Source organism: Prosopis cineraria, unplaced genomic scaffold (genome assembly GCF_029017545.1).
Source record: "Prosopis cineraria cultivar Desert tree isolate PC_DT_omini unplaced genomic scaffold, ASM2901754v1 PC14, whole genome shotgun sequence".
In the NCBI taxonomy this organism is placed as follows: Eukaryota; Viridiplantae; Streptophyta; class Magnoliopsida; order Fabales; family Fabaceae; genus Prosopis; species Prosopis cineraria.
This window is the reverse complement of record NW_026555345.1, coordinates 29,257,774-29,401,952: the sequence shown is the minus strand read 5'-3', so window position 1 is coordinate 29,401,952 and position 144,179 is coordinate 29,257,774. Positions and strand designations below refer to the sequence as shown.

Genomic DNA, 144,179 nt, shown 5'->3' with positions numbered 1-144,179 from the left:
ATACTTTACCAAAACTCCGTTTTTAAAGAAGTTCATTCATTTCTCTTGTTTCTATGAATCGATTTTGCTTGCTGTTGCATTAATTGTGATCACAAATTTTAATTTTCCAAATTCACCCCTACACAATGCAGCTCGTGATTTCTCAGCCAAAACATTATGAATTTGGTTTCCAGTTGCTGTCACTAAGCACCAATTAAATAATGAAAAAAATATGTATGGGTCCTGCTGAATAAATTTATTTATAAATAAGATATGCAAAATTCAAAAACTATAACTAAATTTTTTGAACCTAAATATAATTTGAAATGAAAGTACAAATGTAACATTGCTTTTACTTATGGATATGTGGAGGTTTAATTGTAAAAACTTGAAAATATAGTTATAAATTACTAATGAAATAGTTATAAATAATTAGTGTTAAACTTTGTTAATAATGCATAGTTGGTTTATTAAATATGTGAAGCTACCATTATAAAATATCAAATGATAGTTATAAATTATTAATAAGATAGTTGTTAATAATTAGTGTTAAACTTTGTTAGTAATGCATGATCGATTTAACTATTAGATATGTAAAGTTATAGCTGTAAAATATTGAAATGATAGTTAAAAATTACTAATAAGGTAGTTGCATACAATTAGTATTAAACTTATAACATACATAATTAGTTTAATTATTAGATGTGTAAAGTTATAATTGTAAAAGTTTGAAATGATAATCATAAATTACTGATAAAATAGTTGCAAATTACTTGATTAATGTAATGTAATTTAATAGGGGCATTTTTATCTTTGCACCTCAATTTTAAATTACATTTTGGTTTCAAGGGATTGGCTATGTTTCTAAAATTCATGAGACTTATTTGTAAATAAGTCTGCTCCACAGGACCTATATGTAATTTTTTCAAATAATTAACGTGAGAGTTAAGTTATATGAGAGAGAGGAGGACAAGATTTTAAAAATCAAACTAGTCATTTAATTGATTAAGATATCATTTTAAAGGTCAATGATTGGGTCATGGTTGAACCGTGGTCAAACTGGATGTGATTAATTTACTATTTTTTAATTTTATATGTTAGATATTTCATTAAAAGTGATATTTGTAAAATGTTACTCCAAAATAAGATTAAATTAATCATATATCTTCAAAATGATTACAAATTTGTTTAATATTCAAGAGCACATTCATTATATAAAGAAAGTGACATCTTATTAAGTATTTTAAGATGGCTAATCAAAACTAAATTAAAAAGATAATGTTCAAAACAAATATATATATATATATATATAATTAGAAGTATAAAGATGTTATATTTATGCTTATATTAAGAAAAGAGGTTATGATTTAAAAAATCATGAAATAAAAAAAATGACAAAAACAAAAAAATAAGAGAGAAAACTGGAGAAGTGAGAGGTGGTGCTCCTCCCCCACTCCTGGGTTTTTTTGCCCCAAATGGACACTATTGGGGATTCATTTAATTGGGTTTTTTTTTTGATACATTAGTTCAAGTTCTAAAGCTACATTATATATATATAGAATGTGTTTCATTATTATTATTATTATTATTTCGTCTTTTGTAAAACGACTTCTCAAAATGTTTTGCCTTAAGGACAACATTTTCATTGCTTGCAAGAAAGGCCCGCATCGCTGCGAGATTAATGAAGGGTATTAAAATTTTCAAAAACGTTTTGGCATTACTTTTTCCACCCCGGATACAAAGGATGACCAACTAGGTCCAAATGTAGAAGGCTTTTTCAAGAGGCTCTCTTTAAATTGTAGATTGACTGTTCTTTGAGAAAAATTGAGGATGATAAAGTTACCTCGAAAATTAACGATATCTTTCTTGCACGGTACCACACTACCACTATAAGGCATTGAAGCTACATTTAAAAATATCACTTCATGACGTGAGAAGCAATTATTGAATGTGACTTATTGGATAGAAGGAATATAGATAAATTTAATCAAAGAGGCATGCAATTATCACATTAGAACTTTTAATAATTCCATAACCAGTAATCACCTATGTCAAGTGCCATTATATTATGAATTTAAAAGTGCTACACATACATATACACATACATACATACATACGTATATATATACATATATATATATATATATATTCCATTCATCCACATCATATTCCGGCCGGCAACCTTGTCGTTTTCTCGTTTTTATTAGCCAGAGATATAACGAATTGCATGTTAGCAACTTTAAATTAAATAGACATTCATTAAAAAGATATATGATGAACGGAATATGGATGAGAGAGGCTAAATTTGATCTAATGCTAATCTCATCATTTAATTAAAAAAATCTAACATTAATTACACGTTCCACGCAAACGTCTTATTTTATATTAGCTGCTTGATTGGTTCTTGAAATATATAAAATCACAACAATTAAAGTCAATTATTAAGTTACATTAGTCATAGCTACAAATATACAATTCAAAGTTCGGTATATATGAGACATAATATATTATGATAGTAATTATAAGTAATTTTTAAGTTATAAGAGCAACAACAATAGACAAGTCAGGTATAGCATTAAGTCATTATTTTTTTTCTTTAACTAAGATATTTTAAGCTAGTGATTCTTTCAAAAATAAAGCAAGAAATACGATATAAAAAAATAATTAAATAGATAAATATAAAAATAAATTATATTAATATAAGTAATATGTTGGAAAAAAAGATATTATCCTATTTTGCCTACTTCGTGTCATTAAAATTATCAATATACAAATTTTTAGTTTTAATTAGGAATTGCACATATTGAAATTGTAATTAATATAAGTATAAATTATACTAATATAATTAATATATATTTTTAAAATAATATATATAATATTCAAAAAAGGATAAGATGTCTTGATGTACTTCTTCACCTTCCCATGCACCAGCGGTGAGACAGTTATTATTTGTCTGCAAATTAAATAAACGATGTATATATATATATATATATATTGTTTTTTTTCCCTCAAAGTGTGTATCTATCTTGTTATTGTGGGTAATCATGCTCAAGATACAATTGAATATAATATGTGTTTACTTCTCTTGAAGAAAATTCAACCCTTGTTTTGCCATGGAATGGACTTTAGTATCTTCCACTGCAAATTAAACGAACCTCATTTTGCTACATATATGTGTGTGCGCATGTAGGCTGATTAATTTTTTTTTTTATCTAGGCCAAAAACATGTGGCCTGGGCGTTTCGGCCCTCACGCTACCAGAATTCAATTCACATTGCAAAATGAAAATTTCACTGGATAAAATTTGGATTTTTTTTAATGTTATAAAAAATATTAATAAAAATTGACTAAAAATTTGAATAAAACTTTAAGACGAAACCGTTCAAAACTTCAAATTTTAATTTTCGCCATACAGATTTTATCATTGTCCGTCATGTTTTCTTTTCTTTTGTTTTTTTTTTTTTTGGCCTGATGTCCGTTATGTGAATTAACAGAAGGCCTAGCCACTCTAGATTAGAGTAGGCTTAATTTAATTTATTATATATTTTTTGAGTGTTTTGATATTTTGTGAAGAGATCATGTTTTTGAATATTTTATGCAACCGCACGTGTAAATTAATGGACTGCACCAAATCAGTTTTTTTTTTTAATTCAAGAAATTAATAAGCCTACGAATGGATTTGTTTTCGTTACTCCTCATTTTATGAATTTTTTTTTTACAAGAAAATTGTGGGTAAATATAATTGTTGATCCCTATTTGCTTGCCCACAACTGGAAGGGATGGGAATTCCCGTTTATGTTGGAGATGCGTTACTGTAGATTATGGAATAAGACATTAAATCAAAGTTCTTAGACAAATAATGAATGAACTTCAAAAATGAGGAAAACATAGATTGCCTTCAAATCTTGCTCCGCAGTCACCAGTGGCGACGAGAAGCATTCAGATTTCAGGGAAGGGACGTGCAGGCGGGAGAGGCTTTGTATCTCCTTTTCCATTCCCATCGTCTTCATTTTTCTAATTTCAAGATTAATATTTAAACAGTTTAAATTTAATCTCTCATAATTAAATTTTTTTTATAATGCAAATGATTTAAATTTTGATCTAAGAAATAAAAGAAAATGGGAAAGGAAGAAGAGAGATCAGAGTCTGTGTTTTCAATTCTGGGAACAAGCCTGGGTGTGGATATTCCAAAAGGGGAGTCTTTCAGAAGCTTTTCTACTGATCATGGGACAGTTGAAGCACACATGGTTGTTATATTATATATGTTACCTCTCTTTTAATTTATAAAACACTTTTAAAAAAGATTTGATAATTCAAAGTATAAAATACTTTAAGAAGATTAAAATTTTATTGAATAGGCTTATTCTAATATCACTCTTTCACTCTTTATTTAATTTCTATCACTTTCCCTTTTCAATTATTCAATACATTAAATGAATGGTGTTTTTAGAAGATCATATTTTTGTTTTGGAAAAAATAATGAAATTTATATATCAACTGTCCATATTTAAAATTTTTAAAATAAAAATTTATGAAAATTATCAAAATTTTAATAAATCTATTTAGCTATTAATTTAGTATGGACTCTCCTCATTTAAATTGAATGATACAAGTTTAATATTAAATTTTTATAATTTTTATAAATTGACTACGTAGATTAATTACTCCATAGTTTATATTTAACATTTTGAACTTATACTTTTTAAAAAGTACTTTTTTTAAAGTGGAAATTAAGAAATTATCTTTATTTTTAATGTTTTATTTATAAAAATAAGATATATAAAAAATCAAAAATTTAATATTAAATCTAAACAATCTATAATATATTTGAATAATTAATTTATAAAATTTATAAATTAAAAAATGTCAATATTAAGTTAAATCGTCAAGATTAAATTTGTCTTGTCTTGATTGATAATACACATATTTTTAAAATTGTTTATAAATTTTGTCTAGTATTTTCTCTTTCTTGTTTCACTTGTTTCAATCGTTTCATCTTTCAATTACTCCAGTAGTTCTATTTACAAATTAGCTTCAGCATGCTTTATTGGTATAAAAAAAAATTTAAAACTCATTAATTTTGTCTTAAAATTTGATAAATTTTTAATTTTCTTCCTATTAAATATATATATATAATTTAATAACATATTTTTTCTCTTCAACATTTAATGAAGGGTAAAAGAAAAAATTTATAATAAAAATTTAATAATGTGAGTTATAAATAGGTCAAAAATAATTTTTTTCTCTATCCTATAGATAAGATTAAAGAAAGTATTTTTTATTGAACACATCCCCTATCTCGCTGCCCGTATTAAAAAAATAATTTTTCATCGGAGTTTTGTTTTATGTTGGAAGCCTGGTTCCTGTGTTAAACCTTGAACGCACAATGTAACATCTAATATTCCGTCCCTCCCACATTTTCTTCAGTTGTCGCATTGCTCAGATATATAAATGCTTACGTAACTAAATTATTATTTTAAACGCACTATATTAAAAAAAAAATGTCATTCCTTTACCCCATATTTTCCTCATGTGCACTGTTTTTTTAAAAGGAGAAAAAGGAAAGAAAGAAATTTGACGATAAGGACCCTAGTCCTAGCCCATAATAAATAGGTTGTTTCCATCGCTCCAGGTACAACAAGAAACCATTACCTTCGCTCATTCAATCGAGCTCGTTCCATGGCTTCCAAAACACAAGCTTCGTCTATCACCCTCCTTTTGCCCTTGTTGCTGTTGTCTCAGTACTTCAGCACATCCCATGGCTCTACCTATCACTATGTCACCTACTGGGGCCAAAATTTTACCGAAGGAGAAGGAGAGTTGGATGCAGCATGCGACACAAACAGGTACGAGATAATTAACATAGGATTCCTCGATGTCTTCGGAAACCATCAAGCTCCAGAAATAAACCTGCCAGGACATTGTGAAGAGTACTCCGAGGATAACCCTTGCTCCAAATATGCCTCCCAGATAGCCCATTGCCAATCCCTAGGCATCAAAATCTTCCTCTCTCTCGGAGGGCCCTCCGGGAGCTATACACTTTCTTCAATTGCAGACGCCCAAGAACTTTCAGACTACCTCTGGACCAACTTCCTCAGCGGCGAACCCGGTTCGGAAGGTCCACTGGGAGATGTGACCTTAGACGGCATTGATTTTGCCATCGAAAGTGGCGGGAACGTGTATTACGATACTCTTGTGGAATTCCTCAACCCACACCGCACTAGTGAAGGTGCTCGGTATTTCTACCTATCAGCAGCACCTCATTGTGAATTCCCAGATGACTACTTAAACATGGCCATCCACACTTGGATGTTCGACTACATCTGGATTAGGTTCTATAACAAGGCTTCCTGCGAATATTCTGATGGAGATGCTCATAATCTTTTAGAAGCATGGGACGTCTGGATCACCCAAACCGTTGACAAAAGTCATGCCTTCTTTGTCGGCCTCCCCGCGTGTGAGGGAGAAGAAGGATATATCCCAATTGCTGATCTCAAAAGGAAGGTCATTCCAAAAGTTAAATCGAGTGCCTTTTTCGGGGGGTTCATGTTGTGGGAGGATCTTGTCTGCAAGTATAGCGACAAGCTCGAGGCTCATGATCACCTTAAGGCTCCAATTGCAATAGAGAACCTGAAACAATCTGCCTAGGATGCATTTTATCCTCTTGTATTAAGTATTCTCTTGTATGCAATATTGGAGGCTACTTCTGACACTGATGAGCTATCATCAATGTCAAATTAAATAAAGCTTTCCTTAATTAATTACTTTCGCGAGTTTTTGTATGCAATAGCAATATATCTAGTCTTCAACTCTTCATCATCTATTTTAAAGTAAGCTAACAAAAGGCCGAAGATGAACTGAATTTGTAGATGTGTATATATATATATATATATAATATACTTACATTCTATCTCAATTTATGAAACACTTTCAGATAAAATACATATCAATAAAGTTTAATAAATACACTTTATAACTTTATATTTTTAAAATAAAAATATAAATTTTAAAAAAATGCTCTTATATAATACTCTATTCATGAAAGAATATTAAAGAGAGATACTATAATGGAAAAGGTAATATTTTTTTTAAAGTGTCTTATATTTTAAAATGTTAAATCTATTACAAAAGAGTATAATTTGGGACGGATGCAGTATCATATATACTAAGTAAACAAGTTTCTAATAGGAATAGAGTATGAAAGAATCTAGTTTTTAGGGCCTTCTTGAATGCACAGCTAGGGATCTCATCTGTTCATCACTGTGATGAGATTTGAACCAACTAAATTTTGATATGAATAGACCATATTTAAAGTATTATCATATATTATATTTATTAAAATAAAAATTAGAAAAAACTTTTTGATAAATTTTTTATTTTTAATATGGTCTAGATTTGATTTGGAGAATCTAATTTAATATAAAATTTTTTATAATTAATGTATATTAATTATCCAAATAAACTAATACAGATTAAATTTAAATTGTGTAGAGTACATCTAGATAGTCAGTATATAGCAATTATAAAAATTTTAATATTAAATTAGACTATCTAATTAAATCTAGACTATATTAAAAATAAAAAAATTATTAAAATTATTTCATAATTTTTATAACTTTTTATTTTAATAAATATAATATATAATAATATTTTAAATCTGGACGATTCAAATTAAAATCTACATGGTACAAATTTCATCACATAGTGCCGAAACCAATCTCGCACAGCTAGATGTTATCCAATGAATGTATTGATATAAAATGAATTTAATTTAACAAAATGATGCTTCTCTTGCATTCGGTGGCGCTCTGTTGTAATATGTTTGCTTGCAGGACCACGATCGCAATCTTTGAATTCTTATATTTATAAATAAATATATATGTCAAATTTTTTTTAAAAGATGAAAATAAAATAGTTGTATGCGTCTATAAATATAAAAAAATAATTTAATAGTTAAAAAAAGAGCACAAGATCCCTTAATCATTACGTATGCAGTGCTGTGCCACTATATTTAATTTTAAAATATATACCACCTCGATCATGATGTGAGAAGTGACAAACTATTTATATTATATTAAGCTTCATCAAAAATAATTTAAATCATTTAATTAAATATGTTGTATTCTTTACTTATTTTTAATTTATTTTTAAATTTCTAGACGTGATATTTCTTTTATAATGGGATATTTACATGACAGAAGGAATAGAGATAAACTTAATCAAATAGGCTTGCAATTATCACGTCATTTAAACTTTTAATATTTCATGATCAGTAAGTGTCTAGTAGCATTATTTTTCTTACTTTATGAATTTAAACGTGCCAATCGTGTCATTTACGCTTTTTTTTCAGAGATACAGAGAATTGTAAGTTTGCAACTTTGAATTAAATAATACATTCAAAAAAATATATATATAGTTACCGAATATCAATGAGCGAGGTTAAATTGGATCTAATGCTGGTCTCGTTACTTATAACAAGCATTAGATCTAATTAATATATATGCAGGTACGTTAATACGTATACGCTAACATAATTAATTAATTAAAGTCTAAATTTTTCTTTGATGAATGCATGAATATGTGTTTTGCATACCTAATGTTAAGAATGGGCGCTAGGGCATGACCGCCAAAAAACAAAAGGGGAGGACAAATGGGCAAAGAATGATGGAAGAACACCACTACATTCTTAACTCAACCTTAAACCTTAAGTTTATGAATTATTTTCCTTTATTATATATTAATTAACAATTTCAATTGTATCCAGTGCGAGATTGCCATATCAGTTTAAGTTTATTCACACTTGGATAACCTAATTATAATCTCTTTCTCAAGTGTAAGTCCACAAACTTCCTGTATCAAAGACATCTCATGAGGCCAATTGAAAAAGTCCCTACTCCTACTATCAAGGCCAACTCAACTTTCTAAGCTTTAAATAATATGGCACACAAATACTTGCTACAGTCAGGATCGATATCATTTTTGGATTCAAACATGTGCATGCACTTGCAAGTCTCAGGAGAAACCTAACTCTAATGAGAAGCGAAACATCAATAAATGAAAATAGATTTATTTGATTCTTTTAAGATGGAAGTAAATGCATCCATCCATCTTCCTCCACCTCTACCGATCAGTTTTTGCTATTTGACACTATTACCGAATAGCACCAAAATTAATAAGAACTATATTTTATTGTAAAATACAACCTAAGTTGTCTCTCTAAGACTCAATGGGTTAATTACTTGAATTATGATTATGAAAAGCTAAAAAGTGAGGGGATTTTTTTATGATGAAATTAATTTAAAAAAACTAAATTAAAATTAAATAAATGAAGGAAATTCAATTGAGAAAATTACCAAGAACAAGGAGGGAAATTAATCACAACCCAAACACCTAAACTTAATCTTCCTCATCCACAAAATAAATTAATTTTATTTAACTTTATTACTCTGATCTTATTATATATTTTCCAAATTATCATTCAAGAATTAAACAAGGAATTAAGTTATAGATAAATTGAAATCTTCCTTAAACCCACAACCTAACAGATGTTTTAGCCACACTAGAAATAAAACATGAGTAATCACTCAAGCTAAGCCAAATTGCTCTTATGTTACTATGTCAATTGATTATAGCAAGCAAAACCTCATATAAAATTTATAACCTAAAAATCATGCAATAAAGCTACTCTAATCAACAATAACAATTAAAGCATAAAATTTAGAGGTAGAAAGAAGAAGAGAAAATTAGAATAAAGTTAAAATAAAATCTTCCCTAAATATCAAGGTTTTATATGAGAAAAAGTGTAGATCGCCTTTATGTTGGACAGAATTGAGTGAGAAGAGTATGTTAGAACTAAATGTTGTAGATCAAACAACTCAAAAGATTAGGTTGATTAAGTAAAGATTGATAATGGCTCAAAGCAGGCAGAAGAGTTATGTGGATAAACGTAGAAGGCTATTAGAGTTTCTGGTAGGAAACCATGTGTTTTTAAGGGTTACACCAATAACGAGAATTGGGAGGTCGATTAGAGCTAAAAAGTTGACTCCTCAGTTCGTTGGTCCTTTCGAGATTCTGGAGAGAATTGGACCAGTTGCCTACAGAATTGCCTTGCCACTGCAATTATCAAGTGTGTATGATGTATTCCATGTATCTCAACTTAAGAAATACCAACCAGACCCTTCTCATATGATCAAACCACGAGAGATTGAGCTCCGAGAGAATTTAACTTATAAGGCTGAGCTAGAACATATCATAGATATGAAAGAGAAACAATTGAGGAACAAAACTATATGATTAGTGAAAGTTTTCTGGTGAGGCATGGTTCCTGACGATACTACCTAGGAGATAGAGGATAGTATCCCCATCTATTTTCATAGGTATGTATTTGTGTGTTTTATGACTTTTGGGGGCAAAATTCTTAAAAGGAGGGGAGAACTGTAACATCTTAATTTCTTAATCTTGCAGTTAATTATTAATTAAGGGTAAATTAGTAACTAGTGATTGATTAAGGGTTTAGATGATTGCTTAGTAATTTGACTTGTTAGGATGTTGAATGAGCAGATATGGTTGAAAAAAACTATGTCTCAGAATGAAGCATGTGCACATGGTGAGGAATTTGCTTGTTATGCCATACGTCGTGGCGCATTAACCAAAAAATGAATTAATAGGTCGTGAATTGGCTTGAAGTTTAAAAGGGAAAGGGAGAGAAAATATAAAAGAGAGAGGAGAACAAAGCTTTGGCTGCAAGGGCAAGCATTCTCAAGGTATTGGAAGGCATTTCTGACCAGTGACTTATCAATTAAGCTTCATATGACCCCTACTTTCAATTATACTCTAATTTCTCTTAGTGTAAGTTATAAAGAAATTGAATCAAGAAGATTTCAGGGGCTTGTTTCTTACTTTATAGTAATAAAAAGGTTCTCTAGAGTTAAATTAAGCTTTGTAACTAGTTTGAAGTTGAACGATAGAGCTTTGAACTTATAAGCTCAAATTTAGCCCTAATTAATGGAAATAAGGGGTGAAAATGGTGTTAGGGTCAATAAGATTGTTTGAAGTTTTATAAAGTAGTAACTGAGTGGTAAAGAGCTTAGAATGGTTAAGTAGAAAGGAATGAATGGCTAGTTATAGCTTAACTGACAATTAAGTGTTTTTGGTCAATTGAATTAATTGACTAATAGTTCTAATTGTGTGTAAATTGGCATAATCCATAGGTAGAGTGTGGAAAGGAGCTTGTAGTGATATGTTAGTAGTTGTTAAATCCACGGATAACCTTTCTTATGATAGAAGGGTTGAGGTAACCGAATAACTTTCTTTATTTGACTACTTATTATAACTATGTGTAAGTATGCTATTTAGTGCATAAAAATTGTTTTAAACTAAACATGTTTTATGGCATTTGTGAATGTTACATGAAAATGGCTTCTGATTAAATAGATGGGTGAAAACATAAGATTTTATATTTGATATATGTATATATGTGTATGGTAGTGATTGAGAATCTATGATTGGTTCGGAAAGCATGATCATAGGGATGTGAGTTCACCCATAGTGTGGAGATGTAGATAAAGACTATATGGCATTATTCTCTTAGTGCCTGACGTGGTATAATGTTGGAGAATTGTATCTCTTTAGTACCTTTTGAGGTATGGTGTTGGAGATTGTTAACCTCTAAATTTCATGTCGTTTCATTAAATTTTTCTTTGATTTTAATCCATTTTGCCTCATTTGTATATATTTTTATTGTCCAAATTAGGCAAATGTGTAGTTTGCTTTGGGTTTGCATTCTTAGCTTTACTTTAATATTTTCAGTCTAATTTCATATTACTTTGATTTTAGATTTGATTAAATGCATTTCTAGAGCTTTATTGATGTTTTTGGAAGGCTTTTGGATGAAAAAATCAAGTGCAAAAGGATAAATTTTGTTAATTGCAAAAAATAGTTCAAAAATGTCAAAGTCGTCAGAAAGTTATGACTTTCGTTCACGACTTTTGCCGCTATTAGAAAAACACTACGTTTTATTTATTAGAAATTGGTTAGCTAGGACATATATATATTGAGAGCTCGATCCAGAATGCACTCTTCAAACTTTTAGACACATTTGGAGCTTGGTTGTGCTAGGGTTTGGGCATTGGAAGTACTTGAAGCAAGAGAATGGGGTTTTGAAGAGATTTGGAGCTTCTTTTCTTTGATTTTTCTATTCCTTTTTCCTTTCCTTCTTGTAATCTTGTAATGGCTGTGAATATCTTGTGTATTTGTAGCTTTTTGATGTTTATGAGTAGCCAAACCCTTTGCTTTAGGATTATTTTAAACCTTTGTATGGATTAACATTAAGTTCCTCCTCTCTTTTTGTGATTAATGATATATATGTGTTTATTTATTCTTTCCTTAATGCTTTTAAGTGATTGGCCACCATTTAAATGTTGGATTCACTTAATTAATGCTTAAGAGGGCTAGGTTAAGTGTAAAACTTGGGTGAAATAGTACAAGAACTTGATATTTACATGTTGAATGGATAGTTTTGTTAGTAAGATAGAGATATACTTACTAGCCTTACATAGCCACATTAGGGTTGGTGTTTAAAATTGAGTTTTATTAATTGTAACAAGAGATTGAGCAATTAATTTAACTAAACATTTGTTCATGATTTGAGAGAGTTTGTCCAAGTATTTTTAGAACCCTAGGTTAGCATTTATTTTTATTAAAAGCATTTATAAGAGGAGATAATTTTAGTGTTATGAAATGCAAGGGAGATAAATAATTCTAGGTCCCAATTTGAGTTTGAAGTTCGTGAATCACTTTGTTTTCTTTATTTTCTAGTATTTTAGTTTGCAAAAATCATTTTCACCTAATTATGTTTGGCTCAACTTAATTGAACTCACTTAGTCTTTTGTTTGATCGTTGTTTTTAAACAAATCCTCGAAAACATGATACTTTACTTTTATTATATTACTTGTTATGATCCGTGCACTTGTGGTGAGCAACAGAGATTATCTCCTTAATGCCTATTGAGGTGTGATGTTGGAGATTTGGATTCCTTAGTATCAATGTGGTGCGGTGTTGGAATCAACGACACCCTATTGTGTGTATTGGGGAAAACCATTATGAGTTAGAACACCTTAGGCTAGGTGATTCTATCACTGAAGATGAACTCAATGCCAATGAGAGTGTATATTAGTCTAAGGCTAGTTTATAGTTTCAAGTTGGGTGATTTGAGATGATTTGGAGGTTCGGTTAGTAATGATCATGCTATGTGCAAAAAAATGGTAAATATAGTGGTAAAAGAAGTGAAATGGTTTATATTAATAAGATTTGAAATGAACTTGTGTTATATGCTATGTTTAACTGTATATTATGCTATACTTACTTATGGTTGCATGTGATAGTTGATAGTAGAAAGTTATTCTGTTACTGAAATTTTTATTTGGTCACCGTAGTTATATTTTTATAGGACAAAGCAATGAGCTGGGCAAGAAAAAAGAGTCAGGATCGGTTTAGAGTTGTTAAAGTCATGTGATTATAGAGTTTGTATAATAACACTATGAATATTGTGTATATAAGTTGCCATAGGAATTGCATGTTGGAAATTATGCCTTAGGGCCAATCATTGTACTATAAATATTGTTATTTATAAAATTTTTCTTTTGATATCATATTAATTGTATATTCATTATGATAACTGTATCCTTAAACAAACTATAGTGATTGTCCTAAATATCCCTAGTCGGTCATCTATGAGGAATCATAGATGAAATAAGACTAGTATGACTTTAATTAATTATAGAGATATAAATCAGAGTCATAGGCACTTGAAAGAGTACAAGATGTTGTACCAACCCGCTATAAGAAAGCTGTATGGTACAAGTTATAAGCTTATTTCATATGTAACCATATCACTAAGCCCTTTGACTTGAGACCATCATGGATTCCTCAATGATGACCACTGAACTTTGACTTAGTCAAAAGTCACCTTTGATCAAGTGATCATAAAAGCTATGATTAAATTTAGTGATATTCATGCAGAGGAATATAAGTGGTCAAGATGAAATTTATCCTTCACATTAATTGAGAGATATTATTAGGCCCCTCGATAAGTAAGACTAAGAAAATGTAAGGTCATATTACAATGAAAAGAGTTTTTTTATTGTTATGTCAGTCTACTTAAATATTGAGAAAGTAATGGTCAGGTAAAGGAGAATGACAATTCTATGTCTCACGCTTAACCGAAATATCGTGTGACAAAAAGGATGTGAGATGGTTATATGATAGGTTGCATTGATCCCCATATAAATTGGGTAGTTGCGATGTCTTGCTAGAGGTCACTTATGACTTATGGGCTAAATATTTATATATATTTATATGAAATATAATTATATATATATATATATATTCAAAATATATATATATATATATTCATGTTTGTATATATATTTGATATATATATATATGATATATATAAAATTCAAAATATGATATATATATATATATATGCGTATATGTGTAATTTTGTGTATACATATATAAATAATATAATATAATATAATATATATTGCATTGCATTGTATTGTATTGTATTAGTTTTAATTTTAATTTTATATGATAGACTAAATTTAATAACTAACATGATATAAGAGACTATCATGTTAGTTTTATAATTTAAAGTTATAAGATAAATTCGAATTAGATATGATATTATGGATTAAATTTATGAGATAAATTTAATTAAATTTTTGTGGACTCTTCAAGTGGAAGGCAAAAATCCTAATTTATATAATATATATAGATAGGGACGTGCTTTATGAAAGTAGTGAGAATCAGAAAAGTCCTGACGATAAAATACTTTGAGAGCCATGAAACACCCTAAAAAAAGTAAACCTAATGTTCAAAAACGAACAGATGTTAGAAACACTAGCACGCTGTTCGAGTTAGAGAGCTGTTCGTGTGGATACTAGTAGAGGAAGCATATCTACGTGGTCGACTCCTAAGATTTAGACTCTTAAAGAGAATGCACATAAAGCATGAAGAAAAAGGTAACTTTTCTTTTTACCTTGACTTAAATGAGTTCGTTTGGTCTACATGGGCATAGGGATTTTAAATTTTAATCTTCTATTATGCCTCCCTATCCAACACTGCATGCATGTTTAAGTTGTGATTTTTGAGAAAATTGTAGTAATTTAGTAAATCTTAGCTCATATATGTAGATATATGATGAAATGATTAATAAAGGCTAACATTTAGTTATAAATATATTGTGAATGTATAAAGTGGTGATTTGTGGTGATATTGTAGTGAAAATGGCTAAAGGAAAGTTTTTGAGCTAAGTTGTGAAAATTGTGTTTTATGAAAATGAGTTGTTGAACGACCAAATTTTGATATGTGTGTATATATGTTATATATTATGTTCAATCAAGTGTATTAGGTCCTTTTAGGCTTAGTTCAAGGCCTAATATGGTCTAATGAGATAATAGGATTGATTTGAGCGATTGGGTGTGTGAAATTTTTAGAAAAAGTGACTTATTGCACTCGGGTGTCCAAATTTTGATCAAACCATTAGATTGTGTCCAAATTATCTCATTAGCTAGCTTATGAGATAAACTTCGTGTGGGCTCTTGAATCACTCCAATCGGATATCATATGTGAATACAGCGCACATCGAAAGTTCATTATTTGAGCTGTCAAAATAGAATCAGGCATGTGTGTCACAGTGCATTGCGCATCATGCCCCGACACATGGTATAGAGAAGGTTAGGGCATATGGCTCCATGTCACATGCCATGACCCATGTGTTGCCTGCCACGGCGCATGGCCCATAATCTGACCTAATTTCTTTGTTTTTAGAGCATGCAATGATCCATTTGAATGCATATAGTTTATTTCTGCTGCATATTGCTTTAATGTGTTATGATTTTGATAATTTTGCCAAACAAGTCTTAAACCCAAGTTTTTCAAATAAAGTATTTAATTATTGTTTGGTTTTGTTGTGGTGGTAATTAAGTTAATCCTTTTCTATATTTGGTGGTTACAGGGAAGGGTTACATAAGGCTTCTGGCTCAGGGTGCATGTGTTGAACAAGTAGCTTTTATTTTTGTTTTTTCAATTTCATTGGTTTAAAGAGAGGAGTATTTAGGTCATTTGTTTAAATTGTTTAATAAATAAAATATTAGCTTTGGTCCTTCAATTGAATTTGGTCCTTGGGATTAATTTTCCTAATAAGGTCCTTTTCATCAATTTTTTTTTTCAAAACTCTATTACTTATTTATTGAATTTACTATTCAATTCTTTTAATTGATATGTTTCTCGTTCAATTCAATTTAGAGGATTGAAAATATATAATTCCTATATTTTAGCAAAATAATTAAAAAGTTAGGGGCCATGACCCTTGTTGGCTCCCTTGTCTCCACCAATAATGAAACAAATAATGTTAGTTTTCTATGATTTGCTTTTGCCTCTGTTAATAGCTAATGATGGGAAAGTAATTGCCTAATCCAGATCAAATTAGTCATCGTGCTGACTATGATAGTTAGATAAAATGTAGCGAGAAAAACGATTTTACGTCATTAAACCTTGCTAACATTATTGCAAAACGTTTTCTTCAGTCCACAGCTCTGAACTACATCCAACACATCGGTGGAGTTCAATCAGAAGTTTACGAATTCATCCACGTCATCTGCTGGCCAGTCGTGCCATTTTCTCATTTTTCTTAGAGATACAGGGAATTACATGTGCAACTTTAAATTAAATAATATTCCTTCAGTACCAAATTATAAGATAATTTTAAAATATTTTGTTAATTCAAAGTATAAAATTTTGATAAAAATAAAATTTCATTGATACAAATACTTTACCAAAACTCCGTTTTTAAAGAAGTTCATTCATTTCTCTTGTTTCTATGAATCGATTTTGCTTGCTGTTGCATTAATCGTGATCACAAATTTAAAATTTCCAAATTCACCCCTACACTATGCAGCTCGTGATTTCTCAGCCAAAACATTATGAACTTGGTTTCCAGTTGCTGTCACTAAGCACCAATTAAATAATGAAAAAATTATGTATGAGTCCTGTGGAATAAACTTATTTGCAAATAAATCATATGAAATTCAAACATTATAGCCAACTTCTTGGAACCTGAGTCATATAATTTAAAATGGGGGTGCAAATGTAATGCTACTTTTACTTATTGGATATGTGGGGTTTAAATTATAAAAAGTTGAAGTTATAATTATAAATTACTGATAAAATAGCTATAAACAATTAGTATTAAACTTTATTAATAACACATAATTGATTTATTAGATATGTGAAGTTATCGTTATAAAATATTAAATGATAGTTATAAATTACTAATAAGATAGTTGTAAATAATTTGTATTAAACTTTGTTAGTAACGTGTGATTGGTTTAACTATTAAATATATGAAGTTATAGTTATAAAATATTAAAATGATAGTTGAAAATTACTAATAAGGTAGTTGTATCTAATTAGCAATTGGATATGCAAAGAAATCATAATTATAAATTACTAATAAAATAGTTGTAAATTACTTAATTGATGTAATGTATTTTAATAGAGGCATTGTTATCTATGTACCTGAACTTCAAATTATATTTAGGTTTCAAGGGATTGGCTATGTTTCTAAAATTCATGAGACTTGTTTGTAAATAAGTTTGCTCCACAAGTCCTATATATAATTTTTTTAAATAATTAACATGAGAGTTAAGTTATATAAGAGAGAGGAGGACAAGATTTTAAAAATCAAACCGGTCATTTAACCAATCAAAGTACCATTTTAAAGGTCAATGGTTGGGTCATGGTTGAACTATGGCCAAACTTGATGTGATTAATTTACTATTTTTTAATTTTTTGTGTTAAATATTTCATGAAAAGTGATAATTTATAAAATGTTACTCCAAAACAAGATTAAATTAATCACATATATTCAAAATGATTCGAAATTTGTTCAATGCTCTAAAGCACATTCATTATATAAAGAAAGTGACATCTTATTAAGTATTTTTAGATGGCTAATCAAAACCAAATTAAAAAGATAATGTTTAAAACAATAATATATATAAATAATTAGAAGTATAAAGATGATATATTTATGCTTACATTAAAAAAAGAGGTTAAGATTTAAAAAAACAATCATCAAATAAAAAATATATGACAAAAACAAAAAAAGAAAAAAAAACTGGAGAAGTGAGAGGTGGTGATCCTCCCCCCCGGGGGGTTTTTTGCTTGGGCGCTATTGGGGATTCATTTAACTGGTTTTTTTTTGGTGCATTGGTTGAAGTTCTAAAGCCACATTATATATAAATTGTTTATATTATTAATGATAATGATAGTAGAGAGCAAAAAACATTCGGCTTTACTTTTTCCACCCCCGATACAAAGGACTGACCAACTAGGTCCAATCATAGAAGGCTTTTTCAAATAATATACATGAGGCTCTTTTTAAATTGTAGATTGACTATTCTTTAAGAAAAATTGGGGATGGTAAAGTTACCTCATCTTCCTTGCACGGTACCACACTACACACTACCACTATAAGGCCACATTTAAAAATATCACTTCATGATGTGAGAAGCAATTATTGAATGTGACTTATTGAATAGAAGGAATAGAGATAAATTTAATCGAAGAGGCATGCAATTATCACGTTAGAACTTTTAATAATTCCATGATCAGTAATCACCTATTAGAACTTTCAATAATTCCATAATCAGTAATCACCTATGTCTAGTGCCATTATATTATGAATTTAAAAGTCCTACACATACATACATACATCCATACATATTCCATACATACATCCATACATATTCCGGCCAGCAACCTCGTCGTTTTCTCATTTTTTATTAGCCAGAGATATAAAGAATTGCATGTTAGCAACTTTAAATTGAATAATACATTCATTAAAAAGATATATGATGAACGGAATATGGATGAAAGAGGTTAAATTGGATCTAATGCTAATCTCATCGTTTAATTAAAAAAATCTAACATTAATAACACGTGCCTCGCAAACGTCTTATTTTATATTAGCTGACTGATTGGTTCTTGAAAAATAAGTAAAATAATGACCCTACCCCAAGCCCTCCATAAATCGGTCGTTTCTGTTGCTCCTCCTTTCCTAAAACAAGAAGCTCATTGCCTTGCTTCTCTCAACCTACTTTCATGGCTTCCAAAACACAACCTCTCATCCTTCTTGCTCTTATCTCACTTGAGCTCTTCCCTGTCTTGTCCAATTGTCACCTACTGGGGACAGAATGGGGGAGAAGGAGAGTTGGATACAGCATGCGACACCGAAAAGTACGAGATCATAAACATCGCATTCATGAACACATTCGGCAGCGGACGAACTCCAAACATATATAGACCTCTCAGGACATTGTGATTGGTCCACGGGTGTCCCTGATTGCACCAAATATGCCTCCCAAATAGCCTACTGCCAAAGCAAGAGTGTCAAAATCTTCCTCTCTCTTGGAGGAGCTTCTGGGCAATATGGCTTTTCTTCAGCTGAAGACGCCAAGGAGTTTGCATACCACCTCTGGACCTATTACCTCAGTGGCCAAAGTTCAGGTCTACTGGGTCTCATCGCCTTAGATGGCATCGATTTTGACATCGAAGGCGGTACAAACTTGTACTGGGATGTGCTTCTGCAAGATCTTTACACATACAGCCAACAAAAGAAGATTTACTTATCAGCAGCGCCACAATGCCCAATCCCAGACTACTATTTAAACACTTCCATCAGCACAGGGCTGTTCGACTACATTTGGGTCCAGTTCTACAACAACCCTCCCTGCGAATACACCGACGATGGAGATACTCAGAAACTTATAAATTCATGGAACCAATGGACCGCCGACTTCACCGCCACCAAGTTCTATGTCGGCCTCCCCGCTTCTCCTGCTGCAAATGGTAGTGCTGGTGGTTATGTCCCAATTAATGTGCTCAACAATGAGATTCTTCCGGTAGTAGAAACATCTCCCAAGTTTGGTGGGGTGATGTTATGGAGCAGGTACTATGATTATATATCTGGGTACAGCGATCAGATCGTGTGTACTACCTCTGGAGCTTTTAATGTCGTACGGTCGCCGTTGGTTGCCATGGTGAAGTCTGCCTCGGAGGTTCTAGATCGCCTTTTATCGCACTTGTAGTGTGACTGCAACTTCTCTAGTACGGAATAAGTTGTAGGAGGCTAGTGCCTTCCATCCTTCTGTGTTGACAGCCTGATTCTAGTCAGGTTATCATGGATCATTAATGAATAAAAACTTTCATTGACTGCGTGATACTGTTGTTTTAAGGTTTTAGCTTTTGTTTCTTATTCATTTGGATGCTGTTCAGCAACACAAATCAAAATGATCTCATGGCTCAATGATGTCCTTATTTATTTAAATTAAAATATAAAACTATCCTAAATGTAATTCGCATTCCACAACAAAAATACAGCACATTTGCATTGGAATTTAGTGATTGAATAAATTTTTATCGCTCATTCATCACTAATTCAGTCTCTAAATTAGCGGTGGAATTTTTTTAATGTTATAAAAAAATATTAATAAAAAATTAACTAAAAATTTGAAATAAAACTTTGAGACCAAACCGTTCAAAACTTCAAATAATTAATTTTCGCCATACAGATTTTATCTTGAGAACGAATAGACGTTGCTCATCCAAAATCAAGTCGGCACTGGTAAAAAAAAAGTTTAAATGTTTTTTGTGATTAAAAAAAATGCTTATTGATGAATTTTAACCCCTAAATTCCATGTTTTAGATCTTCATTGACAAAATACCATGTTACCGCAAAAATTCTAGGTGTCTGTGCCACTCTCTAAATAACTTTTCCAAACCTGTCAGGGATGAGTTTGCGGGACAGACAAAATTTTGTATGTATTCATCATATCCCAAAAATTTATCCAAAAAAAAAAAAAATCACATCCCATAAATATTCAAAAAACGACGAAATGCATTCTTGTCCGTCATGTTTTCTTTTCTTTTTGTGAATTAACAGAAGGCCTAGCTACTCGAGATTAGAGTAGGCTTAATTTAATTTATTATATATTATTTGAGTGTTTCGATATTTTGTGAAGAGGTCATATTATTGAATATTTTTTGCAAACGTGTAAATTAATGGACTGTACCTGATCAGTTTTTTTTTAATTCAAGAAATTAATAAGCCTATGAATGGATTTCTTTTCCTTACTCCTCATTTTATGAATTTTTTTACTATAAAATTCTGGGTAAATATAATTGCTGATCCCTATTTCATGTCCCATAAATTTTCAGTTTATAACATTAATTCTTATTATTATTGGCAGAGTTAAATTTATTCATGTGTTAGACATTGTAAGAATAAAATGGTTACTAAATTTTCTAACTGTTCTAACAGTTTATGTTTTCCTCATTTTGAAGTTCATTCATTATTTGTTTAAGAACTTTGATTTAATGTCTTATTCCCCCCCTTGTACACATTTTCTTGCCACAATCTACAGTAACGCGTGTCCAACATAAACGGGAATTCCCATCCCTTCGAGTTCTGGGCAAGAAATATTGGTTGAAATGACATCATTGCCTTCAAATCTTGCTCCGCAGTCACCACCGGCGACGAGAAGCGTTCAGATTTTAGGCAAGGGACGTGCAGGTGGGAGAGGATTTATATCTCCTTTTCCATCATTTCCATCCTCTTCATTTTCTAATTACAAGATTAATATTTAAACAGTATAAATTTAATCTCTTATAATTAATTTTTTTAAATAATCCAAACAATTTAAATTTTCATCTAAAAAATAAAAGAAAAGTGGAAATGAAGTGGAGAGATCAGAGTCATATGTCTTCAATTCTCAGAACAAGCCTGGATGTGGATATTCCAAAAGCTGAGTCTTTCAAAAGCTTTTCGACTGATCATGGGACAGCTGAAGCACATGGTGGTTATATTATAATGCCTCTCTTCAATTCATAAAACACTTTCAAAAAAAGATTTGATGTGCCAAGACATGACATACTTTAAGAAGATAATTTCGTTGAATAGACTTATTTTAATAGTGCCCTTTCTCACTGCTATAATATATATCTTTAGAAGCAGGTCTTTAAGAGTGCTTATTTAAAAAGCGCTCTTAAATGTGAAAGCGAAATTTATTAGAGCATTTTTTTAAATAAGCACTCCTATATATCAAAGCTTCAAGAGTGCTCAATTAAAGAGTGCTCCTAATTATATCATTAAAAAAATTTTAAAAATTTAAAAAGACATTTCGAAGCACTCTATAGTTGAGCGCTACGGAAAGCTGAATCTTTCAAAGCGCTCTTGAAACAAGTACGCCGAAAGGTTGGAACTTTTGGAGCACTTGGATTAGGAGCACTCTAGAAGATATATCGTTCCGAAGCGCTTGTCCCTAAGCACTCTAGAATAATATCTTTTTGGAGCTCTCAATTATGAGCGCTCCGAAAAGATTGCTCATTTAGGAGTTCTCAAACATGAGCACTGTGAAATGTTTTAACTTTTAGAGCGCTCCAAATGGTTGATTTTATTTATTTTTTTATACAAAGATTTCAAGTTTTTAACGCGCCCATTCAGTTCCCTCAGTTCCCTTATTTTTTGTTTTCACTTGGTTTCTTTCATTCCATTGTCTCGTTCTTGCACCTTGTCTATTCCCAAGAATAGTCCACCAAGTCGGTGTGTAGCTGATCGTCAAAGTTCCCCACCGCAGCGTGCTCCATCTCTGCATCGAAGTTCCCTATCTACATGCTGTTTTAAGATCTTCACCGTTTCGAGATCGCTAGTTCCAGATCGCCGTCGTGAAGTCTCGCTTGATCATCTTCGCCGTCAGTTTTTGAACGTTCCACGTCATTATCTGAGATTTGCTCCGCCATCATGTTTTGACCAACATGGGTCGCAAAGAAGACAGATTTGCTTCGCTGTTCCACATTCGCCTCTCGGCTTGAACATTAGAGGAAGTGCACCGCAAAGACACCTGATTTTCACCTTGAAGGTCGTCATCGATTGCCACCGTGAAGACACCTTTTTATTAATTAATATTATAATATATATATATATATATATTGATATATAGATTTTAGAATAATTTTTATATAAAAATATATATAAATAATCAGTGATTGAAGTTATTTATATTAAAATTATGAAGTATTTGTAGTTGATAATTTAGCTTAAAGTTAAATGTAGTTTATAATGAATGGAAGATAATATTGTAGAGGAAACTATTTGAACTTTTTTTTATGTACAAAATATTTTTTAAGGGAGATTATTGTTGTTAATTAAACTACAATTTATTTATAGAATTTAAATGCATTATGCTATTAAATTTTTATTTGGATGGATTGATTTTTTAGTTTGAATGTATTGTATTGTAGAATTTTATTGTTTGGTTATTTAGGAGGTTCTTTTTTTAAGGAAGACTATCAATTTTTTTTAAATTCTAATATTTTTTGAATTTTGTTAATCATATTAGTGATATGGATCGTAAGTGGATGTCGGCTAATCGATTATCTAGAAAATATTGTGATGGTGTGGATGACTTTATTGAGTTTGCATTTTATCATAATCAAGACCCTCGTGGAGTCATATGTCCTTGTTTAAAATGTTGCTATGGAAAAAGAGTAAGGCCAATAGAATTGAAAGATCATTTGATATGTAATGGGATTGATCCAACTTATATTTGCTAGACCATGCATGGGGAGACAAGGAATAATGCAAGTGATTGGAATGATAGTGCGAGCTACTTAGCATTTGATCATGGTAGTGGGACATATAATGTTGACCGTCTTGACGAAATAATTGATATGATTGAAGAGGATCTTTGGAATTATCCTGAGATGTTTGAGAGGTTGAAGAGTGATGTTGACAAACCATTGTACCTTAATTATAAGAAATTCATAAAATTATCAGTTGTTCTGAATTTATACAACCTAAAACCTACTAATGGATGGAGCGACAAGAGTTTCACTGATCTGCTTGAACTATTGTATGAGATGTTGCTAGAATACAATAAGATTCCATATAATACTTTTAAGGCTAAAAGAGTGCTCTATTCTATTGGGATGAGCCATGAGAAGATACATGCATATCTAAATAATTGTTTCCTCTTTCAAAAAGAGTATTCAATCTCAGATAAGTATCCAAAATATGATACATCATGGTACAAGAGAAATAGATGTAGTTTGGCGAAGGCGTTGTTGTATTTTCTAATCATACCAAGATTTAGATGCCTATACAGCATTGCAGAAGATGCTAAACACTTAACATGGCATGCTGATGAGACAATTAAGGATGGCAAGCTACAACACCTTACAGATTCTCCTCAATAAAAAAAGTTTGATCTTATGATCCTTAAGTTTAGAATAGAAGTAGAAACACATGCCTTACATTTACCACTGACGGAATGAATCCTCATGGTATGCAAAGCAGTACTCATAGTAGATGATTGGTCATTTTGATTATCTATAACCTTTCTCTAATATTATGCATGAAGTATAAGTTTATGATGCTGTCATTATTGATTTCTAGGCCTCGACAACCAAGAAATGATATAGATGTGTATTTAGCTATGTTGATTGAAGATCTGAAGATACTGTGGGAGACAGGTGTGGAGGTTTATGGTGGGTATAGAGAAAAACATTTCATCTTACGAGTAATGTTGTTTAGCACCATAAATGACTTTCCTGCCTATAGCAATTTGTCAGGATATAGTATTAAAGGGCGAGATATGTGTCCAATTTGTGAGGAGCACACTTGTTCAGTGCGATTGGAACATTGTAGGAAGAACATCTTCATTGGTCATTGAAAATTTTTATCGTAAACACATCATTACGGACGGTTGAAGAAGATCTTTAATGGCCACCCGGAGAAGGGTAGAGTTTCTTTTCCATTAACCGGTGAGCAGCTCTTTCAAAAGGTTAATGATCAACATATTAAATTTGAAAAATTATTTGCAAGTAAGATTGTTAAGAATGGTTGGAAGAAGAAGTCAATATTCTTTGAACTACTATATTGGAAGACCCTAGATGTTAGACATTTCTTGGACATGATGCATATCGAAAAGAATGTCTACGACAGTCTTATTGGCACGTTACTCCACATTTCAGGAAAGAGTAAGGACAATATTAATGTAAGGATGGATTTGATTAGTATGGGGTTAAGAGAAGAGTTGGCACCAGAGAGGAGGGGAAAATGTACTTTTTTACCTTCAGTAGCTCACACCTTGTCTAGAAAGGAAAAATTAGCTTTCTATAAATTCTTGCATGAAATTAAAGTGCCAGAAGGATATTCTTCAAATTCCAATAACCTCATATCCATGAAAGACCTTAAACTAATAGGTCTCAAGACTCATAATTGTCATATCATCATGAAAAATTTGTTGCCGGTAGGTATACGATTCATTTTGCCGAAAAAGGTGTGAGCCATGATTATCAAATTTTGTTTCTTCTTTAAAGCAATTTGTAGCAAGGTGATTGACTTAGAGAAATTGCCAAAGCTAGAACATGAAATAGCTAAGATTTTAAGCAAGCTTGAAATGTATTTTCCACCTTCGTTCTTCGACATCATGGTCCATTTATCATTTTACTTGGTTAGAGAGATAAAATTGTGTGGTCTCGCTTATTTAAGATAGATGTACCTAGTAGAGAGTTGCTTGAAGGTATTAAAAGCATATGTAAAAAAATCAAAGTTAGCCTGAATGGTGTATTGTTGAGAGGTACATTATGGAAGAAGCAGTTAAATTATACATTAGATATCTCTTTAATGTGGATGCCATTTAGTTACCAAAGTACTCAAAGGACACTATAGGTGAATAAGGTAGAATCATTGGGAAGAAACTCATTAGCATAGATAAGACACAATGAGAGCAAGTTCACTTGTATGTTTTACACAACACTGCAGAAGTTGAGCCATATGTCAAAGAACATAAGGCAATAGTTAAGATTCAGAATAAGGGTAAGAATGAAACTTGGCTAAAAATATATCACAACTAGCATTTTATATATTGGTTTAGAGCTCGCATCTCTGATGAGTCCCACCCATAAAAAAGGTTGAGCTTTTTGGCTAGGGGTCCCGAATTTGAAGTATTTTCTTACACAGGTTATGTAATTAATGACTTTACATTTTATACTAAAAGTAAAGATGGTCGGAGCACTATGCAAAATAGTGGTACAACGCTTATAGCTTAATCAATACATGACTCTAGTTTTAAAGACAAGAACCTAATCTATGCGATGATGTCATATTTTGGGATTATAGAGCACCTTTGGGAATTGGATTATATCAAGTTTTGTGAACCTATCTTTTGTTACACATGGGTTGACAATAAAAATGGCTCTCAAATTGATGAGTAGGGTTTTATTCAAGTAGATCTTAATAAGGTGGCTCATAAAGATGAACCATTTATTTAGGCATCACAAGCTCGACAAGTGTTTTATATGTTAGATCCAGCGCATAAAAATTGATCGATTGTTCTTTTAACAAATAAAATAAGGAGAAATGAAGAGAATGAAGATTTCAATGTTGAAGATGACCATTTCATGGCAACATCATAGACATTTGATGTTTCAATCACGGATAATGCCTTTTATGTTAGAGAAGATCACACGAAAGGAATTTAGATTGATGAGGGATATGTAGAACACACAAAAGAAAAAAAAAACAAATCTTAATACTTGTAAGATCTTTCTTTAAATTTTATTTTATTTGTTAAAAATTTACTTTTAGTTGTTAAAAATTTACTTTTAGTTATTACAAATTTCCTTTTTTTTCTTTTAGGTAAATGGCTACCCTACCTGAGAAGAGTAGTGATGCTCCACCTATTGAAGAAAAAGCATTTAAAGAGGTTAAGCAAGGTAAAATTGTTATGAAAGTAGTGATACAGGCTCGAGCAGTTGGTCGTAAATTATTAATACATTAGAATGATAGCGGCTAACTAGTTAAATCTCCTCAGTTGATCAGTTATATAGGAGTCTTACCTCGTCATTATGTGCCCTGTTGCATTGCAGATTGGAGAAAGAAAAATGACCCACAGCTTAAAGAGGCAAAAAATAATATCTAGGAAGATCTGCGTATATGTTTTGACTTAGATGAGAGTAATAAGAATTACATCATGAGAAAAACAATATATGCTTATAGAAACTTTCAAGCTACTCTTACAACATATCATCTCAAAGATGTAAATGGAGAATTCAATCCTCATCCTCCTAAAATATATCCAGAGATCCAGCAAGAGCATTAGGATGAATTTATTAAAATACGTCGGCAGCCTGAATTTCAACAGATAAGCCAGGTTAATCACTCTAGAGCCACAAGTATTCCTGTTTAATATAGAGCAGTAAGAAAGAACTATCTAAATATTGAGCATAGTTTGGTAAGTTTCAATAAATATCGTCTATTAATATTACTTATATATATATATATAAGAAAGTATTTTTTAATCATTCTAATGTCTCCTTTAAATAGAAGGAGGAAGCTGGACCCATTGCTCCAATTTCTCGAGCTCTTATTTGGAAAACTACTCGAGAAGATAAAGAAGGAAAATTACCTTATGAGCACACTCAAAAAGTTTGGGAGGATTGTGTGAGTACTGATATTTTAGTATATTACTTTATTTATGTTTTCTACTTAATAATTAGTTTACAATTTATTCAACAAGAAGTACCATCACAATTAGTATCACAAGATGATGCGGGTGGACAAGTAGATGTCCTTGGTAGGACATTGGGAGCTCTAAAGGTCTCTAGTCGCGTTAGAGGAGTCAGATTGGTATTTCTCAGGGTACCTACTTTGGACATCGGTCTAAAATTTTTACCGAAGATGATTTAATGCAAGGATGGTGGAAATGGAGGCAAGAATGGAAAAAAAAAATTCAAGAGCATATAGAAAAGAGGTTTGAGCAAATGATTAGAATCGTAAATGTGCCACAAGCCAGTCCCAGTGATAAAGATAGTTGCTCATTCCATACTAAAAAAGATTTCCCTAAGGTTATACTTTTTCTTTATATTATTTTTTCTTTATTCCTAAATTATGTTTCAAATTTTCTTAAAATATTAATTTTTTAATTTTTAGGGTAAGTCTCAATGTTAATTATGGTTAGAATTACCACATTATCGTGTTGTGGTACTCAGATCAGTATATAATGATAATAGTATTATTATACTTTCTATACCACTACCTGCTAATCACTTAAAGGTAACAATAATTATTTCAATAAAAAATAATGCTGAGTTGCCAGTGCAAATAGAAGATGAGGATATATTCACAATTTTTGATGCTGTTCGAACTTATGTGGCTTAGCCTACAAAGCTCATTAAGTTACATCTATAATAATTGATGGTTTTTTAAAATTATTTATGTTTTCTTTTGGCCTTACCAATTAATTTTACATTTTATAGTATTCAAAATCTAAAGAAGTACTCCCTCCCTACTAAATTATAGGGCACTATTGAAGGAGTTTCTCCATCTCAAAATATAAGAAACTTTGAGTAGATTAAGGTTTCATTAAATGCATTAATTTCAATATTACCCTTTCTCTCTCTATAATTAATTTCCATCACTTCTCTTTTTAATATATTAAATGATGGGTATTTTGGGAAGTTTATATTTTTGTTTTAGAAAGATAAGGTTATTAAGTGTATTTAATAAGGTTTATTAATATGTGAGATTTTATGTAAAAGTGTCTTAAAATTTGGGATGGAGGGAGTAGTAAAGAAGCCAATCAAAGTGAAAGAAAAGCTGTAAAAAAGATCTACCTTTGTAAAAAAGATCTACCTTTGTAACTAAGGCAGGGAAAACTGACACAGAATCTACTCAACTAAAATATTCTCATCAAAATGCACTTGAAGTGATTATGCAGACAATATTTAAAAATAAGATCCGTAAGGTAGAATATAAAAAGGAGATTTATTGTGAAATGATTAGTGAAAAATTAGCAGCTGAAAATATTAATGAGATTTTGACCAAGGATTGGCTACAAACAACACAAATTAGTTTATATATCAGGTACTTTTTAAATTTTATTGTTTATTATGGTGTTTATTTAATATTAGTTGTGAATGATTCAATTTTTTTCATTTTAGGTACTTGTATCATACTTTTGTGGTGCAGGGCTCATTGATAACAAAATTTTCATTTATTAGCCCTCACAACATTAGTACCTATAGTGTTGAGTACCATTCTCAAAAGATTACTGATGCATTCAAAGCCAAAGACAAAGAAACATATTATGTTTAGCTCCTCCCAATCCAGGGTAAATTATTATTGTTATTTATCTTTAAATTTAGTTGATATTTTAGTTAATAAAATATTTTATTTTTTCAAGCAACATTGGATGCTTGTTTGTATCAATCCTTTCGTTCCTGTGATTTATTATCTTGACTCGTTAAGGGATAGTGACTTTAAGAACTACAAATCTATAAGGATATTATTTAATCAGTAAGTTTTTAGTTTTATACTCTTTATATATGTTTATCATAACAATTATCTTTTACTTAGTATGCTTAATCATTATAGGGCTGTAGCACATTATCGAGGTGGTGAAGGTCTCCCTTCAAACACCAAAAGGCTTGATCCTATTGAGTTTTATACATGAAAAAGAATAAAAGTTTGTATTATTTTCTTAATAAAACAAGTCGGTATGTATCTAAATGGTTGTTTGATTGATATTTTATATTTGTTATTCTAAATATGCTGTTCTGGATTAATGTAGAATTTTTAAAAAATTCTAAAACTTTCAAGCTATAGGGGAGACTCTGCTATATTTTCAACAGCAAATACTTATATTATATATATAACTTCATACCTAAAGTATTTTAAATTAAGTTGAAATTTGTTTCTACCGTATTTTGATAATAACATCTTTTATTATTTTATAAGTACCTACACAATTACAAGGTTAGGAGTGTGGATACTATGTTATAAAGTTTACAAGAGAAGTAATCACACAACAAAAGTTATCATTCCTGAAAATATAAGCCAAAAGCTTTGAAATTAAATTAGTATAATGTTAATTACTTCTATATTGCTTTCATATCTTGTGTAGTATTTTGTTAGAGTAAGATCCTTGCATTTTACTATGGAGGAAATAGAAGATTTAGTTGAAAAATAGTCAGAATATATTATTGACTGTTTGTGATAGGAAGTTAGATTTTAATGTTAGAAAAATACCAATAATTTTATTTGTTAGGCTTGAGATTGAACTAGCTAGTTAGGAAATTGAAATTTTTGTTTTCATTTCAAGTTCTTTTCTTGTATATAAATTTTTATGTTGATATTATTTTTACATTAGTTTTTGATATTAGGGTTAGTTATTTTAAAGAGACATAAAAGGAGAAATTCCAAAATTAAAGAATTCAAAAAAAAAAATTAACAGCCTACGGGACCACTCATAGTATGAGCTCTCCTGTAGAATAGGCATACAAGAGCACTCACTAATAGAGCGTTCTCATATATAGACATACAGGAGCACTTAGTTGAAGAGTGCTCTTGTATGTCTATTTACAGGAGCGCTCAAAGGAAGAGTGCTCTCGTATGTTGTCCTATAAGAATGCTTTTTCAATAAGCACTTTGGTATGACAACATACAGGAGCGCTCTATTGGTGAGCGATCTCATATGTTCTCCCGCAAGGCTATTTTATTCTTTAAATGCACGGGAGTGCTTTTCGAAAAGTGTTCTTGTATTTCATACATATAGGAGCACTTTATAAAAGCGCTCTTGTATATTCTAGAGTGCTCGATATCAGAGCACTTTTAAAACGCTTTCTAAGGCTAAAAAAAGCATTCTTATAAGCTTATTTTGTAGTAATGTCTCTCTTTATTTAATTTTCATCACCCTCTCTTTTCAGTTATTCAATATATTAAATGAAGGGTGTTTTTAGAAGTTTATACTTTTGTTTTAAAAAAATAATAAAGTTTATATATTAAGACTATCCATATTTAAAGTTTTTAATTTTTATTTTTTAAAATAAAAATTTATGAATATTATCAAAATTTTGATAAATCTACTTAGCGATTAATGTAATATGGACTATCTTAGAGATAATTATTCAAAGTATCACAATACTTAAAGTGACTTTGAAACTTTTGAGATAAAATTGCTTTTATAATCAAAATTACGTTTTGAACAAACTTAGCTAATTATCCATTACTATACATACACATACAATTCAAATCACTTATAATCTAAAGTCTAAACCACTACTACAAAATAAGTTTACAGGAGCGCTTTTTTTTTACTTTAGGGAGCGCTTTTGAAGCGCTCTCGTATCGAGCGCTCTGAAATGAATAGGAGCGCTTAAAAAAAGCGCTCCTGTATATACGCTATACGGGAGCGCTTTTCGAAAAGCGCTCCTGTAAGGGATCTACATACGGGAGCGCTCTTTACAAGAGCGCTCCCGTATGCAACCATTCCGGAGCGCTTTTATAAAGAGCGCTCCCGTATGAACCATATAGGATCGCTCTATGGAAGAGCGCTCCTGTATGTTACTTTACAGGAGCGCTTTTCAAATGAGCGCTCCCGTATATTACTTTAATTTTTTTTAAATCAGATTTTTTGAAATTTCTCCTTTTACGTCTCTTTAATAATGACAAATCATAATATCAAAAACTAATTTAAAAATAATATTAACATAAAAATTTATATACAAGAAAAGAATTTGAAACTGATACAAAAATTTCAGTTTCCTAACTAACCTAGTTTAATTTCTAACAAGCCTAACAAATGAAACTATTGTTATTTTTCTAACATTGAGATCTAACTTCCTATCACAAACAGTCAATAATATATTCTGACAACTCTTCAACTAAATCTTCTATTTGCTCCATAGTAAAATACGAACATCTTACTCCAACAAAATACTACACAAGATATGAAAGCAATATATAAGGAATTAACATTATATCAACTTAATTTTAAAGTTTTTGACTTACATTTTCAGGAATGATCAACTCTTATTGTGTGATTACTTCTCTCATAAACTTCATAACATAGTATCCACACTCCCAACCTTGTAATTGTGTAGGTACCTATAAAACAATAAAAGATGTCATTATCAAAATATGGTGGAAATAAATTCTAACTTAATTTAAAATACTTCAGCGATGAAGTTATATATATGAATCATTTCATCAAGACGGTCAACATCATATGTCCCACTATCACGATCAAATGTTGAGTAGCTCGCACTATCCCTCTAATCATTTGCATCATTCCTTGTCTTCCCATGCATGGTCCAACAAGTATAAGTTGGATCAATCCCATTACAGATTAAATGATCTTTCAATTCTATTGGCTTTACTCTTTTTCCATAGCAACATTTCAAACAAGGACATATGACTCCAAGGGGGTCTTGATCACAACAAAATGCAAATTCAATGAATTCATCCACACCATCCCAATATTCTCTAGATAGTTGATTAGCCGACATCCACTTATGATCCATATCACTAATATGATTATCAAAATTCAATAAACAAAAGACTTAGATTTCTATAAAAAAAATTCAACAACATCTTCCTTAAAAGAAGAACCTCCCAAATGATCAAACAATCAAATTCCACAACACAATACATTTAAACTCAAAAAATTAATTCATCCAAATAAAAATTTAGTAGCATAATGCATCTAAATTCTGTCAATCAATTGTAATTTAATTAATAACAATAATCTCCCTTAAAAGTATATTTCATAAATAAAATAAAAATGTTCAAGTAGTTTCCTCAACTTTAATCTAATTATTAACAACAAATACTCCATAATTCTAATATAAATAACTCCAATTCATATATTATCTATAATATTGATTATTAAAAAAATATATATGAAATTTATTCTCAAATATATATAAATATATCAATATATTACATTATAAATTAATTATTAAAAAAATACCTTCACAGTGTAGTCTTCACGGCAGAAAACGGAAGTCTTCACGGCAGTAGCGGAGGTCTTTGCAGCGTTGCTTCCTCAGCTGTACAGCAATGACACACGGCTACAACGGAGGTCTTCGCGGTGTCGCTTCCTCCGGTGTACAGCAGCCGCACAAATCTGAAACAGCAATGTAGATCTAGAATAGTGATGCAGGAGATGGCGGTGACGGCGACGGCAGCGCAAAAACAGAGACAGATGGCGCGACATGACACAGAAATGAACAGCGATGAACACTAATCTGCAACAATGAACAGCAGCAGACGATGATTTGGAACAGCGAACAGTGGCGAACGACGATCTGGAACAGCGAACAGCGGCGGACGACGATCTGGAACAGTGAACAGCGACAGAAGATAGACTGATACAGCGATGATCTAGAACTCGTTGGGAACGCACAACCTCAGCAAATGAAAGAGAGGTTTGAAAGAAACTCATAAATAGGGAAAAGAAAACTGACGGGAGGCAGAGATATAAAAGACCACCTCTTCCGGAGCGCTCTTCAAAGAGCGCTCCGGAAGATCTCTCTTTCGGAGTGCTCTTTGACGAGCGCTTCGGAAGAACAACTCTTTCGGAGCGCTCATTAAAAGAGCGCTCCGAAAGATGAGCTCTTTCGGAGCGCTCATTCCAAGAGCACTCCGAAAGAGTTGATCTTCCGGAGCGCTCTTCAAAAAGCGCTCCGGAAGATAGTCTTCCGGAGCACTTAACTACGAGCGCTCCCGAAGGTCTTTTTAAATTTTTTATAATATTCTATTTTTATTAATTAGGAGCATTATCTTATTGAAAAGCCCTGACATACAGGAGCGCTTTTCTAAAAAAGCGCTCCGGTAAATTCCGTATTTACATTTTAGAGCGCTTTTTAAAGAAGCGCTCCTAAATACCCGCTCCTAAAGATATATTCTGTAGTAGTGAACTCAATGCAACTATTTTATGTCGTAAAGTGTAAACAATCTGCTTAACAGAATCAAAGCCTTGGGCTGGGAACATTTTGCGCTCCGGGAGCTGTGGGAATCTCCAACGACAAGCAATCTTTGTAATATTGTATTGTATCTTTCCTGTTCCTCAATACAAACATAAATAAATAAAATCAATAATAAAGAGAAAGAAATAGTTACCTCATAAAAAGATTATAAAAAAAAAACTTGAATAACCTATCACATTCAAGTCCACAAAGAATCTCCTTTATGAAAAGGTTGTTAGAACTTGAACCCACTGGCCGGTTCAATTGATCTGACCGACTTATGATCCAGTCTAATGAACCTTCAGAATTAGGAAGAAAGTGAACGGGATAGAACTAGTTTTTTTTTTTTTTATAAAAAAATCTTAATATTCCAATTTCCCATACTATGTTATTTTATGCTTTTTACTTGTCCTGTGGTTGGGTTTTTTTTAATTTATATTTTAAAAAAGAAATGTATTTTTAAGTCAAATTGCAATTGTTTGCTTTCCTTTAGCCAAATAAATCACAGTCGCTTTCTGAATGCTAGGGACGTCTGACGATATACAAATTACAAATACAATTGATGATAAACTTTGCAAAACACTTAATTAAACATGCTGTACTGTGTAAAGTTAGAGAATAAATATGGTATTTTTTTATTGCTAATGTGATAGTTTTTATGTTATATTTTGATATTTTATCTAATTAATAATAACATTTTACTACAAAAAACAACAATGCTACTTTCAACCATATAAAATCAATGATAATGGCTTTACACAGATTCATAAAAATAGAATTTTTTATATCTGACCGTTTAATACCTTTAATTAATTTTACTCTTTTTTTTGCAATAATTTTTTCCACAATTTTATTATTTTTTCAATTCTCTATTTAAAATAGTTAGCATATCATTAAAATATATTAATTCAATCACGGTGAATCATGATACATCAGCATTGTTTCAATTGATTCAATATTATTAAGGTTTAAATGGCAAAAACATCCTGAAATTTTTTTCTCCAAGAGCGCTTGACATCATAAATTTTTTTTAAAGTATTTTTGTCTTGAAAGTTCATTTTGCAGGGCCGTGTAAATTAATTCATTTTTTATTTTGATTTCTGGCTTCGTGCATAGTTGCAGATGGAAGAAATTCTCATTATTCATTTTTGATTTTGTTCTACTTTTAAATCTGTGGTTCTTGACTTCTCGCTTAGGTTTGTGCGGCATTCAGATCTTCTTCATTCTTACTTCGACCTTACTCTAGTTAAGTCTGATTGTCTATGAAATGCGATTTCTGGGTGATTGTACTATGCCTCTATCCAATATTCTTTCTCTGGTTAAGTTTTCGAACATTAACATCTTGTTGATGCAACCCCAATAATGCAATTCATTATGACTTAGAACTTGAATATTGCTCGATGATTTTATCTGGATATGGTTTTGGGTTTATCAGAAAGACAGAGGAGAACATGTGGGGGAGAAGAAGACTGAGGAGGAATTATGAATTTGGGTTTGAGATCTGGGTCTAAATATGGGTTTTTTGTGTATAGATTTGGCGGAAGAAAATTGAGGAAGAAAGATGAAGAAGAGCAGGAGAGGTGACATGGCAATAATAATGAAAAAAATTCTCGTGCGTGGACATCAAAGTCGCAGTCCGGCAAGGGTAACGGTGGGGTGACTTTTCAAAGTTAACAGTGAAAGTAGTTAAAGGGTAACGGTGGAGCGACATTGTACCAAAATAAAAAATATTAGTGGTAATATTATATCAAAAAATACTTAAGGACATGGCCATATGGGGTGCGCCGGGTTGGAAACATTTAGGGCAATTTTGTACCTTAACTCTTTTATAAATATTACCATAAGTATTTATATTGTAATATGCATGTGCGTGTATATATATATATATATATATCATATATACTAAATAAGTATACAAGTCTATAAAATGAATAGGATAAGAAAGAATCTAGTTGTTAAGGGCCTTCGAGAATGCACAGCCAAATGGTATCCTATGAATAAATGATATAACAACAATTTAATTTAACGAAATGATAAAGGACGATGCTTCTCTTGCGCTCGCGGTGGTCCTCCGCCGTAACATGTTTGCTTCGCAGGACCACGATCAGAATCTGAATGCTTATATTTTTAAACGCGCACACACACGACATATTTTTTAAAAGGTGAAAAAAATAATCGTATGATCAATAAAAATAAATAATTTAATTTAATACTTCAACCTGATGAAGAAGAGAATTTTTAATATTCCATAACAGCAATCACCTACGTATAATTAATTGTCTACTACCAACACTTTTCTTACTTATTTATGAATTTAAACGTGCTATGTATATTATACACACCCTATAATCCCCCACATCATCTGCCGGCCAATCTTATCGTTTCCTCGTTTTTATTTAAAAATAATAAAATTTTTAGTCCCTCAAGTTTTTTTTCAATTATGGACTTGGTCCTACAACCTAAGTTTAATTTTTATTAAATTGATCTCTTAAGTTTACTTTAATTATCAATTTAGTCTTTATTATTTAAAAAGAATGTATTATTGTTAAAATCTGTTGACACGGAAAGTGAAATATTAATAGTAGCCATATAAATTAATGAAAAAAAGTGTAATTATTTAGATAGACAAAAAACATGCTCAAAAATTTTAAAAAAAAAACCAAAGAGTAAAATGCAGAAAAACAGACTATATTGATCAAAATTAAATTGATTTAATGGCTAGCTAATTTATTCTCATTTAGTTATATATACATATCAAGTCATTAACATATTTTACACATTAAATTAGTTTGAGAATTGATTTTTGTTTTAAAACTTAAAGGATGAACATAATAATTTAAAAAAAATGTATGAGACCAAATCAATAAAAAAGAAATTTAAGGGATTAAATCAATAACTGAGGTAAATTTGATATATTAAAAGTTCTGTTATCCCCTTTTTGTTTAAAATACAGATAATAAAAAGTTTGTTATTAAAAAAACAGACAGAATTGCAAGTTTACAACTTTGGATTAAATAACACTCATTAAAAATTCATAACCATTAACAAGTATGGAAAACAGTAACAGAAAAAAAAAAAGAAAAAAGAAAGAAAGAAAGGTATCGCTATCTGGCTCATATTTAATACCATCAGATCAAACAACACAAATCACTAAACAACTACACTGTCCTCATCATGATATAGAGTATATTTTAAACGTCTTACTTAGTTTAAAATATAAAATAGTGAGTAATTCTTATAATTAATTTTTCAGCTATGTCCTTATTTTTTTTATTATTCTTTTTGAAAAAATATTCATTAAAATTTTAATTATCATTATTAAAGCACTTATATAGGGTATTTAATAAGAGTAAAATTGAAAAGATATAATTTTTTTTTAAGAAATTAAGATTTCAACTAATATTTTTAAGAATTAGTTATTGATATCTTATATTTTGATCTGAAGGAAGTAATTCATAAAAATTTGCAACATTGTCATAAATGATGTGTGTTGGTGTATTGTATATATAAACTCCTGCCACAAAGCACTTTCAACTATTTTATTAGATCAACAAAGGAATGACAATTAACTTATTAAACATGACTTAAAATGAAAACTTTTTTTTAACTTTATCCCTATTAAAAATAGGAAGAGAGAAATACATAATATATGATGAGTCATAAAATTAAAACTAAAATAGGAGTAAAATTGGAAAATGATAATAAATAATATTCCACATGTCTTTTATTAAAGACCAAAGAATTATTCTAAAAAGTGTCTTATAATAAAGACCAAAGAAAATATGTCAACAACTTGAAATCACAACAACGGGGATTAAATTTAGTGAAAAAAGCTAGTCTCTTACAACATGATGATCTATTTTCAAACCCCTTCTAAAAGAGAAGTCACATTTAGTGCTTGACCATTTTGCAAAAAGAATTGCCTCATGTACGCAACAAAAAGTATCTTGACATTTAATTGAAATTAAGTCAGGCCTATATTTTTATTCCGATCATTAATTATTAATTTCAGCAACAGGAGTAAAGTGTGAGCAGAGAACTTCAAAATAGAGGGTGGCAAGTACGAGATTATTGTAACACACCAAATTTTTTTTTTAAAAAATAATTTAACTCAACCATAGTTGGGTTACAGCCACCCAACACATTTTTATATCAATAATTTCAATATAAAATATTTTATAATTAGCTTCAACTCACACACTATAACATTTCAGATAACTTTTTACCTCCCACATGATATTAGGCTAAATCACATTTGTCCATCCTTATACTTCCAACAAGTAACTAAATCACATTTGTCCATCCTTATACTCCCAATAAGTAAAATAAGTAATTTAGTCAATTTTCAACACAAGCCAGTTATTTGGCCTTATAATCATGCCAATTTAATCAATTCAAAGTAAACCAAATATTAAAATTATAGTCATCCAAATTGTACCAAAAATAAAAATAGTTTGAAAGGCATGATTACATTTATATATTCATATAATTGACAATAAACAAAAAGCCCTAATATTGGCAATATAACACATTATAAATCATAAATTAAATACCCAAAAGAGACAGTGGATTTATACCATTAAGCCTCCGGGACTCCTCCACGTGTCACTCGTGGCTCTTCTCCTGAAAATTGTTAACCACATAATGAGACTCAAAAGTCCTAGTAACCAAAGCCAATTTATAATAGTGTATACAAACAGTTAAGTGTGTGCTTACTAAGTGATAATTAAAAATAATATAATTCCAACAAATATAAGAAATATTACAATACACACAAACAATCATCCTTATATCCCTCCATTTACCTCGAGCCGTAGCCCTCACTCGGTGCTAAATTACCCGGCCAAAGGTAGATTAGCTCGAGCCCTTACAAACCACCTATTGAGCTCCAATAGGGGCGTACCACGTGGCACATAAATACAAGAATAATAGCAAGTCTCCCAACACCTCCCACAATAATTAAATAAATTCATAATAATATTGTACAATTATACAATATTACAAAATTCATAATTTTCTCAATAATCACCCAATTAACATGAAGTAACACTAATCACAAATTAAAAGCATGGTTACCTTGTGGCTTTTTCAATAAATTATTCCTTAAAATTTCTCTCTCACCACAATCTTCACCAGTAATACAATCTACAAATAACATATTATTTATAAATATTAGTTTCAATTTTTGAAACTAATAAAATAATTCTAATAATAGAATTAAAAATATAACATAATTCCTAATCTCAATCTTAATACAAATCTATAGTTAATACTATTAAGTAAAATTTTTAACTCCTCTTTTAATTATCAATAAACATTAATAATCTAAAAATCAACTTCTAAACTAATTTCTATTATCAAAATTTTCTTTTATTTCATAAATTCGTACCTAAAATACCCAAAAATTAAAAATTGAGTCTCTAGCTTAGAATCATAATCCTATAACCATAATAATTTATTTCTCATCCCAAATAATCATCTAAGCCTCAATAAATCAACATATATTTTCAGATCTAGTTTAGAATTTAATCCATAAGCCACAAATTCAAAGATCATCAATAAATTTATACTCTAGAACATTTATTATACTACTGACAACCTCAAAAATCATATTTATTCAACATAAATTCATCCCTCTTCCAGATCTTAAATTTTCTACCATTACAAACTCAGAAACCAAAGAAGAAGGATGACTAAGAAAAATTTTTAGAACACTTACTTAATCTTGAAAAGCTTAAAATCACACCCTAAATATCCTATTAAAAACTCTTACCTTAAAAATTTAGATATTTCGCACCGGTGACTCGCTTCTCTCCGCCTCAGCTCGCGCGCAGGAAAAGAATTGAAGAAATAAAAGGAAACGGGTGAGTTTTATAAAAATTCAGTGGGTCCCACATATTTTTTTTATTTCTTCTTTTCTCTCTCTCCCTTTTTTATTATTATTATTATATATACATAATGATTGCAGCACGCGGCACTGAAAGCGTTCTTCTTCTTCTTCTTCCCTTTTTTTTTACACCTTTTCTTTTCTTTTTTTTTATAATAATAATAATTTAATAATATTTTTAATTAATTAATTAATAATTTTTTTAAAAAAATTAATTTAAAATTATATCCTAAGTTAGATTTAATAATTATTTTCTACTAATTTGCTTACTTCTAAATATTTTTTTTTTAAATTTCTATTAACCAAAATTAACTATTAAAATTTAAATAGAGATGTTACAATTATCAACATAGCATTCCTCAATGTCTTCGGCAATGGACAGACTCCAGTCATCAACCTCTCAGGACATTGTTCTGCATCCTGGGGCGTTCCTTGTACTAAATATGCCTCCCAAATAGCCACATGCCAAAGCCTTGGCATCAAAATCTTCCTTTCTCTCGGAGGAGCCTCTGGGCAATATAGCCTTTCTTCATCTGAAGACGCCAAGGAGTTTGCAGACCACCTTTGGACCTACTACCTCAGTGGCCAAAGTTCAGGTCTACTTGGTCTCCTCGCTTTAGATGGCATCGATTTTGACATCGAACAAGCCAGCAGAAACTTGTATTGGGATGATCTTGCGGAAGAGCTTCACGCTTATAGCCAAATAAAGAAGTTTTACTTGTCAGCCGCACCACAATGCCATTTCCCAGATTACTCCTTAAACACGGCCATTGAAACTCGGGTATTTGACTACATCTTGGTCCAGTTCTACAACAACCTTCAGTGCGAGTGCACGGATGATGGGGACACTCAGAAACTTATAGATTCATGGAACCAATGGACCAACACCTTCACTGCCACCAAGTTCTATGTTGGCCTCCCGGCGTCTCCGAAAGTAAATGGTACTGCTGGTGGTTGTGTCCTAATCGATAAGCTCAACAATGAGATTCTTCCTCAAGTAGAAACATCTCCCAAGTTTGGTGGTGATGTTATGGAGTAGGCACTATGATTATATATCTGGGTACAGCAATCAGATTGTATGCACTAACCCTGAAGCCTTTACTATCGTACGTGCGCCGTTGGTTGCCTTGACGAAATCTGCATTGGAGGTTCTGTATCGCCTTTTATCGTACTTCCAGTCATGTATGGAATAAGTTGTAGGAGGCCGGTGCCCTCCATCTCTAAGTGAAGACAGCATGATTCTAGTCATGTTATCATCATTAATAAATAAAAACTTTCTTTGAGAAAGTGAACGTTATATGGAAGATGGGAGAGAGAAAAGATGAGAAAATGAAGAGGAATTCTATTCCAAAAATAAAGTTAATTATTAAAAATAATGACATATCATATTTTATTTGATTGAAATACAATATAGCATATATTTTTAGGAAAATAGCATCCAAGGATCACTGTGTAAAATTTACATATCACAAGGACCAAATGATTTGATAATAGCACTGCAGTACTCTACTCCTTTTGACATATTAATTCCATAGGTAAAAAGATTAAAATTCCTTTCATAGTTAAAAAAAAAAAAGAAACCTCCACCGTTACCGGCCGTCAGAGGTGAGGTTGCCGGAGCCTTGCTATCGACAGGGTTGCCGACGGTCAGTTGTTGGAGCTTTGGCACCAACAACATTTTATTTGAGAAATGAGTTTTTGGGTGGTCAAGGATGGATTTGATCCAATGAGGTGGCCATCAAGCTCTTTAATATATATATATATATATATGACAAAAACATTATAAGTGATAAATCAAGCACAAAATTACTTTCATGTAATAACTTAATATGTGTGGTTAATTTTTGAACAAAATTTATTATTTTATAAATGTCACTTATTAATCTAACATAGACAATTACAAATTGGGGGTTTTAAATTTTTACTTATTTTACTTGTTAAACATCCAAATACATTGTTGTCAATCACGAATAGATGGTTGTCAAGATGAAATGGATACTTGTCAATGAATGACTAATACGTACAGCAAAACCCTTTCTATTATTTTTTTCTAACTTGTTAAGACCTTAATAGATTTTTATTAATTTTAAATGAATTGTTGTTATTTTACAAATGTTACTTGTTAATCTAACATGAACAATTATAAATTGGGGGCTTTAAAACTTCACTCATTTTACTTAATAAACGTCTCAATGTGTTGTTATCAATTACGAATAGATTGTTGTCAAAATCAAATAAATATTTGTTAGAAACTTTTACTTATTAGTGAATGACTAACATGTACTGACCCTTCCTATCAATTTTTCTAACAAGTTCCCATTTACTTTTAACAACAACTTATTCATGATTGATAACAATACATTGGAATGTTTAACAAGTAAAATGAGTGAAGTTTTGAAGCCCCTAATTTGTAATTGTCCATGTTAGATTAACAAAGTGACATTTATAAAATAATAATAATTTATTTAAAATTAACAAGAATCTATTAGGGTTTTAACAAGTTGGAAAAAAATGATAGGAAAGGTTTAATTATACATGTTAGTCATTTACTAACAAGTATTCGTTTGATTTTGACAATCACCTATTCGTGATTGACAATAACATATTAGGACGTTTAATAAGTAAAATGAGTAAAGTTTTGAAACCTTTAATTTATAATTGTCCATGTCAGATTAACAAGTGACAATCGTAAAATAACAAATTCCGTTTCAGAAATTAACAACATATATTAGGTTATTGCATGGAAGCAATTTTGTGCTTGGTTTACTACTTATAATTTTTTTACTATATATATATTAAAGGGCTTGGCCATCAAGCTTTTTAGGTGGCCAAAGATCATGGGATCAAACCTACCATTCACCACCTAAAAACTTAGTTCTCAAATAAAATGTTGCTGGTGCTGGGCGACCTCATCAGCAGCAAGGCTCCAACAACCTTGCTATCGATGGTGGTTTGACGGCTAGCGCCGGCGACGGTAGAGGTTTCTTTTGTTTTGTTTTTTAATTATGAGAAGCATTTTAGTCTTTTTGCTTATGAAATTAACATGTTAGAAAGGTCAGAAGACTACAGTGCTATTATTAAATCATTTGGTCTTTGTGGGATATAAATTTTATGTAGTGGTTCTTGAATTCTATTTTCCCTATATTTTTACTAGACAAAATGCGAATAACAAGATGCATTGAGTTCATACAAGAATTTCTTTTATGAAATAGTAAGTTTATAGATAATAATTTTTTATATTAGGAAATCAAAAACAAAATGGTGATAATAACTTAAGGAAAAGAAATAGAAAAGAAAATGAGGAAAAAGAATAGTGGAAGATTTTAAAAGATTATTCCCTTTGTGGGTGTGCATGAGTTACAGGTGTTTCGGAGGATGGAAGTGGGACAGGGCAGTGGCAAGGAAAAAGAAGCTCTAGAGAAGTGCCTCTCAATTGGGATAGAAAGAAGAAAGATCGTTAGTTGGAAGGTTGGAAACAGACAAAAATCTGAATAAAGGAGTTGTGGTGTCCATGATCAAAAAGGGTTAGGGGTTGATAAAGAAGTCGAATTTCACGATGTGGATAAGAACGCATTTACCTTCCGTTTCTACAAGGTGGAGGACTACAGTAGATTGGCTAAAGGCAGACCGTAGTCAATACAGGGGTTCTTACTTAATCTATAATACTGGGACAATTATTTGATTTATGAGGATGTGGATTTCACCCGTGTTCTTTTTTGGGTTGAAGTTCCATGGACTCCCACATGGTGCATTTGATCGTGAGAATGCTATGGTACTAGGAAGCGGAGTGGGTGAGTTGGTCATATTCGAAAATCCCGTGATGGATGGGAAACTATCCAGGACTTTCATCCGGACTAGAGTGTTGGTGGACCTGGAAAAACTTTTGGTTAATGGATTTTGGATCCTAAGACCAAAGCGAAAGCCAGTGTGCATGGATTAATGTTCGGCATGGAAGATTACATATTTTCTGCTATAAATGTGGCAGAATTGGTCACGATGGGAGGATATTCCTGTATGACTGATGAAATGATAGATGATTATGATGATGAAGAGGAGTATGGCAGTTGGCTGGGAGTGTCACATGTTCGAACAAATGAAGGAGCGGTGGTGGTTTGCAAGCCGAGATGGATTGAAGCTAACATGATAAAAAAATGGCCACCTTGAGGACGACGGTGATCAGCAGAGGAAGGGAGGAGAGACGAAGAAGCACAATAAAGGAAAGGGTAAGAATTAGGGCGAGAATAGCGGATCTAGCAAAATCAGTGGGATTCATGCAGATAACGGTTAAGGAAAAATTAATAACAATAATTAGGAAGGGTTGAAGAACGGAGGTATGATGAGGGATGAGGACAAAGTCAATGATCTTATGTGGCATAGTGATCCTGAAAGTTATACGGAACAGCCCATTGTGATTCATTAAGTAGAAGCCCAATCCCTAAAAGAGCCGAATTAGGCTTGTGTGAGTCCTCTAGCCCATCAAATCAAACATGCTAACATTGATTACTTTCGGATGGAGAGGATGAAAATGAAAAGGCCTTGGTACCTATGATGGGCTTGTCTCCTGTGTCTGAGGTAACTTTTGGGCTAAAAAAATTGCGCTAAAGCATTCAATTCACTACAATAAAAAAAGCATTTTGGAGCATTTCGTTTGTTCTTTAAGGGTGTTTGGAAACAAGAGTATCTGAAATGGCACCAAAAAGCTGAGCTCTTGTATATACGAGAGTGTTTTAAAAAAATGCTCTTGTAGGCCTATTTTATGGGAGCTTTTTTCATTAGAAAAAGCTCTTATAGGCCTACTTTAGAGTTTTTTTATTTTAAACTAGAGGGGTAGTTTGGATTTTTGATTTTAAAAATTAATATCAATCAATGATCAAGTGATTGCAGTGCAATTTTCAAGTCGATTGATCCTTGAATGATATTAATTTTTCTCAATGGTCCTTCAATGTTATTTTCCCTTCCTTTACATTGTTTGTTTTCTTTTGTTATATGGGTAATACTTTTGTACCTCCTAAGGTGGGTTGCATCCTAGGAGGGGAGAATGGGGAGAAAACAATGATTACTTCAGTAAAAATTGAAAGTGAATCCATCTATTTTGGAGAAGTCGAGGTTTAGGCTGCCATCTAAGTGGAAGCCACCAAGAAAAAGAAACCAATTGGTCTTTCAAAATGTAAAATAAATTAGTACATTGTATAACTTTGGGGGTCAGATTGATTAATTTAATCTTACAGGCTCTCATTGTGTTATCATTAGGTCTTCCCTTCTCAAGAAATTTAGTTTATAGTTACTAGTTCCAAGTTATTATGACTAGGAGTATAAGAGTTGAGTTGTATAGTGAAACATTAAAATGAGTATAGAGGCAATCAGAAAGATGGCAAAATGGAGAATAAATGTCATGAAGCATGTTTCACCCTCCCATAATAGGTAGACAAGTTCAAAGGCCAAGGGCAAATAATTAGTAATAGGAAAGAAGGTAGTGAGAATTATTGGGGAATCATTGTTGCAAGATAAACTCTAAGAGAAAGGGAAGATGCTATAGGGAATTAAGACAGAAAATTAGTGTAAACGTTAAAGTTTATAAGAATGAGTCTAATAGAAACGCGGCTACATAATAGGAATAGACTAAGATAAAAATAAATTAGTAAGATACATGACATGTGAAAACGTAGAAAGTTAGAGTGATAAGAATAAAGCGAGATCATAAAATCAAGAAGTGAAGGGAATCCTGAGTAGAAGGAATAGTGAATAATAAAAAGATTAATAATTATGAGAAACCCAAAGGTATTAGAGCCCTAGTAGGCATAAGGTGAAACTAGTTATTGACAGCAACAAATAGCCAGGTGACACCTAATTCCACCTTCAGTATGTTCCTCAACCATAAGTAATGGTTGTTTCTTTGATTAGTTAGGAAACCAGTCCAAGTTGGAATTCCTAGTTCTAGGAAAATGGTATGAAAAACGATGGCATACATTGAATTGTGTCACTAATTAGTTATAAGGAAAAAAAATAATCGCGTAATAGAGTTTGTGGTTATAGGTGACTCGACTTAGCTAATATTCTTACACATTTTATTAGAATTATTTTGATTTCTAGACACCCTCACTAATTTTTTTTAAAAAAACTTGGATCAATTAATCATAGGTCCCTATGTTTATTTTATTTTGATTTGCTGCGAAATTATTGGCTTAAGTTATAAGAAGCCTAATGACATGATTCTTTACTCCTTTTCTACTATGATAGGCTACACAAAGGAGTTTGCTCTTTTCCAATCTTAGAAGACGTAGACAGTTAATTGATTGTAAATTTACTATAAAATCAAATACTTTCAGCCTTTTTTGCTATGATTGCTATGAATATTATGTGAAAATGTTTTCAACCATAGTAAATTAGATTTTCTCTAAATATCATAGTAGAAGTAAGGGTAATTCTTTTTCTACCATCATAGTTAGGTTGTTCATTTTATATCATGGTAAGTAAATTCTTTTCTAACATGATATGGTTTAGTGTAAATATTGGGTTGGGGCTGTTTCACAGTGAATTCGATGTGTATGGTTTGGAAGCAACTTATCCTTGAAAACAGATGTCACCAACATAATAAATTTCAGCAAATGGTGGGAGGATATTTTCTCTTCAAATAGTAATATTACTGAGTTTGATATTTCATCCATTTATGAGCTGTTATGGCAAATATGGAGAGGAAGAAATGACAAAGTCTTCAATAGTAATGAGCCAAATCCTAGAAATGTCATAGAACGAGTGAAGATTAATACGATGGAATATTGGTGTGTTAAAGAATATAATTATGTCATCTGATTAGTGTCATGTGTGCTTTCATTATAAGTGGTTATACGGTTATTAGCTAGACACGTGTATATACTTTATCTTCTGTTCACCTTTTGTATATAAGAACTCTGTAGCACTTCTTATCATAATATACAAGAATACAAGAATTCCTTTTCTCTCTTTTCTCTGAACCTTAATATGGTATCAGAGCTTTCTTACTAACCATGGCGTCTGAATCCTCCAACTCCTCTAATGGTAAACTTGCCATAGTTGATGCGTCTAAGAATGGTGATGCTATTTCTTTTGCACACCACCTCACAGTGAAACTCAATGAGAAGAATTATCTTGTTTGGCAGCAGCAAGTCGAATCTGCAATTCGCGGCCATAATCTTCAGACTTTTATTGAGTCATCTCGTTCTCCTCAGCAATTTGCATCCGATGCCGATCTTCTATCCAGAGTTGTTTCATCAGCTTATCTGCAGTGGTATCGCCAGGATCAACTCTTGTTCTCATGGCTTCAATCCACTATCTCCGACAGCATCATGGCTTCAATACACATCAGAGGTAGACATAGTACGATGGTTTAGCTTTATTATCTCAAGCAAATTTACCTCTTAAATATTGGGAAGATGCTTTCCTCACTGCCACCTATGTTACAAATTTTCTCCCCTCTTCTGCCATAGCTAATTCAATTCCTTATACCAAACTTTTTAAGCAGTCTCCTAATTTTTCCTTTCTTCGTGTGTTTGGTTGTGCTTGCCTCTCTCTTCTTCGTCCTTATAACTCTCATAAATGTTCCTTTTGGTCTGAGCAATGCACCTTTTTAGGCTATAGTATGAGTCATCATGGCAATAAATGCCTATCTCCTAGTGGCTGTATCTATATCTTTAGAGATGTCCAATTTAATGAAACTTCCTTTCCCTTTCGTACTATATCCACCTCTACCTCTATACCATTGTTGTCTTCCTCTCCATCTGGTCTAATCCCTCTTATGCCTTCTACTTCTTCTAGCCTTTAATTATCTTCTCCTTCTTCTGGCCCTCTGATGTCTTTCACTTCTTCTGGTTCTTCACTACAGTCTCATTCTGTCCCACTGTCATCATCCCTGTCTGTTCCACCCAGTTTTAATCCTGCTTCAATGTCTTCTCCTGTTCCCTTATCTTGTTCTTCTATCTGCTGCTTCTCCTCCTCCTCCTTCTTTACCACCCAAAAATACTCATCCTATGGTCACTCGTTCTAAGAGAGGTATTTTCAAACCTAAAGTTTATCACACTTCTTCTTCTTTTACTGATCCTTATCTCGCCTTACAAGACCCACGATGGAAACAAGCCATGCTTGATGAATATAATGCCCTTATTCAAAATAAAACTTAATCTCTTGTTCCACCACCTTCTCATCATCCTGTGATAGGTTGCAAATGGGTACTTAGGCGAAAGGACAATCCAAATGGTACATTAAATAAATACAAAGCCAGCCTTATTGCCAAAGGTTTTCACCAAACCTATGGATTTGACTATACAGAAACATTCTCTCCAATAATTAAACCTACCACTATACGGACTGTTCTTACTCTTGCTCTTTCTCAATCTTGGTCTATTTCTCAAGTTGATGTTAACAATGCTTTCCTCAATGGCACCTTAGAAGAAGAGGTTTATATGCATCAACCTCCTGGCTTTGAATCTACTAATCCTCAACTGGTCTGCAAGTTGCATAAAAGTTTGTATGGTCTCAAACAAGCTCCTCGGGCTTGGTTTCATCATCTTGCTGATGCCTTACATAAGTTTGGATTTGTTCCTAGTCATTGTGATCCCTGTCTTTTTATTCGACACACTGCTATAGATTTAACATATGTCTTGGTATATGTTGATGACATACTCATTATTGGAAATTCTGCTAATTATGTTACCAATCTGAAACATTGGTTGAATTCTGAATTTTCTCTAAAAGATCTGGGTACTCTCAATTACTTTCTGGGCATTGAAGTAAAATCTCATGGTTCTGGTGTTTTATCTCCCTCACAACAAAAATACATCAAAGATATTCTAGCTAAAGTTGGGATGTTGAACTCAAAAGGAGTGGCCACACCCATGGTATCCTCTGCCAAACTCAGTAAATTTTCATTTCCAGAACCATTTTTCAATCCACAACTTTATCGATCTATTGTTGGGTATCTCCAATATGTCACTATCACAAGACCAGAACTTTCTTTCAGTGTCAATAAGGTATGCCAGTATATGTAGTGTCCTCTTATGTCTCATTGGCGTGCAGTCAAACGAATTATAAGGTATCTAAAAGGCACAATATCACATGGCCTATATTTTTGTTGTGAGAAAGCTTTAACTCTTCAAGGATTCTGTGATGCTGACTGGGGTAGTGATTCTGATGATCGTCGGTCAACCTCAGGTTCTTGCATTTTTCTTAGTGGCAACTTGATTTCTTGGTGTGCAAAGAAGCAATCCACTGTGGCAAGATCTAGTACTGAAGCTGAGTATAGAAGCCTTGCCAACGTCACAGCTGAACTTACCTGGCTTCAAAGCTTACTTACAGAACTGAAAGTACCAACAGCTCAACATAGTCCTCTAGTTTACTGTGATAATATCAGTGCTGTACAATTAGCCCATAATCCTGTCTTGCATCATCGAACCAAACATATAGAGCTAGATTTATTCTTTGTTGATGACAAAGTACTTCAAAAGAAAATCAAAGTTACCTGTGTTCCTTCTGCAGATCAAATTGCCGATATCTTTACTAAGCCATTATCTAGTGCAAGATTTCATACACTGAAGACTAAACTCAAAGTGTTTGATGTCAACCCACCTTGAGTTTACGGGAGGCTGTTAGAGAATATAATTATGTCATCTGATTAGTGTCATGTGTGCTGTCATTATAAGCGGTTATACGGTTATTAGCTAGACATGTGTATATACTTTATCTTCTATTCACCTTTTGTATATAAGAACTCTGTATCACTTCTTATCATAATATATAAGAATACAAGAATTCCTTTTTATCCTTTTCTCTCTTTTCTCTGAACCTTAATATGGTGTGCTAATTCCTTGGTTCTCAATGATGAATCAAAAGAGAATGGTGCTATGCGAAAACATTCTTGGACGCCCCTACAGCTAGCTGGCTTTTAGAAAATAAATTGCGATGGAGCTTTCCCACTGCACGGTAACGTGGCTGGTATTGGTTTGATTTGCAGAAATGATTCAGGGTATTTCGTATGGGCCGGGATTCTCTGATAAAGTAAAGTCTATATCAGCTTTTATGGCTAGGGCACTTGCTTTAAAAAGAGCACTAATGCTTGCAAGAGACCTGAGCTATGACAAAGTGGTCTTTGAAAGTGATTGTCAAAAGCTTGTAACTAGTATCAATCAAGGCCAATCTGATATGGGTGAATGGCGATGCAAAAGTAAGATAGCAAACATTCTAGTTCTCATGGCAACTAAAGCCAAGTTTTCCATATCCTTTGTACCATGCAAAGGTAATAGTGCAATTGATTTTTTAGCTGTTTCTACTGTTAAGGAAGTGAGTCCAGTTGGATGGGTGGACACCATCACCTCCTTTGTCTTCTATTCTGGCGAAAGATGCTTTGAGTTCTGATATGAACCACGATCTACTTGATGCTTCATCTGGTTGAGTTGGGGTTGGCTAATCTTATGCATCTTTATTGTTGCGTTTTTCTTTTCTTTGATTTAGCTCTTTGCTGTGTTTCATTTTCGTTTTTGCTTTTTGCTACTTCTCTTGACTTTTTCACTTTAAATGCTCTGTACTGTTTAGTTTGGCGTCTTTGCCTTTAATATTAATAGTAGTTTCCTTTGGCACAAAAAAAAGGAAGAAGAAGATTAAATTGAAAATTAGGAATATCTTGCTTTAATTATTATAATCTTTTATTTATTGAATATTGAATTGTATTCCCTCTGAGTTTTTCAATTCGTTGTAGCCTTTTTATCTGCCTCTATTTTTATCCCCTCTCGGTTTTGACATATTTACAATTTTCTGCTAATTTTTTTATTCACTTTCTCTAATTTTGAAAAAGATGCGATGCAAATGTGGAGGAAATTAGGGGATGTGATAATTATAAAATAATTATTCTGATTTGAGGACGTTTTGTGTGTCACAGCAACACATGAGTTGGTCCCAATCAGCATTCAACTTAAACTAAAAAGGGTTAAAGTTACACATCCAGAATTTGAAATAAAGGTCGGGCATAAAGAGTCTGTTAAATTAGGGTCCATGTTTGAGAAATGAGTGATTTTTAGGGTAATCAAGTTTTAGGGCCCAACCTTAATAAAAGCTGATAAAAAAAGGGCTGAGCCTAGGCAACTCTTCAAGTCCTATTACTTTTTTTTTTTTCATAAATACTGAAAATTCATTGTATGATTAATTAGATTAGGAATATTTAAAAAAAGTAGGATTTTCTTAATTTCAAGAGTAGGGATGTTTCTTCATTGAAAAATCTAAATTAGATTATTATTTCAAAAGAAGCTTTCCTTGATGGTCACTAGTTTCGAAAATTAGATGTGTTGCATTGGTGGAAGACTAATTAACAACAATTTTCTAATTTTTCAAGGATAGCATGCAATATTTTAAGCATTCTGATCATTACAATAGCTGGTGAAGTGGCTTTTAGCATAGGCTCCCGTATTCTAACAAAGTATCATTCTTGCCTTTTTCCAAGTAATGAGCAAGCATTAATTTGTACTTTTGGTTAAATAGTTTTGCATCATTTTATGATAATTTTTATATTTTGTCTTCTAATATATATATATATATATATGATAATAACACAATCTGATTAATATTTATCGTAGGTGATAAAGAAGAAGTTGCAAAGATAATTGACATTGAACCTTCATTTTCATCTTCAACAAGTAGACCTACATCTAATAGATCTAATATTTTATTTTTAGATGATGATGAGGAAGATTTAAATTTATTAATCTTCACCTTAAAATTAGACTTTTAAATTTTTGTTTGATGTGAGATCTTGATTTGTTTTATGTTGAATTTTTATTTAGAATATTATATTTAAATTATAATGTTACATTTTTTTTTAAAGACGGGCTTACAAGCCTCGCTTTAAGCCCTTTGAATAAAGACTAAATCTTAAAATTAGGTTATAAATTAAAAAATCAGACTTTAATACTTGAATCTTTAAGAGCTGGGCTGGGCCAACTTTGCATTTCTAACCATACCACATGGTTGCCGCTTCTCATCCCTCTCTGTGTCTTCTAGTTTGGATTTTGGACTCCTCCAAAACTCTGGTCCTCCCCCTCCCTCCATTTTGCCTGCATCACATTCACACTCATCTCAACCAAGACTCACCCCACCATTTCATTTTAGTACTTCTGTGATGAAAATTAAATTTGCCCATGAATTATTCACATACGGCTAATCTAGTAATTAGCATCCTTAAATTCCCTAAGTAGGTTTATCAAATTAACTTAAAATGCCTTTTCATGCTTCAAACAAGTAAATCCTTATTGAACATTAGACATGCATAATAGATACTCCTGGCACTGTAGGTTAAAAATTGTTGGTGTGTTAATCTGTTAGCCATGCCAGAAACTCATATATACGGTCTTAAAGTGTAATTTTGACTTCTAACCATCGCAGATTATAGATACTCTTGGTAAGGGTATTCAAAACTAATCCAAACCAAAAGGACCGACCAAAATTGATCATTGATCAAGTCTGCTTTGGTTTTTATGACATACAAATCGATTGGTTTGGTTTGGTTTCAGTTTCAAGATCTGGAAGCCGAAGTGAACTTGAACCAAGCCTAATTAAAAAATATTATATATTTATATAATATCTATCTATTATGACATTGAGAGATGTATATTATGTTTTGAATATATATGTATAATGTAAGGAACTAAGAATACAAATATTAATATTAAATAGCATGATATTTGAAATTTTGGATATTTAGCCTTGAGATATTTGAATGTTTGATACTTGCTATTAGGTGATGAATTTCTCCATAAGAATTCAAATAGTACATCTAATATAATCATGAAGATGATTAGTTGACCACCATCATTATTTTGATTTTCTGCTACTTGCAATCATAAAATTAATTTGCATTATATATATATATATATATATATAGATGGCACAAGGAAATTGATAAGATCATGAAGATACAATACACTCAAGCCTAATGAAATGAAGAGATGAATCAGATTAATATAATATGAATATATTTTTTTATCTCTGATTCATTTGAGGCCAAGCAAAAATTAAATAAAAATTTAAAAAAAGAATGAACATGTATGTATAAGATATGTGATTAATTTAGGTTCAAAGACTTTCCATAAATATATCATGATTGAAATAAAGCATAAAATAAACAAGAAAATTTTATATAATAAAAGAGTCAGCAATGCATAAATCAATTTAAATTAAAAGAAATTTAACAATTATAAATACAAGAAAAGAAAAAAAAAGTTAAATAAATTCATTAAAATTTGATCCATACGTTAATCAAATCAAACCAAACCAATTTTTATAAAAATCGATCAAGTTTTATTCATGAGTAAATTGATTAGTTCAGTTCGGTCTAATTTTTACACAAAACCAAACCGAGCCAAATCCGTGAACATCCTTAACTCTTGGGGTTTTTTACCGTAGTTTCTCCAAATTAAATGCTAAGATGCAAATTAAATAAAATAATAAAAAATATAAATTACATTAAATTGCAAGAAACAACCAAAACACATTGGACAAGATCAATCCAAAGATCACGGTCGACGATTTTGTTCCCCCGTAGTTTCCTTTCATGCATGTGGTCCCAGAATCAGTGGCGATAAAGCTTCAATTTTAACACGTGTCACATATAAATCTTCTCTCTCTTGATTGTTTTGCCCTTTGGGAATAAAATCAATCAATCTACTGCCCCATGGTTAATTCGTAAGTTCTTTGGTCATGATTGAAGCAAAGTTATAGGAGGTGGGTTTGTGTCCTTTACATTTTCTCTCCACTGCAAATTTAAATAATTCAAATTAAATATATATTTTGAAAAGTTATAAAATTTAAATTTTTAAATTTAATTTAACGGTTCAGATTTGCACTGGTTTCTTCTCTACTCTTCTTTGTAGAGGAAAAAATTCAGCTCCAATTTAAAGAGAGCTGGATCTTTAATACAATACTCTCTTTTATTCTTTTCACAAAATCTTGTGAATTATGTTTATAAGATTAAAAAATTAGTTAAAATAAATTAAATGTAAAAAAATCTTTATCATTTTTCAAAATTACCTCCAGTCAATTAATTAAAGTCATTATTTGAATTAAGAATAAAAGACAGACAAGGGATTTTTGAAAATGACTCTAAATGTTTCATTAAATTTTATAAATGCTCATGTACTAAAAATGAGTAGGGAGGGTCTTATAAATAATATTAAAGGAAATATTTTTTTTACCACACCGTAAAAATTTAACGCTAATGATTTTCCTGAATTGGCCTTCATTAAGTGTTTTGTTCCTTTTTCTTTTCATCTCATTATTATACAGTGTTATGAAAATCATCAATTTATAGAAGCATTTGATAAATCAGGTTCGGCATACAAGTTTGCATATTTCATTTCTAAACTTCCCATATTCTTTTTAAGTGAGGTTAAGTGTTCCAAATAAATCCACGTAGTACTCCCTTGAGTCATTTTTATGGACTCTATTTACTACTTTCATGAGATTAAAGAAAATAGTAAAAATTAATTTTAGCACATCTTTTGACAACTTTTAAAAATTTCCCTTTATTGGTATATTTCAATGTGGGGAGAGAGAGGGGATGGAAAGAAAGAGACGCCGACATTCTTTTAAAAAATAAGTTACAAATATTTTATTAAATTTTGTATAGGGTCCTATACCTAGAACCAGTAAGTAAGTAATGGGCGGAACCAGACTTTTCATTTGAGGAGGGCCAAGTTTTTTAATTTAATAAATATTATTAATTTAAGTAATTTAAAAATAATTAATTAAATACTCCTTTCGTTTAAAAATGTAAGATATTTTTTGAGGAGTTGGATGTTCAAAAATGTAAGGCATTTTTAGTCTTTAAAGGTATAATTATTGCTTTTTTTTAAACATGCTCTTATTGATAATGACTTTATATTTATTGTAGGATGTTTAATAAGGATAAATATAAAAAGATAGGATTAGTTGAAAATTAGGTAATTACTTTATTGGAGGATGAAATTTGATTAAAAATACCTTACATTTTTAAACGGAGTAAGTACTAATAAAAAATTTTTAACATGTAAATTATATTCACAATTTTATAAGAGGCAAAACATACATATATGTGTGTGTATTATATGCAAGCATGAATCAAATAAAAAGTGAGTGTTGATGTTTTTCTTTTGAAAAATATAACTTTTGGTCTTTGTATTTTGTTTGTATTTTGTTATAAGGTCCTGCATTTTGTTGTGTTCTGGGTCCTTAAATTTTTATTTTTAGATGTTTTAGGTCCTTCTAAACTCCCTACACTTTGTTCATTTAATGACCTATAGAATAATGAAAAATGAAAATGTATAGACTTAAAACATTGAGAGAAAAAAAGTACAGAGACCTATAGCAAAATACAAGCAAAGTGCAAGGACCAAAAATTATATTTTTTCTTTTCTTTTCATATAGTTCATGGTTGATGTTTTAAATATATATATATATATATATATATATAAAAGGGATGGAAATTGGCGGGGGCCAAGGTCCCCTCCATCATTGACATAGTTTCACCCTTGGTACGTACTACGTAGCATCTTATTATAAATAAGATTTGAGGAAGTAACAACTAAGGAAAATAACCTAGAACTACCTTAGTACAGTCGACTCTTTCTAAACTTCAAGCACGTATGTAGTGTTGAGATTTGAGCTGGGATTACATTTGTAGCTATCCATAAACTATAGTCACTAGAATTATGGAAATTCCATATCCCACGTATACGTTTGCATTGTGTAATTACTACATCAAATACGACAAGACAATCCAAAGCAAGTAAAAATTACGAACACGTGGGAACTAACCAGTGCCCAAACAATTTCCCTTTCAATGCAATAAATCGAAAGGCAATTATTAGAAATAACCAAAAAATATTAGAAGGGAAATCCGAATGTCACGAGACAACGGACGATGTTGGCCCGCTAAAATGGTCCTAGAATCACTAACCACAAAAACGTCATATTTAATACCAAACAAAGGAAATTAAAAGAGACAACCCAAAAACTATCGATCCACCATTTTAATTTGGTCCCCAGTCTAGTTGCTGCTAGCATGGTCACAGAACAAGTGGCCACAAAGCTTCACCTTTAACACGTGCCACAATTAAAAGCAATCTACTTCGTCATTCATGGATTAACTTCTTTGGTAGAAGACATTAGACATACATTATGATCTATTTGCCATATCAAATAAGAAAAATCCTGCGCCCACAAGCTACACGACATGATAAAAAGATATGGAAATGAAGAAACAAACGAAATTAATCAATTGGCTATTTTGGTCCTCCGACAACTTCACGTCATGCACACATAGAATCAGTGGCGATAGAGAGCTTCATTAACACTTGCCACATATATATAAATTTCCTATCTCTTGATTCTTTTTTTTCCCCCGCCCTACAGGGAATAGGATCAATCAATCTACCTCATGGTTAATTCATAGGTTCTCTTCTCTCCAAGCTGGGAACTTGATCTTCAATATAATCACTAGTATATTACAAAAAAAGTCATTTAGTAACGGTTACTTAGTAGTGGTTATATTAAACTTCCACAACATATGACGATTGTAACAATTGACACAAATTGCTATTATATTGTAACAGTTTGACCATCGACTTTTGGCAAGATACACTGCAACAATTATTGTAGCAGTTTTCCCATTCAAAACCGCCACAAAAATTAGAGATTCATTGAAACTACTATCATAGAAGGCGTCAAATGGCACAGAATAAGATTAGTAGCGGTTTTCTGAGAAAAAAAAAAAAGATTAGTAGCGGTTTGGATGATCAAATGGCTACAAGGTTTATTGTGGTTTGTCAACCAAATTGCTACCAAGTTGCCTCGGGTAACTGATAGTCACTACGGTGGTAGTTCTCATAGTGGTTCACGCCTAAACCGTTACCCTTTTGAAAAGGCATTAATGACAGTCTTACCCAAATGATGGAACTCGTTGCGGTTTGGGTAGCAGTTTTGGCCCAAACTGCTATTACATGGCAGTGGTCAGTTTGAGGGAAGAACAGCTGCTGTTTTCAAGCTAGTCTATATAAATCACAGATCTCTTTTTTCCACTTTTGGCAACTTAAATTTCCTTTCAACTCTCCTTTCTAAAATCTCTCGCATGCCTATCCATAATGTCTCCGAGAATGCTTGCTCTTGTGCTCTTCATGTTCAACCTCGACAATATTTTTGAATGCATTGAGGAGCCGGACTTTGGGAAGCAGCGTTAGCAAGAGCTTGGAGGTGATGAGGGTGCTGACAACCCTAAGGAGGAGAAGCAGTTCCCAGATGTTACCTGTCCTTGCAAATGAATGGCTATAGAGTTATGCTCCAAGTTAATTGAACAATAACTTTTATTATTTAAATTTGTTTAGTTATTTTATTTAATTTATTTTTGAAATTAATGATATATTTATTTTAAATATTTTCAGGAAAGACTTTTTAAACTAGTTTTTTTTGTACAACCGGTCCTGAATATATTTTGTTTACACTAGTTGCAGGGATAATCGGCTGAAAGTGAATCATTTTTTACCTCTGGCTTGAGAGACTATTTAAGTAAATTTTTATCCAGACACCACACTGCCATTCTTCTTTGCAAGTGAAACACTTATCTCTGCATTGAAATTTTTGTCCTTGCCTTCTCTCTTCTCTTTTCTCGCCTTCTCATCTTGATCAGCCTCACAAGAGCACGAGATTGACATAGTAATAAATCTTAAAGTATTTCAAAAGTTAAATCCAGAGAAAAGCAACTAACTTTATCATTTCAAGAAATAAAAAAGGGTAGTCTTAAGAAGAATAACTAATTTAAATAATGTGAATATGAAAAAAAAATAAAAGCAATGATAAATGATGAACTAACCAATCAAAAAACGTCAGGGATCAGGAATCACTTATTAGGATAGATTATTCTAATTTAATTAATTATTTTTTTCTTTTCTTATAGTGACAACTATTTTCAAGGTGTCTTAATTATCTTTCAATAGATTATGATGCATTTAATCAGAGTTAAATTTAACTATCACTAAATTCTATTCTCTAACTAAATCATGAAACTACAATATAAATCACCACAAACTCTTAAATTATTCCTAATTTTGTTATTTGTGTTTGTCTATGTCTAAGTAAGTTTTTCACCATATTTAGTTTATCAAACTACCTACAAACAATCTGTATAGTGATCATCTATATAAAGAATAATTAAAATGAAAAAGATAATATAAAAAAATTAAATTTCATAGACAAGATATTAAATTCAATGGAAAAATAAAAATAACCAAATAAAAGAGTAAAATCTATCCCAATCAAGCTACTCTCTATCTTGAATGGGAGTTTATTAGCAACAACTCATATAGTTAATACAAAACATTCCGATAAAAAACATAAAAGAAATAAGAAGAATAAAAAAAAAAGAAAAACTCCCAGCTCAAAGGATCAGAACTTCTCTAGATTCCATGCTCTGCCTTCTAATTCTCAGATGATGAAATTAGATCCTCTTGAATAGCCATACAAGAGCCCTTATTTATAATATTAAACAAATAAAATCTCCTAATCATTCTAAAATATTAACATATTATTTTTCTATATTTTTTTAATTTTCAAAATATCTTCTCTGTCATCTGCGCAAATCACATTGCTCCGTTGTGGATCAAAATTCACATAAATAGTTGAGATCTTCGATCTGGCATGGAAACTGCACAATTTTTGCTTTGTCTTATCTTTCCTCTTTTTTTTCCTTAATTTGATTTACTTTCTTCCCTACAAAATATAAAAAGAGATAAATTTCAGTAGATTCTACAACAAATTTCTTTTTATTTTATAATTTAGTGATAAGGAAAAAATTTAAATATTAATTAAATATGTATGAAATATTAATAAATATAATCAAATATAGTCTAAAATATATATATATATATATATCTATTTATTAGTAAACTATGTACTTATCACATATCTACAGATATATTATTCATGGTTGATTTTTTTTATGGATGCTAAAGATTATAACTTTGTAGTAATTACTAGTAGTTACTTTAATTTATTATAAGATTTATTAAAATTTATCAATGATAAAAAATATGGGCTTTTTTAATTGAAAATGATATTTTTAAATCACCTCCAATCCAAAAAAAAATGCCCTTTTTTTTTAAAAAAAAAAGTGTCACTTTCTAAGCTGGTTGTAAACTACAATCAATTTAGAAATTGAATTTTTTAAACCTCATCTAAGTTAGATAAAGTTTAGAAAGACTACTTTATAAACTGGTTTCTAGTTATGACCAATTTAAAAAGTAACCTTCTAAACCAGATATACGACTCATATAGAGCCACTCATGTCTAAACCGATTGGAGAACTAGTTTAGAAAGTTGTTTAAACCGATTTAAAAAGTTATTTTTATATTAATGAATATTCTCTTTGATTTTTTTTTTGTATGAAGTCTTATTAATTACTTTTGTGCGATCAAATTACTCAAAATTAATTAAATGTAAAAAATATTTATAGTATTACAAATTCAAATCAAAGTCATTATTTAAATTAAAAGTAAAACGGACAATAATGTGAATGGTATTGTATTAAAAATTATTTAGGTCACTTAACAAATTCAAACATGAATGTAATTAGTTAATTAGCACCACAAGATCACTATTGCAAAGAGGTAATTTAATGACACAATTTTCAAGCGAATTACGGACACAAAGGTAAATAGAAGATGAGAAGTGGCTACTTACTTACTATGGAGTCCGTTGCTACACCCCATAATGCGATCCTCATTTACGGGAATTATGGTTCCTGTTGCACAGTTGCAACCCTAGATGCATTTAGTTACTAGAAAAAATATAATGGAATGAATTTAAAAAATGAAGGTAAAAATGAGATGATCAAAAGAGATGATGAACAACATTCATAAGGGAAAGGGGGTAATTTATTTTATGAAGTTGAAAATCATGATTCATGAGATTTTTAAAAGGTGTGATAATTCCTACATTTATAACATATATTGATAAATTTTATCATATTTATCATGAAAGAAGATTGATTTAGTTTATTTTTCTATTAATTTTTTTAATTCATTCCATTTCATTTATTTTCAGGAACCGAATGAGACTTTAGTTTCAAACAAATTACGCGTCTATCACTCCAATGCAACAAACGCCATAATAATGTTACCAAAAAAAAAAAAAAAACGAACAAGCAAAGGCCATAATAATGCAACTCTTTTCCCCCCAAAAAAAATGCAACCCTCCTTCACTCCCACACAATTATTCCCTAAAAAAATTATTTATTTCCAAACGCCCTTCATCCCTGTCCTTTTGGTATCTCCCTCCTTTGTAAAATAGGGTTCTTATCACTACTAGTAAATTTGGTTCTCATGATTAAGCTTGAAAACTAGTAATTGGTTCTCATGATTAAGCTTTGAAATTTGACTCTGGTTTAAATTTTCAATTCGATTACTGGTTGGGAAGAGGAAAAGGTTTCTCATTAAAATAAGAAAATAATTTTTAAAAAATAGATAAATTAATATTTTTAAAAAATAAATTAGAAAAATTAAAATTTTAAATAAAAAATATATATAAATAAAAATTAATTTTATTATTAAAAATATATTTATAATAACTAACACAATGTTAAAATAATTTCATATTATTTCAATTTTATATTATTAAAAAAATAAATAAATATTTAGACAAAAAGATAAAAAAATTTTATTAATTTTGAAAACAACATATTAATTAAATAAATCAGTTCACCAAAGCTTAGAGCTTATTCAATTTTTTCTTCTAATCAAATTGGTTTGGTTTCAATTTGAGTGGTTCAGTTCAGGTTTGGTTCAAGTTTGATTTTTTTAAAAAAAAATAAATAAACAACATATATACAGACACGCACGTGCATATTTACTTCAAATTTTTTACTACTAATTAATATTTTCAATGAAAAAAAAGTCTCTTAAAAATATTTTTTACAACTAAGTAGTACATTTAACTATCTTTAAAACACCTGATTATAAAGTTTAGAAATTATCATAAATAATTATAGACAACTTCTAACTAACTGCAAATTATAATTAGTCTGCTTTCAAAATTATTATAAAATAAAAACTGCATCGTCGGATTCCTTCGAGTTTATCAACTCACATTGTAATGCCTCCAATCCAGGCCTCCAACAAGTAATTCCAAATAACACGTGCATTATTTTCTATTTTCCCAGATAATTCTTCACTGAAAATCAATAATATCTCGGCACGCAATATATAAAACAAAAGGCCATTGTTAGAAATAACCAAAAGCCATTAAAAGGGGAATCCGAATGTCACGAGACGGACAATGTCGGTCCACTGAATGGTCTTTTTTTCATTTTGGCCAGCTAATATGGCCTTACAATGTACTTACTGCAAAACTCCAAACAAAGGAAATTAAAAGAAACAACCCAAAATTTCACCATCGATCCACCATTTTAATTTGGTCCCCTGCCTAGCTGCTGCTAGCATGGTCCCAGAATAAGTGGTTACAAAGCTTCACCTTTAACACATGTCACAATTAAAAGCAATCTACCTTGTCAATCATAGTTTCTTTGGTCGCAGCATGTATATAGTTAAGTTACTGCGAACTAAAATTTCAAGATAATGCTCTCTTTACCTCTTGGATATACATTTATTAGATTTCTTATATTAAGTCTACTTAAAGATGATATATTTCATCAAAATAACTTAAGTGATTTGGTTAGATACTTCCTAAACTTACATATTTATTATCTATCTTCTAATATTTAGATGTGAGACTTTTTTTTATCTTCTAATACTCTCTCTACTATTTTTTTTTCTTGTTTCTTTGTTTCTTTTCACTTTCTTCTTCTTACTTGGGCTTGTACTTGTTTTAGTCTCAAAAACCTCATGTCTATTCAACTTCTTCTTCTTCTTCTTCTTGTTTTTTTTAATCTCATTTTTTCCCCTTCATCCTCCCATTTTTCTCTCTCTCTTTTTTTTGGTTTTTTTTTATCCCCGATTGAATGGCTCATGATACCATATTAGATTTCTGATATTAAGTATACTTAAGAATAGTATATTCCACCAAAATAACTTAAGCAATTTAGTTATACACCTCCTAAGCTTACATATTTATGATTTACCTTTTAATATTTAGATGTGAGACATCTTTTATCGTCTAATAACATTGATGTTAATGTGACCCGAGTACAAACCAAAAGCATTTATCTTTGCTAATTTATATATAAAATTATGCATATCAATAAAGCTCATGAAATATATTTTATGACTTTTTTTAAAATATAAATATGAATTTTTACAATACTCTTCATTTAATAACCTTAAATAGAAAGAAAATATATTAAAGAGGGAATGATAATACTGAAAAAGAATTTTGGCCAAACAAAAATATTGATAAAGTATATTGAATGAAAATTTATTTTTATCAAATTATCTTATATTTTGACATATTAAATCACACTCAAAATTGTCATATAAATTGGGAGGAGGGAGTACTATGTTGCAGGGGTTAGTTCTAATTATTATAATGTAAGCAGAAAAACTCTAAAATAAAAAAAATGTGACATGCTGATTATACACCCACGCTTGAGCAGCACACAATTCATTAATTTTACGGCACGATGTAAAAATTAATATTCCGTTGCCCCCCAATTTTCTTCATGGGTCGTCATAACACGGTTAATAATATCATCTAAAATTCATGAAACATTAGCCAACTTTAAAGGATTTTAATCTTTTTTTCTTCTTTTTTTTTTCATTGGATTTTAATCTGTTTTCCCAATGTGCAGGTGGCCATCCTTCTACATACATTCATGCATGCATGATAAATATATGCTTATTATTCATTTTATCTCGCTATAGATAAAAATCAATACTCCATGATTTCACATTTTCTTCTTTGTTTATAATCTCATGAGCTAGGCCTTACAAGTTCCGACATGGTATTATGCAAAAATAGTTTCAAGCATTATTAATGTAAGTGTTCCTTGTATAAACAAGTATTCCCTCTGGTCTCATTTATAAAACATATTCTAAAAAATTTATTTAATCTCATTTATAAGTCACAATGCTGCTTTTTAGGTAATATTTAAAAAATATTTTTAAAATTGCCCTTCATGAGAAAAAAAAAGTAACATGACATCAATTTTTGGATGTGTTATATACAGCATATTTGAAATTTTACACACTTTTATTCCTTTTACTTTTATTATATTAATATTAATGATGTTGATAAAAATGATTTATAAAGAGAACCAGAGAAGTGTATATATTCATAACGAGGACGTTATATTAGGGATCTCATTTACCTTGCTTAATCTAAGAGGCAATGTTCATATAGCTGTTAACACTTACAATAGATTCCAGTTTTGTTTGGCAGCAAAAAAAAAAAAAAATCGTCAGCGTGATGGTGCCATTTTCGTATTCTTGTAATATAGCTAGAGATAAGTAAGAATCAATTGGGAGAAAATGAACTTCTAATTCAATATACTCCCTCCGAACCACAATATAGGATATTTTTTAAAAACCTTTTTTAGTCTAAAATATAAGGTATTAGATAATCTTTTTAAAGATAAATTGTCTCACTAGCCGAAAAATATCTCATGTCCAAAAAACATGAAACAAATTTTTCAAAATTTGGGAATATGGTTGATTCATATTGATATACAAAAAATTTATCATTTATATACAATGAATTTATCATTAAAAATTTAAAAATTTATAAAAAATTTATCATTAATATACAATGACATATCATTGGTAAATAAAATAAACCAGTCATAATAACTTGTGCTATATTTACAAAAGCTCCTTTTTGTAATTGTTTTTTCAATTATATCCCTACTTCATTTATTTTTTTTTTTTCTAAAATGATACATTAGAACTTTAATTATCATTATCAAAGCACTTATATAGGGTATTTAATGAGAGTAAAATTGAAAATATGTAATTTTTGTTTAAGAAATTAAGGTTTTAACTAACATTTTTTAGAACCATCAATTAGTTACTAATACCCTATATTTTGGTTCACAGGGAGTAATGTAACACTCATCATAATGTCTTTAATAAAGAAAAGGTTAAAAAAGAAAGTAAATTGACGATAATGACCCTTGCCCTAGCCCCTGCCCATTATAAATTGGTTGCTTCTTTTGCTCCTCCTACAACACGAAAGCATTACCTTGGCTTCTCTCAATATGGCTTTCAAAACACAAGCTCCCATCATCCTCCTTCTGCCCTTATTACTGTTGTCTCTGTGCTTCAGCTCTTCCCATGGCTCTACTTATCACTATGTCACCTACTGGGGCCAGAACTTTACCGATCTAGGAGACCTAGAAGGAGAGTTGGTTGAAGCATGCGCCTCGCTAAGGTACGACATAATAAACATAGGATTCCTGGATACCTTCGGCAATCATGATGCTGCAGAATTAAACCTGACAGGCCATTGCGAACCGTACTCCGAGCATAACCCTTGCGACAAATATGCCTCCCAAATTGCCCAATGCCAATCCCTAGGCGTCAAAATCTTCCTCTCTGTCGGAGGACCCTATGGGAACTATACACTTTCTTCAGCTACAGATGCCGAAGAACTTGCAAACTACCTCTGGACCAACTTCCTGAGCGGCGAACCTGATTCAGACGGTCCACTCGGAGATGTGGTCTTAGACGGCGTTGATTTTGCCATTGAAAGTGGTGGTGGGGAGGCGTATTATCAAACTGTTGTGCAATCCCTTGACACACACCGCAGTAGTGAAGGTGCCAGGTATTTTTACCTGTCAGCAGCACCGTACTGCGAATTCCCAGATCACTACTTAAACCAAGCCATCCACACTTGGATGTTCGACTACATCTGGATAAGGTTCTATAACAAGGCTTCCTGCGAATATTCTGATGGAGATGCTCATAATCTTTTAGAAGCATGGGACCACTGGATCCATGAAATCGAGGACAAAAGTCATTCCTTCTTTGTCGGCCTCCCCGCATGCAGTGATGTAGAAGGATATATCCCAGTTGCTAATCTCAAAAGGAAGGTCCTTCCAAAACTTAAATCTGCTGGTTCCCTGTTTGGGGGGTTCATGTTGTGGAATGATCTTGTTTGCAAGTATAGCGACAAACTCGAGCCTCATGATCACCTTAAGGCGCCAATGGAGAACCTAAAACAATCTGCCTAGCATCCACTATATCGTCTCTTCACGGATATCCCTATTACTTAATTAATTAGTTAATTAATTAACTAATTAATTAAGTATTATCTAAATCTTGTATCGAATAAATTGGAGGCTACTTCCAACACTGATGAGCTATCATCATCATCAATATTAAATAAATCTCTCCTTAATTACGTACGCATGGCCGTTCCTGAATAAATGATTTCAACTTTAATTCATTGATCAATCTTTACTTTTAGTGATATATCACTATATTGAACTACAAAATCCAAAGGCGCCCATGATAACTCAGATAATAAATTGTTAGGTGGCCCAAACGTGAGTGGATTTGAATCGACTTGTGACGTACCACTTGTTGGGAAGTACATAAAAGATAAGCAGAATTGAAAAAGAGAATTATCAATTTCAAATTTTTTTATAATATATCTGAAGTTACAAAATTTAACATTGAAAAGTTTGATGAGGTGCATAATTAATTTTGCAATTTAGCAAGTTTAGATAAAAGCCGGTCTTAATTTAAAAAAAAAAGTTAAAGAAAGACTTACCTAAAAAAGTAAACAAGTCCGTGACTTCATTGAATGAGAAAAGATGCTCACGTATATCTACATGTGATTGATTGATTGATCCAAAAAGCCTTAAAAAGGAATATCATCAGCAATATATAAATAGATTGAAATATGATGGATCCAAGCTAAGAAGGTAATTGATACCATGTTGTCTAACGAAATAATTCAAGATTAACTCAAGATTTTAATTATAGATTGAACAGGAAGAGGAAGAAAATAGATTAATTCAAGATTTTAAAAGATTTATAGATTGATTTAAAAATTTAGAAATATTTTGTTTTAATTATTATACTCTTTGAATTATTATCTTTCAAAATATTGTCATTTAATTTTATGAATTCTATAATATTCTTGCATTTAATTTTTAGAGTTAGATTAAGACCTGCACCTTGATGCGTATTTGTTTTGTACATATTTTGAATAAATATGAATTATATTGAATATTGAATTGTCTCTCTTCTAAATTTCTTTTTTTCCCCTTCTCTCTCTAACCCTCTCTATCTGCTCTTTTTCTTTATCTTCTCTCTTCCTTCTTTCCCCTCCCCATTTTGCATCAACAACCCAAGTAACATGATCAACCCTCTCGCTTTTAACATTAATAACTTACGGTTACAATATCACATTGAGCTTTTCACTCCGAAAACTAAGCCCAAACTTCTTATCCAAGCAGATCCTCACCAAATTTCTAACATCACTATTTCAGAAAATAACCTAGTATACTAGTGCTACAGTGATGAAAAATATTGCTAATGAATTATTCACACGCTCCTAATTAATTAACCTAGTAATAATTAGCATCCTTGTATTATATTCCCCTAATAACTTGAAATGCCTTTTAATGCCTCAAACAAGTAAATCCGTATAAGGCGTTAGACATGCATATTATCTATTTGCCGTATTAATCATAAGCCCACGGGCCACAGTGGCGAAAAGATATGTAAATGAAGAGACAAACGATATTACATCATCGATGATTCTGGTCCCCTGGCTAGTTGATGTCATGCATAGTCCTAGAATCAACGGCGAAAGAGCTTCCTTAACATGTGCCACATATAAATCTTCTATCTCTTGATTCTTATTTTCCTATAGGGAATAGAATTAATCGATCTACCTCATGGTGAATTCATCAGTTCTTTTGTCTCCAAGCTATGTTTCTAACTTTCTGGGGATAGATCTTCAATATAATGCTCCTTTTATCCCAAATTATAAAACTATTTTGAAGATATTTTGTGTCCCAAAATATAAAATAATTTGATAAAAATAATAAAGTTGTATTAATAATAATTTTTTAATATTATCCGTTAAATAAAGAGAGAATATGAAATGATTTTATTTTGAAAGTTCTATTAAATGAGGGGTGTTTTTTGAAGTTGATATTTCTTTTATTTAAAAAAGTAAGTTTGTAAAATGCCATTATTAAATTATATTGGTGTACATAATCTTATCTCCAATTATATTATAATTTGAAATGAATGGAGTATTCTCTTTGTTTCTTTTTACAAATGTCTTGCTAATTACTTTGTGATATCAAATTAGTTGAAATTAATTAAATGTAAAAAAACCCTATAATTTTACCCGTACTAAACTAGATAGAGCTAATTACAAGGCTATTAATATTAATAAATATAACAACCCTAAAATGTAAATTCTCAACCCAAGAAAGCTTGAAACAAGTTACAGACTCTAATTCCCCAAAATAAAAATAATAAAACCATTGTTATATTTATAAACATGAAGAGCCTATACCTTGATTGAGAACAACATGCAGCGAATCACTGTTGGAATATTATTTATGAATTAACATTAATTAATAAGCCCAATAAATTGGTCTTTATGATCTTGTGTGGACCGTGATAGGTGGACCACACAAGTGAGCTCAATGGGCAGATGCTAGTCTTTTGGGTTGGGCCTAATGAGGTAATTCTATCCTGGGGTCAAAACGTAATTAACAGAATCCTCTTTTTTTTAATATAATTAGGCCCAAATCGACGTCTGAGCTCGTGAGTCATAAAAGGCCGATCCCTAGGATCCAGGATCCGCTTCTCTGACCCGGCTCCCTCTTCTTCAGGCACCGCAAACCACAACAGTGTGGAGACCAGCGTCGGCAACCAGAAAATTGCGATCTTCACGCCGGCGTTGGAGGACCATGGATCATCGTTTTGAAGCCCCCTTTTGCGTCTTCTAAATGCCACGAACTGAAAAAAAATTGGGTCCATCTTTACCGACGACCTGGAGCAGTGGTGAAGATGGACCATGCCGACGGTGCATGGGCATCTCCCTTCCTCCTAACATCTACGATGGTGGCCGGTGGTGAAGGACCTTCAACCGCCACTGGCCGTGACGCACAGAACCTGAAGAATCCATGAGTGCTGGATAAAACCTCGATTACCTCGAGTATAGGCAGGTGCACAACCCAGAGGTTCTCAGAGAGGGGACTGCGTGAGGCTGGTTTCACAGAATAGCAAACACCTCTGGCTCTCTTCAGTGGAAGGATTACAAGTCACTTCTCTCCCAACCCACAATGCCTGGTTGGCCTAGCTCCTTGGACCATTATTTTGAAGCCCCCTTTCAAGTTACAAGCTAAGGCTGCCGAGCTGGGCAACATCAGCTTGTAACCCGAGAGGGGGCTTCGTCTTATATAGATCAGATTGGTAACCTCCTTATTAAATAATAAATAATTATAACAGTTAAGAGATAGAAAATAACTGACAGCTATTGGGTTGTGGGTTGGGCCTCTGCCCATTGAGCTCACTTGTGTGGTCCACCTATCACGGTCTACACAAGATCATAAAGACTAATCTATTGGGCTTATTAATTAATGCTAATTCATAAATAATATTCTAACAATCTCCTACTTGGATTGCATTAATTAAGCAAATTGCATAAACAAGCCACAAACAAAATTTAGAAATTGAAACTCCACAAAATCACTGAATCCTATAGGGAAACAAGTGATATGATATCTCATAATCTAAATAAAACATGAAATTTTATTTCAAAACACAGCTCAGTAAGATAACAACATAAATCACTGATTCCTATAGGGAAACAAGTGACATGCATAGCGTACCATAACAGAATCATTGAATCTTATGGGGATACAAATGATATAGACGCATCTAATTGAACTGAACATAACTCACAAAAGAACAAAAACAAAGCCTAAAGAGAAATTGCAATATAAAAGGTTCTCAAACTCCCACTAAACTAGGACATCAAAGGAATTCACAATACCCATACAAGTTACATGATTTTGAAAAACTTCTACGAGTAAGCCCTTAGTCAGCGGATCTGCAAGCATCTGTGTGCCAAGAATGTGTACCACACGGGTTTGAGACTCAGCAATTTTCTCTTTCACAAACATAAGTTTGATATCAAAATGCTTTGTACGACTGGAATTTCTGTGATTGTTAGCATAGTATATTGCAGATTTGTTATCACAATAAATGGTTAAAGGACGTGATATTAACTCAACTAGGTGCATGCTAGATATCAACTTCCTCAGCCATATAGCGTAACGTGTAGTCTCAAAGCAAGCAATATACTTAGCTTCCATAGATGAAACTGCCGTAAGTGTCTATTTCACACTCTTCCAAGAGACAGCTCCTCCAGACAACATGAAAATATAGCCAGTTGTGGATTTACGATCATCCAGACAAAAGGCAAAATCTGAATCTGAAAAAGCCAACAATCTCAAGATCTTTTGATCCCTTAAAGTCATAATCAGAATACCCAACAACCTCAAGAGAATTTGACCTTCTGTAGGTCAACATATGATTCTTTGTACCTTGAAGATACCTCATAATTTTCTTAGCAGCCTTCCAATGATTCGAACCTGGATCATTTAAGTATCGACCTAGCACTCTAATAGCAAAGGCTATATCTGGTTGAGTACATACTTGAACATACATAAGGCTGCCGACAGCGGAAGCGTATGGTATCTTTCTCATTTCAGCCATCTTCTTATCATCCTTGGGACACTGTAACTCTAACAACAGCTCACCTTTCTGTACAGGAGCAGGTGAAGGAGAACAAGAATCCATTCTGAATCTCTTAAGTACTCGCTCAATATAAGTGACCTGTGATAAACCAAGAATACCATGAGATCTATCACGATGAATCTGTATCCCAAGAACAAAAGAGGCTTCACCCATATCCTTCATGTCAAAATGGCAAGACAATAAGCGCTTTATCTCATTGAGGAAATTTATTGAATTGCTGGCTAACAAGATATCATCAACATGGCCCACAGGTTCCAGGATTGCAACCTGGCTTTGATACCACTCTGTCACAGGCTGAGAGTCTGGCGCAGCACACGGCACCTCTGCGGCGTCCGAAGGACCCCATAATTCTCAAGACAAGCCTTACCACATACGAATCACACTGGTTTCACCTTGTCATGGGCTCATCAGGGAGGCGGCACTAGCCCCCTTTCTTATATGACCCTCCAGATTTGCTGCTAGAGCCATGAGAAACATAATTTATTGAGTGAGAGGAATTCTTCTTCAATCACTTTCCTTGCCTTGCCCTCAGAACCAATCTTGTACAACTGTATATGATGAAAAGAAAATAGGTAAATTACAGTCTCAAATGATTTTAGTATTTGAAGATATAAAGACATCTATCTATTATCAAAACAAAAGCAAGAAGGAGAGATTACTACAACAGAAAGAAAATATGTCTAGGTGTTAGAAATAACTTTTGGCACTTGTTATGAGTTTTGGACACCTTTTTTGTGTGAAAATTGTAAATAGTGATAAAAATATATTTGGGTGTCCAACTTCTTAGTGTGACTTTTTTTTTAAAAGTGAAACTCATACCATTAATTAGCTTATGAAACAAGCTTTCTGTAGGCATTAAGATCATGTCATTCGAACATCGAATGGAAAATCGGGAGCATCATTAGAAGTTCCATGATTCTATTATCAAACTGTTGTCATTTTCATGCAACACGCCTTGGCACATGGGCGCCTGAGCCACAACGCGTGGCATAAAGAACAACACACCGTGGTGCAGCGTGTACAAGTCACGGTGCATTGTCCTCTTTTGCTACAAATGAGTTGTTCTTCACTTGTTTTTATTCTTTTTCACTCCTCTGAAATATCCCATGCTTTTATAACTTATTTCTACTCTGATATAAGAGTTGTGATTGATGTAAACTCAATTTAATTATGAAAACTTGGGATCTCTTGATTTAAAAATTAAAACTTGGTAATCTACTTAAAGGGTTAATCCTTTGATTATCATAAGTTTGTTTAATTAATTGTGTTTAGTCGTGAGAGATTTTACACCACAGACCTAAACTATTATATTATTAGCATTCTGGACCCTGAACTTTAAAACTTTGAACAAATTATTGCCCTCACTGTTTATGTATAAAATGTTGACTATTATATAAACTAAATTAGTCTCAGTGTGTTTTGCCGCAGTAAATGCATTGTTGACCATGGCGAGCGACCTATAATTTTATAAAATGATATTTTTTACCCTTTTTGTGCAATGTTTTTCAAATGATTGGTATCTTATGCTTTTGTATGCTCACTACTAGAAAAAACCATATTAGTGACGGCCAAATCCGTCACTAATAGCCAAAATCCATCACTAATACAGTGATTAGTGACGAACATATCGGTTACTAAGGTGGTCGCTAATATAGCGTCACTAATTTTTAAGTGACGGATAGTCATCCATCACTAATTAGTGACAGATTAATCGGTCACTAAATTAATCATATCCGTCACTAATATTTCTTAATAGTGACGGGCATATCCATCACTAAAATAAAATGTCCGTCACAAATATGTATTTATAGTGACCAAACTGGATGTCACTAAAGTTGATATATCCATCACTAATCAGTAACCAACATAGTCCGTCACTGATTAGTGACACATATAGTTCGTCACTAATTAGTGATTACAATGTTCGTCACTAATCAGTGAAGACACAGGTTGTCACTAATTTGTCACTGATTCAGTATTTTCCTATATATATACGTGCACATTATTTTCTCATTCATTATTAACAAAATTACCTATTAAAATAAAAATATTAGCAACAATCAAATATAAAAAAAGCTTTTGATATTAGATTGATATTAATATTGAAAGTCTCTCAAAACAGTCACAAGTTAAAGTAGAGACTAATCAAAAAAAGTGTCTTACAAGTACAAAATAAAGCATTTAGTTGAATAAAAACAAAGATCAATTATCTTTGTTTGCAGCTGAGGTGGATCCTATAGATGGATCAACATTTTGTGGAGTCTCCAAACAAGGATGAGACAATCCATGAGTAGCTATTAGTTGCTGTACAACCACTTGCAATTCATGCAATTCCTTTTCAAGTGCTTCCCTTTTCTTTACCTCTTCTTGTATTTTAAGTTCCATTTGTTGTTTGTAGTCCTGACTAGGGGGAGGTGCATGGCTTGAAGCTTGTGAAGATGCAACATAAATGTTAGTAGCCTCTGATCCAAGACCATATATTCTTCCTTTTTTGGGACCACCAACAACTTTTGTCCAAATTGACATCTCTTGCTCATTGCTCAAATTCTCCAAGGCATGGCTGTCAATAGCTCCAACATCTGACATATCATCTAGAGACTCTTTCATCTCACTTTGAAACTTATCCTGAAAATAAAATACTCTTAATGATATATTAACAAAATTCAGACATTTATTAACAAAGCACATAAAAAAATCTTGAAAATAAACTTGAGCTCATAGAAAGGAATTACATTTCTAGATTAGACCAAATAAGACCACAAATCCTCTGTTAAACTAAGCAACACAAATTGAAGCAATATATATTTATGGAGTTGGTTAGTTGAATTTAGAGTTGACATGTTTGAAATTTTCTAATACAATACTCTTACCCATATTGCTTTTGATTTCTTGTCAACAAAGGCTTCAGAATTTGATTTCTTGTGAGTCATCAAGAACACTTGAGATGGACGAGCTTCACCCCCTGTCTCTTCCTCCTACATACATGCAAATATGTCAAACAAGTAGGTTTAATTGTAAAATTTGTAAGGAACTTAGTAGAATTAATACATATTTTCTCTTATGCTCTGAAGATGTTATTGATCCTCCAGAGTGGCATGATGGGCCAAGTCCATCCTTACTGCTCAACCTATTCTTTGAATTAGTCTCAGATTTCTTTAGATACTTGGGATCTGTCCAAATTTGCTGAAGTTCCTTCCAGTTATCTTCACTCATCCAAGTAGGTGATATTCCCTTTTCCTTGAATGTCTTCCTTGCATTATAAAGGACAGTTTTCAAGCAACCTCGACCAATAGACTTCTCATAAAGTCCATGTATCTCATTATCAAACCTGTCCTCCCAAATATATACTTTCTAAGATACAAAGACAAAATTGAACAAATTAGGATAAACTTGAATAACCAAGATTTTCAACTAAATAGTAATTTGCATGACTTTGAAAAGAACTTAAATAATAATAATAATAATGTTTACCTTGAACTCTCCAAACCAACGTTGCTTAACCTCAAATGGTGTTTTATCCCAGTAATCCATGGTCCTCCAAAAAACTTCTTTATTATACATGACAATATACGCACAGCATTATGAGGATGATACCTATGAAATGAACAAAATTTAGATTTAATATCAAAATAATAAAGAAACAGATACTAGAAAAACTTATCAATTTTATTTATACGATGTATTATTTGGTTCTAAGTATATGCGCCCATCTGCAGACTTTCGATATGAGACTTTATTTTTTTGTCTATTTGACTTGATTTGTTGAGTCTCATTGGAAGTGGATATATCATTTTCAATATGTGTCTCATTTTCAGTATTAGCCTCTTGTTGAATTGCATGATCAGTTGGTGGTTCCTTAATGGATGCTTCCTCCATAGGTGCATGTTGTACAATGGGTTCTTGCTCTGTGGATGCATTCTTATAGGTGTTTGCTCTATGTCAGTACCACCTCTAACATTTTGCTGATGAATGCTTACACTTCTTGATACTCTAAATGATCTATGTTTTGCTTTACCCCTTGGCATCCCTGTAACATTTATAGATAGAAAAATTTCAAAATGAAGAAAAATAATACTAATAAGCAAGTTAAAATTATAATAACAATAATTCAATAAAAATGTCATAATGATCAAATGCAATAAAATAATGCTAACATTTACAAACCTAAGCTTCATCTTCCTTTTCAGTATTTGATTCATCACTTTCAATACTATCACTCTCACTAAGTTCATCTTCCTCTTCAGTTTGAAATTCCTCATTTTCAAGCTCATCTTCCTCATCTAACTTTTCTAGTTCATCAACATCATTTGTTTCATACTGTAATCTCATCTCATTTTCTTGTATTTCAAGTTCTTCAGCTACCCCTTCACAAAGATTATTAATTGCATCCATGCTTGTGTCATATGGCAATCCCATATCATCTTCTTGGAAGGCTACTTCTGGTGCATTTATCATACTCCTTGCTTTTATTTTACAAACAGCCCACCAATCAGCCCTCTCCCTCTTCTTACTAGCATATTCTCCAAAATAAACTTGTTGAGCTTGTTGAGCAAGTACAAATGGTTCGTACTTTGAAAATCGTTTTCTCTTATTGATCTCAACTAGGCCATAACGACTATGAACCTTGCACTCCCTATTTAATTGGGGATCAAACCAATCACACTTAAACAATACCACTCTAGTTTTCTTAGAGGTTGGATTAGAATATTGCAATTCTATCACTTCTTCCAACAAACCATAATAGTCATATTCAAACTCATTATAATTTGTTCCCTTAATGCACAATCCACAGTTCATGGTAGATTTTGATGAGTTGTAAGCACGTGTGTGAAACCGATATCCATTGACAAAATATTGAGACCATGTATGTACTTCTCTAGATGGCCCAAAAGCTAGATCCTTTATACGAACATCATCTACATTGTTATTTGGGTTAAAAACCTAAGCATAATAAAACTTGTCAATAAGCATATCACACAAACTAAAAAGGCATGTATTAAAATATATATGTTCATGATACTTACATATTCTTTCAACCACTTTGCAAATTCACTATCTATCTTAGTCTCTACATCCTCATTGGTTGCATTAGATATTCTTTTCCTAAGTTGTTCTTCAAATATTCTACAAGATGGCAATGATTACCAACATTAGTAAAGCAAATTGTCATTTAAAAAATGCATAAATATCTTAAAGTGATTGAATTTACCTAAGAAATGGTTGGATTTCCTCACAATTAAGCAGAACATATATAGAAGCTGCATTAAATTCATCATTTGTCAAAAATCGTGTTTTTCCTTTTCCTGCTGTGCGACCAGGATGTCTGAATATAGAAAGGCATCCATCTGGGCAGTCAACCTCACTATGATCATCATTTCGATCAATTTTGTTTAGTTTTGTTTGAACATGAGGTTCAAAGTAATGGGCACAGAATGTAGATGTTTCTTCTATAAGGTATGCTTTAGAAATTGACCCTTTTACGTGAGCTTTATTTTTAACTTTTTTCTTCAAATAATGCAAAAACCTACACAATAATTTTTCTATTAAGTATTCATTTATATAATAAGTAAATTTAATCACAAAATATATTTTATAATTTACCTTTCAAATGGATACATCCATCGATACTGAACGGGTTCACCAACTCTTGCTTCATAAGGTAAGTGAATAGGCAAATGTTCCATGGAGTCAAAGAAGGCTGGAGGAAAGAACTTTTCTAACTTGCAAATAGTTACAATAATATTTTCTTCAAGCTTTTGCATTTGCTCCACTATTATAATTGTTGAGCATATGTCTTTAAAGAATAGACTTATTTTTGTTAAGGCATTCCAAATAGCCTCAGGTAATAAATCTTTAAAGGCAATTGGGAGCAATCTTTGTAAAAATACATGACAATCATGACTTTTCATCCCTAACAATTTACAATTTTCCATGTCAACACATTTAGACAAATTTAAAGCATGTCCATCAGGAAGTCTTAAATTTTTAATCCATTCACATACCAACTTCCTTTGTTGCTTTGTCAAAGTGTATGTTGCTTTTGGCTTCATTGTCTTTCCAACACTCTTAAACAATGCCAATTCTGGTCTGTTACAATAAGTAGACAAGTCCTCTCTAGCCTTTTCATTGTCCTTCGTCTTACCTTTAACATCCATAACAGTATTGAATATATTATCAAATACATTCTTCTCAATATGCATAACATCAAGATTATGGCGAATCAAGTTGGTATTCCAATAAGGCAAATCTCAAAATATAGAACGTTTAGTCCAATTATGTTGACTGCCAAACCCAGGCAACTTGTAAGTTCCATTTTTCTCCATCATTCTTGGCAAGCAACAAACTTTTTCCCATAAGTCATCACTAGAAAATCTTTGAGGGATAGGAGATTTCTCATCATACCCTCTATAAAATGACTTTTTATCTCGACGAAAAGGATGTTGTAGTGGCAAAAATTGACGATGACAATCAAAAAATGTCACCTTTTTTCCTTTTTCCAAGAAGAATGATTTACTGTACTTCATACAAATTGGGCATGACAAAATTCCATGCATACTCCATCCTGATAACATGCCATAAGCAGGGAAGTCATTAATAGTCCATAATAGTGAAGCTCTCATATAAAAATTTTGCTTCTTATATGAGTCATAGGTTAAAGCACCAACCTCCCACAATTCTTTCAACTCATCAATTAAAGGTTGCAAGTATACATCAATTTTTTGCCCAGGGCTCTTTGGGCCAGGAATTATAAGAGTAAGAAACATATATGGAGTTTTCATACACATCCTAGGGGGTAAATTATATGGTGTAACAATTACAGGCCAACATGAATATGGATGTGCAGATTGCCCAAATGGAGTAAACCCATCTGATGATAAGCCTAACCTAACATTTCAGGTTCTAAAGCAAAAGAGGGATAACATTGATCAAAATGTTTCCATGCCTCGCCATCACAAGGATGACACATGACCCCTGGCTCTTGCCTTGTTTTATGATGCCATACCATGTGCTCTGCTGTTTTGGAAGACATATAAAGCCTTTGTAATCTTGGAGTCAATGGGAAATAACGCAGCACCTTGTACGGTATGTCTTTATTACTTCCATTATCTCTTTTTCTAGATTTAAAGCGATCATGGCCACACACCAAACATTCCCTCCTTTCCTTGTTCTCCTTATAGTACAGCATACAACCATTTCGACACACATCTATTTTCTCATACTTCAAACCAAGTTGTCCTACCATTTGTTTAGTCTTGTAATAGTCTTTAGGCAATTTTTCATCATTTGGCAACAATTCTTTTACCCATTGTAAAATACAATTATAGCAATTCTCACTCAAGTTAAACTCAAATTTGATATTTAACAATCTAGATATTGCTGATAATGGAGTGTGCCTACTACACCCTTCATACAGTGGCTCTTTAGCAGTTTCCAACATCTCATAAAATTTTTGAGCATTATGGCTTGGAGGATCATCTAACTCTATATTAGTATTAGGATTGACACTAGGACCAACAGCATCTAAAATCATGGTATAATATGGGTTTTCTAAGATAACATCATCCCTTGTTTCATTAGCACCTTCAACTCTTTCTTCAATATCTCTAGCAACCTCATAATCAATATCATCATAATGTAAAGGTTCCCTGTGATAACTCCATGGGTCATAATTAGGGACAAAACCATGACGATAAAGGTGAACCTTGACGATTTCATACTCTAAAAATTTCTTATTGTCACATTTTGAACACGGACACCTTATTTGGCCATTTGAGACTAGATTTGGTTGAGAAAGAACAAATGCCACAAATTGTTCTACACCATCTATAAACTTTTTGTTGAGTCCTTTTCCACTTTCGTCACGCCGACTATACATCCACATTCGATCATCCCTCATAGTCTTCTACATGATACCATGTAATTATTTAAGACAAAATAACTAATTAACATAACTAATTCAAGAAATAAGGTTTACTAAGTCCAAAACCAGTAAAGAGTTTAATATAGTTAAAAAAATAACACTCCTGGGATGACAATCAAATGGCCTAGCATCCAAAAACCATTAAATTGTAATCTACCAAGGAGCTCTAAAAATAATGGAAATTTTGCACATCAAATAGCACACATGTAGAACTATGAATATGAAATTTCATGGCAAAAATGTATGATCAAACAACCTTTTTTAAAACATTGAAAAACTGCTTGCATGTATAATTTGGTAACTTAATTAATTAGGCTTACTTGATAATAATGAAGTTATGCAAAGCTGCAAGATTTGTACCAATGTACTTCAAAGGACTGCATAAAAGAAAAGAACAAAGAAAGAAAGAAATCAAGTTAAAAGCATATGGTGAATATAATTAATCAAAAAAGAAAAAGCTATGATTAAGTGGACATGAATATAATATAATTAGAAGCATATAATTAATTTTTAGCTGCAGCAAGGAGGACAAAAAGCTTGACAGTTAATTGTTCATTTTTAGTATTACATAAATTTAAAGACAAGAATACTATAAGCCAAAACACACTTTTTGGTTTTAACCCCATCTCACTTGATTGTTTCTTCTCCATCCCTGATGGTCACTAGCTAGAGCTAAGCATTACAATCAATGGGAATGAAAAAGTAAGAAAATGAGAAAGGTAAAAAATAGAGAAATAGAAGCATGATAAAGATATTACCTCAGCTTTGAAAGAAGAAAAAAGAGTTGTTAGCCTTTCAATTGCAGATTCAATGCATAACCTTCACCTTGGAATACATATAAATTAATATACAAATCATTAAAAATAAAATTTCCATTGTTGAACTGACCCTGCGATTGACTACCAGAGCATATAATTAAATTTCAATAAATCCCACACCACAAAACAAAAGACTCCAAAACTAACCACCATAAAAATATTATTAAACAAAACAAGTTGATGTGGTTTCATTCCAAAGTAAGCTAAGAAAAGTCAAAATCCCCTTTTCCTTGGTGGCTTTATTATATTGGTCCATTCAAGTTATTGTATAAATTTGGGTCTCCCGAAGTAAAGCTAAAACTTTTTAGGAAAAGGGAATAAAGTTCATTGTAGTGTTTGGCAACCTATTAAATAATCTCATTATCCCTTCCCATAGTCTCGAAAGAGGAGTCCTAACACTAATAGAATCTATTCTTCAGGCATATTCAACAACTGAGAATACGAAAATCATAATGAGAGCAAGAATACAGACAAAAGCAAAGTGGCAGGGGAAAAGGCTGTGAATTTTTTTTTCAAACCTAGACTATCTAAGAAAGCCCTTTTTCAAACCTACTCTCATGTTGAATCAAGAGAAATGTTTATTGTGCTCAAAGGGGGTCAAAGGCAAAGCGTACCTGAGTGAGGTGAGAAAGAGAAATTGTTGTGCGCCTGATTTCTTCGAGCATCAGTAGCAGAGCACTGGAGATGAACGGCGGGAGCAGAACGCGAGTTTAGTGATAATAGAATTGCAAAGGAGGGAAGGGTTTTAGTTTTAGGGTCTGATGGTGACTCTGAAATTATATTAATTTTCATGTTCAATTTTTTATTATATTATATTAGTAAAATTAACCTAATATTTTACCCATCTAAATGCATCTAAAAAGTAATCATAATTGGTATAAAATATTTATAACATTTAAAAGAAAATTTTTATCAATTATTAATAAATCATTTTAACATAAATATATTTTTATTTCCTATTTTTAACATTAATATCTTTATTAATAATATATTTTTATTTTAACAATACAATTAAATTAATTATCTATTTTATATTAACATAAATAATTAATTGTTATTATACTTTCACACTTAGTGACGGATATCCATAGGTCACTATTTATTAGTCACTAATTTTGTGATTGTTTTGTAAAATTGTGACAACTTTGAGCATCTGTCACAATTTAGTGACCGATAATTAGTGACCAAATTATATCCATCACAAATTATAAACTTTTAAAAGAAATGTGACTGATATTATCATCCATCACTAATCTGTCACTAATCACTATAATTAGTGACGGATATAAAGTTGTCACTAATTATCCGTCACTAATATGATTTTTTCTAGTAGTGGCTCTATAACTCTTATATAGTCTCATTTTAAATAATGTTTATTTATTTAATAGTGAAAACTTAGAATTCCATTTGAAAAGAAGTTTAAATATCAAAGAATTTTAATTAACTAATTAATTTGAGTTCTAAAATTCGTTGATAAAATCATCGGTTTTTGCTTCCATCGTCTATAAAATTCTATGATACTTAATTTTTTTTTCAAATGGAATCCCCAATTTTCACCATTAAATAAATATTATTTAAAATAAAACTAAATCAAACTTATAAAGTAAACGGAAGCATGATATATCAATTGTTTAGATAACATTATAAAAAAGAGCAAAAAATGTTATTTTACAAAGTTATGGGTCGTCTGTTATGACCAATGATACATTCACGCAGCGAACTATGCTGAGACTAATTTAGTTTACATAATAGTCAAAGTTTTATACATAAACAATGAGGGTAATTTGTTCAAAATTTTAAAGTTTAGGGTTCAAAATGCTACTAACATAATAGTTTAGGATTTGTATCTCTAATTAACAATGACACGTCAATATTTAACTAAGGCCCATAGTAAACAGTAATGACGTTAAGAAAGATAACAATAGAGTTTAATTTGTCATAAATTTAAAAGTTTAGAGTTTATTTTAACATTCTAAAAGTTCAGGGTCAAGGGAGTTTTTCGAGCAAGAATTCAAAGTCCATTTTGCTCATTAACCCTATTATAAAAGTACTATATATTTTCTAATCCTTTTAATATTTATGCTATATATGCATGCAATACTCTTTAGAATATATCATGCTTGTAAATTCTAATACCAATGCTGATCCCCAAGCTCAGTCCCTACTGGATGATCCTGGCTAGTGGCTCTAAAATATGAGGCATTTAATCTTTTATCCATGTAATTGTATTTTTACATTATTATTTTCTCCACTAAAGTTATATGAATATATAAATTATAAATGTAAAAGTTTAATTGAACATTACAACATGATATCGAGGACAACATTATTGCTTCTAATTTTAATTATAAATTATTTTAGTATGTTTCATTAGAATTAAGAAAAATTTTAAAACATATTAAGTCTCGTTAAAATTAATGACAGGTCTTATAATTAAGATAAAAGAAAATTCGGTCTTTATTATACATGGGACTGGACGGACTATGTTAAAATCAAATGTTATATTCCTCAAAATTTGAATAACTGTCCCTTTACTGATACTTAGAGCGATAAAGAGAAAATTTTATTTAAACCAAGTCTACCATGTCATTATCCAATAAAAATGTAACAATTCAGATTCAGATTCAGATTATTATAATGGCATGTAGCATGCTTTAATTTAATTTGTATTTATATTATTAAAAAAAAAGTACCCCCGGTCATCTCCCCCCATTTAATTTCTTCATTCGCCATGGCGTCCTCCGTCACTCCCCATTATTCTTTTGGATTTTCGCGAGCAACCTGGCCTTAATCCGAATCGTGGGGGGCACTCGTTTAATTTCATTTGTTTGGTTTTAACCCATAGAATGTTTATCGCCATTGTAATTTCAAAATCCATAAAGTTGTCCCCTATTTTCTATGCTGGCGGACATGTAATGGAATCAAAGAATGAATAATCACATTCATCGAAACTCAGACAACCCACTTCCCAAAGAATAAATTTGAACAGTATAAATTTAAAATTTTTAAGTTACAATTTTTTCTTGATTTTTTAAAGTTTCAGTTTGAAGATTATCTTTACTTTTATTTTTAAATATTATATGTACTAAAATAAAAATTTATAAAAATTTTAAAAAAATTTAATATTAAATTCAAATTGTCCATAATATATCTGGATATTCTTTAATTATAATAAATATAAAAATAAAACCTTAAAGGTGAAACGCGAGATATGGGGAATAATTCATTATTTCCAAGCCCATTATAAATGGGTCGTTTCTGTTGCTCCTCCGATCCTAAAACTGGAAAGCACATTTCCTTTGCTCCGCACAAGGTGCTTTCATGGCTTCCAAAACACAAGCTTTGATCCTTCTCCTTTTGGCCCTCTTGCTCCTAACTCACTCGACCTTCTCCCATGGCTGCCCAATTGTCACCTACTGGGGACAGAATAAGAATGAAACGGAGTTAAACACTACATGTGCCACCAGCAAGTACGAGATCGTAAACATAGCATTCATGAACACATTCGGCAGTGGACGAACTCCAAAAATAGACCTCTCAGGACATTGTGATTGGTCCACGGGTGTCGCTAATTGCACTGGATATTACTCCCAAATAGCCTATTGCCAAAGCCTAGGCGTCAAAATCTTCCTTTCTCTCGGAGGAGCCTCTGGGCAATATAGCCTTTCTTCAGCTGAAGACGCCAAGGAGTTTGCAGGCCACCTTTGGACCTACTACCTCAGTGGCCAAAGTTCAGGTCTGCTTGGTCTGGTCGCCTTAGATGGCATCGATTTTGACATCGAACAAGCCGGCGGAAACTTGTATTGGGATGATCTTGCGAAAGAGCTTCACGCTTACAGCCAACTAAAGAAGTTTTACTTGTCAGCAGCACCACAATGCCCTATCCCAGATGACTCCTTAAACACGGCCATTGAAACTCAGGTATTCGACTACATCTGGGTCCAGTTCTACAACAACCCTCCCTGCGAATACACCGATGATGGAGATACTCAGAAACTTATAAATTCATGGGACCAATGGACCACCGACTTCACCGCCACCAAGTTCTATGTCGGCCTCCCGGCTTCTCCTGCTGCAAATGGTAGTGCTGGTGGTTATGTCCCAATTGATGTGCTCAACAATGAGATTCTTCCGGTAGCAGAAACCAATCCCAAGTTTGGTGGGGTAATGTTATGGAGCAGGTACTATGATTATCAATCTGGGTACAGCGATCAGATCGTATGTACTACCCCCGGAGCTTTTAATGTTGTAGGTGCGCCGTTGGTCGCCATGATGAAATCTGCCTCGGAGGTTCTGTATCGCCTTTTATCGCAGTTCTAGCGTGACTGCAACCTCTATACTACATCTCATGTGTGGAATAAGTTATAGGGGGCTAGTGCCTTGCATCTTTAAGTGATAACTGCCTGATTCTAGTCAAGCTGTCATCATTAATGAATAAAAGCTTTCATTGAGTACATGATAATATTGTCTTAAGGTTTTAGTTTTTTCTTTCTTGCTCATTTGGATGTTGTTTGCGATCGCGCTGTGCAGGCGGACACAGACAGAAACACAAATCAAACTGGACTCATATGTAGTTCAATGACGACATCGTCTAATTATTTCAGGCCCCAGCTGCTTCTAATTAATAAATAAAAACTTTTCGTTGAGGTACGCGGACGTGATACTGTTGTTTTAAGGTTTTAGTTTGTGTTTCTTGTTGATCTGAATGTCGTTTGCGATCATGGTGTAGATATGCTGACACCGCAGTTTCTCCAAATTAAATTAAACTGCCAAAAAAAAAAAACAACCTGTAGAAAGAGGATATATACTTGTAGACTTTTGTCGTATTGTTTTTTGTTGAGTGCCGTTTAATATCTTATGCCGATTATGTTATAATGGTGTCTCTCTGTTTTTTTTTTTTTTTTAACAAAACGAATCCAAAAACCAGCAAGCCTAAATAGCCAGTGGTATTATTACAGTCTTTATCCATAGTGTTATATTGGTGTCTCTGTTATTGTTGTATAAATACCCGTTCCACATCTTTAATGAAGCAGTAGTCAAATCTATATTGAATATTATTTTGTTGGGCTCGATCCAAAACACATAAAAGAAGATCAATCCAAATATCACGATCAGCGATTTTGGTGCCCTGTAATTTCAGTCATGCATGGTCCCAGAATCAGTGGCGATGAAGTTTCAATTTTAACACGTGGCACATATAAATATTCTATCTCGATTTTTCCCTATTGGAAATAGAATCAATCAATCTACGGCATGGTTAATTCATAGGTTTTTTTGTCACGATCGAAGCTAAGTTAAAGAAAGCTAGATCTTCAATACAATAGTCTCTCTTATTCCTTTTATAAAGTCTCGTGAATTATTTTTATGAGATTAAAAAAAAATTAGTTAAAATTAATTAAATATAAAAAATCTTTATCATTTTTCAAAATTGCCACCAGTCAATTAATTAAAGTCATTATTTGAATTATGAATAAAAGAGACAAGGGATTTTTAAAAATGACTCTAAAAGTTTTATTAAATTTTATAAAAGATAAATGAGTAAATTGACCCCTAAATTATAGGTCTAGAAACATTTGAAATCTTAAACTCATCTTTTATGCAATGCCCTTTTTCATCAACTTTTGAAAGCAATATAATTTGATCCCTTATTGTTAATAAAAGTTAATTTTGACAGTTAATTAACCAAAAAATAACTTAAAAATTATAAAAAAAAAGACCCAAAAATTATAGCAAAGGACTCAAAAATTACAGAAAATACTGATGAAATTTTTTAAGTCATTTTTTATCATTTTTTTATTAAACTAACAATCAAATTAAGTCAAATTTTGTTAATAGTAGAGGTCAGATTGTACTATTTTTTAAATAAAAGAAGAATATTGTATAAAAAATAAGTTTAGGGCCTATAATGTAGGGCCAAATTTGCTCATTTACCCTTCTATAAATGCTCATGCCTTAAAAAGGGTCTTTTTCTTTTGGTCAATTAAAGGAAATATTTTTAAAAGAATTGCATACAAGTCTCATACAAGAGAATTCTATTAGTTATTATAAGGTTCATTAATAACTAACTAAGGCCATTAACAATACAATGCGTTATTATTATTTTTTAATTGTTAATGGATATTGTAATAACTAATTATCTTATGTAGGACTTCAATATAATTCTCTCAATATTTTTTTTATCACATGGAAAAAATTTAACGCTAATGATTACACTATATAGGCCTTCATTAAGTCGTGTTTTGTTCCTTTTGTTTCGTCTCATTATACAGTATCATGAAAATTATCAATTTATAGATGCATTTGATAAATCGTGTTCAGTATACAAGTTTGGATATTTGATTCTAAACTCCCCTTATTCTTTTAAAGCCAAAAAAGGAGAAAAAAAAAACTCCCCATATTCTTCTCCAAGTGAGGTTGTTCCAAATAAATCTATGTAGTACTCCTTGAGAGAGCCGTGTGAAGAAATTTAAAGACCAAAGGCAAAATTTTTAACAAAGCCTAGCACATGTAATTGTGCTTTTCAAATGCAAAAAATATCCATTATCATATATCAAAATAGAGAGATAAAAAGTTAAATTAAAAGTGAGATTGTAAAAAAGAGTTGGAGTGATATGATATGATGGAAATTATTTTTTTTTATAAGATGATGTAATGTCAATTAATATATTATCAATCTCACTATTTTTTTCAAGTAAATAATGAGCTTAGCCCAATAATTAAAGTTATATTGAAAATGATTGAATTTTTTTCAATTAAAAAAACGATCAATACTTTTTATTTTATTTGATCTATAATTAAACATATAACAATAAAAATATCATTTACACACAAGACATATACATACATTACGATTTTATTTTTTTTTGGAGGCCTATGACCTTGAGGCTTACACGGCCTTGCTCCTTGTGTCCCTTTTATAGACTCTATTTACTGCTTTCATGAGATTAAATAAACTATAGTAAAAACTAAAAAATAAATATAAAATCTTTTTACAACTTTTTAAAATTTCCCTTTATTGATGTATTTCAATGTGGGGAGAGAGAGGGGATGGAAAGAAAGAGACATGGAGACTTTTTTAAAAAATAAGTCGCAATTATGTCATTAAATTCTGAAATAAGTCTTATATATTTAGAAGTAGTAAGTACGTATAGTATCTTACTATAAATAGGATTGGATGAGGACCTAGTAACTACCGTAATGCAGTCGATTCTTTCTAAACTTCCCGCGCGTATGTAGCGTTGAGATTTGAGGGATTACATTTATAGCGATCCAGAGACTAGAATGTTTACAATCATGGAAATTCCATATTCCACGTACGTTTGCATTGTGTAATTGCAATACCACAAGACAATTCAAAACCAGGTAAAAAAAAAAAAAATCATGTGGGAAGGAAGCAATGTCGGAAGGATTTCCCTTTCAATGCAGTAAAAAAAAAATGCAATTATGTTGTTCGAAAAAACCGAAAGACATTAGGAGAATCCGAATATCACGAGACGGACGATGTTGATCCACTAACATGGTCCTAGAATTACGAACCACAAAGCTTCACATTTAATACCAAACGAAGGAAATTAAAAGAAACAACCGAAAATTTCGCCATCGATCCACCATTTTAATTTGGTCCCCAGCCTAGTTGCTGCTAGCATGGTCCCAGAATAAGTGGCTACAAAGCTTCACCTTTAACACTTGCCACAGTTAAAAGCAATAATCTACCTCGTCATTCATAGGTTAACTTCTTTGGTAGAAGACATTAGATATACATTGTGATCTGTTTGCTATATCAAATACGAAAAACTTGCGACCACAAGCCACACAACATGATAAAAAGATATGGAAGTGAAGAAACAAACGAAATTAATCGATAAACTATAATTTCTAGATTTATAGAAATTCCATATTCCACATACGTTTGCATTGTGTAATTGCCACATCAAAATACGACAAGACAATCCAATGCAAGGAAAAATTTCGAACACGTGGGAACGAACTAGTATCCAAACGATTTCCATTTCAATGCAATAAATCGAAAGGCAATTATTAGAACCAAAACGTCACGAGACAACGGACGATGTGGGTCCCCTAAGATGGTCCTAGAATCACTAACCACAAAACTTTAGATTTAATACCAAACAATGGAAATTAAAAGAAACAACCAAAAATTTCACCATCGATCCACCATTTTAATTTGGTCCCCTGCCTAGTTGCTGCTAGCCTGGTCCCAGAATAAGCGGCAACAAAGCTTCACCTTTAACACGTGCCACAATTAAAAGCAATTTTCTCTCTCATATAAATATAAATATAACATAGCTCCTTTGTGTGTCAGAATTCAAATTAATACTCCCCCATTTAAAAGTATAAAATATTTTTAATTAAATTTTTTTTAATAAAGTAGTTACTTACTTTTAAATTAATTATATCTTTTTATATTTAATCCTATTTAATAAGGTATTTCACTATGAAATAAATATAAAATAATCTATTTAATAGCAATACTTTTAAAAAAAAGGCAATGATTATATCTTGAAGGACTAAAAATATCTTATATTTTTAAATATTTAATTATTTAAAAAATATCTTATATTTTTTGAACAAAAGAAGTAGTTAAGATCTTCAATGATTTGGTGTGGGATCTGTACAACTTTTGCTTTGCTTTATCTTTCTTCTTTTCCTTAATTTGAATTACTTTCTTCCCTACATAATATAAAAAGGATAAATTTCAGTAGATTATATGACAAAATTTCTTTTTATCTTATAATTTAGTGATAAGAGAAAAATGTCTAAATATTAATTAAATAGGTATGAAATATTAATAAATATAATTAAATATAGTCTAAAATATATATCTATTTATCAATAAAATATGCATTTATCACATATCTACTTATACATTATTCATGGTTGATTTCTTTTCATGGATGCTAAATATTATAACTTTGTGGTACTTACTAGTAGTGACTTTAATTTATTATAAGATTTATTAAAATTCATCAAATGATAAAAAATATGGCCTTTTTTTTATTGAAAGTGATATTTTTAAATTACCTTCGATAAAAAAATTCCTTTTTTTAAAAAAATGTCACTTTCTAAATTGATTGTAAACTGCAACTGATTTAGAAATTAGAATTTTTAAACCTCATCTAAGCTAGATAAATTTTAGAAAGATCACTTTCTAAACTAGTTCTGGTTACAACTGATTTAAAAAGTAATTTTTTAAACTAGTTATACGACCAGTATAGAACCATCCATATCTAAACCGATTTGAGAACTAGTTTAGAAAGTTTTTTAAAAAGTTATTTTTGTATTAGTGAATATTCTCTTTGATTTTTTGTATAAAATCTTGTTAATTACTTTTGTGCGATCAAATTATCAAAATTAACTAAATGTAAAAAAAAATCTTTATAGCTTTACAAAGTTCAAATCAAAATCATTATTGAATTTAAAAGTAAAAGGGACAATAATGTGAATGCTGTTGTATTAAAAATAATCTAGGTCACTTGCCAAATTCAAATATCAATATAATTACTTAATTAGCATCACATGATTATCACTACTGCAAAAAGGTAATTTAATTCGAAATACATTGTGACCTATTTGCCATATCAAATACGAAAAATCTTACGCGACAATGGTAAAAACGTATGGAAATGAAGAAACAAACGAAATACCAAGATCGACGATTTTGGTCCCCTGGCTAGTTGGTGTCATGCATAGTCCTAGAAATGATCTCTGGCGATAGAGAGCTTCATTAACTTGTGACATACAAATCTTCTATCTCTTGATTCTTTTTTCCTATAGGATCAATCAATCAGCCTCATGGTTTATTCATGGGTTCTTTTGTCTCCAAGCTAAGTTACTGGGAACTAGATCTTCAATATGACACTCTCTTTGATTCTTTTTATATAGCCTTGTTAATTACTTTTTAAGATCAGATTAGGCAAAATTAATTAAATCTGAAAAAATCTTTATACTTTTACAAAATTACCTCCAATCAAATTTAAGTCATCATTAATTCATTATTTAAGTTAAGAGTAAAAGGAGAAAATAATGGCATTTTTAAAAATGACTAAATATTTTATTAAATTTTATGAATGATCTTGTATTAGAAATGAATAGCTAGGATCTTATAAGATTGAGGGAAATATTTTTCGCCCCGAGGGAAATATTTTTTCCCCTCTTGGAAAAAGTTAACTCTAACGGGGCCTTCATTCAGTTGTGTTTTGTTCCTTGTTTTATCTGATCATACAATATTCTGAAAATGATCAATTTATAGAAGCATTTGCAAAATTATGTTTAGTACACAAGTTTCCATAGTTCATTATTCTAAACATCCCATTTCTTTCTCTAAGTCACGTTGTGCCAAATAAATTCAGTCCCTCCCCATTTACTACTTATATGAGAGTAAGGAAATTAAACCTGTCAAAATTAAATATCAAAGCTTCTTTACAACTTGTCAAACTTACCTTAGTCGGTATAGTTCAAAGTGAGGAGAAAGGGGAATGAAAGAAAGAGACTTGAATATTTTTAAAAATGAGTCACAAATATTGTATTAATCTTCATTAAAGGCCTTGTATTAAAAACCAATGGATAGTATTGATTAAAAAAAACCAATAGTATATTCTATAATAAATAGATAAAAGAAAAAGTGTAAGATGAAATAACATAGAACTACCTTAATAAAAGAATATATATAAGTGGATTCTTAATTAACAGACAGCTGTGGGCAAGATAACGTACTTGGATTCGGTGAATGGCTAAGGTATATACATTTAATAAGTATCTCACATGACTTGATAATAATCCTTCAATTTAATGGAATGGTTGTGAGATTTTGTCATATAATATTCAGAATATATCAATTTTTTAGAAGGGATCACACATGTGAGGAGTGTTTTGATCATAAGGATTGTTTCGAATTTTTAAAAGAAAATATATTTTGATAATTTTAAGTATTGTAAAATTTAATAGTCATAATTAAGGAACTCATTAATAAGTAGACTTGGGTCACTTATTGAATTTGAATCTAAATGTAATTAGCATCACATGATTACACTAGTGGACAAAGTTAATTTAAAGACACAATTTTCTCATTAGTTGCAAAAAGAACTGCGATGTTAATGACTGAATGTCGATTCTATAAGAAGAGAATGAGTAGTTATTATGTCGTCTATTGCTACAGTGCAGCAACGCCATAATAATGCAAGTTGCAACCCTTGGTTTTCAAGCGAATTGTGGCGTCTATTGCTACCATGTGCAACAGACGCCATGATAATGCAACCTTCTTTTTTTAAAATTAAAAAAAAAAATGCAACCCCGCTTCACTCCTGCGCAATTATTTCCTAAAAAAAAATTTAATTATTCCTACACGCCCTTCAACTCTCTCCATTTGATATCTCTTCCTCCTTTATCAAAAAGTTTCTGATCACTAATAATTCTGGTTATCGTGATTAAGCTTTGAAACTTAATACTACTAGCTTAAAGTTTTCCAATTCGATTACTTGTAGGGAGGAGGAAAAGATTTTTTTATCAAAATAAGAAAATAATTTTTAAATTACAAAAATTAATATTTTTAAAAATTAAATGCTAAAATCTTACTTAAAATTTTTAACTATTAATTAATCAATATATATGTGCGCATATTCACTTAAAGTTTTTAACTATTAATTAATATTTTCAAGGAAATAAATCTCTTGAAAAGAAAAGAATATTTTCTAATAGGACCAAACTAAGAAAATAACCTAGCATTTATTACATTTTGTATTATGGCCAATTTATTGTATTTGTCAATGATATAAATCATTGTATAGTAATGATAAACTTTTTATAAATTTTCAATAATCAATCCCATCTATATCAATGATAAACTTTTTTTATATCAATATAAACCAGCCACACTCCAAAATATTCAAAAATTTGGTCCATCTTTGTTGGGTGTAAGATTTTTTCCGACTGGTAAGCCAATGTATCCCTATTATAAAAACTAATATGTTATCTTTAAAACACATTATTTAAAATTTAATTTAATTATAAAATTATCATAACTAATTATACACAACATCTAACTAATTGTAACATATTTATTTTTAATTAATGATTTATAAAGATAACTGAATTTGGAAAGGAAAAAGAAATTTAGTTAAATTTATAAAAATATATAAAATAGATATAATGCAACTTGGTTTAAGTTTTAAGAGATAGAAATCTGAACTGAACTAAATCAATCAGTTTTGCTCTAAAAAAAAGAAGAAGAAGCAAAACATTATTTATAATCAATTTGTATAAGTTTGATTGGACTTAGTTTGGTTTAATGCGTTTGGATTGATTTATAACATCTCAGTTCCACGTAGTTTCCAGAGTGTATTTGCAACAGTACAAACAAACACGTGGGAACCAATTAGCAATATCCCAAGAACATTCCTTTCAATGCACTAATACAAAACAGCTATTACTAGAAACGACCAAAAGGGAACCTTATTGGGGACCCCTGACAAAAGCCTACTAATAGAAATAGCCAAAATGGTTTTAAAAGAAACGACCAAAACTTTCACCACCGATCCACCGTTTTAATTTGGTCCCCTGCCTAGTTGCTGCTTGCGTGGTCCCAGAATAAGTGGCTACAAAGCTTCACTTTTAACACGTGGATAAACATTGACGTTAATCTGACCCTTGTCCCAGCCCAAAGCATGTATCTTTGCTAATATGTTAAGTTATTACCTTGATCGTCCCCTCCCTCCCTCTGAGTGAGAGAAAGAGAGAAAGTTTTTTTTAGGGAGATTCAACATCCCAAAATAGAAAATATCTTGATGAAAATAAAATTTTATTAATGATACATTTTAATATTATCTTTCTTGTTATATTCTTTGTTCTTGATATTTTTTTATAAATCAAATATTAAATGAAGAATAATTTTAAAAATGTATATTTTTATTTAAATAAAATAAAATTTTAAAGAAATATAATTTATTAGTGTGTATAATTTTGTCTAAAAATATTTTATAATTTACGAGAGAAGGATAACTATATTGCAGGGCCAGTTCTAATTATTATAATCCAATCGAAAAAAATTATTGATACTGAATTTTTGTCTCATGCCCCGTCCTACCTTTAGTCATCCCATTTCATTGGGAATCATGATGAGACAGAGACAAGATTAGGACAGCTCATTGTCTTGATAAAGTGGATATTGTGGGAGAAATGCTTGGATAATAACATTCATTAATTAAAATTTTAAATCACATAACTTATTAAGTTTAAATCCAAAACAACATGAGTACATAAATTACAACAATTATTAAATTGCATCAATTACAACAAGTATAAAACTTAAAGTTAAGTATACATGAGACACATCACATTATGACAGCAAGTATAAGTAATTTCTAAGCTCTAAGAGTAACAACAATAGACAAGCTCAGCACAACAGTTATGAAATAGGTAAATATAAGAATAAATTATATTAATATAATTAATATATTGTAAAGAAAGATATTACCTTGTATTACTTAATCTATGTCATTAAAATTATAAATATAAAAAAAATTTAGTTTTAAATAAGAATATCACGTATTGAAATTAAATTAATATAAATATAAATTATATTAATATAATTAATATATTTAATGTGCATTTTTGAAATAAAAATAATATATATCTATATAATATTCGGGACATTTCGAGGACAATCCTGTATCCCATCTCATACCAATTATTTTTGAGCCAAAATGAGACCCGTCCCAATATAAATAGGATGGAATCGGGCTAATCAGATGGGTACAAGTTAAATATCATTACATGCATGCATGGTGCATACATGCCTACACCAACGCTATATAATATAATATTCCATTACTTCACATTTTCTTCTTTGTTTATAATATCATCAGCTAGGCCTTACAAGTCCCGACATGGCATTCTGCAAAATTAGTTTGTGTTTCTTATATATACAGGTATATTCTAGAGGACATTAGGGATTCTTTATCGTGCTTAATTTGAGATACAATGTACACATATATAATTGTTGACACTTATAATAGATTCCAGGTTTGCATCGCAAAACAAATAAATATATAAATCATCAGCGCGGTGGTGTCATTTTCGTATTCTTGTTATTGAGCTCATCATATTGTTTTAAAGAAAGAGAAAGAAAGAAATTAGACAATAATGAGCCCTAGCCCTAGCCCATTATAAATAGGTTGGTTTGGTTCCCCCCATGCAACAAGAAAGCATTACCTTTGCTTCTCTCAAATATGGCTTCCAAAACAAGAGCTTCGTCTATCATCCTCCTTTTGCCCTTGTTGCTGTTGTCTCAGTGCTTCTGCGATTCCGATGCCTATGAAAGAGTCACCTACTGGGGCCAGAATGCAAAAGTTGAAGGAGACTTGGTGGACGCATGTTACAGCGAAGCCTACGAAATCATAAACATAGCATTCCTCGATACATTCGGCAACGCAGCGACACCTACCTTAAACTTAACCGGACATTGTGGTGATTCCTCGCCGAATAAACGCCCTTGCACCGAATATGCCTCCCAAATAAAGGCATGCCAAGAACACGGCGTCAAGATTTTCCTTTCTCTGGGTGGGTACTATGGGAACTACCAGCTAGCTTCAGTTGACGAGGCTAAACAGTTGGCAGAATACCTCTGGAACAACTTCCTCGGCGGCCAAACGGAATCAGAACTTCCGCTAGGAAATGTGGTGTTAGATGGCATCGACTTCTTCATCAAACATGGTTTACCAAACTTTTATGATACTCTAGCGAAACAGCTTCACGCTTACTCCCAAGAAAAGAAGTTTTACCTATCAGCAGCACCACACTGTGAAATTAAAGATAAATACTTGTACTCAGCCATCAAAACTGGGGCATTTGACAAACTTCACGTTTTGTTCTACGAAAAGCCTTCGTGCCTATACCAAGATGCTAATACTTCGAAGTTTCTAACAGCATGGGACTCGTGGGCGGACAAGTACCCTTCCCCGAAATTATATGCCGCCGTCTATCCAATTTATGGCCGTACATACAATGTCCCACTTCGCTCTCTCAACCAGAAGCTGATTCCAGTCCTAAAATCCACTCGTAATTTTGGCGGTGTCGTGGTGTCCAACAGGTCTGATGATGTTCAAACTGGTGATCCTACGTACTGTTATCAAATCGACTTCGATCAAGATCTCCAATCTGCGCCAACGATTAACTTGATGATGCCATCTGCCTAGACAACAATATGTATCCTACTATCACGGAGGTCGAGTGTACGTACAACCTCGATCTGTGCGTTTCTATTATGTATCATGTGTCGAATAAGTTGCTACAGGCTAGTGCAACCTTGTGTGACAACTTGAAGTATCACGTTATCATCGATAAATAAAACTATCGTCATATATATACATGCGCAGCACAGTACTACTTTTATTTTAAGCCACGCCAGATTTTCCATTATGAATAATATGCCTTTAATTTGATCAGTAATCTCCATAAATATGTGTGTATGTATGTAATGATGAAAAAGACAAATAGGTCAGCATAAGTAAGAATTAATCAATTATAGAGATAATGAACTACTAATTTCAGTATAACACATTTCCTTGAGTCATCACTCATCATATTGTTTCTTTTTTAAAAAAAAAAAAGAAAAAATTAATCATTTAATCATTCAAATTTTAACTCGATAATGACTCAATACCTTAAATTAAACTCGTTGTAATTCAATCCTTCACCTTTGTCCACTTAAAAATTTTACCTTTGTCATGAGTGAATCAAACTGGACTTGCTTATGTGTAGCAAACAATACTTACATGGCATCTTTATCAACAACCCATCATATTTATGTACCAAGATATTAACAAAATTTACGAAAAAACTTAGAAATTTGAAATTAAAAACGGCAGAGAGACGAGCCTGAATCAAACAAACAAAACAAAGGGCAGACCAGGGACGGCAAAGCGGAGAAGCTACAATGACCAACAGAGTCGAAGGAAGAGAGATCTAGAACTACTGTAAACGCATGTGTAGCTTCTGAGGGAGCAAATCTGGAGGAAGCTCATCTGAATATGGTTTTGTATAACTCTAAAGATAGGCATTTACCTGAACTTGTTTTTCTGAAAACCTCCGCACATCCAAGTAAAACTTTGTTGCTTTAGCCAGTGGCGGGGGGGGGGGATCAACAAGGGCCATGGCCCCCCTCCAATTTTTTTAAATTTTTTATATTATATAAATGTTACATATTTTTTATCTCTTAAAATTTATGAAAACTTTATAATGTATATGTTTTTTAATCTTAGCCCCCTTTATTTTTAAATCCTCACTTCGCCCCTACCTTTAGCAGAGATGACATGGAAAAAAAGAAACCAACTGCTATCAATACTAACTAATAACTACACATATAAAAAGCAATTAAAACATAAACAAAAAGACGCTATTAGAAAAAGAGTTATTTAAACTGCTTTTTCAGACCGGTATTGCGAAACTCATTTGAAAAATAAGTGCGGCATTTTTGTAAATAATGAATGAGATTGGAAGACTTTTCAAACTGGTTCCTTATACAACCGGGCTTAAATATATTTTTAGACCCATTGTAGAAACAACCGGTCTAGAAAGTAAATTATTTTACACCTATGCTTTTAAAAGCTGGTTTAGAAACATTTGATCTACATCATCGACGTTCTTTTTACCCATGGACCCTTAACCCCACATTGAAACTTTTTGCCCACGCAATCTCTCTTCTCCCTATCGTCGCTAGAATATCGGCAGACGTCAAATCCTTAAGATTTACTATGAACAAGCTTGTCAAAGGAAATTGTTAAGAGATGATCCTTTTGCATTTTCAAGAGGTTCCAGAGATCGAAAGGGTCCCTTGCCATATGAATATCATTATTACAAAGTTTTAATTTCCTTCTATCCAACTGATTCCAAAAGCCCGCAAAATGATAACGAGGATTCATGAGAAAAAGACAGAGTTGCTTTGGAACATAATTAAGAGTGACTTAGATGGTATGTTAAACATCTATGGCCAACATTAAGTTACAAAGTGGAAGCCTGATTGTTCTAATCTCCTGATGACCATTTGAACACCCAAACGAACAACTGGGTGGTTAAGATGAGATTTGAAGATTGATGGGGTAGTCTTGCTCCATCGTCGAACAACAGAAGCATGGTGGGTGGCAGTAACTTTAATTTCATGATTGACTAGATTAATAGAGAAGATTCGATAATCAGAGGAACCTGGAGATGTGCTTTCACAAATGGCTACCAGCATTTCAATCAAAGAAGGTAAAGACTAAAAGCTAACTAAAGTAATACCAGGACCGGATTCCGAAAACGACTACAGCAATTCACAGGAAAAATGTTTCCAACATGCAGTAAAACGGTAACAATTCTTCAAGCCAGCCTTACCAAACCTCACGCTGCAGACTAATAATTATGGAAGGGGAATAGAAATTCAACAAGCAGAAACGGCAAGAAAATCCATGCCAAATTCACAGAACTTCCAGCTCAGAAGAATATTATCAAAATTGAATTGAAAACATTTTACCGAGTTCTGAGGACAACAATAGTGAAGGATGCAAAAATGGCTGGCAAGTTACAAATTCACAGCAATTTCCAGCCACGGTCAGAGTCAGAACTTGAAACCTGTCTATGTCGATCAAATCCTGAAAGCAAGTCTAGACAACAATCAATTCCGATCACTAATTCGATATAAGAAGCAGAAATCAGTTGAGTCTAGTCAGATTCACTTAGGGTTTTTTCGGGTCATTCATTCTCTTTCTAATCCTCCAAATCTTTGGGATAGCGTTGTCAAACGATGAAGACAAGCAGAACGATACAGATCGGGGTCTCTAAAGCTATTTTCGGTGGTACACGCGCCGGGGTATGATGAATCCCGTCGAGCCTTCGCCAAAGCTTTGGTCGGGTCTTCGTCGGGTCTCTGCATTATCATTGATTACAATAAACATCAATAACATGACGGATTTACCCACTAACGACACGAAGCCTAATGGAACCATTTATTTGCATTTTTCATCAACGTGCACATCGCATATGTATTAACACCTACGCATTGAAATGTTTTCCTCCACAATTTAAAATCCGAACCCACTGATGATTGGTTAATCGGTGAACCCACGAGCCTGTACCTACTATCTGGTCTGGTTTATATTGCTTAAATGATAAATTTAATATTACTCCCTCTATTAATAAATATAAAACAATTTTTAAGGTGAAATGTTAAAAATATAAAATATTTCAGGCTATAATTAATGAGGTTTTTTAAAAATATTGTTAATTAGAGGTGTAATAATAAATTTTCTAATTAAAACACCTTATTAAATAATAATAAATGTGGAAAGATAGTATTATTTTAAAAATAATTAATTAACTCATCAAAAATCAAATTCATTTAAACAAAAGTAGTGTGTGTGTGTATATATATATAAGTTGATGGGCAATTGGTATGGTTTTTACATGGATCATGGATGACATAAAGCGTCTGTTAATACTCTGAAGCAAGGAATTGTAGTTTATATTTTCAAAGGACAAAATATGATTCCCATTTCATTGACTTCCATGATTATGTTATCTTCTCTATCTTTATCATTAATAAGTCTGCATTTTGATACCTTCATTAATTAATTTAGTCTTTTTTTATTTTAAACATACTTATTATGCATAATCAATTTTTCTTAAATTGTATGAGCGTATTAAAATTTACTTATACTTTGATGAAGATTGTTTTTTTCACCACAAAAGAGTGAACTATATTGATATAAAAAAAATCAAAGTACTTCCTCCGGTCTATGTTATATAGTAAGTTGAAAGTTTAAACTACTTCATTGAAACTAAGGAAAAGTAGTTAAGTTACTAATTTTATATAAAAATATAATAAACTTTTAATTTTACCTTTATTTAATTGAAATTTTTTTAAATTTGTATTATATTCTCTCTTATATAGTTAATGAATTTAAATAGAGATAATATTGAAAAAAATACTCCCTCTAGTCCAATTTATAAGACACTTTTAACTAATTAATCACAAGAATTAAGAAAAGTGATTAAAATTAATTAAGTGTGTTGATTTTTTCAAAAATTTCCATAGAAATCTCAAATTACCCTTAATTAAAATTATTAACTTTTTCTTTAAATCTTAAAATCAAACATGCCATCCAAATGAATCAATTAGGCATGTGGGTATTTTTGGAAATAATTCATTAATCCTTCATCAAATTTTATAATGTATCTTATGTTGAGAACTAAACAAAACCTTTAAAAGGCGACTCACAATAGAAACTGTGAGGATTACACACACACACACACTACAGTCAAAACCAAGAAAAAACTCTAAAAACCTATCGATACAATGTGACTCACTAAAAACTTACCAAAACAAACCAAAATACGCATATAATGCCTGAATATTAGCTGGACATCGATTTCATTAAACTTCAATTAGATTTTGGCCAAAAGGAAAACTTCAAGATTATGCAATTCCTTGCAAAGGGGCCAGATACGCTTGGCTTTATCATCAAACTATTTTTTGAATGAAAGTGGGAATATCATTAAGCTAATGAACTGTACACCAGATAAACAAAAGAAAGCAAGAAAATTAGGTCAAAGAATTTTAAAGGGTATGGTTAACTATGATTCTAATGTTCACAAGGAAAGAGTCAACACTGTGAGCTGCATCAGCGAAAATTGGTTTCCTGCATCCCATAATTTCCAGCATATGATGCTGGATCCCACTTTCCAAGCGATGTCAAGCGTGTTAGATCAGAGGATATTGACTAACCAGGAGTCCACTTTTTCCTTGCAAAATTCAGTGTACAAGTCATTAGGGGGCAATTTTTTCCACACACAGGCAGCAAATGAACAATCCTTAAAAACATGATTGATTTCTTCTGCTGGACCATGACAGATGGAGCTTTGTTGGTCTTGGGTTATCTTTCTACGGAACCCCTCAGAGTTGGTAAGAAGCCGTCCCTTTAGCATTAACCAGAGGAAGGTTTTAATTCTTTGAGGAACAGAGAGCTCCCAAAACATAATTCCTTTTGGCATCTACATCATTGCAGTGAAGTGATTGGAAAGCTCTGTGTAATAACTTAAAAAAAAATTAATGTAAAATAAATTTATATCAAAGTATTGTGATTTATTTTATTAATTTTGGTACAAATATCATGAGTAAGAGAAAACAGTGCTCTAGTGATGTGTGCGCCCATAAATTTCTGTCATATCTCCTTCAGTCTGAATCATCTTGGTCCAAGGAAAGAGATGTTTATTTTGCTTCAGCTTTGGTTAAAATTACTGTAATGCCCTTTTAAAAAATTTTAATTAATAAATAAATAAAAAAATATAACAGCTGATTCTTTTGTCTGCTCCTCATCTCCATCTTCTCGACTATTCCAGAATGAGGAGGGAGAGAAATTTGCTCTCCATTCTTCGTACACCATCCACCTTCCTTTTCGTTCTGTCGCTGGTGACTGTGAGTGCCGGAGTCTTCCTCTTCATCCTCCTTTGCGACTGACGCCAATGACCTCCTTACTTTCTCGAGCTGACTCATGTCTGAACTGGGGAAGAGTAAGAGAAAATCTGTCGCTCTCTTCCTCCTCTTCATAGCTCGCTGCTGCCGTAGGTAAATACGGCAGCTCCGTCCATCACTCAAATCGTGAGTTCTTCTTGCCTTTATGCTGTCGATTTTCTCTTTTCTTTCCTTAGCTCACTGTTCTTCTCCCTCCTCTGTTGCTAGCATGATCTGGGTTCTTCAATGTTTTACTATGGAAGTTAGTTCGTTGTTGGAAGAGGTTCAAATTGAGGCTGTCTCTTCCCCTGCACCACCGCCGTTCTTCTTTTGCCTTTGTCATTGGGTCTCTTATTCCTCATCTTGACTTGCTTCAAGTGCGTTTGACCCTCTCTGTTTTTTTTTTCCTTGTATGTTCTGTTTGTGTGTGTGTGTTTAATGATGGAGATTGTGTTTTTTTTTTTTTTCCTAGCCTTGCTGTTCTGCATGTTCGAATATGGAGAGAGAAGTTCAAGCAAGTTGACATATTACTCTTTTGAGGACGATGAAGAAGTATGGACTTGAATTTTATTTGAGTTTAATTTGAATTTATATATGAATGAAATTAGGGGAAACTAGACTAATTCAAATATAGATATTGGAGAATTTTGAGAACAATTGTTGGGATGAATGGAAGAATTGAAGCTTGGTATTAGTTAAGATTGGATGTTTGTGAGATATTTTATGAAATAGCTGTTGGAAGGAGTTGGCCCATGATGATTAAACATGTGTAATAATTTAATTGTTGTTGTTTAGAAAATTTTTGGAAGGTACTTTTCTTTGATAGAAGTTGAAAGCTTGGTCATTTCAAATACTGATTTAGGACAACTTTTAGTAAAGGAATTGAAAAAAAAAAACAGAAAAAACACTTGGTCTTATGGGCTAAATATTGTTTAAAATAAAGGGTATTTGATAAAATGTTTGAAAAGAGGAATTTTGTATTTAAAGTGGCAAAATATATGTGATAATTATATTATTGTTGATTAAATAATCTTGAAAGACATTTGTTCTTTGCAATGAAAGTTAAGGTAGAATTTAAAGGTTGTTGGGAGAGATATTTGAGTTGGTAATTCAAGAACTAAATTGCTATTTGGACATTCATTTGGGATATTTTAGGATGTTTGATGCCATACTAAGAAAGATAAAAGTGAAGGTTTGCTTTCTGTTATTTATCTAAGTTGCTTTGGATTAAATAGTTTGGACGGTAAAGCATGTTTGAGGAAGTGACAATGGTATTACTTGAATAATAGGAATTTAAGGATAAAGCATTGTTCCTAGAAGATTTGTTTGGAAGTAAGTTATACACTTGGGAGCTCTACATGTAAGTGGATAGCTTCCCAATTGATATTTCATTAAAATCTCCTTTATTCAAATATTACATTTTTATGCAAATTCTTTTTACGATAACGATGTGATTATGAGATATTTTATTGATTAAATTACTTTATTTCGTGAAATTATTTTATCAAAATTGATCATTTTAGTCAATCAGTAAATACAAGTTTGAATTTTAATTATGAGATTTCATTTTGGAAATTATTGAACTGTTACGAAAAAATGATTCATGCGAGTTCGACATTGAAAGGAAAATTTGATTGAATAGTGATCAATTTCTCGCATGTTTGAAAATGACTTTACAAAAGGGACTTTATACGAAACACTGGTTGCTAACGGTAGTTCCGTTAGCCCTTAGCGCGCCATGGTACACCTAGCTAGCAGGGTGCTTATAGGAAGTGCTAGCCCCGTGCGATGGCCAACACACGTGGAACGAAGGGATGGTTATTCGTGAGCATAGTACTCACGTTTGTTTCGTGGTTTCAAGCCACATTTGGTTAGCAATACCCTCGTGGACTGTGTGTCCACGTTTGTTTCGTGACTTCAGCCACGTTTGGTTATTTACCCTCGTGGATTGTGTGTCCACGTTTGTATTCGTGGCATCAGCCGCATTCAGTTATTTACTCTCGTGAACTGTGTGTTCACGTTTGTTTATTGTTCTGATAAGTCCCTAAAATTTTAAATTTGATTATTTGGTGATTTTATATTCCATTGATTTTTATTTAGTAAATTTTTACAAACATTAATTTCATTTATGTGCTTTCTTGAGATCAAGTGATAATAACATTTGTTATGGTAGTGCAATGGTTTAAGATTTTATTTAAAATTTTATAGAGCTATTTTATTTTGAAGTTTGTTAAATTTTTATAGAAATTGTTGTATATTTAAATTACATAATTATTTCAAACTTTCTTTTTCATTCATGTTTAATTGTTTATTATTGGGACGTTATTCACTGAAAAAAGTATTTTTGGTCTCAAATAATGTAAATGGCTTTGGACTTCTAGTTGATCATTGAGGGCCATCTTTTGACTTGAAGTGAAGAAGTTAATGACCACCCTCCTTTTGTTGTAAAGATTTAAATATAAAATTTTATTTTGTAAATTTTATTGTAGGAGCTCCACATAACTATAGTTAAAGCCCTTATATGTGTATTATGTTTGATTTGTTTGGTAGAAGGAGCATAGCTCCTTGTTGAATGCTATTTGTTACTAAAAGAAAATACTTATATAGAAATCTTGAAGTCTTATTTTGAGAATGGTCATGTTGAAATTTTAAAAATAAAATAAAATAAAATACAACCTTTTGTTTTTATTATTCATATTGAAAATAGTTCGACTTGTTGTTAGATATATTTATGGTTCAGAACTTAGGATTTCTTAACTTAAGGCTTTCGGAATATGAGTTTTATTCTTATATTTCATGCCGGTCATGCCTTATTTTCAGGGCGTGACACTCTGTAAGCAGACTTAACTGTGAAATTACCATGTGGGGTGAGATGCCACAACCAGGTAGGGTCAGGTTCCTCCTTATCGACACGAAAGCATCATTGATTTGTTGCAAAGTTGCGTCTGACAGCAAATGACTGAACAAATTCTAAGTCCATTGACCGTTCTCATTCCAAAAATCAGCAATTGGTCTTTGTAAATCATTTTTGTGAATTTTTGCATAGGAGAGGTTTTTAAGGGTCCAGAATCCCCAACCCAGAAGTCGTCCTAGAATTTTAACCTCTCTCCATTCCCTGGTTTTCACTTCACATGCATCATAGTGTTAGACCATTCACTGGCAATATTCCTACGGAGGTAGGACGATTTAGCTGTTTTTAGCTCAAATGGTGCCACTTGATTCAAACCATATATGCCTCTAAGAACACACGCACACAATAAGTTTGGTTCAGCAGCAATTTTGTATACCAGCTTACAAAGAAAAGCTTTATTTTGTCCTTCTAGATTGATAAGACCACAAGCACCATTGATTAATGGTTGACAAAGATCATTCCATTTCACCAAGTTAATACCCTTGTGATCATCAGAATAGCCCCAAATAAATTTTCTTACAAGCTTCTCAATAGCTTTACAGCAAGAAGAAAGACACAAAGCACACTGCATTGTATAGAATGGGATTGAAATAAGTACAGATTTGGCTAAGGCAATTCTCTCAGCAAGGGATAAGGTTTTGCTTTTCTAGCCTGCTAACTTATGATGCAGTCTATCCAGGAAGTGATTGTATGTTCTAGTGGTTACTCTTCCTGTAATCAAAGGCACTCCAAGATATCTACCAAGGGATTCAATACGGTTGAAACCCAACTTATTGCAAATAGCATTACGAGATGCATTATCAACATTTCTAAAGAAGCTGTGTTTTAGTTTCATTTACCACTTGTCCTGAAGAGAGACAAAACTGAGATATGATTTTCTGGATAGTTTCTATTTAAACATATGTAGTGTCCCCAGATAGAATCAAATCGTCTGCAAAGAAGAGATGTGAGAGGGCTATGCCTCTTTGACCTTGTTTGATTGTGCGCCAGGTTCCTTTCTTCACTTCCAAAGTAATGGCTTGTGAGAGACATTCCATACGAAGGATGAAAATATGAGGCGAGATTGGATCACTCTGCCTAATTCCTCTCATTGGTGAAAAGTTGGCAGAGGGTTTGCCATTCCAAATGACTTGCATTGAAGGCGTGGTGATACATACCATAATTAAATTCACTAGCAACTTCGGAATGCCAACATCTCTCCAATATCTTGGATAAAATCCCATCGTAGGTTGTCAAAAGCTTTTTCTAGATCCACTTTAACTACCATCCATCCACTCTTTCCTTTTTTTCCTTCTTCATTGAATGCATCACTTCTTAGGCTATTATTATATTGTCAACGAGGCTACGCCTTTGAATAAAACTTGTTTGAACAGGTAGAATAATATGTTGCATGATTGTACTTAGGTGATTAGCAATCACTTTAGTAATAATTTTGTATAGAATAGGGCAAAGACTAATCGGTCTAAATTCTTGTAGGTATTAAGGTCAACTAACCTTGGGAATTAAAGTTATAAGAATTCTATTCAGGGAAGAGCCTAAGGGTTTATCAACCCAAAATTCTTTGATATTCCTTCCAGTCTCATTTATAAGTCACATTTTAGAAGATCCATTTAGTCTCATTTATAAATTATGGTGAGACTTTTTAGGTAATAATTGAAAAATATTTTTAAAATTATCCTTCATAAGATAAAAAAATAACATGGCATTACTTTTTAGATTTATTATATAGAGACATATTTAAAATTTTATATACTTTTATTCTTTGTACTTTTTTTGCATTGATATTGATAAGATTAGTAAAAATAATTTGTAAAAGAGACTGGAGGAGTATAAGTGAAAATGCTCTCAACTAACACATCCCTCTGGTTTTAGAAGAATAGGGCATGTGGGCCATCAATCCCAAAGGCTTTAAAGGGTTTCATTTTAAAGAGGGCTTCTTTGACTTCTTCAATTGTAACCAATTTATTATCAAAGTATATATTCAAAATTGTATTCTCTCTTTTATGTATAATCTTTAATTTATTCATAAAAAAATGTAAAAAAAATTAAAAGGAAGTAATTAATAATATATAAAAAATAACTTATTAAAAAGGTTATTATTTTTTTAGACACTAGTAATTTTTATATATGGCCCAAGGAGTACGAAGAAACTATTATGAAGAAAAAGGAAACGCATTCCTATCAAGATCACATGTATAGCAAAGATCAAAGATTGACGATCTTTTGTCTCCCTAGCTAGTCGGGTGCGGGGTCTTCTAGAAACAGTGGCTAAAAAAATTCAATCTTTATTATGAATAACACGTGGAACGTAAACATCTTGTATCTCTCAAATATTCCATGGAGGGATACAGCGACGTCATTTCCTTTGCCTCACTTTTACATTAAAAACAAAAAATAAAAGAATTGACGTTAATGACCCTAACCCAACTCCAATATATATTATTGGTTGTTCTATCGCTCATCCTAAACCAGAACGCATTACCTTTAATTTGCTTTCTCAACCTACATTCATGGGTTCCAAAACACAAGCTTCTGTTCTCCTCCTCTTGCCCTTGTTGCTCCTCTCTCACTTCGGCTCTTCCCTGGCCTGCCCACTTGTCACCTACTGGGGCCAAAATGTGAATGGAGGAGAGTTGGACGACGCATGTGCAACCCACAAATACGAGATTATAAACATAGCATTCCTCAATGTCTTCGTCAATGGACAGACTCCAGACATCAACCTCTCAGGACATTGTTCTGCTTCCTGGGGTGTTCCTTGTACTAAATATGCCTCCCAAAGCCTTGGCGTCAAAATCTTCCTCTCTCTCGTAGGAGCCGCAGGGTCCTTTACCCTTGCTTCTGCTGAAGACGCTAATGATGTTGCAGCCTACATCTGGACCAACGTCCTAGGTGGCCAAACTGGTTCCGGCGGCCTCCTAGGAGACGTGGTCTTAGACGGCATTCACTTTGACATCGAAGGTGGTACGAACTTGTACTGGGATGTGCTTCTACAAGAGCTTTACGCATACAGTCAACAAAACAAGGTTTACTTAGCAGCAGCACCACAATGTCCGATCCCAGATTACTACTTAAACACTGCCATCAGCACGGGGCTGTTCGACTACATTTGGGTCCAGTTCTAAAACAACCCTCGCTGCGAATACTGATGATGGAGATACTCAGAAACTTGATAGATTCATGGAACCAGTGGACCACCAACTTCAATGCCACCAAGTTCTATGTCTGCCTCCCGACGTCTCTCGCTGCAAACGGTATTGCCGGGGGTTATATCCCGGTAGATGTGGTCAACAATGAGATTCTTCCGGTAGTAGAAACCTCTACCAAGCTTGGCGGGGTTATGTTGTGGAGTAGGTACGACTATGATAAAATATCTGGGTATAGTGATCAGATCGTTGGTAGTGCCCTTCGAGCTTCTAATGTTGTACCAAGGCCATTGGTTGCCATGATGAAATCTGCCTCGGAGATGTTGTATCGCCTATCATTGCACTTCTAGTGTGATTGCAACCTCTCTAATCAGTTAGTTGCAGGTAGGGCTGTACAAAAGTCTTCCAGTCCTGTCTGGTCCAGTCCAACTCGAGATGGTCTCAGTCTTGTTCGGTCTGTATATTCACTGGTCCTTCAGGACCAAAAAGACTAAAAAGACCAGACTATTATTTCGGGTTGGACTGGACAAGAGACTAGGCATCCGGACCACTTGGTCCAGTCCAGTCCTATTAATTTTTTATTATAATTATAATTAATTTATTTTTGACAAATGTTTAAAGTGTAATTGATGCTAAGGAGATGATTGTATAAAGATTTATTAAGTTTATTTCTAAATTGTTATTGTAATATAGTGTTGTTGAATTTTGTTGAGTACTGTTTTTGTTAAAGTTATAAATTTAAATAATTTAGACTATAACAGAAATATTTTTTTCTTATTGTTAGAAATTATTATGGATTTATTATTATTATAAGTGTTTTTACTATCTTAATTGAGTTTATTATGTTGGAATGGATTATTTTCTCTCATAGAATAAAAAAAAGGAAAAAAAGCTAAGTGAGTACTGGACTGACAGGACTAGTCTCCCAGTCCTATAGACCAAGTCCAGTCCTGTTAATTTTCGGGTTATCACTAGACAAGACTGGACTACGGGTTGCCTAACCCAGTCTTTTTCATGAAAGAGACCGGACTTCGGGTTAGGGTGAAGTCCAGTGCCGTCCTGTCTTTTGTGCAGCCCTAGTTGCAGGAAGGCTACGGGCTATTGCCTTGGATCTTGCGTGACAAGTTGATTCATGTCAATTTGTCATCAATAAATAAAAGTTTGACCGTTTAATCAAACTTCTAAAATAATACTCCTTCCATTAAAAAATATAAAATATTTTTAATTGAATCTCATCTATCAATAAAGTAGTTATTTACTTTTAAACTAATTTTATCTTTTTATATTTATCCTTATTAAACACCCTATAATAAATATAAAGTCATTATTAATAGGAACACTTTTGAAAAAAAGGCAGTAATTACACCTCGGAAGACTAAAAATACCTTACATTTTTAAACATTCAACTCTTTAAAAAATGTCTTATATTTTTTAACAGAGAGAGTAAATTTATGACAAGTTGTCAATAAAAACTTTTAAAAATTTAATTAAAAATATTGATTCAAATAATTATAAATTTAGAAGTTTTAACTATAAATATGACATTTAAATTTTAAATAGAACTTTTAGTTTATAGTTGAGATTCCTGTTTGAATATGTGAACAACCCATTTTGTCCAAGCACTCGCAAAAAAAATGAAAAAAATTAAGTGAAAAAAATCCCCCATTAAAGTCTCCTTTTCAAAAACAAAATAATAATAATAACGAAATAAATAAATAAATAATATTAAATGAAAAATGCCCTTTGATCCCTTTCTTGTAAACTAGGTTGAAAAGTTGTCTAATAAATTACTACCTATTAACGTCAAAGTTGCTAATCTCCCTTATTTGATTTTCAAATCCTTCATGGTCAGAAAATTTTAGGAAATGTTTGGAAACCATAATAATGATGGCTAAATAAAAATAAATAAATAAAAAAATTTATGATTTGGGAGATTGTGTCATTATGGAGAGAAGCACTAATTTTCATCTATAGAAGGGAAAGGAAGGTGTTGGATCAAGGAGGAAAAAAAGGGGACAAAAAGAAAAAAGCTTGAGAAGAGAGTGTGTTGAAAAGGTAGAGAATGTTTGCCTTTTTCCTCTTGTATCATCTTCACTTATGATAATATGGGATTAGGAATGGGTAGAGATGCCCTAAATAAGATGATAGCCATTATTGCTCTTTATTCTAAAATGCCCCAAGGAAAGCAATACTCTCGTACTTGTGATCACATATGTGATCTTCAAAAATGTTAAAAGCTGAGGGGTATGTGATTGATAATGATTTAGTTAATCCTTTTGTTTTCCATACCCCTTTCTTGGTTTTAATTTTGCCTGTCATGTGTATAAACATATGTTTGCGGTGCCTTGTGTTTATGATTTCTTTTTATCTCTATCATGGATCTATCTTCGGTGCCCATCAGCTTGTTGAGCGTCGAGGTGCTTATCACCCTTAAAAAAAAATATGGGCAATTTAGATTAAATTTGGATGGCTCAAATTTTTTATTTTTATTTTTAATTTTATATTTATAAAAATAAAAGTTTGCAAATTTTTTTGATAAATATATTTATCATCAATCTGGACAATATTGATTTAATTTGGGTGGTTCAATTTAATATTATAATTTTTTATAAATTGATAATCTAAATATACTCTGGACCATGGTATTGAAACCCGGACCGGACCGGCCGGGTCAATCCGAAAACCGGTGACCCAATCTCTTATTCAGTCTAGGTTTACTCCTAAACAGGTGTAACCCAGTCAACCCGGGTTCAACCCGGTATAACCTGGTTAACCCGGTGGGTTGACTGGGTTAACCGGGTTATTTTTTTTGAGAATTTTTTTTCATTTTTTATTTTTTAGAGTGCTGAATTGAGAATTCAGAAATGAGATAACAAAAAAAAGTAAAACTAAAGTCAAAAAATGAAAAATTAGAGGTAGAGCATGCTAAATCCAATTCATATTTTCAGACAGCATTTAGTTCGGCCTTTCATCTGTGTCTCTCCTCTCTCGCCCTAACTTAATTAACGTCTCTTCTCTAACTTAGTCTTCGTCTCTTCTTCAGGCTCTAGTCTATCTTCATCTCTTCTCCAGCTTTATCTCTATCTCTACTATCTTCATCTCTTCTCCAGCTTAGTCTCTGACTCTTCGTCTTTTTTTTAACTCAATCTCCGTCTCTTCTCCAACTCTATCTCCATCTCTTCTCTAGACTTTTGAGATTGAAGAGTTGTAATTGTAATGATAGATATTTAAAATGTTGTATTTTATTACTGTTATACTTTTGAGTGATTGGATTTAGTTGAATATTTTTATAATTAATGTCTTTTTATTTAAATTGTATTATTTTAATCATGACCGATTTGCCACCGGTTCAACCCTAATTGAACTACTAACCCATGACCCAGTGCCATGACCGGTTCGATGACCAGTCCGGTTTTACGTACCTTGCTTTGGACAGTCCAGATTCAATAAATAAAAAAAGTGGAAAATTGTGATTTGTGAACACTAAACAAAGCGTTAACTACATGCGTCGTCCATGAAACTGAAAATGTAGAAGAAAGACAAATAGTTAAGATGACAAGATGATTCTTTAAAATTATAAAAAATGGAGATCAAGTCTCCATCACCGATCAACATACAATACAAATCTCCCATACACAGACACCTCTCATCCTCAATTCAACACCCTCCCAAAAGACTCAGCATCGTCACTAGTTAATATTTATCGTCACTTGGCTCTCAATGCTTCTTTCAACACCCAACATTCAAGCTTTCATCAAATTCTTCAAACATCGTCAGTATATTCACAAATCCTCTGCACTATTGCACAACGTAGCTCATTTAATTTGTGTTTTTCTCATATTAATTTCTCACTATATATATATATATATGGATCATTTTCAGGTTCTATATTTCAAGCTCTTGATTCCTAAATTCCTCCCCAATTACATTTTTATATATTTGTATTTTGAAAAAAAAAATGCCGTGGCAAAATATTTGACAACTGGGTTTATATTTAAGTCAAGTCACATATACTATCATTTTAATAAGTTCACAAACAGTGCCACCATGCATCTTGAACACTAAAAGAAGGAGGACAGTGTTAGATTAATGATTAACCAATTAAGGAAAATGTTGGTTTCAGAGTAAGGATTTGGTAATCCAGCATTATGATTATTATCATTGCAATAAACATTAATAACAGCATGAGGGATTTGCCCACTAACAACATGAAGCCCAATGGAACCATGCATTCGCATAAGGGAAAATGTCAATTAAATCCTAAAATATTGGATTAATAATATTGAAGTTCTCAATAATTTTTTTTAAAATGAGTTACAAATTTTGATTTAAACAATTACAAATATAACTCTCATATTTAGAATTCTCATTCGCAACTATCTAAATTAATATTTGTAATTTATTTTTTAAAAATAATTATCAAGAACGACTAACTGTTAAGACTTAATTGTAATTCTTCCTTCACTTATCATTCAACACTTCGCCAACGTGCAAATCGCCAATGAGCATCTTTGACCCCAGACGTTTCCAAGCTGTCCATATTCGTAGTAATACTTTTTTAATCCCATGCAATGAAATGTTTTTTTATCGTTAATAAATTTACATAAATGATAAAATTTACCTTATTGAAAATAAAATAATCACAAATTTTATTGAAATAATTATAATTTTTTTTTCTTATATTCACAACAATATAACAGTAAATCACAATTTCACATATCAAAATTCTGATATTGCAACAAGTGTTAAAAATAACAAGTAATGATTACAAGTTTTGTTTGAATAATTATAATTTTCCTTCTTATATTACAATAATGTAACAACAAATCACAAATTTTCATGCATGTCAAATTTTATTGCCACAAGGATAATTTAATCATTTCTATAAATTTATTAATGATAAAAAAATTTTAAAAATTTCAGCGGAATTATGATATTTTAAAAAACTAGATTGTTATTTATATAATTTAAAAGAATTTTATTATCATTTTTTTCAAAAATTAAAATTCAAACTGAACCGACTGGTTAATCGGTGAATCAACGAACCTGCACCTAATCTGGTGGTCTGGTTTATATTCGTGATACTTAATTTAATTGTTTCGTAGATCTTAAGTTAAATCGTAAATTTCATATTATATTATATGCACAGGTCGATCGGGCCAACCGTTGACTTTTTTTTCGCATCAGAAACACGAAGCGTGTACTAACAGTAACACTCTGAAGCAAGGAGCTGCAGTTTGACATTTTCAGAGGACGAAAACATGATTCCCGTACATCATTGACCTCCACGATTATGTCATCTTCCCCATCTTTATCATTAATGAGTCTACCAATCCCACCAGACTTTAGCCTTTGATTTCTTCAACATCTTTGCATTAGGTCAACGCTTGGATTAAATAATGAAAGCCCTTTCCGCATAGATTTGCAATATTGAACATACAACCATATAATTGGGATATTTTTACTATCTTTTACTAGTGAAAAATAACAAATAATAGAGAGAATGATTGTTAAATCATAAAAAAGGCAATTAATAACAGTTAGGTTTTTAATAAATTTTTTTGAAAAATAAAGTATAAATATCAAATTAAATAATTATAAATTTAAAAGTTTCAAATACAAATGATATTATATTTATGTTATAAATGTAACTCTATTTATAATTGAGATTTTTATCTATAGGAACGTAACTGTTATTAATTCCCCTCCTTTGGTACTTTACCATAACATTAACACTGTGCTTGACTTGCAAGGCAAAAGAGGGAGAAAAGAAAATGAAGAGAAGAGAAAAGTGAAAGGATGTAATTTTTTTTCATGGTGTTTGGCTAAACAAAGGAAAATAGGACAAAGAGAAAAGTTGTTAATTTTATATGATAATAATAATCTTATTATTTATAACATATTTATATATAACAAAATTTAATATTTTAACATATTACATATGAATAATTTCTATCATATATAAACCCATCTCCATGAGAGTTATGGTTTTCGATTGAATTGAAAATTCCAAGAAGCATGGTTTTTTAAAATTCTGTGTATAATGTTCTTCCAACAAAATCAGTTTCAAAATCTAAAACCAATAGTTGAGAGAGAAAGAGAAATGAAAAAAAAAAATCTAATTTTTGAAATGAGACAAATCCCAGTTAGGGCAACGAGAGGTAGATCATCAATTCAATGAATTCTGATGAGATGTAGATCAGTTTGGTGTTGCTACGACCCAACTGTGCAGCTCCTGTAGATCAGTTAGTTTATTTTTTCTCAACACTTTTCTCTCCTCCCTACTTGTCTCTTCTACCAAGCACACTGGATATTTCTCATCAAACTTTTAAACACTGTGCTTCGCTGCAGAGCGGATACGCTTGGCTTTATCATCAGACTATGAAGCTACATATGAAATTCTGATAGCAAGTGGGAAATTGACCTTTAGTTAGTGGGAAATTGCCCTTCTCAATAATATTCTCAATGGCATCTTCTATGAATACAATGCTAAACCGTCCTATGAATATATTCAAACGTCAAACTTTGAGGCTTTCGTGACAACCAACCAACTCCATCGCCCTATAAATAAATGTTGGACCACGATATAGCTTCACCACCATACCACAACCCAAACAGCTTACACCATCATGTCTAAATCCTCTCAAGCTTTCCCATTCCTCCTCTTCCTTTTTCTCCTTAGATCCTCCGATGCCTCACCACGTGGCGGTGTCGCCATCTACTGGGGCCAAAACGGTAACGAGGGAACCCTGTCAGAGGCGTGCGCCACCGGGAAATATGCCTATGTTAATGTAGCTTTTCTCATCCAGTTCGGCAACGGTCAAACCCAACAGATGAATCTCGCAGGCCATTGTAACCCCGCAATCGCCGGTTCATGCGTCAAGTTTAGCTCCGAGATCAAAGACTGTCAAGCAAAAGGAATCAAAGTGTTGCTCTCCATCGGCGGCGGCGTCGGGAGCTACTCTCTTTCCTCCGTCGAGGATGCCAGAAACGTTTCCAAGTACCTGTGGGACACTTTCTTGGGAGGCAAGTCATCGTCGAGGCCTCTAGGCGACGCCGTTTTAGACGGAATAGACTTCGACATTGAGCTTGGCTCGACGCAGTACTATGATCATCTTGCTCGTTTCCTGAAGAACTACGGCGTGGCCAGAGGAAAGAGGGTATACATAAGTGGGGCCCCACAGTGCCCTTTCCCTGATAGATTTCTGGGCACTGCCCTCAGCACAGGGCTTTTTGACTTTGTTTGGGTTCAGTTCTATAATAATCGTCCGTGTCAGTATGCTAATGGGAACATCACGAACCTTGTGAATTCGTGGAACACATGGACACGTTCGGTGCCAGCGCCGCAGATATTTTTGGGGTTGCCGGCAGCTCCGGCGGCAGCCGGAAGTGGGTATATTCCGGCTGATGTGTTGACATCGGAAATCCTGCCGGTGATCAAGAAGTCACCGAAGTACGGAGGAGTGATGTTGTGGTCAAGGTTTCATGATAAGCAGAGTGGATACTCTGATTCAATTATTGGTAGCGTGTGAAGAGATGTTGTAAGAAAAACTGAATGTTTCGCATCAAGTTGTTTGTTATTATAAAATTGGCTGTGCGTAATTTCTATTTACCTCATTAATAAAGGAAAGCAAAAATCATTTTTTATTATTGTTTTTTAAAAGGAAAGAAAATATACTTGGGAATTTTTTAAGTCATGAGAACTGTTGGAGTTCGAGTATATTTACCCAAAAAAAAAAATCCCCCTTTTATTATTATAAAGCATATTTTAAAAATTATACTCCCATTATTCAAAAACGTAAGTCATTTTTAATCGACTTTTGCCTTCTAATAAAGTAATTATTTTTTTTCAACCTAACTCTATCTTTTTATATTTACTCATATTTAATATGGTGTTTTACCCTAAAATAAATATAAAAAAATTTATTCAATAAAAATATTTTAAAAAATAATAATTACACCTTAAAAAGACAAACAGTATTTAAAGAAAGGTATATTTTTTGGCCCAAAAAAATTAATTAATTAAAAAAAGAAAGGTATATTTGAAAAAGATGAAAATGTTAAAGGGACATTAATTAATTAAGGGTAAGGGTGTGCATCTTAAGTATTTTTTGAGAAACACCCAGCACCCTAATATTTTTGTTAGACCAATTTTGTCCTTAAAGTTATCAAAACAAAACATTTTTGTTCTTTTTGTCAAATTTTTTTAACGATCAATGTTTGAAATCAATGTTGAAAATTTAATATAAATGATAAAAATGCTCCGTTTTAATAACATCAATGACAAAATTGCTCCAACAAAAACATTAAGATGCTAGATGCTCCTTAAAAAAATACTTTAGGAAAAAATAACACCTTTGCACATAATTAATTACATCAGCCTGTATGAATTAATTAAAAGTATATTATAATGGTAAAAAGTAATGAATAAAAAAGTTGCTAGAGTATATATCAAGTGGGAACGTACCTTGTTTCTTTTAATGAAATAAATAAGATTGGCATAATGAAATAAAAATGCACTCTTCACTCAAGTTGGAGAACTAATTTGGATATTTCCAATTTCCTACAAACTTTATCTTAAAATTTCATGGATTAGTACTATTTTGAATTAATTCTTCATAAATTGGTGTTTTTAAAGTCAAGTTAAATTATTTTCAATGAGAGATGCCTAACGCGCGCGAGCTCTAAAAGATATTGCTTTCGCATATTTTGAAATAAGTGTAATGAGAGTTTTAAGTGAATAGAGTGAAAAAAGATAAAACAAAATCCACAACTAATTAGGACTGCACCAGATCAGACAGGGTTAGTTCCAAACTTGAGGTCTGACCCAATTTTAGTTATGGTCCAGTCCAGAGTAAACCTGACAGGGGCACTAACTACGCCTGAAGCATGTTCTTTCCTCCTTTTCTCCTGGTACAACAGCTAAAATCTTGGGAATTCTTAAAACTCTATCTTTGCCTGAAGGACAAATGTCACAAAGTCAACATCCACTATGATTCTGCTAAGGCTATCACTTTCATCCATAACAAGCAATCCCAAAATCTTCAGGAAAACTAGGATCTTGTTATGCACAAATAGATAATCACCATTAATCACGTCTACAATAATAATAATAATAATAATAATAATAATAATAAATAACCGCAAAGACTGGCTAGCAATCAAGAAAACCAAAGTGTTTGATACAATACAAGGATCCTCAATCAAGAAAGGTGTAACAACTCTCTGCTTGCTGACCCGACATGGCCTTGTTTTCTTTTGCACGATTTCTTGGGTGGCCTTGTTTTACCCGGCGAGGGGAAAAAAAAAGAAAGAAAGTTCTTTTCACATTCTAATGTGTGCTTGGGTAAAATTAGTACTTTTTCACTTTTAATATGTGAAAAGTTGTTTGGAAAAAAAAGAGAGAGATGAAAATGTATCTTAAAAATATTTTAAAAATGTTATTGAAAGTGAATTTAATAAATATAAAATGATGGAGCTTTTAAAAAATAAATTAATTTGATCATAATATTTCAAGTATAATCTATTATTCTTTAGTTAAAAAATATTCTTAATTCATTAAAAATATAATAATTATTTAAATAATAATAATTAAAAATTAAATTTTTAACATTATACATTGAATAATTAATCATGTTAATTTTTAGAATTGATATACATTCAACCAATAAATCAACTTGTTTTATACTTTTATTATTTAATAAATCAAATTTTATATTATTTAAAATTTTTATTAACCAACACAGATTTATCCAATTGGTTAAACATTTTTTGAATAAAAAAATGTATCATATATATTTTTTGAATCATGTTAAATTTTAATATTAATGTATGTTAAACTATTTATTATATGATTTTTCCAACATATCAAACTTTATATTTTTATATTCTTATTATTTAACAAATTAAATTTTATGATATTTAAATTTTTCATATTTTCTAAACATTTCAATTGTATCATATTTATATAACAAAAATTATAAATTATCATAAATTAATATTTTTTATCACTGAATATTGAAAAACACATTTCAAAAGTATAAATCATCATTAATCCAAGCATCTTTCAGTACATCAAACTGATTTTTTAAAAAAAATTATATCTAAAAACAAATTTTATTATAATAATTGATTTTTATTAAATTGATTTTTACCAAATGAGTTTTAAACAAACAAACTTTTTTAATAAAGTGAGCCAAACACATAAATGTATCACAACCATTCAATATTATTGATTGCTTTCTTACGGTGATCAAGTTCTGGAAAAAGAGTATCACAGTTCGATCCCCAGTCTGTCGACATAGGACGAAACTGCTTCTCTTTCCAACCTCTAAAAAAATTCAATCCCACATGCTACAACCTAGATAGTAATTTTAAAACGTAACCAAAAAAAAACAAAATCATATAATAAAACAATTAAAAAAAACATTTTAAACCAAACAAACAAGCAATTCGGAAATCAAACCACCAAGAGGCAAAGGGGTAACATGATGCTATTTGCTATTCTAGACTAGATTATCCTGTTGCATGGGTTCAAAACCTAACCAGTGGTAGTACCCATCTTTCGTTGCTGTTTACACTTGCCGGACCTGGATGTTGTGAGTGGACTGGGACCTCCATATGGGTTGTCTGCCACTCTGTACAAGGGCCACTTCTTCTCCTTCCTTCACCATCCCTTGTTTCTGAAGGTAGAAACCATGGATATGTAATCATCACAAGTGCACGGAAAAGCAAATAGGAAAAGAGTAAAACAAGCATTGACATAAGCAGTCATTTGCAGACAAATCAATCGTAAGTAGATGAAAGCATGTTAGGCAAGTCTTGCCTTACATTTCCTCACTTTGATTATTGATTGATTTTTCATTTCATAGCCACAATAAAGAACATCAAGTGAAATTGTTAGGTTGACAACGTCTACCAAAAAATGATAGACCAAGTCAATCGTAAGTAGACATGTAAGCATGTTTGAAGTAAGTCGGTAACCATGCCTTCATGTTAGCTTATCAATTTTTGGTAGATCAGAATCTACCTATCCCAAGAATCAAAAGATTAAAGTTTAATAGAGTTAACGAACCCTTCGAAAACAATCCCAACAGCATACTACTTGCTGTCGTTAGAAAGAGTGGACCATGAAACTAGATAGTGCAAGATATGACAAAGCAACAAATTTTATCAAGGTCAAAACTTTCAGTCAAATTTTTTTTTAATTAAAGAGATAGGCACTAATGGCCTGAGGTTACAAGCGAGATAAAACCCACAACCTTCTACTTATAGGGCAGTTTACATACCACTAGGCTACAAGATGTAGCCATTAATTTACAAGTGGGATAGAATTCACAACCTCCCACTTATAGGGGAGCTTTCAGTCAAATTTCAATCATGAAAGAGGAGGAATTAAATAGTAAATAGTAACCACCTTTTCCTTTGCTCCTGTTTCGTTTTTTTTTTTTTTGGGGTGGGGGAGGGGGTATCAACTCTCAACATCTCAATGATAGTTTATTTACCAAGGGGGAAAACAAAAATGCTTCAAAACAATACCTGGAGTAAGCCTAGCGCTCTGGTGAAAGTCTCCTCCGCATCGTCGGAGAATTCCATAAATATGGGACACACCCCTTGATACAAAGCCAGTCGCTGTTGTATCCTCTTACTGTGTGGGCAGCAAAATTTTCAGTTTTCTGACAATACAGCTTTCACAAAAACATAATATATATAATAAAAAACAGTAAGATGAATTTAGATTTTTAAGATGTAATGCACACATCGTCAGGGAAAGAATGGAATGATTTCCAAGGTGTCCATCGACCAGATGTATCAGTTAAATCTAGAGGATTAGGCAATTTGTAACATCGTAAATGCAAATATTCACCAATCAAGCAGCTTTATGAGTCACTAGGCACAGATAATCAACCAAGTTCATAACTAAATACATCCAAATGTCTTTCAAGGGGAAGAAAAAGCATCCAAAATTTTCGTCCGAAGGCCAAATTTTGTTGATGATAAATGAGTTTGTCTTGAAAATAAATGAGAAAGAGGATAAAGTACTTACTTGTCAGTAAAAGCAAATATAGTGCCAGAAGGTCGATAGTGGCTCAGGAGGATAGCCATAAAACCTGATCTAGTGAAGACTACAGTAGAGGTTCCAAGGGTGTTAGACATCATTGTCGCATGGAAGGCAAACATCTCACTCATGTGGTTCTGAAGAGGTCCAAAATAAAGAATCAATATATCAGCTCTGACAGTCAAATGCAGCAAGAGCATATAGTGGATGAAAAAAAGTTAGCATGGCTACAGATCAATGTAACTTCAAACCTTGAATACTTGGCCAAGATTAGGCGGCATTTGGCCCCCTGGAATGGTTGCTTCTGTCCGTAATGCTACTGTGTGCATTACTTTCACAGCTTTCAGTGGGAACCTGCATGATAATAAATATAATTATTCCCTTTTCTAGCGAGTAATAATAAGCATAAAGTTTACCAACTTTCAGCCCCTTCCTCGCTTCTGTAGATTACTCAAGATATTATCAGTTAACATCATAATTTTTTCTACAAGAGACCAAAATGCTAATATTGCAATTCAGTATCTACTGATGCTCAAGGACAAAACAGTAATGTCCGCCCTTATTAATGCACATAGTCTAGATACCGTTTGTCTTAACTCACTGCAAGACAAAATTGATTATAATATAACCCTTCTTCCCTTTATCAGTGTTTTGGATTGCTAAAGCGACTTAATCGAGCATATATAGCCATATAGGAGAAATATCAAAGTCATTTACAACTCTTGTTCCTTGTAGATGACATGTTGAATTTAGCACTCAGACTCAAGATAGTGTTGAACCACGAAACAAAAATGATCCTCAAAAGAAGTCCGCCAACTATTCCTTACATTAGCAAGTCAATCTAATTTAGAAGTCTCCCAATTTCTCTTCAAAATTGACCAATTTTGAAGAGACATGTGATGCATGGGGGGCACTTGAACAATGGACCTCACACACTGTTTCTATCTCTCAAAAGTTGACCATCCATTTCTCTACTCTGAGATATGAAGGGCAGGAAGCTAGTTACTTACTTTCCATGAGCAGTTTCTCCAGAGAGCATAATTCCATCAGCACCTTCACGAACAGCAATTGCAATATCTGATACCTCTGCTCTGGTTGGTGTAGGGTGTACAATCATGCTTTCCAACATATTAGTTGCCACAATAACAGCCTTCCCCATGCTACGACAAATCGTGATTATCTCTTCCTATAGTTTGACATTATCAGGCATAATGGATGTTAAGATAAGCTCAAAAATGTCAACTTTTGGAGTTTAATCCAACAGGACAATATTTTCATAGTTGCTTTCTATTAGAAATGACATTACCTGCAAAAGTGGAACCTCCTCAATGGGAAGCTCTGCACCAAGATCTCCTCTTGCAACCATTGCCTAAGACAGGATTTTATCAATATTAACAGAACTATTAACAATCATTGTATTTACAATTTAGTGTAAATCAACCCCCATATATAGCAGCAATATAGATAAATAACGCAAGGATCAGATCAGCACCCCATCAGAAGCTGTAATAATTGAGTGCAAGTTTGGTATAGAGTCTGCACTTTCAATCTTCACGATGACATGTATATCAGCACCACAACCTGAAGTATTGGACAGGAAATTATGTATAACTATAAGCACTCAGATAACTGATTATTTTAACATTTTTTATTTCTTACTTTTTAAATAGTTCTTCAATTCGTGAACCACTTGAGCATCCTTAACAAAGGAAACAGCATAAAAGTCAACTTGGTTATCCACTCCAAATTTGATGTCATCCCAGTCCTTCTCTGCAACAAATCAAGGTGGAATTTTTGTTCATGAGAAACCAGCATAACATCAAATAACAAATTTAGACATAACGAGGAAAATAGGACACAAATTATCAGAAAAGAAAGAAAACAGGATTAGTAAGTAAAAGACCAACCAGTAATGGAAGGCAGTGTTGCACTTTTTCCTCGAACATTCAAATGTCGCCTTGATTTGAGCTCTCCTCCATCAACAACTTCACATTTCACTGAATCACCCGTCTTTGATTTAACCATCAATGACATCATGCCACCTATATCATAAATCAAAAGTCAATATTCCATCATAACATGTCTCAGTAATTTGGTTTACTTGATATTTGAGCTGCACAGTTTGGGAGTCAATAATAGTTGATAAGTATCAAGACCATTTCTACCCAAAAGCTTGACCAACTAAGTAACAATGTGTGACTGGAATTATTATCTACAAGAATTTAGCATCCTCATCCCTTCACATGAAAGGCCTTTGGGCCTGAAGTGGGGACAAAAACACAATCTCAAGCTATTTTAAACCCAGCTACTAGGCTAGAAGGAACTAGCAGTTTAACCTGCTATGTTATAAAGCCAATGAAAATGTTATCATGTTTGAGTGCCAGCAAACTTATCAGTTTCCATGTGCCATTTTAAATTTTTAAACAAGATAAGTGATGACTATTGAAATCACAACCACTTTCCAAATAAAAGATGTCAACTCAGAAAACTGAACTATTAAGGCCAATTAGCACTTTCTAACTCGTTATCCAATTAAAATATTTAACAACAACAACAATCTAACATCTTGTTTTAGCTGTATTAGCACTTTCTAACTCGTTATCCATATAAATAATGTCTAAAGCAAGGTAGGAGGCTCCAAAATCCAATGGGAGGGGAGGACTTTTGGTGGGGAAAAAATGTATGCGAAGATTGCTAACCTCCCCATAAAAAAATTATGATGATTACTAATATGGAGCTGAGTTATGCTTAACAAACAGTTATAAGTGATGTGAACGATAGAAATGATCAAGTGATCATCATACCATCAACAAGAAGCATGTCCCCAACTTCCACATCATTGACAAAATCATCATAGTTCACACTGACACAATCTGGAGTTCCAACACCCCTCTGAATTGTAAAGGTGAACTCCTGACCAGGTGTCAACATGATTGGTTGTGGCAAATCCCCACTCCTAACCTCAGGGCCCTGAAAGGAAGGAAAAAAAGAAAAAGAAAAAGGACTATCAATCATAAAATCACAAGGCAAGAATTAAAATTTCAGTCTTGAAAAAGCAAAACAAAGTGCATATCCGTTGGGATTGAAGAAGAAAAGTCCAGTAGGCCTCAAAAGCCCAGCTCGTCTAAGAAGTCCATCTTGCAAAAGATAAAAGCCCAATAGTTATTATAGCTTGATTGTACAGTACATTCTAGAACAAGATTGCATGCATTGTATAGACTTTGAAAATATTTTTCAGATATTTTTCATTCTTTCTGGCCATTCTAGACGAATGTGCTTGTGTCATTGATTGGTTATTGTACAGCAGTATTGTTCTATAAAGCTCACAGACCCTCAGGCTTCCATTCCATCCGAAAGGTCATTTTCATCCCTTCTCTCTGAAATCAGACTATATCAGTCAAATTGTCATTTACCAAAAGATAGGACAAAATTCAAAATTATAACAGCCAACAATAGATTTCCATTAATCAAGTCCATTATACTTAAATCATGGACTTCAAGCTACTACTGCTTTAGTGAAAACATGCAACAGATAATGTTATGCAGCATATAGAAGGAAAATGTTGTCCCAACCAACGAAATAAAATAATATAATATTAACTGAGCACCTTTTTTGGGGCAAAATGAGTATATATCATTGACTAATGAATAACATCATGAAACATGAATCACACCAACTGCCAAGCTATAGCATATCTTGCTAAAAAGAGTCACAAAAAAGATAGGCCACCAGAGGTGAATCAAATTTAATCTCATACAGATCAGTCACCTCGATGAAGGCAATATGTATGCGCCAGTCATATCCTGTATATGCGTTATAGTTACCCTAAATTACGTGCGTACTTCATTATTTTACTGTGCTCAATTGCACAGTATAAAGACCGATATTTATTTGTCATTAAACTGCAAACCGAGATAACGAAAATAAAATGTAAGCAACGTAGCATTGTTCAGAAGCAAGAAAAAAGTCGAAGTTGAAACTTGCCTTGGTGTCAAGCATAATCGAGATCACATTATCCTTAGATTGTGCATTATACTCCTTAACCAAGTCAATAACTTTCTGATGAGAAGCATGGTCTCCATGAGACATATTGAGGCGAGCAACATTCATGCCAGCCTCAGCAAGCTTCCATATCATTTCCCGAGTATTAGTAGAAGGACCAATCGTACAAACTATCTTCGTCTTCCGTCTAACCGTGGGCTTCGACCACATACCAGCTGAAGTGTCACCGAATTGCTGGATTCCACGCAAATGCTGCAACTGCTCCTCAATCTAAGCAAATCGAACCAAAGACATAAGCAATCCGCCGGTTTCCTACGAAAACTCAAAGTACATTCATAACAAACAGTGAAATGCACGAACCTTCAAATCATCCTCCGGCGACACGGGAACTACTTCAGCAGGTGAAAGAGCAGATTTCCTTGCAATGATCTGGCATGACCTTCTGCGAGAGCCAAGTTTGGAGGTTTTCTTAGGTGAAAAGACATTGAAGGCAAAAGTCGAAGGCTTTAACAAGTTTTCAGCTCTGGGTTGGGCAGATCCAGGGGCGGGGCAAAGGAAGGAGCTGTGAATGGAGCGCGTGGCCACCACCTGAGACATTGTGGTAGGAAGAAGAAAGTGAGAGGGAGATGTGAGGAGGAAGCAGTATAAGGGAAGAGGAGGGGTTGTGTGCGTGTGTGTGTTGAGAAAGAAGGATGGTAGAATTATAGAAGGAGGTTGGAGAAGTCACCGCAAAATTTGGCGGAGCTTTTGAGAAGACAAAGAAGAGCAGGGCCTCGTTTGTATCGAGGAATTGAATAGCGCTCTCGCGACTTCGTTTTCGAAGCCCTCGCTTCCATTTTGTTCGCAGTCAAGAGTCATGCTGTCATTTGCTCCCAAAAAAAAAAAAAAGAGTCATGCCGTCAATTGTCCGGACGCTGCTTCAAGCTTTCTTACGACGCCGTTTTAAAGGTTTTTTCTTCAAAATTATTATTTATTTATTTACCATTTATAAATAGTACATAATTTATTAAAAATTTTAGAGGAACTGACACTTAAAGTCCCAAAAAAAAATCAATGCTTAAAAAACATTTTATGGAAAATATAAATACTTTAATTATAGGAATACCGAATTAAAAATTAATATTCGTGTATTTGCACTTATTTGAATATATCTTTATAACTCCTTTTTTTAGTACTTTTTTAAATTCACCATTGTATAGAATCATTTTTTTTGGAGCAAAGTATCATTCTCCCAAATGTTTATATAGAGAAGATGTAGATAAACCTAATGTTCTATATGTGAAGAAAATGTAGAGTTTATATGAGCATAGGGCAGTCATTTCTGCTTTAGCCAAACAAACAAAATATGGCAAATATTTCTTGAGTAAGATCATATTTCCTCCATTCAAAAATGTAAAACATTTTCTTAGGAGTTAAATATTTAAAATATAATATATTTTTAATTTTTTAAGATGTAATCATTGTTTTTTTAAGTACCCCTATTAATAATGATTTTATATTTATTGTATGGTGTTTAATAGGGGTAATTATAAAAAAATAAAGTTAATTTGAAAGTAGATAACTACTTTATTGAGAATAAAATTAGGTTAAAAATACTTTATATTTTTAAACGGAAGGAGTACACAGTACACTATCTATCCAAAATTATAAAACATTTTTAAATAAAATATTATATATCAATAAACTTCATTAAATATATTAAAAAAATTTAAAAAATAAGAATATAAACTTTTAAAAATACTTTCCATTTAATATATTAAAAAGAGAGAAAAATAAAAACATTAAATAAAGAGAAAGAAAAAGTAATATTAAAATAAATTTATTTAATAAATTTTTAATTCTTTTCAAAGTATATTGTATTTTAAAACACTGTAAAAAATATTTTATAATTTAAAATGGAGTGAATAATTTTTTACTTATATTAGTAGCATATTAATTAAAATTTATTGATATTGTAAATATATCTTTTATTACAAAATTAGTTTTAAGTTAATGTGTTAAATTACTCTACCAACATTGAGAACTTCCCGGCACATTTATTTCTTGTGTATTTAGTTTCATAAAGAAAATTCGGTAGTCCCAAGGAAATCGAGAGGGAATATAATATAAAATTATTTTTATTAACTAATTTTGACTTCAAAATCACATCCAAACTTCGTCTAGAGATTTGATGTCATTAATAATAACAAGGAGAGTAGAATTATAGAATGTCTGTGTAATAAAAGGCGTGGAAAAAGATAATACTACTATCATTCGGAGATCAATTTGGTTTTGCATAAAAGCAAACGAATTTTTAATTATCGTTAAGAAGCTTGCCAAACAAGAAGAAGACAACAGTGGTTAGTACTTAGGAGATCAGCCAATTGGTCTTATACTTTGAAATCTTTTTTTTTTTTATTGACCGGTCTTGTGTGCTCTCTAACCACAAATATAGATCTCTCAAGATGGAAGTGCGCATGTTTAATAGCCATGGAAAATTAAAAACATGTGATGAAAGAATTTAGTGACCAATCTTACGCAAAAACTAAAAGAATATTGAGATGAAGCTGCATGAAAATGTTACAATCAGTGGCTGTACTTTTTTAAGACGGTTGGATTCTCTCCTACCAACGGTTTTTCAATACAGTGTGTACACTTCCTCTTACCTTCTTATGTCTAATTAATATATGTATGCAGTACTGCGTACATAAATATGCATAGATATACATTGATGTACACAGCATAACGTTGCATTTCAAATACTGATATTTTACTATAACACATGAAAAGTTAAAAAATAAATTGTTCTAGAAGTAATAATGGCACTCTTTTTGTTACGAAAATAAAGCCTTGGAAGGGAACCCCACCCCAACAAACAGGTCGCACTTATTGGGCTTAAATGGGTTTCATTTCCTGCACATGCGGCCCATTTATTCAATATTGGGCCCATACTAATTAATGATTCTTGTACAGCCGAGGAAACTTTTTCCTGATATATTTTCCATTTGTTGACAATCCTTCGCAGACTAGAGATAAACTCATGTACCGTTTTACAGTTGTGTTGATTGGTTCTTTTGTTTCTCTGGAGCGTGTCGTGTTTCTTCTATAATCATCTCTTATTATTTTTCTAAGTGTATGTAGGTATTGTATTTAATCACCTCCTCTTATGAATTAATTGTGTGTGTGATAGTAGTTGTAACATCTTGAAAAATTTAACTTAAGGTTAATTGCGTAATTAAAAATAAATTAGATAATTGAGAGTTAATTTAGATTAAAAGATAATGTACAGACGGTTAATAAGTCTATCGGAACTTAATTAGGGCTTACAATTGAAACCATAAGTTGTATTGAACCACATTTGGACCTAAATAGATGGATCATGTTTGAAACTCTTAATTTTTAGCCTTTGACTGCAGCCAAAAGTCTCTTGGTTGTGGCCAAAGCTCGATTTTTAAGCCTCCAAATTCACATTTAGCTTAAAAAATTAGAGAGTTAAGTGGGAGTCAGAAGGTAAAGGAGGAGAGCTCTGTTAAACTTTATTGTGGGAATCTAATTGAATTTATTTGGATATTTTAATCACTTGGGTAAATGCATACAACCTCTTTTCTTCCTCTCTTGTACATTTTCATTACTATTTTTGAATAGTTATTTGAGAATTCAAAAATGAGTTATGACGTTGCCTAGAATTCTGACTTCAATAAGATTAATGGATGTTAATTTAAGTGTCTAACATTTGGGTTATGGTGCTAATGATGTTTTAGAATTTTAAAGTAGGGTTTGGAGTAAACCTTAGAACTGATTAGTTGAGTTAAGGAAGTTATAAGCTATTAGTAGTGTTGATTAGATTAATGAGAGTTTAAGTAAACTAATGAAACTAAAAAATGAATTTGGTTGTAGGTAAATGACCACAATAAGATTTAATTATAGTATATCATTGTGTTTGTATTTACACTTTAAGCATTATTATAGATAGCTTGGAATGAGCAAAATAAGCTTATGGATGAATATGTTAATTTTAAACTATTACCCAAAAATGAAGCATGCCTTATTGTGATGAGGTGCTTGGTAATTATATTTATATAAATGCTATGTGATATTGGAACATGAGATGTTAAACCTGAATCGCCTATAAAATGAATATGTTAACATGATGAGTGATCGAAATTGATGATGTTGGAAGAGTTATGATAAGCATGCATATTTGTGATGAAATGCTTGATGATTATGTTTATATAAATGTTATGTGGTATTTGGAATATGAATTGTGGGTTTAGATTGGCTGTGAGTTGATTGTATGAAGATCTATTATAAACTATGATGCAGTGTGGAGCGTGATAAGCATGCAAGTTTTAGAAATTATGAAAATAATGAATTACTATTATATGCATGAGTTTAAATTTGCACGTATTGATTGAACTTGCATAATTATAATGGGTAAGAATTTACCTTATCATAGTAGAGGAATTATGGTAGAAAATCTATATGGTGTAACTTTCACTAAGTTTGCGCACAATGGTTGGTATAATTCATTACTATATGTGCTTAGTAATGCCAACAACCTACAAGTGCAGCATAGGTATGGCACGATGCTCAATATCACCATTCCTAGATTAGACAGTGTGGGTTGGGCACTTATAGCACCCTAAAATTCAAGTAGGAAAAATTTATGGTTCAAAAGTGAGTCTGAGAGCCTTTAGTTAGGTGACCCCTCACAATTAGAGAATAGGGCAAGTCCAGTCACATGAATAGACCTTTAGGAGATAATAGCCAATAGATTTTGTAACATCTCAAAATTTAATCCTTGGATTACTAAGAAATTAATCAAGTTTAATAATGATAATTGAATAATTTGAAATGGTGTGTGGCCAGAGAGGTTTAATACGTATATTTAGTTGTGATTTCAGCCTTAATTATGTATCTGAAGTGAAATCAGGCTACTTGAGCATCAAAAGAAGGGGAAAACATAAAGGAAGTGTCTCTGTGTCACATGCTACGGCATGCCACACGTTCGCCACTGCTAACATATGGTAAGGGCATAAAGGGACCTCTCAATGGCATACGCCGCAACGCGTGTTGCGTGTACTGCAGTACATGGCTAAAATTCCTGATAAACAGGTCACGAATTAAGATAGAAAGCAGAAGAGGAAGAAGAGGAAAAAGAAGGAGGTCATTCTTAATCTTCTAGAGTTTGCCACATTGATAGTTTGGGAGTATTTGGTGTTAGAAAACATCTAAGGTAAGTGTTTTACACCCAAATCTTCCTTTCTCTTCTATTTTTATCAGATTTTTTGTTAGAGTTTGATAAAAGGAGATGATTTTTAGTTAATATAGGTTACAGGTCTGAAACCATTAACTCAAATGGAATTAATAGGAGTTGTTTAGAGTATTTAAATGTATTATTAATGGTTTTAAAGGTGTCAAAAATGGCATTAATAAGAGTTGTTAGAGGAGTTGTAATGTCATTAATGAAGGTTTAATAACTCATTAATGATATTGGGAAATAAAGAGTGTTAATAAACTCAATGGATAAGCCCAAATATAAAAAATTAAGGATGTTGGGTGCTTTAAAAGTGAAGAATGTGATAATAGAAATGTGTCTTTGACAAGTTAATGAGTTTAGAATTGATTAATTACAGATTAAGTATTTGGGCACCATATTTAGCTTAGAAATCAAGATTGAAAGCTAGTTATTGAAGGACAACGTAACATTAACCCGGACCCTTATTCCAGCAATGCTTGGCCAACCTACCTCACGATAACAGAAGCCAACTTTTCCCATAGTAGTACATGATTTATTCCCACACAAGGGGAACCTCCCTAAGAATCAAGCCTCCAACCTTTTCTACCTTAGCAAAGTTATGGCTAGACCTAGTACCATTAAGTCCAGTTACACGGATGAAGTCTTGTTTGATGTTATAGCCTACGGTTTCAATAAGAGAAAATAAGGAAGGTATAAAGATAGTTTGATTATACATATGTGTTTATCTAATATGTCACATGGTTATTTAAGTTTGTGGCGAGTTATAATAATAATTTGGGTTATTGTCACATATTTGTGTGTCTTGTGATAATGTATCATATGATTTGAGATGAGAATTTATGAGAATGAATTAAATTGGAAAAATGGTAGCTCATGTTGCATGTGATAGTATGAATATTTTAAGAAAATCAACTCCTTTTATGTGTGTTTATTCAATTTACATACAATTGCATAAGATAAATGTACCTTGATTACTGAGTGGCTAGACTTACCCCTCTCTTTTAATATTTTAAAAGCTCAAGCTTTGATGCACAAAGGGAAAAGGTTTGGAAACTTAGGAATTTGAGTATTTCTATTGTAATGTCTCTTTAATTCTTTTATTTTGTGTAATAGTTTAAATATTTTTAATTAGGATGCATTTTATTTACACTTACACTATATAATTATTTATGATGTTTGGAATGTATTTTACACCCTAAGATGTTATTTATGATTAGTTGTAAAGTTGATAAGGGCTAAAATACTAGTGCAAATGTAGTAAGGTTGTTTTAAACATGCTATAAATGATTTTTGATGAAATATAATGTTAAAACCTCCCTCTTCCGTTTTTGATATTAAAGAGGTTGAGGGGTGAAAATATGATATAGTAGTGTATACGTGCATATAGTGTGTTGAACTGTTAATCCTAGGTCTAATGAATACAGCTTGGGTATTAGGAATGACCTTTGAAATTTGTACACCTTTTTTGTTGTGGAAGTTGTGAAAATGTATTTGGGTGTCTAACTTCCTAGTGTGATTTGATTTAAAAGTGAAGCATGTACTATTAGCTAGTTTATGATAAGCGTCTTTTTTAGACATCTCAATCATTTCATTTGGACATCGGATGGAGAAATGGAGCACACTAGAAGTTGCTCGAATCTACTATCAAATGATAATAGAAATGCTGTCATGAACGTACAACACGCCACGGTGCATGGCACCTGCACCGCGGGACATGGCACAAGGAGTGGAAAGTTGTGGCACACTGCTCTATTTTTCTAATTGTGATGTTTGTCAAACTGTTTTGACTTATTTCACTCATCTGAAGTATCTCATGCTTCTAAAATGTTATTGTACTCTAATTTAAGGCCTAATGAATAGTTCTAACTTATTTTAAATTATGAAAACTTGAAATTTATTATTTCAAGTTAAAAACTAGGTAATCTCTTTATGGGTTAACCCCTTGATTACTTTGAATTATGGTTTTAAATGTGATTAGATGAAGGAGATATTACAGATTTAGTTAGATGATATAAGAAGTCGTATAATGTGGTTGCATTTGATTATGTGAAATATATTGTAATGATGCATTGTGAATAATGTTGGTTTGCCTTATGTGATGTTCAAAAATTAATTGTTGTGAATACCATACTTTAATGTGCTTGATTAAATTGCTTGGTTACTGAGATGTTTATCTCACTTCCTTAATTAATGTTGACAGGCGAGCATCAAACTAAGATCAAAGGGAAGGCCTCTGAAGCTAGAGACTAAATAGTGAATAGTAATATCTCTAGTTTTATCTTTTATGTATAATTTGAATATAATATTTTTCAACTAGAGGTCTTTCTCATTGATTTATGTTTATTTGAAGCCTACTTGCAATTGTAGCCTTAAACATTAATTTTAGGCATTTTTGAATTGTTTTGGCCATAGTAGGGTCCAAAACCTTAATTTGACTATGGTAATATGCCAAAATAGTTTGAACAAGTATATCTTGATAAATTAGATGAGTTTACATATTTTAGGTGATTATTTAACTTGAATGCAAAGAATTACATTTTCACCTCCTTATTATGTGCATTGTGGTAGTTAGGTGGTCAATTATTGTATTAAGAATTGTTTAATGCTTGTGACTGTTTATACAAGTGTATTAGCACTTATTGAGTGTGGTTCAAGCTCTTGTGTGAGCTAATGGCTTATGGTGTGAGATTTAGACACTTAGTTGATAGGTTTAAAGACAAAATGAGAAATTGTGGTCTTAGGTGTCTAGATTCTTTGTTTGATGTTGGATTGACATAAGACCAAAACATTGGCTAGATGAAATTATTGATGTATGGGTGTTTGAATCATCTCAAACGAAAATTTGAATCAAAAGTTATGTGCGTCAAAAGTTCATGTTTGGTAGCTATCATGACAAATGCTATCACAACTTTAACCACAGCTTATAAATTTTTGGTTGCACCCACAAGAGTTCTTAAGATCATTTGGCCATGGCAAAAAGAGTATTGGCCGCTACCAAATCTTCTCTAGAAGTGTCAACTATGGCTTAATGTGCTCTAGCCGCAAATAGATGCCTCTGCTAAGAAAAAATGACTCTTTTGTTCTTGTTTTAACTTGTTTTCAACCCTAAGTGTTTTCTATACTTCCTAAATACTTTTTGCTTCAATTTATAAGGGTTAAATAATCTTCTAAACTTGATTTCGAGATTAAATAATTTATAGAATTTCATCTTTACAAGATTTTCTTTTTTAACCTTATGAATTTTCAAATAGTCAAAGTTAATCCTTTTTATACAATGATATATTTTATTGTTGATTAAATTAGTTATAATTACTATGGTAGTTTTACTTTAAGGTTAAATGTGTGCTAATTATGTGTTTAAGTGGAGGTTTTACAATAGCTATTTTAAATCAACTTATTTTTAACATACATACCTACCTACATGCGTACATACATACATATATATCTATGCATGTGTGTTATTTTGAAAAAAATTTAATGAGGTCTAAAATCCAATTCGGTTGAAAATGTGGTTCAATGTTATAAGTTCCTTTAATAATTAATCATGTGAAATATTGTAGACGTGGCTCTTAAATTCCACGATGCTGCTATGACATTTTAGCATGTTAAACCTTTTCCTGTAGGCCTTCCTACAGAGTTCGCATCTTTCAATTGTCTCTTCTAAATTTTAACTATACATGATATTGCAAGTGTACAGATTAAAATTGAAAGATAATACACGAAATGTTTAAGCTTTTGAGTACCAATGTTTTAATTAATTGCGCATATAGCTAGTCAAATCCTTATCAATAATAAGTTGGCACGGTTTTAGAATGAAGTCAAGTAATTTCTGCGTCCGTTATTGTACAAAGACAATAAATGATTGGTTTGGAATCACATGAGCTTTGATGCGATCAAATTAGATATAGTGAGTCTGAGCCTTACCACTGTTTGGCAACTTGCAATATTGGAATCTAAATTAGTATGCACAAAGCCATCCAGCACCACAAGCTACCCCTTCATTCAATAATCTTGCTCCTGGCTCCTAATATGATATTACAACTATATTCTAAATTTTGCGATTACCTTTTTTTTATTATTATGTATATATATCTTTTTATTGAAAGCAATTTCATTCAAGAAACAATCATTAAATCTAAACAGCTTTGTCATTAAAAATTTAAACATTAATTTATCACATTATAAAAAACTATCTCATTTTGTTAAACTCAACTCTTGTTGGCTTATTATTACTTTTATAACAACTGTATATAAGTGAAATTTATCTTCTTACTTTTCCTATTGGATCTTCAAGTGCTAAAAAATTAAAATAAAATTATTTAAACAATTCAATTTATCAATATATATGTTTCTGCTATTAGAAACCATGTTATTTATAGAGTTATTGATTATTAATAGTTTAATTTTCCTTCTGAAAAATATCTTTAATTTATTATAAGTCTATAATTTATCCACTATTCTTTTCTAATATAAAGTCATGAATAATCATGCAAGGAAAAATATTAAGGTCATATCAAAAATCATACAATTTTTGCACCTAGAGGGTGGTTTGTAAAAAATTATAATTAAAATCTTAACAGAAAAGCTAGAGTTGATAATTCGGGTGGATTGTGCTTAATCAAGTTGGGCTTAATTCAGATTGGCTTATTTAGATTGGGTTTAAAATATTTTACTCTTTCTAAAATGCCCACATAACCAAGCTCGATTCTAATACTTTTTAAAGCTTTGGACTTATTCGAACCGGCCCAAATATCTAAAAATTTTTTAAAATATTTTTTATTTTTTGAATCAAATTTTAATTTTTAAATAATTTTGTTAAGTATAAAGTATTATTTTAACTTTAAAAGAATAAAATAAAAAATATTAATTTGTCAACTTTGTACTTAAATAATTCTGTTGCTGTTTTATTGTATTATATGTAATTTATTCATAAATATTTTCTTTACTTATAAATTAATATTTTAGTTATTTAAATATTACTCTTATTATAGTCATATATAAATATTTTATATATTTTAATTAAATTATATTATTTTAGTTATAATTAAGTTGATCTCAATTCAATTACAATTAGATTACTAACTTAAAATTATTATTCTAATTAATTTAAAGTTTTTAATAACTTTAGGATAAACTGTACTTTTCGTTTTAAGAATATGAGAAAAATAATCATTATTATATTATATATAAAAAATCATTTAATTATGAGTAAAATATTATTTTTTTAAAATTATTTTTTCTTTAATTTTTTTATTATTTAACCTTTATGTACAATGAGTTTTTACTCTAATTTATTCTTAATTTTTAATTAAAGATGGCGCAGACAATAATCAAATAATTATTTAAAAATATAATTTTATTTATTATGTTTATCTAGTAGTAGACTTGAGAATTTGTATATGTCTAAATTTTTTTTTAAAATTATTTTTATTTTTAATTTTATTTTAAAATTAATTATCTTATTTTATAAAACATATAAAATATATTTTTTTGGATACGTAAATAATGTTTAGGACTCAAAAATTTTTAATTTTAAAAAAATTGGGTCTTAAAGTATAAAAATAAATATTAAAATATATTTTAAATATTATTTTAAAATATTGTATTGATTAAAAATAATAAAAATATTAAAATGTAAATGTTTTTTTTAAAATAACTATAATAATACACTCAAATATATAGTATATTAGTATAAAATAATATAAAATTTTAAAAATTAATTAATATTTATTATATTATATATATTTTTAAAAATTATTTTTTATTTAGGTATTCGGACTAAATCCAGCTTGACACGAATTTTCTTGAGCCTATTTAAATTGGCCTGAATAGATCTAAACACTAAAAAATTAATATTTTTTGAACTTAATTTTAAATTTTTTAGATAAATTCGAGCTGACCATTTAGACTTAATTTAAATTACTGAATCTAGAGAAAGTCAATCCACACAACCATTAATTTATTTGAACACATATTTAAGGGGGGCTAGCATGCTTTTTCTAAAACCACATACGTACACACACACACTTGCATACATAGATACGCGTATGTGGGTAAACTTCGCCCACTTGCACGGACAAAAGGGGGCCACTTCCTTTGGAAATTAAGAATCTATGGGTGGGTAGGTACGCGTGGCGGAAAAGATTTTCGGTGATTAGTTTTATATGTATTTTATATCTTGAAATCAATTCATCTGTTTTCGTGTTTTGAATATATTTAAACCAAAAGTTTTATATAAAACTAAATGTTTCAATTCAAAAGCAAATTCTTTTTATTAATTTTTGTTGGATATCTTGTGATTAGTAATTTGGTAAATGTAACCAAAGCATCATGTCGAATCCAAATTTTATATTCAACTTTTTAATGGCTCTTGTTAGCAGCGAGATGTGAGTTAATAATAACATGAGAAGTAGTTCCATGTTAAGTCAGGATAGGGGGAAAAGTAAGAGGAAAATGAGGGAATAAAAAAAAAATAGGAGAAGAATTTTTAAAAAATAGTAATTTTTTTTTTTTAATTTTCTCCGTCAGTTTTTCTTGCTTGCTAATGTTTTTTCCCACGAGGGTAATAGTTTTAAGAGGACGAGAGTTTTAAGCGGACAAGGGCAGCTATCGATTTTGACTGATGAACTCAACTTGGAGGCCTCGGAAAAAAGCGAAGTTGCTTCTCAATTTCCTCCTCAACAAGTAGCCACTATTTGACTGATATTATGCACGAATCCTCGTCCAAGTTGATTAATTAGATGGTTCGTCCTTGACTTGACTACTATTAGAGTAAATGTCGATTAATTGAGTTCACGTTTTAATTAATTAATTAATAATGACAATATTACATAGATCTTGATTGTTGAACAAAAGCGACACCACTTAAACAGGACAAGAGCTAGCTAGAGCCAAGACCCACTCTAACAGTAATTATTATTAATTTTATAAATTGACAACGACGAATCTTCCCATTCTGCAATTGAGTGGCGGGTCCTTTTCGAACAAAATAGTAATGCCTTTACAACTTGCCAACTTGGTTCATGTGAACATCTTCATTAGTTTCGTGAAGGCAAGACCATGCCATTTATAGGCACAGCTATTTAACTTCAGTATTATCAAAACCAGACATTGTTCTAATCACTTTCCAAAGAATGAAGATCCTGAACCCAGTTTCTCTCAAACTCCTTCAAGTCATACTAGTTTTCGAGCTTCATCTTCTTGCTCTCAATGGTACTTGGAGAGCTACGGGTGCTGCAGTTAGGTGTCCAGAAAAGGAGAGGCAAGCGTTGCTTCACTTCAAAGATGGCCTCGTGGACAACAATGGCCGTTTGTCTTCTTGGGGAAGCGAAGAGGAAAACAGAGATTGTTGCCAATGGGATGGAGTTCACTGTAGCAACCGAACCGGACACGTAGAAATCCTCGACCTTCACGGAGAATTCGATGATTCAGGAGAACAGCAATTCGTTTTACAGGGCAATATCAGTGCATCACTGCTGGAGTTGCAGTACCTGAAATATTTGAACCTTAGTTACAACGATTTCGGAGACAACCATGTCCCAGAATTCTTTGGCTCTCTCAGGAACTTGAGATTCCTTGATCTCAGAAGTTGTTATTTTGGTGGACAAATTCCAAGCCAACTTGGAAATCTCTCCAACTTACGTTATCTTGATCTTGGAAAGATCGGTTTAGTAGGTGAGATTCCATATCAGCTTGGATATCTCTCGCAGTTGCTGTATCTTGATCTGGGAGAGAATACTCTTGAAGGCACGATACCTTATCAGCTTGGGAATCTTTCAAAGTTGCATAAGCTTGATCTTGGATTCAATGCTGCTCTCAAACTTACTAAAGAGGAGGATCAAGGTGGAGGTCAGTGGCTATCTAGTCTCACTTCTTTAACTCAACTAGACTTGAGCATGGTGATTAATCTGAATCATTCTCATAACTGGTTACAAATGATTGGAAAGCTTCCAAATTTAAGACAAGTGAGCCTTACAAGCTGTAGTCTTTCTGATGATAGCATCATTCCCTTGACACCTTCAAAATGGAAATTTTCAGATTCTCTTGCTATGTTTGATCTCTCTGACAATAGATTCACGTCATCCATTATATTCCAGTGGCTGTCCAATGTGAGCTCAAACCTGGTCGAGCTTGATCTCAGCAAAAACCACTTAAAAGGTCTTATCCCAAATGAATTAGGTAAAATGACTTCCCTAGAGTATCTAGACCTCTCTGAAAATACACTTCATGGTGGAATACCTAAATCGTTTAGGGATATATGTACCTTACAGTCATTGACCTTGACATATAACCTTTTGAATGAAGAACTTCCTACGATTATTGAAAATTTGTCGGGGTGTGCCAGACAGTCTTTGCAAAACTTGGATCTAAGTTGGAACCAAATAACGGGAACGCTACCTGATCTTTCCATATTTACGTCTTTAAAGACTTTAATGCTCACAAAAAATCGTTTGAATGAGTCAATCCCTGAAGACATTCGATTCTCATCTCAGTTAGTGACTTTGTCCATTCATTCCAACTCTTTGAAAGGTGTCATCACTGAGTCACATTTTGCAAATGCGTCTAACTTGAAGACACTTGACCTTTCTGAGAACTCACTGGCTTTGAAGTTTGGCAAGAATTGGATCCCATCTTTTCAATTGGATCAAATATTTCTTAGATCTTGCAAGTTAGGTCCTGATTTCCCTAATTGGTTGCACACTCAAAGTAACTTCTCAATACTTGATATTTCTGATGCCGGAATTTCTGATATCGTTCCACATTGGTTTTGGGGTTTATTAACACCAAATTTATTGTGGCTCAATGTTTCATACAACAACTTGTGGGGTACAATTCCAAACTCCCCGGTAAGATTTTTTGGATCCCCTGATATATCTCTAGCTTCCAATCAATTTGAAGGCTTAATTCCATCCTTTCTACGTGGTGCTTCAGTTATTGACCTGTCGACAAACAAGTTTTCGGAATCTGCCACCTTTTTATGTGATAACAGCTCAGCCGATGTGTTGGCCTCGTTAGATATTTCAAGTAATCAATTATCAGGTAAACTTCCTGATTGTTGGGATGGTTTCACATCATTAATCTATCTGGACTTGAGTAACAATAACTTATCAGGAAAAATTCCTCCTTCCATTGGATCTCTTCTTGCACTTCAAGCATTGATCATGAGAAGCAATAAGTTAACTGGGGAGTTGCCTTCCTCTTTGAAGACTTGCACGAGCCTTAAAATGCTAGATGTAGGGGAAAACAGATTGTCAGGACCTATACCTTCATGGCTTGGAGATGAATTACAACAGTTACAGATGTTAAGTTTGCGAAATAATCGCTTTTCAGGAAGCTTACCATTGCATCTTTGTTATTTAACAAGCCTTCAGCTCTTAGATCTCTCTCTGAACAATCTATCCGGGCAAATATTCAAATGCTTGAAGAATTTTACTTCAATGATCCAGGAGAGTTCAACAAATCTAATGAGTCCTTCCATGTCCAGTAACGGATCAACACCCTTCTATCAATATGATATAATTGCATTGCTCATGTGGAAAGGTGCACCACAAATGTTTAAGCATAGCAAGTTGTTGAAAAGCATTGATCTTTCAAGCAACCAAATAAAGGGAGTAATTCCAGAGGAAATAGTGGATTTAGTTGAGTTGATTTCTTTAAACCTATCAAGAAACAGCTTGTCTGGAAGAGTTCCCTTTGGGATTGGTAGGTTAATGTCATTAGAATTTCTTGACTTGTCAAGAAACAATCTATCTGGATCAATCCCTTCTAGTCTTGCTCTTATTGACCGTCTGACCATGTTGGATTTATCACATAACCAACTATCTGGGAAAATCCCAACTGGCACACAGTTGCAAAGTTTTAATGGCTCAAGCTATGAAGAAAATCTTGATCTTTGTGGAAAACCACTTTATAAATCGTGTTATGAGGAGAAAACACCTCAAGAACCAGTTGAGGTCCAAGAAGATGAGGATTCATTTATATCCAAAGGCTTTTATTTGAGTATATCACTTGGATTTATAATAGGATTCTGGGGTATCTTTGGCTCAATATATTTCAATCGTTCTTGGAGACATGCCTACTTCAAGTTCTTGGGCAATGTGGCTGACTGGATTTATGTCAAGGCAGCGCTGAATGTAGCAAAATCCCGGAGGTGACTTGGAAGCTAACTAGTGGTAATACTTATTGATCTCCCCCATTCTTGCTTTTAACCATTGCTTTCATATTTATTGGCCTTAATCTGATTTTAGACCTTTCTGCAGGAGAAAATTTCCCTGAAGTCATCTACTTTGGGCCTGGTTTCCTACGCTGGAGATCTGTCAGGGGACTAGGTTTGCTGTGTGAAAAAATGGAAATAATTTCAATATCTGATAATTAGCAATGTAATTAGTTATTTCACAGCACACGAAGCTGCTTTGGAAGTGTATGATTAGCTTTTGCACTGTGCTGTGTTATTACAGTCACATAAAGACAGTAGATTGGCAAGCCACAAAATCTTGCACAAAACAGAAAATCCATCCATTGTATTTCTAGAATGTGGTTAGAGTGTCTGCGACTTATGAACTGTGATTGGAGTAAAAGAATGCTCATATATATATATATATATATATAAACAGAAAAAGGAAATTCGTTTTAAGAACTTGATCAAAAGTCTTTCTTGTTTATACAAGGGGCATGCTGACAAACTAATGAAGAAAAAATGCAATTCAATTCACTCATCTAGCAGTGACATGCAATATTGTGTCAAGTCCGATTCTGTTTAGGATTCCAATTCAGTCTTTTCATGTAACTTTGCACTGCACTCTGACTATTTCAGCAACCTGACTTCAATCTCTCATTTTCCAGCAGATGGCTATGCCCATTGTATTCATTTGCCCGCTACACATTCTTATTCTGTAGCCATCCATGTGGTCATTGCTTTAAGAGTTCAAGATTTGATTGCCTAAAGTACTTGAATAATGACAGACCACAAATCCTATTTTACATATTCATGAAAACATGTTCATCATCTGCCCTTTGTCATAGAACGGGCAATCGACGATGAAATTGGTAAGCATTTTGCTTTTTCAAGTCAGGTTGCTGATGGACTGACTTGAGCCATATTAAGCATCAAATTTCTTGAGCTTAGAAAAAATCTCAGACTTGACTTGCAGGGGAATGTGAAGGAAGCTAATATCAGTTCATGTATATTCACCCTTCACATTCATCTTACAATGCTCATTTTCTTTTTCTATTTATTCTCTATGTTATTATGTTTTTACTCATTACTGTGATAATTTGATACTGTAAAAAAGATGTTTACGGTTTTACAACAGACTAGGTAATTTTATATATACAATGATGTTTATCTTTTTTTTTTTTTTTAAATAAGCAAAAGGTTAACAAAACACGCAATAAAATTTCTGTGGAAGAAATGAAGAAAGACTCGGTATATATGCTAATGCCTTGACGTACTGGAATAATCACAGAAGAAACTTAGAAGACAATTGAAAATTCTTTTATTCAATGTCTACTTCGTATATATATTTAAAAATATTTTCTGAAATTGAAATGTATAAAATAATTATATTTTATAAACAAAACAGAAAAATGTTTGAAATAAGATAATCTTTAAAAATAAGAAGCTCTTAAAAAGTTTAAGAAAAAAGCTCCCAAGGATTGTTTAAGAGTCTTTCTCTTGATTTTCTATCAGTAAAAATAATTCAGAAAGTATTCTCTGAAGTGATCCGCAATTCATTCTGATACAGATTACAGATTTACAATTGTTTATTCTGAAAACTGGAAACAGACACATGATTGGACTTGAACTTTCAATTTCTGAACCTGAAAGTTGCTTAATTACAATCTTCACCACACAAACATTGCTTTTCCTAATAACTAATCAAAGCTGGAGCGTGTCATTTTTGCACAACCAAACAAACATCACCCATTTCCTGCTGGTTGTTGGGGAGGGGGGAACAAACACTACTCGTAAGAGGGAATCCCGAAATTGCCCTTCAGTTGTTTGTGATCATGTTTGAAATCCAATGACGGTAATTCAAGCGAGTTTGAATAAATTTAAAAAATCTTAGAGTAGGGCTTGAGAGTTTAAAATATTTTCTTTATTCTGAACTTATTTGAATCACCTGAATAAATATGAAGAAATCCAGACCAAACTCAAATTCAAATGGATTTAGCTTGGATATTCGAATTCTTTTTTATTATTAATAAAATAATATAAAAATTAAAAATATTGTTTTTAAAAATAAAAATTGAAATTAGATATAAAAAATATTTAACAATTTGAGTATTTGAGCCCAAAAGTCCAAGTGATTAAGGTCAAATTTGGATGTATGGGTTTTTTTATACTGTAAGATACTTTTAAGTTTGATCTGAATAAACTCGACTTGAATTGAGCTTGATTCAAATAAGCCTAATGTGCCCTCATTAATTAGTGGCTCCATTGAAATCTTACTTAAATGTTTGCACAAAACATTACAGGCATACTGGAAACTTAATTAATTAGGCGTATAATGAATCTCTCATTTCTTCATCCTTCTGGAATTTTATTTTTGGTAAGTTGTGGCAGGTTGCCAAATTTCAAGTTGCAGATGTACTGACCAGAGCAAATATATTCATGTGCATTCCCCCTGTACATATATTCATCAGGAATATCCCCTGTTATGTTTTCAATCATTTCATTACTGTTAAAAGATGTATGGCCTGTATTGAGGCAGAAACACATTTGAGGTTCTAAAAAGTGCTATTCAAACGGCAACTGTACAGTTTTTGAACAAGTGGTTGATAATCATCAATCGTTTCATTACAGCACAACCAATAGCAAACAGTGAAACTGATGAAATCGTACACTATTATTTATAAGCGCACGTGATAATTCAAACTCCAAAGAAAGACAGAAGATCTTCACGCCAGTTTACCAAACCACCACGGATTTAACCCAGATCGTTCTAGAAGTGAATTATTGATTCTCTAGTCGTGGCCTTCTTGCACATGAACTACCCAAAAACAGTGAAACCAGAGTTTGTAATAGTGAATCCTCCATCCACCACAAGATTGTGGCCACTCACATACTTAGACTGGTCACTCGCCAAGTAAAGTGCCGCGTTAGCCACATCCTCGGGTTCAAGCTTTGCACCTTTGAGGTTGGAATAAATCCCGTGGACTCCCTCATCATCAAGCCTGAAGAAATCCTTAGCCAACGGCGTCGCCACCACGTATGGCGACACACAGTTCACCCGAATCCCATAGCGTCCGAGCTCCACGGCGGTATTCTTCGTCAGCCCCACGACTGCATGCTTCGAGCTCGTATAAGCATGTGACGCCACCCCGCCGGTGCAGCCACACACGCTCGCCGTTGATATGATGCTGCCACGTCGTGCAGGGACCATCACCCTGGCAGCGTGCTTGGTCCCCAGAAACACACCAATGAGATTGACGTTAATGACTTCCTCGAATTCAGATTTTTTGTTTTCGATTATGCTGGTTTTGTTGACACCGACAACACCAGCGTTGTTGAACATGATGTCGAGCTTGCCGTACTTTGAAACCGCTGTGTCCACTGCGTTTTCTATGTCCTTTTCCTTTGTCACGTCGCAGTGGACGTAGGAAGCAGAAGAGGAAGAAGAAGAATCTGTGATGCTTTTGGAAACGGAGAGACCCAGGTCATCTTGGATATCGGCGATCACCACTTTAGCTCCGTGCTGGGAGAAGAGCCTCGCAGTACACTCGCCGATACCACTTGCACCACCGGTGATCAGAGCCACCTTACCTTCAAGCCTGAAAGTGAAAGATTTGACTTTGAAGTACTTGTTAAAACTTCAAACGAATGATACATATAAACTATAAAGCATTAAACAATGAACATATTTGAACACTAGGGGAAGTTGAACATTTTTCTTTTCCTTGAATTATAATCATTGATAATATGCCAACACAGATGGGTAAAGTTGTAATTTACTGCTTACCTTCTCATGGCAACTGAGGCTAACATGGAGGCACTTCCCATGGTGGAGCTTTAGAGCCTGCTTCAATGCCAGACAATCTTCAACTGCAGGCTCTGTGGCATGCATATGCATATATATATATATATATATAATGGAGGATAAGTTGAGTTAGTACATATGAAAGGTCGAATTCAAAGACCGTGAACCCGTGATCAGGGTGTTGTGGCTATGCAGACACGTCTCTCATTTTCACTCACTCCGATTAATATCGTGTGGTCTATTTCAAATCCTTTTCATGGAAGATCGGATGATCTGAGGATGGCCCAGAGGAACGTCTCATAGTCATTGTTGGTTAAGATGTTCTCGATCTCCATCAAATGCACGTTTTTCTTTTGTCTTTTTTTACATCTAGAATTTTTAATAATAGTCTCGTGACACGTTTATTATCTTTTTCACAAATTAAATAACAAAGATGAACATGAGTACAATTGAAATACTTCATCCAATCCTTGATATAAAATATAGTTTGAAAACTTTTTTTATGTCCTGAATATAAGACAAATATAGAATAATTAATGCTTTTCCTTTTCAAATTGTTTCCTTGATCTATCTATCATTATTTAAATTCCTAAATAATAATTTATTATAGTTATTAATTAAAAAAAGTAAAAATGAAAAGTTATATACTATATAATTTTAAACTTATAACTATTTTTTTTAATAAGGAGTGTTTTTGTTAACTTTACCTTATATTAATGATAGAAGAGAATCAATGCTTACATGTTTTTTAACAAATAAATCCATGATATAATTTTTCTTAACTTACATGAATAAATTTAAATTGTGTGTTTGAGTTTTTTTTTTGGGTGTTTAAATATAAATATAAGATTAAGACAAGTGTATCAATACTCCCTTCAGTCCTAAGAACGGAGAAGCAACTCCCTCTGATCTGTCCTTATCTATGAAGTGCATAAGATTAAGATTAAGGCAAGTGCACCAAATCCTTGATACACCCTTCAGTTCTAAACGTAGAAGCCACTCCCTCTGTCCTTATCTATGAAGTGTATAAGATTAAGGCAAAGTGTACCAAATCCTTGATACTCCCTTCAGTCCTAATTCTAAACGCCTCTGTCCTTATGTTTGTATGAGTGTCCAAATATTTAATCCCATAAAAGTTTCAGAAAAAATAAAAGAAGCATAATATACCTTAGATGCAGTTATATAATATTTCTTCCTATTCTACTTATAACATAGAGAGTAAATAGTTTTTGTCCTATTTATAAATTATGTCATAAAAATTTTTATCATAAATTTTCTCTTTTATTCTTTATTAACAATTTATACATGTATGCTCCTTTCATTTAAAAATATAAAAAACTTTTTTAGGTTAGATATTAAAAAATATAAGATATTTTTAATTTTTATTATATAATTAATTGGTTTTTTTCTAAAAATATCTTTAATAAATAAATCATTTAGCTACAAGAAAGACACTATATTAAATAAGAACAAGTATTAAAAGACGATATCAATTTAAAAATTATTTGTTTATTTATTTGAAGGTATGATTCAGATAAATATGTTTTATATTTTTTTTGAATACAGTATAAAAAAATATGTCTTATATTTTTTAATGCAAGTAGTATATTTTTTTAAATAAAAATTGGCCTCCCTTAATATCACGGCTAGTTCTACCGCTGATATGAAATGTTCTTTTAACCCAATCTTGCATATTGATAAAAGTTATTATTTAGTTAAAACCATATAAAATTACAATAATTTTTTAAATTTTATCTCAAACAATATTATAATTAATATCATGATAGCAGTGTGTAAAGCACACAATTAATATCTTTTACCTTTTTTCAAGACAAAGGCAAAACTATTAATTATTTAAAAATAATATAACCCCATATGTTTATGGACAAAATAAAATTATAGAAAAATGCTCTATATGTAGAGACCGAGGGAGCAATTAATTAACTAATTCACATGCACATAATACAAAATTATATAAGTTAGTTATTTATAAGAAATACTCCATCCTTTTCTATTTATAAAGTGGAGAGAAAATATTTTTTGTTTTATTAATAAGTCATATTATTAAATTTTTATCATAATTTTTTTACCCTCTATTAAATGTTGGTGAGATAAATTATATTATTAAAATACCTATATTTAATAAATGTAAAGTTAAGAATTTATAAAAATTTTAGATGGAGATAAGTTTCAAAGTTTTTTCTTGATTTTAACAAAATATATTCCAAGTAACTTATAAATGGGGGAAAATAAACAAAAATGGGAGACAAAGGAGTTTAATATGAAATATTACCTTTAAACTCAAAACAAACCCTCAACTAATAACTCATATCCTTAGGTTAGCCCAAGCAAACAAATAAATAAATAAATAAATAAATCACATGCTTAAGACAGGAGAAAGCATCACTTATTCAAGAGTTGGTGTTGGTATGAGAAATAATAGATAAAACATAAGTTTTTATGGCTTTTCTCAGTGCTCATCACCTTTTTAATAATGTCTAGATCATCTAAATTGATTTTAAGCTTTAATTTTATTTACATTAAAGAAAAAATTATAATTTTTTTAAATAAATATACTTTATAATCATTTTAGATAGTCTAAATTTAATTTGAGTGATCCAAATTTAATACTTAAATTTTTTTATAATTTTAAAAAATTGACTACTCAAATTTATTCTAAACGCTTAAGATTTAAAATTTTAAAATTTTAATTGTTTTTGAAAAAAATATTTTTTGGCAAGCACCAAGTAGGAGAGTATCTTTATTTTTAAATGTTGGACTATTTAAAGTATATTTAGATAATCAATTCAGGCTAAATTACACATAATTTTCTTAAATTTTGAACCATGTACAAATAACATTCTTAACCTTTAAAATTTAATAATAAACCTCTGTAAGCTACCAAGTTTATGCAAATAATATATAGCCATTAATTATATACCCTCTTAAACTTTATTTTGTGTGGATTTAAGCTCTCAAATTTTGATTGATACATGAATAACCCTCTAAATTTTAAATTATATGTAGATAATTAATATATAAAATTAATTGTATAGAATTATCCATATAAATATAAGAGTTGAGGGAGGTTCATCGAAAAGTTTTAAAACTTAAAAAGATTATGTATGCATGATTCAAAGGCAGTAATTTATAATTTATCCATCATTTTTATAAAAATTATAAAAAAATAATACTAAATTAGGTTATATAAATTTAAATTGTACAGTATAATTCGTAGTGATAAAAAAATTTATTATTTTTTTATAATTTCCATAATTTTTTATTTTTAATTAATATGCCTCCTGCTTTATATCCTGGTGTAGATCCTAGCCATTTATTTTATGAAATCTGATCCAATGGTTGGTATTTTTCTTGGTTGTCGCCGCGCACGTGTGAAGAGTAAAGAACTGAAAAATTCATGAGGTGCCGCGTGCTGACGACTGACACATCATACCTTTTTCATTTTATTAGTGTCCCTTCATCTGACTCGATTTAAATTCTTTGGCCAACAATTTTTTAGGAATATTTTTGTGACCAAGCATGAATTAACATTAGCTAGGATCTGGACAAACATAATCTCTTACATTTAAATAACATATTAAAATATTAAATAAAAGCAATTTTCCCATGATTATATTTGTCATAAAACCCAAATACGGTTAAACTTAAGTTTACGTAATTAATACTTCCCCATATCTTTTTGTAAGTCAAGTTCTTAAAATTTTTCTTCAGTCAGTATATAAATTTTTTTTTTTAAATATTTGATATTCAATTCTAAAAGTATCTTTCAAAAAATTCTAAAAAATTTAATATTTTAATTCCCAACAAATTCTACACAAATATAATGTGAGGTTTCTGATTTAAAATTCAAAACTAAATATAACACTTCAAGTGTTATTTAAAAGTAAAGCTAATAATTTAGACAAAATGAATTTATTTAAGCTGAGCTCAATTCGAGTTTTTCTTTAAATATTTGAACATATAAAAGAAGGTATATATAATCAAGAATAGCCTTAATATCTTGTTTTTTTTTTTGAGTTTATTTGAGTTAATTTGAATATTCAAATTGTCAGAGTTTATCTTATTGTTTTAAGTTAATTTCAATTTTTACCTTAAAAAAATTAAAATTTTCAAATA

The 144,179-nt window shown here is 31.9% G+C and overlaps 13 protein-coding genes and 1 long non-coding RNA gene across 17 annotated transcripts; 11 read left to right on the top strand and 3 right to left on the bottom strand.

Moving 5' to 3' along the window:
- Window positions 1-5,657: 5,657 nt before the first annotated feature.
- Window positions 5,658-6,626, top strand: LOC129292459 (acidic endochitinase-like). The gene has a single exon (XM_054930008.1). The coding sequence runs from the start codon at window positions 5,658-5,660 to the stop codon at window positions 6,624-6,626; it is 969 nt and encodes a 322-aa protein (XP_054785983.1).
- Window positions 6,627-9,887: 3,261 nt separating this feature from the next.
- On the top strand, window positions 9,888-20,259 carry LOC129292457 (acidic endochitinase-like). Its single transcript, XM_054930007.1, has 2 exons — window positions 9,888-10,104; window positions 19,326-20,259. Exons 1-2 carry the CDS (start codon window positions 9,888-9,890, stop codon window positions 20,132-20,134), a joined length of 1,026 nt encoding a protein of 341 aa, XP_054785982.1. The 3' UTR covers window positions 20,135-20,259.
- A 15,077-nt stretch (window positions 20,260-35,336) lies between these two features.
- LOC129292456 (hevamine-A-like) lies at window positions 35,337-40,780 on the top strand. Its single transcript, XM_054930006.1, has 2 exons — window positions 35,337-35,434; window positions 40,072-40,780. The coding sequence occupies exons 1-2, from the start codon at window positions 35,337-35,339 to the stop codon at window positions 40,778-40,780; spliced, it is 807 nt and encodes a 268-aa protein (XP_054785981.1).
- A 5,965-nt stretch (window positions 40,781-46,745) lies between these two features.
- Window positions 46,746-49,454, top strand: LOC129292455 (uncharacterized). Its single transcript, XM_054930005.1, has 2 exons — window positions 46,746-47,085; window positions 49,249-49,454. The coding sequence occupies exons 1-2, from the start codon at window positions 46,746-46,748 to the stop codon at window positions 49,341-49,343; spliced, it is 435 nt and encodes a 144-aa protein (XP_054785980.1). The 3' UTR covers window positions 49,344-49,454.
- A 14,474-nt stretch (window positions 49,455-63,928) lies between these two features.
- LOC129292454 (acidic endochitinase-like) lies at window positions 63,929-64,903 on the top strand. Its single transcript, XM_054930004.1, has one exon. The coding sequence runs from the start codon at window positions 63,929-63,931 to the stop codon at window positions 64,901-64,903; it is 975 nt and encodes a 324-aa protein (XP_054785979.1).
- A 6,766-nt stretch (window positions 64,904-71,669) lies between these two features.
- LOC129292453 (uncharacterized) lies at window positions 71,670-72,998 on the bottom strand. Its single transcript, XM_054930003.1, has 4 exons — window positions 72,939-72,998; window positions 72,516-72,818; window positions 72,338-72,442; window positions 71,670-72,092 (listed from the first exon to the last, which is right to left on the bottom strand). Exons 1-4 carry the CDS (start codon window positions 72,996-72,998, stop codon window positions 71,670-71,672), a joined length of 891 nt encoding a protein of 296 aa, XP_054785978.1.
- Window positions 72,999-81,490: 8,492 nt separating this feature from the next.
- Window positions 81,491-82,662, top strand: LOC129293986 (hevamine-A-like). The gene has a single exon (XM_054932154.1). The coding sequence runs from the start codon at window positions 81,528-81,530 to the stop codon at window positions 82,524-82,526; it is 999 nt and encodes a 332-aa protein (XP_054788129.1). The 5' UTR covers window positions 81,491-81,527; the 3' UTR covers window positions 82,527-82,662.
- Window positions 82,663-92,449: 9,787 nt separating this feature from the next.
- On the top strand, window positions 92,450-93,415 carry LOC129292452 (acidic endochitinase-like). The gene has a single exon (XM_054930002.1). The coding sequence runs from the start codon at window positions 92,450-92,452 to the stop codon at window positions 93,413-93,415; it is 966 nt and encodes a 321-aa protein (XP_054785977.1).
- A 5,184-nt stretch (window positions 93,416-98,599) lies between these two features.
- LOC129292015 (uncharacterized) lies at window positions 98,600-100,878 on the top strand. The gene is made up of 3 exons (XR_008588841.1): window positions 98,600-98,853; window positions 98,935-99,083; window positions 99,179-100,878. It is a non-coding gene; the product is annotated as an uncharacterized LOC129292015 (long non-coding RNA).
- A 3,249-nt stretch (window positions 100,879-104,127) lies between these two features.
- On the top strand, window positions 104,128-104,742 carry LOC129292451 (hevamine-A-like). Its single transcript, XM_054930001.1, has one exon. It carries the CDS (start codon window positions 104,128-104,130, stop codon window positions 104,740-104,742), a length of 615 nt encoding a protein of 204 aa, XP_054785976.1.
- A 6,606-nt stretch (window positions 104,743-111,348) lies between these two features.
- LOC129292664 (hevamine-A-like) lies at window positions 111,349-112,413 on the top strand. Its single transcript, XM_054930260.1, has one exon. It carries the CDS (start codon window positions 111,393-111,395, stop codon window positions 112,293-112,295), a length of 903 nt encoding a protein of 300 aa, XP_054786235.1. The 5' UTR covers window positions 111,349-111,392; the 3' UTR covers window positions 112,296-112,413.
- Window positions 112,414-113,446: 1,033 nt separating this feature from the next.
- LOC129293566 (plastidial pyruvate kinase 2) lies at window positions 113,447-121,625 on the bottom strand. 2 transcript variants are annotated; one of them, XM_054931597.1, is made up of 13 exons: window positions 121,185-121,625; window positions 120,807-121,094; window positions 119,626-119,791; window positions 118,729-118,863; window positions 118,481-118,591; window positions 118,314-118,402; window positions 118,128-118,190; window positions 117,832-118,007; window positions 117,073-117,175; window positions 116,810-116,958; window positions 116,302-116,410; window positions 115,309-115,445; window positions 113,447-113,721 (listed from the first exon to the last, which is right to left on the bottom strand). In XM_054931597.1, the coding sequence occupies exons 1-12, from the start codon at window positions 121,419-121,421 to the stop codon at window positions 115,338-115,340; spliced, it is 1,734 nt and encodes a 577-aa protein (XP_054787572.1). In that variant the 5' UTR covers window positions 121,422-121,625; the 3' UTR covers window positions 113,447-113,721; window positions 115,309-115,337. The 2 variants fall into 2 exon arrangements, with proteins under 2 accessions (XP_054787572.1, XP_054787571.1); XM_054931596.1 differs by lacking the exon at window positions 113,447-113,721 and having other exon boundaries at window positions 114,974-115,445.
- An 11,519-nt stretch (window positions 121,626-133,144) lies between these two features.
- Window positions 133,145-136,554, top strand: LOC129292677 (receptor-like protein EIX1). Of its 3 annotated transcripts, XM_054930275.1 has the most exons (3): window positions 133,145-135,102; window positions 135,175-136,235; window positions 136,323-136,554. In XM_054930275.1, exons 1-2 carry the CDS (start codon window positions 133,197-133,199, stop codon window positions 136,215-136,217), a joined length of 2,949 nt encoding a protein of 982 aa, XP_054786250.1. In that variant the 5' UTR covers window positions 133,145-133,196; the 3' UTR covers window positions 136,218-136,235; window positions 136,323-136,554. The 3 variants fall into 3 exon arrangements, with proteins under 3 accessions (XP_054786250.1, XP_054786248.1, XP_054786249.1); XM_054930273.1 differs by having other exon boundaries at window positions 133,145-136,235; XM_054930274.1 differs by having other exon boundaries at window positions 133,145-136,235; window positions 136,311-136,554.
- Window positions 136,555-138,840: 2,286 nt separating this feature from the next.
- LOC129293862 (borneol dehydrogenase, mitochondrial-like) lies at window positions 138,841-140,117 on the bottom strand. The gene is made up of 2 exons (XM_054931976.1): window positions 140,025-140,117; window positions 138,841-139,836 (listed from the first exon to the last, which is right to left on the bottom strand). The coding sequence occupies exons 1-2, from the start codon at window positions 140,063-140,065 to the stop codon at window positions 139,056-139,058; spliced, it is 822 nt and encodes a 273-aa protein (XP_054787951.1). The 5' UTR covers window positions 140,066-140,117; the 3' UTR covers window positions 138,841-139,055.
- Window positions 140,118-144,179: the final 4,062 nt, after the last annotated feature.

What these genes read in the sequence shown, in the direction of transcription:
- LOC129292452 (XM_054930002.1), top strand. Translation starts at nt 92,450, where the DNA reads ATGGCTTCCAAAACAAGAGCTTCGTCTATCATCCTCCTTTTGCCCTTG.
- LOC129293862 (XM_054931976.1), bottom strand. Translation starts at nt 140,065, where the DNA reads ATGGGAAGTGCCTCCATGTTAGCCTCAGTTGCCATGAGAAG. An exon ending in GCCTCAGTTGCCATGAGAAG is followed by an intron (nt 139,837 to 140,024) that starts GTAAGCAGTAAA and finishes TTTCACTTTCAG; the next exon opens with GCTTGAAGGTAAGGTGGCTC.
- LOC129293986 (XM_054932154.1), top strand. Translation starts at nt 81,528, where the DNA reads ATGGCTTCCAAAACACAAGCTTTGATCCTTCTCCTTTTGGCCCTCTTG.
- LOC129292451 (XM_054930001.1), top strand. Translation starts at nt 104,128, where the DNA reads ATGGGTTCCAAAACACAAGCTTCTGTTCTCCTCCTCTTGCCCTTGTTG.
- LOC129292456 (XM_054930006.1), top strand. Translation starts at nt 35,337, where the DNA reads ATGAATTTGGGTTTGAGATCTGGGTCTAAATATGGGTTTTTTGTGTAT. An exon ending in GATGAAGAAGAGCAGGAGAG is followed by an intron (nt 35,435 to 40,071) that starts GTGACATGGCAA and finishes AAATTTAAATAG; the next exon opens with AGATGTTACAATTATCAACA.
- LOC129292677 (XM_054930273.1), top strand. Translation starts at nt 133,197, where the DNA reads ATGAAGATCCTGAACCCAGTTTCTCTCAAACTCCTTCAAGTCATACTA.
- LOC129292454 (XM_054930004.1), top strand. Translation starts at nt 63,929, where the DNA reads ATGGCTTTCAAAACACAAGCTCCCATCATCCTCCTTCTGCCCTTATTA.
- LOC129292664 (XM_054930260.1), top strand. Translation starts at nt 111,393, where the DNA reads ATGTCTAAATCCTCTCAAGCTTTCCCATTCCTCCTCTTCCTTTTTCTC.
- LOC129292455 (XM_054930005.1), top strand. Translation starts at nt 46,746, where the DNA reads ATGGCGTCTGAATCCTCCAACTCCTCTAATGGTAAACTTGCCATAGTT. An exon ending in GGCTTCAATACACATCAGAG is followed by an intron (nt 47,086 to 49,248) that starts GTAGACATAGTA and finishes TTCCTTCTGCAG; the next exon opens with ATCAAATTGCCGATATCTTT.
- LOC129293566 (XM_054931597.1), bottom strand. Translation starts at nt 121,421, where the DNA reads ATGTCTCAGGTGGTGGCCACGCGCTCCATTCACAGCTCCTTCCTTTGC. An exon ending in AACACTGCCTTCCATTACTG is followed by an intron (nt 118,592 to 118,728) that starts GTTGGTCTTTTA and finishes GATTTGTTGCAG; the next exon opens with AGAAGGACTGGGATGACATC. An exon ending in ATATTTGCTTTTACTGACAA is followed by an intron (nt 116,411 to 116,809) that starts GTAAGTACTTTA and finishes CTGCCCACACAG; the next exon opens with TAAGAGGATACAACAGCGAC.
- LOC129292453 (XM_054930003.1), bottom strand. Translation starts at nt 72,998, where the DNA reads ATGGATTACTGGGATAAAACACCATTTGAGGTTAAGCAACGTTGGTTT. An exon ending in GTTGGTTTGGAGAGTTCAAG is followed by an intron (nt 72,819 to 72,938) that starts GTAAACATTATT and finishes TTTGTATCTTAG; the next exon opens with AAAGTATATATTTGGGAGGA. An exon ending in CAGAGCATAAGAGAAAATAT is followed by an intron (nt 72,443 to 72,515) that starts GTATTAATTCTA and finishes GCATGTATGTAG; the next exon opens with GAGGAAGAGACAGGGGGTGA.
- LOC129292459 (XM_054930008.1), top strand. Translation starts at nt 5,658, where the DNA reads ATGGCTTCCAAAACACAAGCTTCGTCTATCACCCTCCTTTTGCCCTTG.
- LOC129292457 (XM_054930007.1), top strand. Translation starts at nt 9,888, where the DNA reads ATGGCTCAAAGCAGGCAGAAGAGTTATGTGGATAAACGTAGAAGGCTA. An exon ending in CTTGCCACTGCAATTATCAA is followed by an intron (nt 10,105 to 19,325) that starts GTGTGTATGATG and finishes CACATTCGGCAG; the next exon opens with CGGACGAACTCCAAACATAT.